General features: G+C 39.6%; 1 protein-coding gene, 1 long non-coding RNA gene and 1 pseudogene across 4 annotated transcripts; 1 reads left to right on the top strand and 2 right to left on the bottom strand.

The window, feature by feature from the left end:
• Positions 1 to 26,443: 26,443 nt before the first annotated feature.
• Positions 26,444 to 27,205, bottom strand: LOC113614521 (tRNA 2'-phosphotransferase 1 pseudogene; annotated as a pseudogene).
• A 13,327-nt stretch (positions 27,206 to 40,532) lies between these two features.
• Positions 40,533 to 141,887, top strand: TAB3 (TGF-beta activated kinase 1 (MAP3K7) binding protein 3). Of its 3 annotated transcripts, XM_027096081.1 has the most exons (9): positions 40,540 to 40,857; positions 80,153 to 80,276; positions 110,389 to 110,580; positions 114,844 to 116,305; positions 117,188 to 117,348; positions 123,333 to 123,426; positions 126,830 to 126,913; positions 135,775 to 135,876; positions 138,193 to 141,887. In XM_027096081.1, the coding sequence occupies exons 3-9, from the start codon at positions 110,479 to 110,481 to the stop codon at positions 138,339 to 138,341; spliced, it is 2,154 nt and encodes a 717-aa protein (XP_026951882.1). In that variant the 5' UTR covers positions 40,540 to 40,857; positions 80,153 to 80,276; positions 110,389 to 110,478; the 3' UTR covers positions 138,342 to 141,887. The 3 variants fall into 3 exon arrangements, 2 of the variants coding, with proteins under 2 accessions (XP_026951882.1, XP_026951883.1); XM_027096082.1 differs by lacking the exon at positions 80,153 to 80,276; XR_003430666.1 differs by lacking the exons at positions 123,333 to 123,426; positions 138,193 to 141,887 and having other exon boundaries at positions 40,533 to 40,857.
• Positions 122,500 to 135,078, bottom strand: LOC113614512 (uncharacterized). Its single transcript, XR_003430667.1, has 2 exons — positions 134,730 to 135,078; positions 122,500 to 122,695 (listed from the first exon to the last, which is right to left on the bottom strand). It is a non-coding gene; the product is annotated as an uncharacterized LOC113614512 (long non-coding RNA).
• Positions 141,888 to 144,179: the final 2,292 nt, after the last annotated feature.

The following is a 144,179-nucleotide window of genomic DNA, read 5'->3' as shown; positions in this document are numbered from 1 at the left end:
AATACCTTAATGGCTTATAATATTTCATTATACATTTGTATCATAATTTTAAACCAGTCTTGTCTTGTCATACATTTGTTTCCAATATTTCATTGTCATAATCAAAACCACAATATTATTTAATGTCTTTGTCCAATTATGTGATTATGCTCATAAAAATTCCTTAAAGTGAAGATGCTTAAATAAAGGAAATGCACCTTTTAACGCTTCAACACATATTGCCTAAGTTGTCCTTCAGAAAAATCTATTCCAATTTATACTTCAAGTGTGCCTGAAATTGTGTTTTTCCTCTATTTTAGTCTTTACCAGTTTTAATAATCTTTATTATTTAAAGATCCATTTTGGAAACCTTAACTTCCCAACTGACAGAGGGCAGCCAGAGCTGTTTCTCCATAACTGGTTGTCCTAAGACAGCTGTGTTTGCTTAAACATAAAATTTCTCAACAAACTAATTATAAATTGCATTTTGCTGAGTGATAAGAAATGTGACAAATCTTGGGAAAATATTGTCTATACCCTTGAGGCCAGTGCTATATATTTTATTATAGGAATTTTGAGCTCTGTAGGAAGTGTACAGTTCTCTTTCATTTCAGCTGGTGACTTGTCCTGAAGTCTAATTAGTCTAATTGGATAGGGAGATTCAAAGGTTAAGAAAAGTACTCCAGAGCAAGAAGGTTTTTTTTACTCCACTGGCAATTTCCTGCTGTTTCTTGAAGTTGCCCTCAGTTCCCAAGTGACACTTCCCCTTTCGTTTCTAACAACAGACCAATGAAAATTAAAATCATGTTCCAGGTTTTGGTAAATGTGGGCCTCACCCTCCCAGTTTCTGCTTTGACAAGTACTGTTGGGATGCAACAAAACAAAAAACTTTAATCAATGTGATGCCATGTGAAATGAGATCCAGAAGAGGTCACCTTGGAGGATCTTATTAAAGTTAACCCTTGTTACAAACTTCTTATTGCCTAAGAAATTGCTTAAGTAAAATAATAATGTTTTACATGGTTTTAAGTAAAAAAAATTACATAAGTAAAACAGGTCCTTTGACTCCTACTATAGAATAGAAAGATCAGTATGGTTTTTTATTGACAGAAACTTACAGTGAAATCGATCATTGGTTCTGTCATCTAATTATCATCAGAAATACATCTTAAGATCAATTACTCTAAAAACCATTGTTTTGGGCAGATGATCCTGTATCACAATTAGGCTTAACTGGGAGTGACAGCAGCCCAAAAAACATCGCTTAACCCAATTGAAGTTTACTTCTCTCTCATATACTGAAGTATAGGGTTTATCTCTCATGCTCTGGAGTGCAAGAGACTTGGCCTCCAGCTTACTAGTCACTTTCTTCCTCATCCTTCCCAATCAGCATAATGTCACCAATGTGATGGATCAATGTGCTATCCTGTGGGACTGCCCATATCCATTTGGACTATGTGATTACAGAGGACAGGCAAGTTAATACAGCCTTGTGGCAAAACTGTAAATGCATATGTTTGTCCATTTCAGTTAAATGAGAAATGTTTCTGATCCTCTTTACTGATTGGGATAGAAAGAAACACATTTGCCAAATCAATGGCTGCCTATCATGTACCTGACACCATGTTAATCTGCTCTAACATAGATACCAGGTCTGGCATGGCAGTTGTGGATGGGCCTATCAAGCAGTGATCCATGATCATTCCCCAGGATCCACCCAGTTTCTGCAGGGTCCAGACTAGGAAATTTAAGGAATCATGAGATCCTTTTAGATCCTTAAGGTGGCGATAATCTACACCATCCCCTAGGATACAACACTGTCTTTGACTTACTACTTTGGCTGCTGGGGATGAGGGTGAGGGAGTAAAGGGTAGAAGAATGGTTGTGTTTCATCCACTTGGTCTTCCCGATTGTAATAGCTCTTATCCCACACACAGGCCAAGCACCAGTGTGGGGGTTAAATCAATTGCCAAGTATGTCTATCACAACTATACATTCAAAGATTAGGAAAATGGCAACCAGGTGGGTCCATTAAAAAAGTGGAGACATTTTATGGGACTTCCCTGGTGGCGCAGTGGTTAAGAGTCTGCCCGCCAATGCAGGGGACACAGGTTCGAGCCCTGGTCCGGGAAGATCCCACATCCCACGGGGCGAGTAAGCCGGCGAGCCACAACTACTGAGCCTGCATGCCACAACTACTGAAGCTCATGTGCCTAGAGCCTGTGCTCCCCATCAAGAGAAGTCACCGCAATGAGAAGCCCGCGCACCACAACAAAGGGCAGCCCCTGCTCGCCGCAACTAGAGAAAGCCCGCGCGCAGCAATGAAGACCCAACGCAGCCAAAAACAAATAAAATTTTTTTAAAAAGTGGAGACATTTTAAGCTGGACTTTGGCCCCCATATACCTCCACTCTGGCCATAATAATGCTCTGAGTCCCTGCATATCAATATCAACTCAGAACCTTTGTCCAGTTGTCCTCAAAATGTCTGCACATTTCCCTTTTCCAACTGTAGGGGAGCAAAACGAATTTTTCTTCTACTCTTCTAGGTGCTTGGCTGAAACCACACTGTAATATAAGATAAAAAGGAAAAACACAAACAGAAGTTTAATAACATGTATAAATCCTGTGTACATGGGAGATGTTCTTCTGGGAGATACCCAGGAAAACTGTGGAAAAACTCCCCAAGATGGCCCAAACCACCACTTTAAATATCATCTTCAGCTAAAGACAAAAGATGTTGCGGGCGGGGGTGGGGGGGAAGCCAGTTATGGGAGGTTATCAGAAAAAGCACAGAAAATACAGGTAAGGTTGTTATGCAGGTATAAGTCATTGCCTTCTCCATTGATAAGAGTTCCTAGAGATTTACCCATCCTTCTCCTCCTGGAGCAAAGAGGGAGATACCCTTACAAATGGAGATTTCCCTTATAAATGTAAATGTCTCTTACAAAAGGATAACTTCTACTGTTTCCAGAGATTCTCCTGTGCCTGACACTTCTTTAAAATCATCAGCTCAGGGGCTTCCCTGGTGGTGCAGTGGTTGAGAGTCCGCCTGCCGATGCAGGGGACACGGGTTCGTGCCCCGGTCCGGGAGGATACCACATGCTGTGGAGCGGCTGGGCGTGTGAGCCATGGCCGGCTGAGCCTTCGCGTCCGGATCATCAGCTCAGATAATCCTTATGCTAAAGAGGCATATTTTGGGATGGCAGATTCTGCTCCCCTTCAAGACCAAAGTGAGCAAGGAAAAGGAAGTTATACTGGGCATTTGCTGTGTGGGTAAAGCATGGTTACTTCCCTTATATGGAGCAAAGGGAAGTCTTGGAGCTGAGTCAGGTAACTTGTGCTGAGCAGGCAAGTGCCAACTGATTGACCCAGACCTTCCTCTTCTGGGAAAGGTAGCATGGAAACTTAGTAAAGTGTTGGTTTTCTGATACGGGGCTTAGCATGAGAGACTCCACCTTGGGCCTAATCTGTTTTTTTTTTTTTTAACACTGGGAAGCCAAAATATTTAGAGGCATGCCCCACACATCCTCAACCCATATATCAGATTCCCAGGTTGCCCAAAACGAGGCTCTGACTTTGGCATAATAGACTGCCTCAGTTGAGCATTCAATCATCTTTGAAGGTCAGTGAATATAACTATTGAATCTTGAGTTTTGTCTTCAGCTTTTTTGGCTTTTCCACTGCAGGAGATAAGGGTCTCTTTGTAAACTACCAAAGAGGCCTTCTTGGCCTTCACACCTGTTTTTCAATTGTTTACTGACTGCCCTGAGTTTTTCATTATCTCTCTGTAGGGTGTAGATGAACCATAACAGCAACCAGAGAATTCCACAATTCCATCGTTCTTATATGCGTTGCCACCTTCCCCCTCACCTCACTCCCACTCAACATCTCTGGACTTTTCAAATCCTGGCGCCAGCCTGAGCATTCCCCTTCCAACAGAACCTTCTCCCAAATCACCACTAGTGTGAGTGTTAGCAATAAGACCACATTAGGCCAGGAACTGTCTATGTCCTACATACGACCCAGGATGGGGGTCCTCATTGCCAGACAGGTAGTAAGTGACCAGTCACCAATTCCCATCTTTTTTTTTTTTTTGGCCACGTGGCAGGTGGGATCTTAGTTCTCCACCCAGGGATGGAACCTGTACCCCCTGCAGTGGAAGTGAAGAGTCTTAACCACTGGACCACCAGGGAAGTCCTGACCAATTCCCATCTTTTCTCCTCCTTTCTCAGACCACTTTCAGTACCAACTGTGTCAGGTCCCCTGAGAAGCAAATGGTGAGACAGAGTGAAGAGTGCTAAGACTTTATTGGGGCCATTTGATACTTGGGGAAAATGAAGAGAGAGGAAGCAGAAGTAACAGAGAAAGCCTTTAAACTGTGATGCAGATTAGACACCTATGGGAAGAAAATGGAGTAGAAAGTAGAATCAGAGAGAGAGAACCTCAGGCTGCAATGCAGATCTGACAAAGTCCCAGCCACCCCAGCGGGGAGCTCTGAACAAAGATTGCCCATTAGTGAAGACCTATGTTTGGCAGAAATGGCCAGCTTTGTAGCCACATGATGCTACAAAGCTAGGGCTTGCCCTGGAAGAGCAGGGCTTCACAATGATGCGCTAAAGGCACATGCTAAAGACACTGAATTTGGAGGCTGTCAGCTAACTGCACTCTTTGCAGCTGATGAACAAGTTCTTTCTTCAATGAAGATACAAGTGGCACATCGTGTTTGCCATCGCAGGGGAAAACAACAGATGTCTACCTCATTTTCATCAGTAATATGAATACTTTCTATGCTAAACAAGTAAGTTATAGAGAATTTCATTCTCATGGTTCCTTTTTAAGAAAATTGGCTCACCTACAACCTCCACAGGGAGAAAAGTAGACAAAAAGTATATAATCAATACTATAGTATTAATACTATTTATTAAGCACCTGCTATTTTTAGATACTAAACAAGGTGCCACGTAGAAATTCTCTTTAACCTTTACACTATTCATTGCCCATGGGTAACCCTCATCTCCAAGGATGGACCATTTCACACTATTGGCAAAAGTGAACAGAACAGGAACTTCCCTGGCGGTCAAGTGGTTAAGAATCTGTGCTTCCAATGCAGGGAGCGCAGGTTTGATCCCTGGTCGGGGAACTAGGACCCCACATGCCGTAGGGCATGGCCAAAAAAAAAAAAAAAGAAAAGTGAACAGAACAAAAGCTGCCACCTTCCCTGACTCAGGTTCAGGTTCACTCTGGTCCCCTTTCTCCCACCACTTTATTTTTTGAACTCTAAATTTGTGTGTGACTTTGGCTGACACACGTTCCTGGCTTCATCTCTGGGTTTCTTCTCCTTTTGGCTACACCTGGTTTTCCTTCTCGGCTCCTCAGATACAGTGATACAGACCTTGGTCCATTTCCTGACCCACACACTGGTACCCTCAGGTCTCTGCTCCCAGTCGTGAGGGTAAAAGGCACCCAACTCCATCTTCCTCCCACACAGGGGTTATCCCTGCTTGGTCTCCTTTAGTTGGGGAACAAGAAAAAATAACTAATCAGGCAAGATAGATATTGTTACCCCAATTTACAGATGAAGAAACTGAGTCCCAGGGAATTTAGGTAATTGCTCAAAAGCTGTTACATTATGTAGCTAGGTATACCAGGTATTGTTAAGAGACATTATTTAAAACTTGGGAAATAAGGGGAGAATTGGGTTGCCTGTCTTTCAATGCCATCTTAGGATGTTGACAGGATCACCTGAGGATTAATTATCTAGGGGATGTATCTGTATGCATTTGCCATTTACTATTAATAAAGGGCTCAGACTCTGAAGTTATATGGTAATTATTCTGTCCAATAGAAATTATAACCCCAAAGTTACAGTTTCATTGCGCTTTGGACATTACCCAGTTTTTTCTCTAACTTAGTAAATTTATTTCAAACTGCCTTTCCTGGTGGACAACAAATATGCCAGTCCTCAAAATGTTCTTTGAACCAGTGTTACCATCTTACTGATCCCCTCACTAATGAATTGAATAAAATCATTGATCTATGTCCATTCTGTATTTATATGAGAGCCATGTTATTAACTTTGGAAAATCAATCTTTGACACCATGAGGTTTGGCTTCAAAGTCCTTGGTCTTTCCTTCTATTAGATGACCTTTCAAGATGGGCATGCCGATATATACTAGAACAGGAAAAGAGCTGTGACCCTCTGAGGTTAATTTTCTCTAGAATTGAGAGAGGTATCTTATGCTGCTTACCTCTGCTCATGTCAAGGATAGGCCCCCATCTTGGGTCATGTGTTTGAGAAGAGCTTTCCTCTTACAGTGATTTCTGCAGGAAAGAATAGCTCAGGTACATTGACCATGAGATGGGCCCCCAAAAATTGTTCCTGAGATTTTTGAAACCTTGAAACAAAGCCTAAATATTTGAAGCAGAGGCTTGAATTCCTCTTTGAGGGCTCTCTTGCTTTGGGAAGTCGTTGGGAGACATAAAAGTAAAGCCAAGATCTTATTCCGGAATGGACTAGGAAGTATTAATCTACTCTGTATACTGCGAAAAACTGTGTTCCTTGTGGGGAGGGTGACACGCTGAGAGTTTATGCTGCTTTGTGTCATGGTAACTATTGATGCCTGGCTAGACGCTGGAGCCCCTTCCTCTACTCCTAATATATAGAAATGCTAGGTAAGATGGGAGAAAAAAATGTTTTAAACATAGTTGAGCTCAAAAGCAAATCTCTGGATGCCAGAAGAACAAGGAATGTTAGAATCAAAGCAGTGAGGAGGAATTGGAGCCAGGCAGCTTTTGGAGTACTGAACCTGAAGACGCAACTCAGGGGCTGCACTATCGACATGAAAACCGGACTGGAACCCAGGCTGAAGCAGCAAGTCAAATCAGGAAACCAGACCTAGGCTCTCTGAATAAAGGTGGGCACTAGAAAGGGGTTTCCTTGTCCTTAGTCAGAGAGTAGAAGTAGAATGTATACAAGAAGGGTGCCCACCGTGGGTCACTGGAGGAAACAGAGCTACTGCAAGAAACTGGAACACTGAGTGTGATCTCTGCCTGGGGGTGGGTACAAGTTTGTACTACCTTAGAGTATGAGTTTCCTCTGCTGAGAAACTTACTTGAAACTGATCTGAATCTATGCATTTTGCAAGGCCAGAGCAGAGGCAAATGTTAAACTATCCAACTGAGATACCTCTTCAACCAGGGCACACAGAGGACTCTCATGGAAGAGAATTCCCACTGAAAATGAGCTCACAGCAAAAAAAATTACAAAGTACATGAGGACATTTTCTGCCCAGAGGGTCTGCTCTGGGAGATGCTGATAATCAAAGAATCCATTGCAAGAAACCACAGAGAAATGTAACAGATGTAGGGGAACCATCCTCTCCTTTTTCCTTTTTCTTAATAAGCGTATTAAAAAGGAACATTTGCTTCTTTAAGCAATGGAAAGGGTTTTACCTTGGTTTGGGCACCACTGGAAGCTGATTCTGAGACAAGCAATTTAGTGTGAGCAGGTCATTGGGGCTGTACAGAAATCACCTGGGGGTGGGGAGAGGTACAGAGAAGGCAAGGCAGATAAGGTGCATTTTTAAGCCAACTACTACGGTGGGCACCTGAAGCTTAACTTTATGGGGCAACTCTGGAGAAATGGTATAAAATGCACAGCTCTGAATTATCGTACCCAAGAGAAGCCAGAGCTGGGGTATTAATAATGAGATATAATTTAGAAGGGGGGATAATAATTACAGTGAGAGTTTTGGCTGGGGGCTGTTCGCAGAGAGTTCATTCTCTGACACTTCTGCCCTGCTGCCCCAAGCAGAGTAGTGCCAGGAAACAAAACAAAACAAAAAACACTTTACACACAGAGATGCCGCTGCTAGCCAGTGGAAGTCAGAAAAAACACAATGAAATGATTAAGATGGGAGGGCAATGGATGGGGCACTGAGAGTGTCAGCTACAAGCAACTTCAGACTGTGTCTCTGCCTTTTCATTCCCTTTACCTACCTGGGGTGGAGAGAGCACAAGTAGAATATAGAGCCCCTTCTCTGGAGGGCATTTGTAAGTTTCTTTTTCCCCTCTGACTCTCTCCTAGTCCTGGGAAGCCTTTATATAGCTTTAGGTGGGTTCTTCCAAATCTTTCTGTGTCTAGCCTGAAGTCTTCAGGGGCTTGGCTTTTGATACCCAAACCACCCAGGCTCTTGTGATCCAAAATCTTTTCTCTCATAAATATCAGTTCTGCAAACAGCTTCAAAAGCATATTTTGTAACACAACAGTAAATGATTCTTTTCCCTCTTTCTGCTCCTTTTAATAAGGGAAATGATGTGGGGTTATAAAGGAATTACTAATAATGAAAATCACATTGCTTTAAATTTCAAAATCCTCTTCTGCTACAGGAAATATGGTGCTGCTTTGTTTTCTATAAATCACCTTAAATTCTATTTTGTCTCCATTCTCACTGGGCAGGTGATCTCAATCATTATTGGGCCAACTCTCCTCCTGCTGCTACATCAGAATCCAAGAGCCTTGTAGAGAAAAGGAGGAAAAGCCCTGTGCAGTAAGGAATTTGATCTCGCCAAAAGAGTGGTCTGGCCTTTGTCCTCGCTCTTGGAGGTAACTTCTAAACACTTGGAAATTCCCTTGTGATAGGAGTGTCTTTGTTATGCATAGTGAGCTCCTTGGACCACACCTGACATTTTATGTTAGTGACTCTGTGTAGCTGGCCATACTAGGAAGACTAACCATAGAGAGGTTAGTCACTGATAGTGCCCTGATAGGGCACTCCCTATCAGGGAGGTGGGGGATGGAGGTTCCATTCAACCACATTTCAATCAATCATACCTACATAATGAAGCCCCAATAAAAACTCTGAACAAATAAAGCTTGGATGAACTTCCCAGATTGAGAATACACATGGAATACTGTTACATACCCATGTCAGAAGGGTAATGCATCCTGAGGACAACGGAATCTCTGAGTTTGGAACCCTCTGGAACACTCCCAGACTATGCCCTATGTATACATTTTTGGCTGATTTTAATGTGTCTTTTTCCTATAATAAATGTAACTGTGAATATGATAGGTTTCGTTGAGTTATGTTAGTCTTTCTAGGGAAATATCTAACCTGAAGGTGGTTTGAGATACCTCTGCTTAGCACTGTTGGTGGGAATGTAAATTGGTGCAGCCACGATAGAAAAACTATGGAGGTTCCGCAAAAAATTAAGAATAGAACTACTATAAAATCCAGCAATTCCACTTCTGGGTATATATCTAAAGGAAATGAAATCATTATATTGAAGAGATATCTGCACCCCCATGTTCACTACAGCACTATTTACAATAGCCCAAACATGGAAACAACCTAAGTGTCCATCAATGGATGAATCAATAAAGAAAAAGTTATATATATATAGTGTGTATGTGATTATTTATATATATATATATATATATATAATGAAATATTATGCAGCCATGAAAAAGAAAGAAATCCCGCCATTTGCAACAAGATGGATGGACTGTGACAAGATTATGCTAAGTGAAATAAGTCAGACAGAGAAGATTAATATTGTATGATCTCATATGTGGAATCTAAAACAAAACAAAAAACCAAGATCATAGAAAAGAGATCAGATTCCTTGTTACTAAAGGTGGGGGTGGGGGATGGGTGAATTGGATGAAGGCGGCCAAAAGTCACAAACTTCCAGTTACAAGATAAATAAGTACAGGTAGTCCCTGACTTATGATGGTTCAACTTACCATTTTTGACTTTACAATGGTGCGAAAGTGATACACATTCCACAGAAACTATACTTTGAACTTTGATCTTTTCCCAGGCTAGGGATATGTGCGACAATATTCTCTCATGACATTGGGCAGCAGAAGTGAACCATGGCTCCCAGTCAGGCACATGATCATGAGAGTGAACAACCAATACACTTACAACCATTCTGTACCCATACAGCCATTCTGTTTTTCACTTTCAGTAGAGAATTCAATAAATTACATGAGATATTTAACACTTCATTATAAAATACGTTTTGTGTTACATGATTTTGCCCAAGTGTAAGGTAATGTAAATGTTCTGAGCACATTTAAGGTAGGTTAGACCAAGCTATGATGTTCAGTAGGTTAGGTGTATTAAGTTCATTTTTGACTTACAATGTTTTCAACTTACAATTGGTTTATCTGGACGTAACCTCATTGTAAGTTGAGGAGGATATATATTGGGGATGTAATGTACAACATGATAGCTAACACTATTGTATGGTACATTTGAAAGTTGCTGAGAGAATACTAGATCCTAAAAGTTCTCATCTCAAAAAAAATTTTTTTTTGTTTTGGTAACTATATGAGGCAATGGCTATTAACTAAACCTTGTGGTAATCATTTTGCAGTATATGTATGTCAAGTCAGTATGCTGTACACCTTAAAATTATACAGTATTGTGTGCCAATTATATCTCAATAAAACTGAAAAAAAAAGAAAGAAAGCCTTGCACTTGTAGTTAGTGTCAGAATTCTTGGGCAGAATCGGCTATCTGTTAGACTATGTCTTTAACCTGCAGTTTAGCTAGCTCCAAGCAGGCCCCTCATCTTCATTTCATCATAGCTGATTATTCTGTTGTCAAAGACTGAGTTTCCCTTGAGATACAGCAGTCCTTTGCTTTGTGCCCTACGTGGGTCACGGAATTTGCAGAGGTGAGGATCCACATAGCTATGTCCACCAAGCCTTTGAGCATTGCTGCCTTCCTGAGATTCTGCCAAATCACTGCCCCTTTTCTCTCCCTATCAATAAACGTATTCATAGTAACACTGCTCATAACAGCCCCAAACTGGAAACAGTCCAAATGTCCATCAAAGGTAGAGAGGATAAATTGTGGTACAGTCATACAATGGGATATTATACAGCACCAAGAATGAACAAACAACATGACACACAACAACATGGATGAATCTCACAATCTTAATGTTAAATGAAAGAAAACGAGAAACAAGAACATTTAGAAGAGTAGAATTTGCCACCCTAAAATATGTCTCTTTGCCATATTAATTGTTTTAAGCGATTATTTTCCGAGAGAAACAGCAGACATCAAAGGGCTCTGAAAACCAAGTAGGTGTTGCCCTTTTGTAAGAAACGTTTACATTTGTAAGGGAAATCTCCATTTGTAAGAGGGCCTCACTCTCTGTACCTGGAAGAGGAGGATAACCAAATATCTAGAAACCTATCAATGGAGAAGGCACTGACTTAAATCTGCATCACAATCACCCTTGTTTACTGTGCTTTTCCTGGGAACCTCCCATAACTGACTCTCTCCACCCTCAGCCATCCTCCTTTTTGTTTAGCTGTGGATGGTATATAAGGGGAAGGCTTTGGCCATTTTGGTGAGTTACTCAGTTTTTCTGGGTCTCTCCCCCGTAAACATGTTAATAAATGTTTGTTTGATTGTCTCCTGTTAATCTGTCTCCTGTCAATTTAACTTTTAGACTGGCCAGAAGGACTTGGAAGGATAAAGGAAACTTTCTTCCTCCCCAACAAGTACAAACTGTATGGTTTCATTTATATAAATTTTAAAACCAGGTAAAACTGATCTAAAGTACTTAAGGAAGGATACTAGTTGAAGGATAGCAGAATATACCACCTCCAATTATGCCTCTTTGGCATAAGGATTATTTTGAGGTGGCGTATTTCTGAGAAAAAGTAGACACAGGAGAAGCTCTAAAATCAGAGTAGAATTTATTCTCTTTATTTTTGTTTTTTGTTTTGCGGTATGCGGGCCTCTCACTGCTGTGGCCTCTCCCCTTGTGGAGCACAGGCTCCGGACGCGCGGGCTCAGCGGCCATGGCTCACGGGCCCAGCCCCTCCACGGCATGTGGGATCTTCCCAGACCAGGGCACGAACCCGTGTCCCCTGCATCGGCAGGCGGACTCTCAACCACTGCGCCACCAGGGAAGCCCAGAATTTACTCTTTTGTGAGGGAAATTTACATTTCTAAAGTTAATCTCCATTTTTAAGGGTGTCTTTCTCTCTGTACCAGGAAAAAGAGGATGACTCTAAATCACAAGGAACTCTCATCGTGGAGAAAGGCATGGACTTAAACTTGCTAACAATCTGTGTTTTTCTGGTAACCTTCCATAACTGGTCTCCTTACCCCTCTTGAAGATGGTATTTAAGGTGGTGTCTTGGGCCATTTTACAGAGCTTTACTCAGTTTCCCTGGGTATCTCCCATGTACACGGAAGGAATATATATTAAACTGGTTTTTTTCTCCTGTTAATCTGTCTTTTATTATGGGAGTCTTAGCCAAGAGCTCAGAAGGATAGAGGGAAATTTATTTTTGGTGGTTATTCAAAGGGTAGTGACTGAAAGAATGCACAAGAGGGCTTCTGGGACCCTAGAAATATTCTCTTCCTTGATCTGGACACTAGTTACATATGTGTGTTCACTTGGTGAAATTTTGTACAGCTACACACTTATGATTTGTGCATTATATATGTTATATTTCAATTAAAAGTTTACATTAATATGGTATCCTGCTCTCCCTTTGCCCTTAGGGCCACTTCTCTTCAGTGAACTCAGGGTTTAGAAAAAATTCCAGGATGGGAGGTATCTTGTACTGACTTCTGCCTAGGGTGACCAACTTGTCCCAGCTTGCCTGGGACTTTCCCAGTTTTTGTACTGAAAGTTCCACATGCCAGGAACTCCCCCTCCCCAAGTCCTGGACCAACTGGGAGAGTTGGTCACCCTGTTTCAGTCTACAAATATAAATTTGAGAAGGGGCATAAAAAGAATTGATTAACTTTCTGGAATGGGGGAAGGAAGAACATACATTATGCTCTCAAGAAATTATCCCAGCACAATACTTAGAGCTTATTCATCCCCATAATTAACAAAAGTTCTCTCTGTTTGGGCAATTAAAGGCACACAATATCACTTTAAAAGTCAGAATCTAGGACTTCCCTTGTGGCGCAGTGGTTAAGAATCCACCTGCCAATGCAGGGGACACAGGTTCGAGCCCTGGTCTGGGAAGATCCCACGTGCCACGGAGCAACTAAGCCCATACACCACAACTACCGAGCCTGCGCTCTAGAGCCCACGAACCACAACTGTTGAAGCCCATGTACCTAGAGCTTGTGCTCCTCAACAAGAGAAGCCACCGCAGTGAGAAGCCCACGCACCACAACAAAGAGTAGCCCCCGCTCGCTGCACCTAGAGAAAGCCCACACGCAGCAATAAAGACCCAACACAGCCAAAAATAATAAATAAATAAATAAAAGCCAGACTCTACGTTAACCTAAAAGCTCAGGTCACACACGCGCACACACACACAAAGAACCATCTGAACCTAGATCCAGAGGGATTTATTCAGTTGGAAAGTTTACTTTTAGAAAGGTCAAGTTATTCTCTCTGAAGTTCCTGTAGACAAGTGATTTTACAGATAGAGGTCCCTTGAGATCTACAGGAAATGCTATTATAATACAAATAAACCTTCATGCAATGCAGCTGTGACATTTGATACCAGAGAGAATATGACTGAAAATACATAGCACCACTCTGGCTTTTCTCAAATGCAAAGGGAATTGTCAGAGACAACTATAATTTTCAAAGACAAAAACCAAAACATGTGAATTTGCATTTATAGTTCAAAGGATAAAGATGCTGGGTGATGGGTGGTCAGGGTAGGCTGCAGAATCGCTACCAGAAATATTGACTTCTGTCTTGGCCAAATATTTCCAAAATGAGAAGCCAGAAAAGAGAGGACCCAGTTTAAATGAACTTCTCAGTCAATAAGTCCCTTAAACAAAGTGTTGTTCCTTTAACGTCTTCCATTGCCCAGTGATTAAATAGGCTCCCACACAGCCCTGATTAAAAACATTTTCTGGGGCACGTTTCTCCAGTTCTATAGCACTTAATGTTCCCTCCAAAATTGCTTTGGGGAGAGCAATCTCATGTCAGGGAAATGAATTCAAAAGTGCTTCCTTACAAGGGCTGAAAGAAATTCATACCTTTAATCCACAACTTGCAAAATACCAGGCTTTAGATTGCTTTTGGAAGTTCAGAAAATAAATTCAAGAAGGCTGATACTGAGTGAGGTAATCTTTAGCGAGTCTATATACACATTTCGTCTTTAAAAGTACCATTTTAAAATAGGTGATTACCAATATTCTTCAGCAGAATGTACCTTTTTAACCAAGTAAACGATTTGGAGAGCATGTTTTGTAAGCTTTAGCCTTTCTAGACTATCTCCTTTTCAGAGGTTATACTTTAAACTTTTGCCATACTATGTATTTAAATCCCGCTTGTACACAACTTAGCATTCAGCCACAGACCTCGAAGGGACCCCATGTGGGTTTATGGATCTTTTCTGTCTAGTCCCTTCTAGTATATTGCCCGGCATAAACATCTCCCTCCACTGGACAATCTTTCTGGGTTTTCTTTGGCCACAGGGCATGTGAGATCCCCAACCAGGGATTGAACCCGTGCCCTCTGCAGTGGAAGCTCAAAGTCCTAACCACTGGAGTACCAGGGAATTTCCTGGACAATCTTTCTGGATTCATGGGTGAAGGGGAACAGAATTTGCCACCCCAAAATATGACTCTTTGGCATATTGATTATTTTGGGGGCTGATTATTATTTTTTTCTCATTTCATAAACTTCCTTTATTCAGGGGTGAAAACACGACTATCAGCAGAGGTAAGAGTTGGTATGTGCCTAATTTCTTCTAAGGAATCGTGTAAAGATTAACTTTCTAGATTAATGGTCTCAGTTCTCATTCTCACCTGGCTATTCTGACTTAGATTTCAAACTGAAGACATCCACAACTACATTACTGCCCCCACCTGCCCACCTCCCTGTCCTGTGCCCTTTATCTCAAAGGGAAAAACAGGCTTGTAGCTGCTCAGGCAAATCCTAGGTTCGAGTCCTTTATCTCTCACCGTCTGACTTACACAGTGGCTGGTGAGTAAGACTCCCTGGTGAGAACATACCTGGATCCAACCAGTTCTCACCACCACAGCTCCACCAACCAGTCCGAACTGGCCCATGGCTGGGTGGTCGCAGTCACCTCCTGAGGTATCTCCTTCCTGCCTGTCTCTTCTCCACCAGGTGGTTTGTTTTTTTTGTAGTACGCGGGCCTCTCACTGTTGTGGCCTCTCCCATTGCAGAGCACAGGCTCCGGATGCGCAGGCTCAGCGGCCATGGCTCACGGGCCCAGCCGCTCCGCGGCATGTGGGATCTTCCCGGACCGGGGCACGAACCCGCGTCCCCTGCATCGGCAGGCGGACTCTCGACCACTGCGCCACCAGGGAAGCCCTCCACCAGGTGGTTTTAAAGGCAAGTCCGAATGCGTCTTTCCCAGCTCAGAACCTTGGGAAGTCCCCATCCCCTCACAAGAAAACTGATCCTTAGCGAGGTGCCAGGCCCCACCTCTTCTTTATTACCTGCAGCTGCAGACCAGGACTCGCCTGGGAGCCCTTAAGGATAGAGATGCCATTTGTGCGCTTAGGAGCGCAGGTGAATGGAATCCTCATCCTTAGTGAAGGGGTCTGCAAATTGCTGAGCTGATTATTTTTGAGAGACTTCAGCCAGAGGAGAATCTCTGAAAATAGACTAGAAGCTGCCCTTTTGTAAGAAACATCTACATTTATAAGGGAAATCTCCATTTGTAAGGGTGTCTTTCTCTCTGGGTCAGGAAGAGGAGTCTCTAGAACCTGTCATCCATGGAGAAGGCAGAGGTTTAAATTTGCATAACAACCTTACCCTTGTTTACTGTGCTTCTCTTGATAGTCTCTCAGAACTGGCTGCCCTCCCATCCCTCCAACATCCTCGTCTTTAGCTGGAGATGGTATTTAAGGTGGGGACTTGGGCCATTTCAGGGAGTCATTTAGTTTTCCTGGGTCTCTCCAATGCATACAGGAGGTATCCACGTTATTAAACTTCTGTTTGTGTTTCTCCTGTTAATCTGTATTTTATTACAGCGGCGTTCTCAGCCAATAACCTGGAAGGGAAGAGGGAAAATTAGTTTTCCTCCTCTACGTGGACAATAATGTGAATTGGGACAGTTTGCTTGGCCTGTGTCCACTTGGGAACAGAACCCTCACAGCCTTTTTCATGTGTGACTCTAATTCTTCCCTCCAAATGGATCCTCTAGCAAAAGCCATAGCTCAACACAATTCCAGGGAGCGTCATTCACAGACACGATCCGAAGGGTGCCATTCAATTAGAGTTGTGTGGTGTCTAGACCCCGTCTCACCCTCCAGTTCTATTTCTGTTCACCTGAAATGAGGATTGGTCAATTGTTCACATGCCCTTAAAGCCTTGGTCTCCATGAATTTTTGATTGTTTAGCCCATCAGTAAAAAGATTTTTGATCACACTCTCCAATATATATATACACACCTTTATTTATAAAATATAGACTTGTGCACACGATCACAATAAAGAATTTTTAAAAGCTTGAAATAAAAAATAAATATGTAGAGAACTTCTAACAATTTTTGAGATCATCAGGTTGGATGAAAAAGCAAGATCCAAATACGCTGCCACCAAAAACCCACTTTGAATTTAAGGATGCAAACAGGTTGAAAGTATAAGCATGGGGAAATACATACCATACTAACGCTAATCAAAATAAAGCTGCAGTGGTTATATTAATATCAGAGTAAATTTGAGAGCGAAAATAATAACAGAGGTGAAGAGGGAGACAAACCTGCAGTCTCTAATAGAGGGTTCCTACTAACCAGCTTTCCTAGAAATCTGTAGCATGGCAGGTTGCTTGTGGAGAATTCTGGGACTTCGGCTCCAGTCATCATTATTTCCTTCTTGAAGACTCAGTAAATAATGTATCACTTTGGACACTAAAAGAGAAAAGAAGCCATTTATTAACTCAGAGCACATAATGACATTACAACGTTAGGACAATATCCTTAACAAGAAGAAAGGGAGATATGCTGCCGAAGGGTATGAGGGGCAGAGAGAGAACCACAGAGTAGCCGAATGCCAGTGGAACGAAAGCGTGACTTTTTATCCAATGTGAACTTGATTGTCAAAGACCTTCTGACCTTGGCTCTACCAATCATCACCTGTGGGACTTTGGACAAGTTATTCACCTCTGTGAAGCTCATTTTCCACATTTGTAATAGAACAGTAATAGAAACCACTTCTCAAATTTGTTGTGAGACCAGGAGACTATATGAAGAACGGGTGAATATGTATATTTCCATATTAATGTTGCCAATCATTTGGACCGGTGTCTTCTCAGCCATTATCTCCCACCAGAGATACATATCTGAGACACTGTATCACATAACTGTGTTCCCACAGTTTGTGCCCTTACTCCTCTCTCTTGGTTGAATATTCAGAGACATTAAACTGAGGTTAAATGTCTTTTTACCCAGTGTGATTGCTTTCATGAATTTTAATAATCTGAATTATATAATCCCACCATGCCTTCTCCTTGTTAGACTAGAAAAGATTCAACTCTCTTGCAACTACTTTGGTTAAATATTTTCCAGTATATCTTATGATTATTAAAAAGAAAAATACATTAATTCATTAACCAAATAAATATTTATTGAGTGTCCACCAAATACTGTGCTAGGTACCAGGTATAGAGCAGTGAACAAAATAGACCAAATACACCCTTATATTACATACCAGTATAAATAACTATAATACAAATTTCTTAAAATCTGTTGACTTTGTTCCAAAACTTCCATTGAGAATGGTCATTGTCTCCATTCTCAAATAAAATTGGTATTCAATTTGTATTTAGACAGTGCAAATTAATGAAGGTATCTTTAGTGCTAGAGATAAAGGAATATGGGGTAGATTTATCACACGAAATGAACATCAGGAAAATAACATATAATAAAATGAACATGCTGAGAAAAGAAAGAAAAATCTCTTGGTGACAATCATTAATTTTTCATTCTCTTTAAAGGTTTATTTTATAATATAAGAAGGGAGGAAACATGATCAGGTATTTGGAATATATTACAAGCTCCAAATTCGCATTAACTATATCTGAAAGAGAATAAAAGAATTTGGGAAGTAATGTCAGCAGTCTGACAAGCATATTAAAAAGGTTGTAATAGTGCATGAGTTTTCTCATGTTTACAGTTATTAAAGTCACTGTGTAGCTGTTTTACTCGACTTTCAAAATCAAGTTTTGACAGGGCCCAGAAAGTCAGCTTCACCGCTAGTTATGAGACATTCTTTGAGCATTTATACCAATCATATCAAAACTAGCAAAAGTTTATACCAATCATATCAAAACTAGCAAAAGCTGCATTTTTTTTTCTTGTGGGAGGAGCTGGCTATCTCCTTTTTGAAAGTGAGTCCTTTGCTACTGTATGATATGGCAGTCTGAGGGTGCCAGTTTTCTATTCACTGCCCCCGTGCCTTCTACAAGTTGCTGACTCACTTTCTGGAGTGAAATTAAGAATCTGTCTGAATCAATAGGCATTTGTGGCAGAAAGTGCAAGTTCTCCCCCCAGCATCCATTTTCTCTTTCTTCTGAGGAAATAGAATCTTAGCTAGGCACAGCATTCACACAGGTCGACAAGATCCTGGAAAGCAGCTCACAGGCAGCAGAAGCAATAGCAGTGGGGTAAACAAGAAAGATTTACAAGTTTAGCAGTGTCTGCTGCTTCTTCCTACTTTTAGCAACATCCTACAGAGGGATGGACCCCAGTCAGAGCTAGCCAGACAGCAACCAAAAATGGAAGAGAACATAGCTATGTCAAGAGCCATTCTTGGCCTGCGGCCTCTGATTCCAGAGCTCCGCACAATTGAAAAAGCCAACTGCTTTCTGCAACTCCACAGTGAAGCAGTTTAAAGGGCCAAAAAGGAAGACTTGGCAAGAGATAATACTACGGCTCCCCAAGGACCTTCCTTCTTGACGGGTAAATGAGAGCTGGAGCAGAGGTAAGAGCATACCTCTACTCTCCGTACCTGCAGGCTCTGCATCCGTGGATTCAACCAACCTAGGATAGAAAATATTCAGGAAAATAAAAAATCCAGAAAGTTCCAAAAACCAAAATTTGAATTTACCCTGCTGGCAAATATTTATGTAGCATTTACATAGTATTTATAACTATTTACATAGCATTTACATTGTATTAGGTATCATAAGTAATATAGAGATGATTTAAAGTATACGGGAGAGGAGAGGGGGAAGATGGCGGAAGAGTAAGACGGGGAGATGACCTTCCTCCCCACAGATACATCAGAAATACATCTACACGTGGAACAACTCCTACAGAACAACTACTGAACGCTGGCAGAAGACCTCAGACCTCCCAAAAGGTAAGAAACTCCCCACGTACCTGGGTAGGGCAAAAGAAAAAAGGATAAACAGAGACAAAAGAATAGGGACCGGGACCTGCACCAGTGGGAGGGAGCTGTGAAGGAGGAAAGCTTTCCACACACTAGAAGCCCCTTCGCGGGCAGAGACTGCGGGTGGCAGAGGGGGGCGGGGAGCTTTGGAGCCGCGGAGGAGAGCGCAGCCACAGGGGTGCAGAAGGCAAAGCGGAGAGATTCCCGCACAGAGGATCGGTGCCAAGCAGCACTCACCAGCCCGAGAGGCTTGTCTGCTTACCTGCCGGGGCGGGCGGGGCTGCGAGCTGAGGCTCGGGCTTCGGTCGCAGGGCAGGGAGAGGACTGGGGTTGGCTGCGTGAACACAGCCTGAAGGGGTTAGTGCGCCACAGCTAGCCGGGAGGGAGTCCGTGAAAGGTCTGGAGCTGCCGAAGAGGCAAGAGACTTTTTCTTCCCTCTTGGTTTCCTGGTGCGCGAGGAGAGGGGATTAAGAGCGCTTCTTAAAGGAGCTCCAGACACAGGCGCGAGCCGCGGCTAACAGGGTGGGCCCCAGAGACAGGCATGAGACGCTAAGGCTGCTGCTACCGCCACCAATGAGCCTGTGTGCGAGCACAGGTCACTCTCCACACCCCCCTTCTGGGGAGCCTGTGCAGCCCGCCACTGCCAGGGTCCCGGGATCCAGGGACAACTTCCTCGGGAGAACTCACAGAGCACCTCAGGCTGGTGCAACGTCACGCTGACCTCTGCCGCCGCAGGCTCGCCCCGCCCTCAGAGCCCCTCGCTCCGCCCCCGGCCTGAGTGAGCCAGAGCCCCCGAATCAGCTGCTCCTTTAACCCCGTCCTGTCTGAGCGAAGAACAGACGCCCTCTGGCGACCTAAACGCAGAGGCGGGGCCAAATCCAAAGCTGAACCCCAGGAGCTGTGAGAACAGAGAAAGGGAAATCTCTCCCAACAGCCTCAGGAGCTGCGGTTTAAATCTCCACAATCAACTTGATGTACCCTGCATCTGTGGAATACCTGAAGAGACAACAAATCATCCCAAATTGAGGAGGTGGACTTTGAGAGCAAGATTTATTATTTTTTCCCCTTTTCCTCTTTTTGTGAGTGTGTATCTGTATGCTTCTGTGTGAGATTTTGTCTGTATAGCTTTGCTTTCACCATTTGTCCTAGGGTTCTATCCTTGCATTTTTTTTGTTTTGTTTTTTACTATTTAAAAAAATTTTTTCTTAATAATTATTTTTTTATTTTAATAACTTTATTTTATTTTACCTTACTTTATTTTATTTTCTTTTATCCTCTTTCTTTCTTTCTTTCTACTTTTTCTTCCTTTTATTCTGACCCGTGTGGATGAAAGGCTCTTGGTGCTGCAGCCAGGCGTCAGTGCTGTGCCTGTGAGATGGGAGAGCAAACTTCAGGACACTGGTCCACAAGAGACCTCCCAGCTCCATGTAATATCAAACGGTGAAAACCTCCCAGAGATCTCCATCTCAACGCCAACACCCAGCTTCACTCAACGACCAGCAAGCTACAGTGCTGGACACCCTATGCCAAACAACTAGCAAGACAGGAACACAACCCCACCCATTAGCAGAGAGGCTGCCTAAAATCATAATAAGTCCACAGACACCCCAAAACACACCACCAGATGTGGACCTGCCCAACAGAAAGACAAGATCCAGCCTCATCCACCAGAACACAGGCACTACTCCCCTCCACCAGGAAGCCTACACAACCCACTGAACCAACTTCAGCCACTGGGGACAGACACCAAAAACAACGGGAACTACGAACCTGCAGCCTGCGAAAAGGAGACCCCAAACACAGTAAGATAAGCAAAATGAGAAGACAGAAAAACACACAGCAGATGAAGGAGCAAGATAAAAACCCACCAGACCTAACAAATGAAGAGGAAATAGGCAGTCTACCTGAAAAAGAATTCAGAATAATGATAGTAAAGATGATCCAAAATCGTGGAAATAGAATAGACAAAATGCAAGAAACATTTAACAAGGACCTAGAAGAACTAAAGATGAAACAAGCAACGATGAACAACACAATAAATGAAATTAAAAATACTCTAGAAGGGATCAATAGCAGAATAACTGAGGCAGAAGAACGGATAAGTGACCTGGAAGATAGAATAGTGGAAATAACTACTGCAGAGCAGAAGAAAGAAAAAAGAATGAAAAGAACTGAGGACAGTCTCAGAGACCCTGGGACAACATTAAATGCACCAACATTCGAATTATAGGGGTTCTAGAAGAAGAAGAGAAAAAGAAAGGGACTGAGAAAATATTTGAAGAGATTATAGTTGAAAACTTCCCTAATATGGGAAGGGAAATAGTTAATCAAGTCCAGGAAACACAGAGAGTCCCATACAGGATAAATACAAGGAGAAACACGCCAAGACACATATTAATCAAACTGTCAAAAATTAAATACAAAGAAAACATACTAAAAGCAGCAAGGGAAAAACAGCAAATAACACACAAGGGAATCCCCATAAGGTTAACAGCTGATCTTTTAGCAGAAACTCTGCAAGCCAGAAGGGACTGGCAGGACATATTTAAAGTGATGAAGGAGAAAAACCCTCAACCAAGATTACTCTACCCAGCAAGGATCTCATTCAGATTTGATGGAGAAATTAAAACCTTTACAGACAAGCAAAAGCTGAGAGAGTTCAGCACCACCAAACCAGCTTTACAACAAATGCTAAAGGATCGTCTCTAGGCAAGAAACACAAGAGAAGGAAAAGACCTACAATAACAAACCCAAAACAATTAAGAAAATGAGAATAGGAACATACATATCGATAATTACCTTAAATGGAAATGGATTAAATGTTCCTACCAAGAGACACAGACTGGCTAAATGGATACAAAAAACAAGACCCATGTATATGCTGTCTACAAGAGACCCACTTCACACCTAGAGACACATACAGACCGAAAGTGAGGGGATGGAAAAAGATATTCCATGCAAATGGAAACCAAAAAAAGCTGGGGTAGCAATTCTCATATCAGAAAAAATAGACTTCAAAATAAAGACTATTACAAGAGACAAAGAAGGACACTACATAATGATCAAGGGATTGATCCAAGAAGAAGAAATAACAATTGTAACTATTTATGCACCCAACATAGGAGCACCTCAATACATAAGGCAAATACTAACAGCCATAAAAGGGGAAATCGACAGTAACACATTCATGGTAGGGGACTTTAACACCCCACGTTCACCAATGGACAATCATCCAAAATGAAAATAAATAAGGAAACACAAGCTTTAAATGATACATTAAACGAGATGGACTTCATTGATATTTATAGGACATTCCATCCAAAAACTACAGAATACACATTTTTCTCAAGTGCTCATGGAACATTCTCCAGGATAGATCATATCTTGGGTCACAAATCAAGCCTTGGTAAATTTAAGAAAATTGAAATTGTATCAAGTATCTTTTCCGACCGCAACGCCATGAGACTAGATATCAATTACAGGAAAAGATCTGTAAAAAATACAAACACATGGAGGCTAAACAATACACTACTTAATAACGAAGTGATCACTGAAGAAATCAAAGAGGAAATCAAAAAATACCTAGAAAAGAAACAAATGACAATGGAGACACGACGATCCAAAACCTATGGGATGCAGCAAAAGCAGTTCTAAGAGGGAAGTTTATAGCAGTACAATCCTACCTTAAGAAACAGGAAACATATCGAATAAACAACCTAACCTTGCACCTAAAGCAATTAGAGAAAGAAGAACAAAAAACCCCCAAAGTTAGCAAAAGGAAAGAAATCATAAAGATCAGATCAAAAATAAATGAAAAAGAAATGAAGGAAACAATAGCAAAGATCAATAAAACTAAAAGCTGGTTCTTTATGAAGATAAACAAAATTGATAAACCTTTAGCCAGACTCATCAAGAAAAATAGGGAGAAGACTCAAATCAATAGAATTAGAAATGAAAAAGGAGAAGTAACAACTGATACTGCAGAAATACAAAAGATCATGAGAGATTACTACAAGCAACTCTATGCCAATAAAATGGACAAGCTGGAAGAAATGGACAAATTCTTAGAAATGCACAACCTGCCAAGACTAAATCAGGAAGAAATAGAAAATATGAACAGACCAATCACAAGCACTGAAATTGAAACTGTGATTAAAAATCTTCCAACAAACAAAAGCCCAGGACCAGATGGCTTCACAGGCGAATTCTATCAAACATTTAGAGAAGAGCTAACACCTATCCTTCTCAAACTCTTGCAAAAGATAGCAGAGGGAGGAACACTCGCCAACTCATTCTACGAGGCCACCATCACCCTGATACCAAAACCAGACAAGGATGTCACAAAGAAAGAAAACTACAGGCCAATATCACTGATGAACATAGATGCAAAAATCCTCAACAAAATACTAGCAAACAGAATCCAATAGCACATTAAAAGGATCATACACCATGATCAAGTGGGGTTTATTCCAGGAATGCAAGGATTCTTCAATATGCGCAAATCAATCAACATGATACACCATATTAACAAATTGAAGGAGAAAAACCATATGATCATCTCAATAGATGCAGAGAAAGCTTTCGACAAAATTCAACACCCATTTATGATAAAAACCCTGCAGAAAGTAGGCATGGAGGGAACTTTCCTCAACATAATAAAGGCCATATATGAGAAACCCACAGCCAACATCGTCCTCAATGGTGAAAAACTGAAAGCATTTCCACTAAGATCAGGAACAAGACAAGGTTGCCCACTCTCACCACTCTTATTCAACATAGTTTTGGAAGTTTTAGCCACAGCAATCAGAGAAGAAAAGGAAATAAAAGGAATCCACATCAGAAAAGAAGAAGTAAAGATGTCGCTGTTTGCAGATGACATGATACTATACATAGAGAATCCTAAAGATGCTACCAGATAACTACTAGAGGTAATCAATGAATTTGGTAAAGTAGCAGGATACAAAATTAATGCACAGAAATCTCTGGCAATCCTATACATTAATGATGAAAAATCTGAAAGTGAAATCAAGAAAACACTCCCATTTACCATTGTAACAAAAAGAATAAAATATTTAGGAATAAACCTACCTAAGGAGACAAAAGACCTGTATGCAGAAAATTATAAGACACTGATGAAAGAAATTAAAGATGATACAAATAGATGGAGAGATATACCATGTTCTTGGATTGGAAGAATCAACATTGTGAAAATGACTCTACTACCTAAAGCAATCTACCAATTCAATGCAATCCTTATCAAACTACCACTGGCATTTTTCACAGAACTAGAACAAAAAATTTCACAATTTGTATGGAAACACAAAAGACTCCAAATAGCCAAAGCAATCTTGAGAACGAAAAATGGAACTGGAGGAATCAGGCTCCCTGACTTCAGGCTATACTACAAAGCTACAGTAATGAAGACAGTATGGTACTGGCACAAAAACAGAAATATAGATCAATGAAACGGGATAGAAAGCCCAGAGATAAACCCACGCACATATGGTCACCTTATCTTTGATAAAGGAGGCAGGAATGTACAGTGGAGAAAGGACAGCCTCTTCACTAAGTGGTGCTGGGAAAACTGGACAGGTACACGTAAAAGTATGAGATTAGATCACTCCCTAACACCATACACAAAAATAAGCTCAAAATGGATTAAAGACCTAATTGTAAGGCCATAAACTATCAAACTCTTAGAGGAAAACATAGGCAGAACACTCTGTGACATAAATCACAGCAAGATCCTTTATGACCCACCTCCTAGAGAAAAGGAAATAAAAACAAAAATAAACAAATGGGACCTAATGAAACTTCAAAGCTTTTGCACAGCAAAGGAAACCATAAACAAGACCAAAAGACAACCCTCAGAATGGGAGAAAGTATTTGTAAATGAAGCAACTGACAAAGGAGCAATCTCCAAAATTTACAAGCAGCTCATGCAGCTCAATAACAAAAAAACAAACAACCCAATCCAAAAATGGGCAGAAGACCTAAATAGACATTTCTCCAAAGAAGATATACAGACTGCCAACAAACACATGAAAGAATGCTCAACATCATTAATCATTAGGGAAATGCAAATCAAAACTACAATGAGATATCATCTCCCACCAGTCAGAATGGCCATCATCAAAAAATCTACAAACAATAAATGCTGGAGAGGGTGTGGAGAAAAGGGAACCCTCTTGCACTGCTGGTGGGAATGTGAATTGGTACAGCCACTATGGAGAACAGTATGGAGGTTCCTTAAAAAACTGCAAATAGAACTACCACGTGACCCAGCAATCCCACTACTGGGCATATACCCTGAGAAAACCATAATTCAAAAAGAGTCATGTACCAAAATGTTCATTGCAGCTCTATTTACAATACCCAGGAGATGGGAACAACCTAAGTGTCCATCATCGGATAAAGAAGATGTGGCACATATATACAATGGAATATTACTCAGGCATAAAAAGAAACGAAATTGAGCTATTTGTAATGAGGTGGATGAACCTAGAGTCTGTCATAAAGAGTGAAGTATGTCAGAAAGAGAAAGACAAATACCATATGCTAACACACATATATGGAATTTTAGGGAAAAAAATGTCTCGGAGAACCTAGGGGTAAGATGGGAATAAAGACACAGGCCTACTAGAGAATGGACCTGAGGATATGGGGAGGGGGAAGGGTAAGGTGTGACAAAGTGAGAGAGTGGCATGGACATATATACACTACCAAATGTAAAATAGATAGCTAGTGGGAAGCAGCCGCTTAGCACAGGAAGATCAGCTTGGTGCTTTGTGTCCACCTAGAGGGGTGGGATAGGAAGGATTGGAGGGAGATGCAAGAAGGAAGAGATATGGGGATATATGTATATTTATAACTGATTCACTTTGTTATAAAGCAGAAACTAGCACACCATTGTAAAGCTATTATACTCCAAAAAAGATGTAAAAAAAAAAAAAGAAGAAGAAGAGCTTAAGGAAGCAGTCATCAAGTTGAATGAGAGGAAGATGAGTCAGCACAGAGAACAGTGAAACAGTAAGAGAATTTGCCTGGAAGAGATCTTGGGCTGTGGTTACTTCTTTTTTTTCAATCCTGAGTTTCTTTTTTTGATTGTCTATTTACATTTCTTATTTAATGAATATTTTATTGTTGGATCATCCTTTACCCTCTGGAGCGGTGCTTGGGGCCACTCTGACATTCTGTCTACTCATTACCGGCCAAGGAGAGGGACTTTTGGGTGGGGCGTAGTTGCACGGCCTTCTCGAAATACTTGGGAAGCAGGAAGCCATCAGCATTCCCTGGAATCAGGATCACCCCACTGACGGAGAGGAAGAAGGGTATTTCATCTGCCAGGGCCAGGGGCCCATTGATGAACAAGGCCACTTCACAATTTGGCCACATGCCACTGATGACACTGTGCACAGTCCCCAGGCAGTCCTGAGGCCAGGTGGATGTGCCTCCTTCCCCAGCAGGACGTGCCTTTGAACGGGATGGATGGCCAGTGCTGCCAGAATGTGCCATAAATAAGCATCAGGGGCAGGGCCTGTCGGGTTGCCAAGGGCATCAGATCCATCTCAGGTACTTGCAGGAAGTGACCAAGATTGGCTTGGATGAGAGCCAATGCCGGGGTCCCCTGGCTGCAGTGTGAACCACTGCTTCCCCATGGTGTTCACCACTTGCTGCACATCTTCAGCTGAGAAGCTGTGGGACTGGGGCAGCTGTAGGAGGGTGCCCAGGGGCAGGAAGGCTTTGACCCCCACGGGAAGCCCCAGCTCCAGGGCTCCATGACAGGTCATAGGACCAAGTTTTGGGTACTTGCACATCTTGGTCTGGTTCCTGGGGTCTGTGAGCCTGTCTATCCCTGGGCCCTGCTGCTTCTTGCCTCTTTCCTCCAGAGAAGTTCATAGTCAAGATAGACTCCTGCTGTCCGGCAGCGTGTTACTTCTATATGTAACTGACGAACAGCAAATACAAAGAAGCCTATTATTAAGTGTTACAGGAATCTGAAAGCCAAAGAGACCAAAAGCCTGGCGAATTCCCATGATTATTAGAGTCAGTGTAGGGGCGGAAAAATCATTTTCCCTCTAACCTTCTGGATTCTTGGCTGAGACACACCTGTAATAAAAGACAGGTTAACAGGAGAAAAACAGAAGTTTAATAACATGTGTACTTCTCTTTATGCATGGGAGATACCTAGGAAAACTGAGTAACTCTCCCAAAATGACCTGAACCATCACTTAAATACCACCTTCAGCTAAAGACGAAGGAAGATGGGGCTGGGGAAAGTGGGGTGGGCGGGAAGCAGGGGCAGTCAGTTTGGGGAGGTTACCAGGCAAAGCACAGTAAACAAGGGTATGGTTGGTATACAGATTTACGTCATCGCCTTCTCCCTTGATGAAGATTTCCAGATATTTAGAGTCATTCTCCTCTCCCTGGTACAGAGAGGGAGACACCCCTACAAACGGAGTTTCCCCTTATAAATGTATATGTCCCTTACAAAAGGGTGACTTCTACTTGGTTTTCAGAGCTTCTCTTGTCTTTTGCTTCTTGAACTTAACCAGCTCAAGATAATCTTATTTTGGGGTGGCAAATTTTGCTCCCCTTCCGTAGTCATGGAACTGTACTTGGAACTTTCCCTTGGTGATGGGTATGTTCTATGTATGGGAAGAAGAGCACACATAGATGTTTGCGTGGCCAGAATAGCAGAATGGCAGAGGCCAGTCGTTTTCCCCCAATATCTGTTTGCCTCTTCTATTACCATAATAGAATTTTGAGCTGAGTACATGACCACCTAAAATAAAAACTTCACTTCCTAGTCTCCCTTGTACTTAGATGTGGTCATGGAACTAAGTTCTGGCCAGAGGGAGGGCGATTACCAGTTATAGGGGAATTGACGTCAGGTGAGTTCATCATTAGTTAACAGGGAAACCAGTAGAGGGGCACGCCAAAGAAGATAAGATAGGATAAGAATAATCACTACCTGGGATCTGGGGCAAGTATCAATAGTAGGAAGGTCAGTCGTGTGTGTATGGTAGAGATGAAGCAAGCACTGGTCAGGCAGGGGTTGTACAGAGAGCAAGAGAACAGCCATCTTGTGTGGCCTGACCATACAACCTATTTCATGCTACACACTATGCTAAGTGTTTTGTATTTATATTCATGTATTTGGTCTTCACAACATTTTTTTTTCGGCCGCGCTGCGAGGCATGTGGGATCTTAGTTCCCCAACCAGGGATCGAACCCATGCCCCTTGCAGTGGAAGCACAGAGTCTTAACCACTGGACCACCAGGGAAGTCTCTTCACAACATTTTATATAAGGGAAGCTGAGACTTGAGGAAGTTAAGCAAGTCACCCAAAGTCACATAACCAGGAAGAGCTTTGAGCAGGTTCAATTCCAAGGGTGTCTGACTTCAGAGTCAGTACTCTCAACTACTAAACTATATTGCCTCTCATGCCAAAATAGCAACATTTATAATGATGATAATGTACAATGCTGGAAAGACTGGTAAAGTGGTTTACTCATCCATTACTATCCAGTTTGCTTTCAGATGCCTCGCTGCCCTTCTCTTGCCCTCTGTGTCATAGAAAACTATATTTTCCAAGTTCCTTTGTTCTCTGGCCTCTGGGTAGGTTTTCCCAACGGACAATACTTGCAGAAGATTGGAAAGCAAGAAGATGGAAGAGTCCGAAATATTTTTCTCTGTCTCTTTTTCTGTTTCTTACAGCACCTCTTTCATGGATCCAACTTTTCCCAAAGCAAACCTTCCTTGATGATCCCAGTTACTACTGGAGAGTTCTGACCCGGCAGACCCAGTCATGGCTCTAGTTCCCTTCAGATGGCCCTAGTTTCTGCCCTCTGGTAATACCACCTCATCCAAGTGTCCCTCCATCCCCAAGGGTGGCAGAATTTTTCTGCTGTTGTCAATCTCTGGGTTATTTCACTACTGATTTCTTAGCTTCTCCATTACTTGTGAAGTCAATTTCCTGTTTTATTTTCCCTCTGTTAAAATTACTAGAGTGGTTTTCATGGTTTTTGCTGGAACCTGACTCAATACACAGACAATATACCCCTTTGGGGAATAAGAGCGGTAATGATGATCATACATGTTGTCCCAGTTTTCTATGCTGAAAAATGTATCCTAAGGGAATAACTTAACAGAAACAACAACAACAAAAACTGCACGTGTCCATTTCAGCATTATATTTAATATCGGAAAATTGGAAACCACTTAAATGGCCAATATTGGAAGAATGGACTAAAAAAATCAGGGTACATAACATGATGGAGTAATATGCAGCTGTTATAATTATTGTACCAGTCAGCTTTTGCTAGATTTTGCTGCAGTAGCAGATAATCCCCAAATCTCAGTGATTTATCACAGGTTTATTTCTCACTCAGTTACCTACCCTTTGCAGTTCAGCTGTAGCTCTGCTTCAACCCAGGACCCAGTTGGAAGGACTAGCTCCATATTGATCTCAAAGTAGTGAATAAAGAGCAAGGATTGACTAGTACAATAACTCCTACAGCTTATGCTCAAATGTGGGATATATCATTTCTGCTTAAATTCCACATGACCAAGCCTGATTTCAATGGGGCAGACGCCGCTCCTATGGGGAGGCCCACCAGGAATTGGCTCCACAGAGGTGGCACCAGAGGAAAGGGATAGCAAATATTTTCAACAATAATAAAATCTTCCACAGTAATGAAGACTATGAAAATAACATGGAAAATGTTTGATATAATGTTAGGTAAAATAAGAATGTACAAAAAGATTTTACATATACTAAAATCCATTCTAACCTGCTTCCTGGGCATATGAAGTTAGATGTAGTCATATGACTAAGTTCTAGTCAATGACACTATCTACCTGGAGACAGCATTAGATCCCACAAGATCCCACAGGACTGTCCCATCCCTCTCCATTTCAGATGCCAATCACAAGTCCAGGTTGTCACCTGTGCTTCTGAACAACTGGCTATAAATTGGATGTTCCCATGGCCTCAGGTTTGATTAATTTTGCTACAATAGCTCACAGAATTTAGGAAAACAGTTTATTTTCTAGACTACCTGTGTACTATAGAATGATATAACTCAGGAACAGCCAGATGGGAGAGACACCTAGCGCAAGGGATGGGGAAAGAGCACAGAGCTCCTTTACACTTTCAGGACATGCCATCCTTCCAGAACCTCCATGTGTTTACCAACCTCGAAGCTCTCCCAACCCTGTCCTTTTGGGGTTTTATGGAGACTTCATTAAGTTGGCATGGTTGATTAAATCATTGGCCATTGGTGAGTAATTCAACCTCCAGTCCTTCTCCCCTCCCCACAGGTTGGGGGATGGGACTGAAAGTTCCAACCCTCTAATAGTTGTTGTTGGTTCCCTTGGCAACCAGCCCCCATTCTTAGGGGCTTTCCAAAAGTCACCTTATTAGCATAAACTCAGGTGTAGTTGAAAGGGGCTTATTATGAATAACTAAAGTCACTTTTAGAGCTCTTATCACTTAAGAAATTCCAAGGGTTTTAGAGCTCTGTGCCAAGAATGGGGACAAAGACCAAATATATCCCTTATTATAAATCATGTTAAAAAACAAAATTCAACTGAGTAAAATTTAAAGATCTTATTGGCTTTATTCAACAATTCATGGATTGGGCAGATCCCATATAACAGATAGAAAGGAGCTCCGAAGAGCTATACGAAATGGAAGACTTTTATAGGCAGAAGGAGGCGGGACTAGGCAGTTATTCTAGCAAGGAGCTGATTGTTTCAGGCCAGGTCACCTTTCTTTGGGGGACGGCAGGGGTCTATCAGGCAGATTACCTCACTAGTACTGACCAGGTAATTCCAGATTGACTGGTTTAAAGTTCCACTTCTGAAAGAGGTTGAAACTGCAATTTAGATATTATAAGTCTTAGTTTGGTATTGTGAGCTTAGCACAAGTGACTCCATTTGGGGTCTGTTGTCCCCTTTTTAACAATGACAATATCAAAAGGACTCACTCTCATATACCCTGATTTACCATCTCCCAGCTATTCCCTCTCAACTTTGTATGTGGATGACCACAGGTCAGAAAATTATAGAGTGAGAAGTTAAGGAAGAGCACCCTCTGATCAGGAGCACAGGATTCGAGAGTCAAACAATGATCTTTTTAGGTGTGAAAAAGAGAAATTCTAAAAAATTCTCCACGTAATTTCTCCTTGGTAAAATCGAAATAATAATAAACTTTAACTTTGAATATTTATTGTTTCATTGATAAGAACTGAACATGGGACTTCCCTGGTGGCACAGTGGGTAAGAATCCACCTGCCAGTGCAAGGGACGTGGGTTTGAGCCCTGGTCCGGGAACATCCCACATGCCGCGGAGCAACTAAGCTCATGTGCCACAACTACTGAGCCTGTGCTCTAAAGCCCGTGAGCCACAACTACTGAGCCCACATGCCACAACTACTGAAGGCCACACACCTAGAGCCCATGCTCTGCAACAAGAGAAGCCACCACAAGGAGAAGCCTACACACTGCAACGAAGACCCAACGCGGCCAAAAATAAATAAAATTAAATTTAAAGAAAAATAAAACTGAACATGTATTTACTCGTTTTTATTATGAGTTTACACATGACCTCCTTCGGGACAATCTCCCCAGACGACTGACTACTTCCTATAACTTTTGCAAACTTTCACTCTCCCAAACACTTTCTCCAGACCCATAGTTTCTAGAACACCAAAGGCATGAACCATGGCTTCATTTGCTACACTCCATTACGCTTATTTATGTGACACTTCTTCCAAAAACTGGGAAATACCTTGAAGCCAGGGACTTTGTTTTACTCATCTCTGTTTTCTCAGAACCTGGCTCAGTAAATGTATGTGGAACAATGAATGAATTCCTATAGCCATGAATAAAGGACACTGGCTGTTTCTGATGTTCCTGGCAGAGAGCTTATTGCATTTGCGAAGGGAAGACCCAAGCGCCCATCTTAACTGGACAGGTTACCTATTACTTTAGGCAATTCACTTAATCTCAGTTTTCATCTGTCAAAGATCTTTTTTTTACTAACCCATGTTTACTATGAAAAGGAAACTGTGTGGTTCAGAAAGACCTCAAGACCACCTGGTAGAGGAAATGGCTGAAACAAAAGCATTTTTTATGTGTATTGACGAGTTGGCTATGATCTTCCCAAGAGCAAAGAAGATTTTCAGTTACAATATTTTGTAAGCAGTATCAATCAATAAATCACTTTTGGTGAGAAGGCATTTAAAATTTCCCTTTTTCCAAACTCACTGTGTCACTTAGGTTCTCCAGGTTCCTTTTGCAGAATCACAGTTAATGTAACAGATGCTTATTGAACACTTAAGTCTTGAGAGCTTATTATGTGTTGGGCAGTAAGCACTAGACAAGGATATTTTAGTAATACAGAATATAAATATTTTTGGTCACTTTGCCTTCCCTATACTCAATCATTGTCTTGAATATTCAAACCATTAATTTCTTATTCATTCATAGTTTATCAGTTTAGATTCTTTTGTTTGCAAGCAACAGAAAATTTATCCCAAATAGGCTTATGCAAAAGGAAAATGTATTAGTTCGTGCAACTGAATAGTATAGAGCATAGGGCTGGTTTTAGGTACTGTGTGATGCAGGAGTTCAAATGATGTTCCCCAAACCTAGTTCCTCTCTGTCTCTTTCTCTTTCTTCATGTCTCAGTTCACTTCCTTTTGGTTGGTATGATTCTTTTTTTTTTTTTTTTTTTTTTTTTTTGCGGTACGCGGGCCTCTCACCAATGTGGTCTCTCCCGCCGCGGAGCACAGGCTCTGGACGCGCAGGCTCAGCGGTCATGGCTCACGGGCCCAGCCGCTCCGCGGCATGTGGCATCTTCCCGGACCGGGGCACGAACCCATGTCCCCTGCATCGGCAGGCGGACTCTCAACCACTGCGCCACCAGGGAAGCCCTAGTTGGTACGATTCTTTAGGCAGGAGTTCCCACAGCAGTCATGAAACGGCTATAGAAACTCCAGATCTTCTAAACACTCAGAAAAAAGTGAGTGTCTTCCCTGGATGTCCCAGCAAGAGCCTCATTGCATCTGATTGGCTCTGCCTAAATCATGTACCCACCTCTGAACGAATTACTGTGATCTGAGGAATCTGAGGCTCTGAATGGCCAGAGTACTATGATCATCCTCGGAGCTGGAGGTGGAGGCAACTTCACTAAAGGCAAGTACATTTAAAGAGGAGAGTAGTTTCCTCCATCCCCCAGCAAGGGAAATCTGAGAGAATTACTAGAAGAAGGGTTGGTAGATACTAGACAAATAAAACAACTCAGTGCAATTATACATAGGTTTACTATACAGAGGTCTGAGATTAAGTTCTCTGGAAACAGATTTTGAGATGAGTAACTGAGTGCAGAAGGTGATTGAGAAATCCTCTTGGAAAATACACCTGTAAGGATGTGAGGAAAACAAGATTGGAGAGAGGGAGACCCTGATCCATGATGAAGTTGCAACCAAGGCTTCAGCCTGTCTCACATGGAGCTCTGGAGCTGGAATGGTCCTTCAGAGTTGTCTCAAATGAATGCAAAGATGCTAAGCCTTTATAGCTCCACATCAGCCAGTCATTGGTTGTGGGCCATCCACTGGGAGAGTGCATAACCTTTGTGAGGCGTACGCCTGAAGGCAAAGGCAATTCCCAGCGAGGGACATAGATGTAAGCTGTGGAGAACCAGTAGCCGCAGCAATTCAGGAATAGATACATTACCCTGAAGAGGGGATCTTGGTGGAGCATCACAGTATTCACTACAAATGTTCTGTACCGTTGCTGTAATCTTAGTGAGATCACTCCATGTGAATTCTTCCTAATTCACCTACCCGCTCATTCTCTTCTACCTGCCTAGCCAAAAACGGTGTTTTCCTTTCCCGTCTCGGAGGGGTCCCATCCACCAGTATCCACCCACTGGATCTGTAGCAAACCTACTTTGATGGCTTCCTAGAGAAGAGATTTTTTTTAAAAAGGAATCTATTTGTGATTCTTTCAACTTAACAGTTGAGGAAGGTGGGCTCTGTCAGCCTGTGTATGAGGATTCTCTTACAGCATCATTGAGCTGATCTAGCATTAAGGAAAGTCACAATACATTTATTTAGCAGTAAATATGGAACATATTGTCTATTTGTAATGTACTTTTGTACTTTTTGTACTGGTTTAGAGAACTGGCTCCCTAAATGTTTCTATCCCTATTATTAATTGACTTTTGACTCCAAACAAGAAAAAGATGTTAGGGCAATTTTAATGAAACTCTTTCTTCTGAGAGAAAGGTTAGCTCTCCCGAGATGACTGCCTTGGTAGCGTTGATCCAGTGGGGGAGTTGACCCACTGGATGGAGGCACTGGTGTTTAGTAGTGGGGTCTAGCAGAGAAAGGGAGGAATATGAAAGGATTGATCCTGGCCACCAGCTGGTGTCGCTGAGATTGGTGTACTATATGCATCCAGGGTGACAGCCTGAGACGCAACGCTATTCCTCTGGCTTGTTCCAAAAAGAGTCCTGGTGAGTATAGGTGAATCACGTTCCAGGAGGAGAACTAACCCATTATGCATCACCAGATATACAACTCGTAAGTCGGAGAATTTTGAAACAATGGGCATGTCCTGTCCTGGGACCAAGGGTAAAACGGTGGGGGTGATGGGCAACTGGTGTCTCTTCCTTCTTTGTCCTTTGCACTTAATTAATAATTTTTCCCCTCTTTAGGTGTCTTTGTATAAAGAGGCTCAGTTCTGTTGTTCGTTATGATAGGGAAAGTGAGGGGAGGCTACCTTTAGGTCTTCCAGCAAGCTCAGAAGGCATTCTGACACACTCATTATTTAGAGTACTGGCCAGTACAGGGGCAAGTACTAAATGAAGCTTAGGTGGGAAGCAAAGTAGATTATAGGGGAAATTTTAGATTATAAGGAACCCCTTTCCCATTGAGAATCACCAAATCACAAGGTAAAAATAAATCAAGGGGTCTACACAGAAGTGAAAATTAACATAACTTAAATGTAGTATTTTTAGTACAAATTTGTCTGAAGTTGACCCTGAAAATTCATGCTGGGTTGCAGGCAAAAAGCTAACTGGAACCTAACTGGAAGCTAACATCTGCCCTTCTCCCAGAAGGGTGGGTGGCACCCAAACTCAGCTTCCCATGGGACTTCCTTCCCTCACAGAAGGACTGTAACATCTTATCAGCCTCAGAGTCCCAGATAATGCTTATAAACAGCTGGCACCCCAAATCCAGATTTCCCCAATAAGTTTCCTCGTAGGCTTATTCTACAAGAAGGCACAGCAAATGATCCTGCCAACAGAACCCAGGCTGGCCCTTCAGGTCCAACAAGGGTTCCCTCTAATTAAGGCACAATTAGCTACTACTGGCCCAATCCACCACCTGCAGAAACCAACACTGAGCCATATTATGGCACTGTTTCTAAAGGAGACCAGCCAGCCACTTGGGCAAATTGATTACTTTGGATCCCTTCCACAAGGGGTGTGTGTGTGATAGTGGGGCAGAAGTTCATTCTTTCCAGAACTGATTCAGACTCTCATTATGAGTTTGTCTTTCCTATTCACAGTTCCCCCAGCAGCACCATCATTCAAGAGTTTACAAAACGGTCACCTATTGATGTGGTATCCCACACAGTATTGCCTGAAACCAATGGACCCGTGTTACTGCAAAGGAGTTGTACATGACCATGAGAATCACTGGTCTCATCATATACCTCATCATTCAGAAGCAGACAGTCTAATGAATGGCCCATTAAAGGCCCAGCTAACATTTTAGATCTTAGACCATACTCTGTAGAGCTGAGGTGACTTGGTGAGAGGGAGTCCTTGTTGGTGCCAAGAATTGCCTCTATTCTTTTTTTTTAACATTTAAAAACTAGATATTTATTTTATTTATTTATTTGGCTGCGCCGGGTCTTAGTTGAGGCACGTGGGGTCTTCGTTGCTGTGTGCAGGATCTTTAGTTGTGGCATGTGAACTCTTAGTTGCAGCTTGTGGAACCTAGTTCCCTGACCAGGGATCAAGCCCAGGACCCCTGCATTGGGAGCGTGGCGTCTTAGCCACTGGACCACCAGGAAAGTCCTCAAATCGCCTCTATTCTTATCACCATAAGTAACCTTGGGTGAGACCAGAAGAAGTGCTGCCCAGCTGAGCCCAACACAAATTGAGAATCTATTGCACAATGAGCAAATAAAATGGTTATTATATTAGACTATTATGGTTTTTGTTGTTGTTGTTTGTTTGTTTGTTTTTTTTGTGGTACGTGGGCCTCTCACTGCTGTGGTCTCTCCCGCTGCGGAGGACAGGCTCCGGACGCGCAGGCCGAGTGGCCATGGCCCATGGGCCCAGCGGCTCCGCGGCAGGCGGGATCCTCCCGGACCAGGGCACGAACCCGCGTCCCCTGCATCGGCAGGCGGACCCTCAACCACTGCACCACCAGGGAAGCCCAACTATTATGTTTTAAAGTGGTTTGGTTACATGGCGATAGTTTATTAATTCAACAAGTGAAACCAAAAATATCTGAAATGGTACATGTGTCTGATACAGCTGAAGACGATACATTCCAAATTCTACCACAGTATTTTTTTAAATTAATTTTTATTGGACTATAGTTGCTTTACAATGTTGTGTTAGTTTCTGCTGTACAGCAAAGTGAATCAGTTATACGTATACATATATCCACCTTTTTTAGATTTCTTTCCCATCTAGGTCACCACAGAGCACTGAATAGAGTTCCCTGCGCTACACAGTAGGTTCTCATTAGTTATCTATTTTATACATAGTGGTGTATATATGTCAATTCCAATCTCCCAATTCATCCCATCCCCCGCTCCCCCTCTTGGTAACCATAAGTTTGTTCTCTACATCTATGACTCTATTTCTGCTTTGCAGATAAGTTCATCTGTACCATTTTTCTAGATTCCACATATATATAAGAGATATTATACAATATTTGTTTTTCTCTTTCTGACTTACTTCACTGTGTATGACAATCTCTAGGTCCATCCACGTCTCTGCAAATGGCACTATTTTGTTCCTTTTCATGGCTGAGTAATACTCCATTGTATATATGTGTCACATCTTCTTTATCCATTCATCTGTCAGTGGACATTGAGGTTGCTTCCACGTCCTGACTATTGTAAATAGTGCTGCAACGAACTTCTGGGAGAGCGCTTCTAGGGTCTTCCCTAAAGGCTCAACAGGAGGTGGCAAAACTGGCTCTGTGACTTCCTCCAGCTTAAAAAAGAGAAGACTAGAAGGGAGATTTGTATTAGTTATCATCCTTGAGAGAGTGTTGTAGATTTTCTCTCCCATTGGGGAAGGCGAAGCCAAGTGAGGGGACTTCTGAGCTGAGGGAGGAGTGTCTTCAAGATGTATCACTCTCCAGCTGCTTGGTTACTGAACTGCAGCTACCTATAGGTCCAATCTAGAGAGAGAATATTAAGGAGAGCCAACCACGTATCTTTGGAGTTTGGAGAGCTGTGTTGATATAGACACTGCTGCCTGCTTCTTGCCAGAAGAATTCTGAAGGCAGGAAGCTTGCCGAGCAGCAGGGACAGGGTAGCATGTCTGTTGTTCAACATGGCCACGATTTGTGAGTTTTCCACAGATCAAGTGACTTTTGCAGAAAGCAAAAAAGCTTGAGCCTCTTGCTTGTGCTCTGCCGATGGATGAGGAGATACCAGAAGTAAGAAGTTCTGGGTATTCTACAAACGGCAGGAAGTGAGAAGAAGTTAGAAAAGCTTGATTCATATCAAACAACTGTGCCATGAGGAACGTGCTGAAGAATCATACTCACCCCATGAGAGAGCCAGCATTTGAATGCCTATCACATAGAAAGAACTGACAGCCTAGAGAGGACTTACAGCAGCATCAAAAAGTAAAAGAGACGAGGGGCTGAGGAGAGAGAGGCCCGATAGAAGAAAGAGCATCATTTGTGTCCTAGGATGTGCTATCAGATCTTCCCAGTGGGAGCCTAAGAAGAACGCCCAAATGAAACCAGGAGAGAGAGAGAGAGAGAGCTGACTTGAGACACCTGTCATATCCAGAGAGGACAAAGCTATCTCATGATTGTACCTGTAAAGCCATAATTTGCCCACCTCCATTCCCACCCTCTTATTCCCTAGAGGAGAAGAAACTGTGGTTAGCAAAACAGGGGAGGAGAAATAGAAGCCTAAGGAACAGAAAGATAAGGGTTATACCTGCTTCTTTGACTTCAAGCTCCTCACTGGGGGCAGGACCCAATTGGGAGAGGGAAGAAATAATTTTAAGTCAAGATCTGAGTTTTGATTATTTTCTGGGGCTGCTGGTTGTCCTCCCAACCTTTTTTCTAAAGTCAGAGAATTTTTAGCTAGGGACAAGACCGCTTAGAATGAGACCCCATTTCCCAGTCTACCCTGCGGGTAGATACAGTAATATGATTAAGTGATGTTAACAACCCACGGATAGTGCCCTTAAAGAAAATGGGTAGGCCTTCCTTTTCCTAATGACTGGAATGTCATGTGGTGCTGAGCCATTCTGGACCAAATATACTAGGATGGCAATCTAGGGATGGTGGGGCAAGAAGACAGAAGGAGACTAACTGCTCACTTTGTGGATAGAGCTGCTGTTCCACTTTTGCCATGTAATAAGCAGAAGTCTCAGTGCCATACTACAATACACATTTATTGCTTACTCATGGTTTTGTGAGTTGGCTGGGGCAGCTCTGTTTGGTGTGAAACCCTGAACTTGAAGCAGGTTTTCTACAAATGTTTTAACACACTAGTTCCCACTATGCGTGGGTGTGTGACAGGAGCGAATGGCTCCCTTTCTGACCACATCCAGCTTCTAAAATGAGTGGTTCTCAACACTGGAGCTGCTCTGCTTCAGAATGTGGGCCCGGTTCAGCTCTGCTTTATGTGTCTCATTCTCATTCCCAGGCTGCAGGGAGACTGGAAGCTCTCAGGACAGTGGCAGTTCCTTCCCATAGCAGCAGTTGGATGCAGTTTGCAGTTTTCCCCACACTTGCAGACACAGCATCTGGAGCCTCCCTCAGAGACACCAGCATCGGCAGATGCTGCTTCCTCCTCAGAGGTCTGAGTTTCAGCTCCACAAGGCCCCTGGTCTAAATATCTAAATTGTAATGACTGTAATAATCCCAACTGCTTTCCTTGGTTCCACTAGTTCTAGGCATAGTAGCTGCTTCCTTCAGTTGCTACCTCAACAATATATTAAGGGTTCTCTTCTTGCCTTTTTGGTTATATAATTATCAGTTCTTTATATTAACTTCTCTCCGTGAAAATACTGGAGGTGGTTTGTTTCCTGACATCACCCCGACTGATTCATTGGACTAAATCCCATGACTGTGAGACTCCCCTCAAGAATTTTCTCTTTGATAATTTCGTGACACCCCGCCTCCAATATCTGTCACTACTCTCTGTACTCATTTCTATCACAGAATTCACTGTACGGAACTGTCAGCATTGTTTTTTTCTCACCCATCTCCATCCTAGGCCAACAGATCCCTGAGGTCAGAGCACATCTGTTTCCTCAGTACCTGGCACATAGGAAACTCTGAAAAACAGAGGGTTTGAATGAATGAATAAATGAATGAGCGAGGAAAAATAAATCAGGAGCAGAAGCAGCTATTTTAGTATGAGATTTGGAGGCTCATGTAGTGCCAAAATGAAAGAGAAAGTTAGGTGGTGATGTGAGAAACAGGAGGGCTATGGTTGCATACAGCAAGCGAACCGACAACAGGATGAAGGGGCAGCTGAGACTTTGCAAAGAATACTCGGTGACAGGAAGAGTAGGGACAGGAAAGGGTTGGAGGACTCCCGGAGACGCCAAAGTGTGTAAGCTGTTCGTGCTCTGGAGGGATGACCAAGCCTTAAGGGACTTCTCTCACTTCGCCTCCGGGTCCCGCCCAATCCTTTCCCTGGTTTCGGTCCTGGTTGCTCCGCCCCCTCCTTCTCCGCCCCGCGCTTCCAGAGGAAACAGGTAAAACACGGAGAACTGGGTCCTATTTCAGGGGCTGCTCTGGGCATGCGTTCTCGTCCTTCCGCGCGCAGGCGCAATAACGTTCGCCTGGTGCTGCACGTTTCCGATATGGGGTAGCGTTTGCTGTGAAGTCAGCTTAGGTTACCCTCATTGACCGCCTTTCCTGTGGGTCCCCGCCCTCCCGTGGTTGTGGGGGAAACCTCGCGAGATCGCCATCGGCAGTCCCCCGGCGGCGCCATCTTTGTGCCTGGCGAGCGACGGCGCTCGATGCGAACCCTGAAGCCGGAGGTTCGCTTGCCAAGCTCTCGCCGAGACCGGATCCAGGAAACACGAGGCGGGTCTCGGTGGGCGGCGCGCCTTGAAGGAGGAGGGAGGAAAGGGGGCGGCGGCGGCGGCGGCTGCTCCTCCTCTCACCGGACCCGGGCCCCGCGCAGCGCGCACCCAAGGGGGGGGTCGGGCGGAGAAGTGACGCTGGGGCCGGACCCCCGTGGGAGCTGGCGACTGGCGCGAGGGCAAGGCGGCGGCAGCGGCGGACGGGGAGCAGCGGCTGCGGGTGAGTGTCCGTGAGGAGGCCCGGCACCTGCCCGAGCCGGGGCGTCGGGGCTGGCCCTGGGGTCGTCCCGGTGACCCCTCTCCCGGGCGCTGGGCGTGTGCCGGTCTGCGGGTGTCCCGAGGGCTCGTCTCGGCCTGGGGCTGCGGCGGACTCCGGGAAATGCGGGGTTTGCCGGAGGTTTGCGCAGGGCCTGACGCGCCCGCGCCCTCCCGGGACGCCCCTGGAGGCCGAGGAGAGAGGGAGTGGCCGGGGGCCTGGGTTGGCTTTCGCCCCCCGAGCCGAGAGGGATGATGTCGTTCCTCGCCGGACCCTGGGCATTACAAGTAGTGAACCTCTGTGGACTGGTTTCAAGCCCCAGCAAAGCGCTTGGGAATGAAGACTAGCAGCACCAAGGTTGGGGTTGTCGAGGGTGTTGAGACCTGGGAATGGTTAGTAGTGATAGTAGTAATTGTTCTGAAAGAGGTTTGCAATGATTGTTGGCAGGTGTGGAGTAAGGCGAAGATACTGTTGACGTTCATTTAAAGATCACACAAGCAGTCCTCTGAGGTCCAACAACAGATTAGAGTTATTCCCAGGTGGAATTCTATAGTTTAGTGCTGTGTGCCGGCTTATTAAGGTGCCTAAAAGCAGAATTTGGGGGGATGGGATGGGGGACAAGGTGGGTTATAAAGTAAGCTGCATATAAAGTCAGAAGTTCATACCGTTGATGCAAAGCATTTATGTCCTTACTGAAACGTAATTTATTTAAATTGCTTAAGAAAACTTGTCACCTTTGGTCCAGACGGGGCTTATCAATTCCATGTTCATCAGCAACGTTTGTCAACCAGACAACAATTTTGGCGTGTGATGTATTTAGTTCTGGTGTGTAAAAGAACAAGAATGAATGGGAAAGAAGAAGAATTTGACAAACTTAGCTTCTTTTCCACACTTTAGTGAAGGTAAATATTACATATGTGATTTTTATCTTAATATTTGACCGAACGTAATAATCTGTGTTCTGTCGCTCTGAATTTTCTCCCACATGTTTCTTTGACACACTGTCAACACACTGTACAGTTTGTGTTGGAGCAAAGGGAGCTAACATTGAGTATTCAGGCACTGGGCTTGGTGGGTTACGTATGTTTGCATTTAATCCTCATAGCTACCCTGTGCTAAAGATGTTATCTTTGTTGTACAGATAAACACTAACCTCCAGTATTCTTCAGTAACTTTTCTGAGTAGGTCATATAGCTGGTAAATTGTGGAGCTAGAACCCAAACTCATGTGTGTCTGATTCTAGAATATGTGATTTTTCTACTATACTCTGCATAAGTGTATGTGCTGATTAATACATATTTTATGAAAATGGAAATTTTTGTTACAAAGAAACCTTTCAATTCTGTTGGTAATCTTGAAAGCGTTCAGTGTCCTTGGCTGAAGATAATCTCATTTTTTTTTCTTTGCAGATTTTTCCATTTTCTAGCCAGAGGTTAACATTTTAGCAGAAGTCTGCTGATTAGTGAGGATTCCTAGTAGTCGGTAGTGACCTATCTGAAATTCAGATGTTTTCAGTATCTTTGCCTTCAGTTTCAGCATGCCCAGGATACTTCAAAGATCAGATATCTTGTTTATTCTGGTCCTGAGTAGCTTTTCAAATTATATTACTAAAATAAAATATGAACTGTTTATAAGGATTTGAATTTGCTTTATCATAACTTGGAGGTTTACGCACACCTACCCACCCACCCACCTTCTCCAGCAAGTGAAGTACTTGATAGCAGATGTTTTTCTTCTCTTTAATTTAGTACAGAGGTTTTGGACCCAGTTTGTGGTTTGCAGAAAATACAGCAGCTGTTCTGGGATCCAGCATAATCTTTTATGGGGCTAGGGAGTGAAAGACCTGAGACGTTGGTGAAACAGTAGAAACATCTTCCCAGTGCATGGTCATTGGTCACTTTTGTCCCCCACTGGTCTCTGCTCTTGCATCTTTGACTTGATGCTGAACTTGCCTACCTGGCCATTATCTCTGCTCAAGAGAGAGTTCAACTGGAAGAGTAGCTGCTGAAAGCTGAAATTAAAAAAAAAAAAGAATGCTAAGTGCTGGCACTCATCCTCTACCAGGTCATTTGGTTAGGTTTACCTGTCGAATTAATTATCCCTGGCTGGAAGTTCTAGAAACATGGGCATAAGAGGCTGGAAGAAAAAACAGTCCTGTGCTCCTCAGGACGCATCTGCTTATGTTTTATGGAGTTTAGAGCTTTGCTTGAAATGTAATATCTTGAAATCCTCACGGGCGATGTTTGGTAATGAAAGAGCAAGTTTTTCATAATAGTTATACTCCCAAGAAAGGGTTAAATATATTCCTTACTTGTGAAGGTGATTACCGTATTTGGGCTACTGAGGTGAAAAAGTCAACAAATGATAATGTAACTGAGTGCTCACCAAGTAAATAAAAAAGCCTTTCTGAAATGATTTATATTGCCACTATATAAAGAAAAGACACCAGGAGATTGTCTCATATGTATTTAGAAGTTTATTTTCATACCTTCCTTATAATAAGCCTCAGTTTATTATCATGACCACAAATGTTCATTTATCTAAAAGTGAAATGGTCCTATGAAATTTCTGAAACTGTCAAAATGAATTAATCCTAAATATTTAAGAACATTTATTATAGTTTAATTTATTGGCAGTTCTATTAATTTATTTGTCTGACCCTCTAACATCCCACTTCTCTCCTGCTTCAAATTTCTCTCCTTCCTCTGCTTCCTCTCTTTCTGGTGCTGTTCCTGCTGGTATCTGGAGCTTTCCATTAGTTCTCAATTGACACTGAAGTCTTCGGCAGAATCAATGATGACGAGGAGGGCAAGGAAACTTCTCTGAGTCCACTCCCCTTCTCCAAACCCTTGTGCTCTAGGAGGTCAAGAGGGACCCGGACAGGAGCCCTTTACCCACTCCATTCTCTCTTGCAAAGGAGAATGAGAGTAGCCAGAGAGAGGGAGGCAGTGTCAAGACCCTTGCCACGGCTTCTTTTCCTTCTCTCTCTGAAGCATTAAGGAGGAAAGTTTGTAAAAGCCCATCTGCTGCAGGAGTAGCCACTGTTCCCTCATTGTCTTCTGCAGCCCACCCCGACCCTCACACACTTTTTCCTTGCTCCTTTAGCTGCCATCCCACCATTCATCCTTTATTCCCAAGTAGGTCGTGCCTTCCTCATCCCAGGATCTCCTTCCACTACAGCTCTACCTTTTTGTCCTTCTAACTCTGAAGGCTGATGCACTGTCGACTGCCCTCTTTCATGCCTTTCCTCCTCCTTGGCCTTGATCATGGAAGCCTAGGCCTGTGGTCCTAGGGGAGCTGACTCCCAGTTAGAGGAGGGAAGGATTCTTTTTTACTTCCAAGGCTTATTGGGGCAGGGATATTCTTTTATTCTAAGTTGACTGTTAAATGGGTTTTCCCATAGAAACATTGCCCATGCAGGTTTGGTATTTTATTATACCTGTAACCTTATGGATGTTTAAGCTTTAGTGGACTAGCTTGGAAATCTGGCACCTTAGATCTTTGTTTCCTGGGAAGGCAAGTTCTGAGGTTCAAGTAGGTGATTTAAAAAACAGCTTGTGCTTCAGAAGTTGTTAGGGGTTGCATGCTTTTTGTTAATTACTCATGGGCTGGTAGGGAGCACAGGTTAAGCTATCCAAAATTATCTGTTATGTGGATCAGGTGGCTCTTCTGGGAGATAAACGGTTAGTCTTTTTAGATGGTCAGTGGAGAATTTCTGAATTTAGGCACATGTTTTGAAATACAATTGAAGTTCAGTCTATCCCAGGTTAATGTTTGTGGTGAATGTTTGTCCTTAGAGCAGATGTTACAGTGTTGTGGAAAAAACAGAATTTTTCTTTGTCATAAAAGGAATATCTTGTTCCCGCTATTTCTTGCTGCTGTTCTCAAACTTTTCAAGGGTATTGGAACTCCTACAGTTATTTTACCCAAGTTTACTTAGTGGTAAACATGGACAGTGTTTTATTTTAATCAAAAGATTTTAAAGTAAAGTTTTATTAGTTTGTTGTTGAAGTTGCATGCTGTTACCACCGTTTGTATGGTTCAAACAATTGAGGGATTTCAAAGTGATAAAAGCAAAGCAAAATACATTTAGAATTTGTTATCCATAAATGTGTTCAGTCTTAGCTTGGTTGAAGGACATATTTCTAATAAAAGGCGAGATGGGACCATTTTTTTTGGTCTCCAAACCAATCTTGTTTAAAAATGAATTTGAGTTAAGTACTGTTTATTTTAAGAGTTTACTAGATTATTTAATTACACACAGATTGCAGTGGTTAAAAATAAAATCTCTAGGGGTAAAATGCTCAAATGTTCAGATCTTACTTTTGACACTAACTAGCTCTGTGATCTTGGGCAAGTTGCTTAATCTCTGACCTGTTTCCTCATTTTTGAAGTTGGGATAGTGTAATGTCTACCTCACAGGATTTTCATGACGATTAAATGAGATGTACAGTATGTAGAACATGCCTAGCAATGGTAAATGCTCAAAAAGAGTTAGTTTTTCTTGCTATTATTACTACTTTGTCATCATCATTATTACTGCTGCTATTACTACTTTAGCTACCTTCTGACATAACACCCCTTCTGTTGTGGGGGTGTGTGTGTGTGTGTAAGATATATTTATTTGTTAATAATTTTTAAATGCAAAGCTTAGGGGGGGCCAGGGAGAGCAGTATATTCATTGCTGGATACATCCAAAATTGGCCGTAGTGCAGGAAATTCATAAAATATTAAACTAATTTTTTTCAGTAACACCATTCCTATTATGTTAGGTATAAGGAACTGTGCCACTTTGACGTTATGAGCAAAACTGGATTATTTTAGTAATCACAGTCTTTATTAAAATTTGTTTAACTATAAGGCCAGAGCCTGTGTAGACAGAGCCTTAATTTCTAAATGGTTAAGACTTTCTTTTAGGAAGTCAGCACCATTTTCCCACAGAAATAATGTCACATATGGCCTTTAGATTCTCAGGCCAGCCCAGCATATCTGAATTTGAAGACTGATAGTACTATAAAAGCTAACTTCTATGTATAACAGTGTCTCAACAAGAATCTGCACTGAGTGCATCAGGTACTTAAAGATTATGAACACAATCTTGAAGATGGCGTGGTGGGGTCACATTCCTTCACGATTCCAGCAAGCACTCCCAAGCCTTGGGCAGAGGGCTTTCTTCTGGTGGAGGCTAAGGACAGGGTAAGTAGTGGGACCTGGTCTCTAGAAGGCAGGAGCTTTTTCCTGGCTTGGCTCCTCAAGAAGCTGTGTAGTGTAGTGGTTGCCAGTGTAGTGGTTGCCCTCGGTCTCTGTTCCATCACTTACAGAACTTCTCATGTGTAAAGTGTAGATATAAGTACTGCCTATTTTACAAGGTTCTTGGGAGGATTAAATGTGTTAATATATATAAAGCAGTTAAAACAGTAGCTGGCCCATTGGTGAGTGCATGAGAAATGTTATATATATATTATTAACCTTTACTGTTTTAGGACTGCCAGAATACCCCTCTCTACTTGGCTGTCCACTGGCCATATCTGTTGTACTTAATATTTATTTATTTATTTGTTTGTTTATTTGGCTGCGCCGGGTCTTAGTTGCAGCATGTGGGAACTTTAGTTGCGGCATGTGGGATCTAGTTCCACGACCAGGGATCGAACCCGGATCCCCTGAATTGGGAGTGCAGACTCTTAGCCACTGGACCAATAGAGGGAAGTCCCTCTTTTTTTTTTTTTTGTAGTACGCGGGCCTCTCACTGCTGTGGCCTCTCCCGCTGTGGAGCACAGGCTCCGGACGCGCAGCCTCAGCGGCCATGGCTCACGGGCCCAGCCGCTCCACCGCACGTGGGATCCTCCCCGACCGGGGCACGAACCCACGTCCCCTGCACCGGCAGGCAGACTCTCAACCACTGCGCCACCAGAGAAGCCCGGAAGTCCCTTTTTTGTACTTAAATAGGATTATTCTCCTCCCTTTCCACTGAGAAATAGTTTCATACCTTTTCATTTTCATCCCTGCCTAAAGTAAGCATCTTTTTTTGTGTGTGTGTTTTTGGCTTTTCTGGGGTTTATTTTATGTAGTAATATTGGAGAAATAGGTGGCATTTAAAGAGTCCCTTCTGGGAACCTCTCCTCATCCCCTTTTTAGGCTTTGTAGGGATGTGGAGACAACATTGCTTGAAGATACTGACTGTGGACATGTGATTGGGTCAGAATTGAGGTGCAAACTTTTGACTTTTGGTAGTTCTCACTGAGTTATTTTTTAAAAAAATAGGCAAAAATAGTACAGAATTCCATATGCCTTTCATCCAGGTATACACAGTGATGGTATGTTTGTCAAAACTAAGACACTAACATTGGTATATTATTATTAGCTAAACTGATTTTATTTGATTTCACTAGTTTTCCCACTAATGTCCTTTTCTGTTTTAGGATCCATTTGATGGTACCATGTTGCATTTAGTTGTTAGGTCATTTTTAATCTTTAGTGAATAAGTTTCTGTGGCCATAAAACCATTTTGTGATGTAAGCTTTCTGCAGATCCTCAAAAGGCCAGGTGTTTCCCCTGGGGTTGGCAACTTCAGGGAGTCATCTTGGCACTGAACTTTATAGTTTGAAATAAGAGGAGTCCTGTGATAGAGGAAAGAATGCTATGGTGTTAGGGTGAGATTGAAGCATTTTTATAATTGAAAAATATGTTGGACTAAATGGGTTTTATGTACTGTTCACTTTTGGTGGATTTAGCTTCAAAGTGACAAGACATTCTTTTTAAAATGTTAAAGATATATAAAAAGCATGCTTTATATTGGATGTAGAAGCTAACTGGAATGAATTGCAGAAAGTACTTATAATTTTGATTGAGAAATTAATATTAAGTTAGGACAATAATTTGTTACTAATTTAGCACATTTGTTTATATGTGTTGGCTTCAGTTTGTGGTCGTGATTGATTTTATTTTGTCTTTTTCAGGGTACCGTATGCTATAGGTGCCATTGTCATTCTAAATTGTGACATATGCCTTAAGATTGATGTCACAGTCATCACTTAGTGTAAACAGAAAGTTATCTGTTAGGTTGCACATCATGAGCTTTACTTTAGAAAGTCTTATCTTTTCTGCCCCAGAAATAGGTTTTGGCTATTAGTCATGGATGGCAAAGAAATTAATTTTGAGTTGGTAAAATTTGGATGAAAATGTTTCAGTTGAATATGGTATGTGTTGAGGGACACTGTCAGTAAACAAGTACTCTTGGTGGGTGGAAATCCCCTAGTACTTAGAGAAAATTGGCAGAGGGGAGAACTTAATTAAATAGTTTCAGTTGTTTCTACTTATCAAGAGCTGCTTATGACGTTGAACAAATCACCCAACTTCAAAGGACAAGGGTTTCTTCGTTTGTATATAAAATTAGGAGATTTGACTAGATGTGTGAATCTATTCATTTCTAAGATTTGAAACCCTTTTATTTAATAGAAACCTACTGTATAGCACAGGGAACTATATTCAATATCCTGTGATAAACCATAATGGAAAAGAATGTGGGAAAAAAAGAAAAAAAAAGAATGTGAAAAAGAATGTGTGTGTATATATATATATATATATATATATCACTGAATCACTTTGCTGTACTGCAGAAATTAACACAACATTGTAAATCAACTGTACTTGAATAAAATAAATTAAAAAAAACCCTATAAGGTCAATTTGCTTATCTTGGATCTTTATGAATCAGCATTAGTCACTAATCTAGGTATAAATCAGTTTATCTTTCAGCGTTCAAATAGTTTCAAACCATTGTTACTGTAAGTTTGAGAGTCTCTAGTTGGTTTGACAGCTCTATCAATATTTTTTGGTAATTAGCATGTTGTCTAATACCTGCTTTTTTAGTTTTTGTTAAGTTATTTAATTTCTGTGCTTTGACCTGAAGTAGTGGACTTCAAACTTTTTTGCTCTCATATCCCCTAACCAATTTTGAAAAATAGGTACTCTTTCACACTTAAAAAATTATTAAAATTTAATATATTTACAGAAAGTACACATCAAAAAATTATTAAAATTTAATATATGTACAGAAAGTACACATCAGTAGTGAACAGTTTAGTGAATTTTCACAAACTGAGCACACTTGTGTACCAGCAGCCAGATCAAAAAAGTGAACATGACCAGCCACTTTCAGAAGCCCCTTTTGTTTGCCCTTTTGGTCACTTGCCGCCCTATCATCCCCCCACCGTTTCCATGACTTTTTTTTCTTAATTTAATTTTATTTATTATTTTATTTTTGGCTGCATTGGGTCTGCGTTGCTGCACGAGGGCTTTCTCTAGTTGCGGCGAGTGGGGGCTACTCTGTTGTGGTGCGCGGGCTTCTCATTGCAGTAGCTTCTCTTGTTGCAGAGCACGGGCTCTAGGCGCGCGGGCTTCAGTAGTTGTGGCATGCGGGCTCTAGAGTGCAGGCTCAGTAGTTGTGGCACACGGACTTAGTTGCTCTGCGGCATGTGGGATCTTCCCGGACCAGGGATTGAACCCGTGTCCCCTGCATTGGCAGGTGGATTCTTAACCACTGCGCCACCAGGGGAGCCCTTCCCTGACTTTTAACATCAAAGATTAGGTTTGCCTACTTTTGTATTTTATATAAATGGAATCCTACTGTACTCTCTTTTGCAGCATTATGAATGTGAGATTTATCTGTATTGTATATAGTTGTTAACTATTCCTTCTCATTACTGTATATTTCATTATGTGAATATATCATTCTGTTGTTGATGGGTATGTAGGTAGGTCTCAGTTTTTGGAGAATGTCTTTGTTGACCTTGGAGTGGGCAAAGATTTCTTAAACAGGACTTTTTCAATGATACATATTTGTTTTAGAGTTGTGACTAGAGAAAGAATGAGAAAACTGGCTTACTTTAATACAGGCATCTAAACAATTTTGAAAATATTAATATATAGTAAAAATCTTTTAGTCTGTAAATCTTAGGGAAAGTGTCAGATTTAAAACTAGATCTAGGTGACTGAGGTTTGTGCTTTTATAACTGTTTTGGGTGGTATTCCTTCAGAAATGTGTCATGTACTCCCTTGCCTATTTTGACTTGCTGATTTGTAGAAGTTCTTTACTGTATGCTAGAAATGAGCCCTCACTCACTGCAGGGGCATGCTTTTTCATTTTTAATGTGTCTTCTGATAAACCAAAGTTTTAAATTTTAATGTAGTCTGATTTATCAGTGTTTTATGTTTAAACTAGACATCAGGTTCGGTTTAAAATATCCTTTCCTATCCCAAGGTCTTGAAGATATTCTCTGTCATCTTCCAGAAACTTTATTGTTTTAGCCTTCTTATATAGGTCTAACATCTACCTGAAAGTAATTTTTGTGCATCGTGTGAGGAAGAGGACAATATTCCTTTTTTCCACATGGATAGCTAATTGGCCCAGCACACTGTCTTTTCCCTACTGTTGTCAAGAATCAGATATTCCTGTGTCTCTGGTTGTGTTACTTGGCTGTCCTGTTCCATTGGTCCTTGCACTGATACCACACTGTCTTCTTTACTGTAGGTTTGTCGTAAGTCTTGATGTTCAGTAGAACAAGCTCTTCCACCCAATTGTCCTTTGAGAGCATCTTGGCTATTCTTGGCCCTTTGCACATTTATGTGAATTTTAGTATCATATTGGAACTTCCCACACATCACACATACACACACTGACACAACATACCGAGGGATTTTGACTGAATTTGCATGGAATCTATAGAGCAATTTAGGAAGAATTGACATCTTTATCATGTTGCTTTCTAATTCATGAACATGATATACCACTCCATTTATTTAGGTCCTCTTTAATTTTTCTCAGTAATGTTTATAATTTTCTCCAAAAGTCATTCACAACTTTTGAAAGTTTTATTCCTAGATCTTGATACTTTTTGATATTGTAAGTTTTTATAGATTTCATTTGTTTATAAAAATACAATTGACTTTTGTATATCAAGCTTGTATCTATCAGTTGTGCTAAACGTTTATTACTTTCAGGAATTTATCTTTTAGAATCTTGTTTTTTCCTTTCAAACTGTGACAATTTTGTTTCTTAGTGTTCTGACTAGTACTTATATTATAAGATAAACTAAGTGAATAGAAGTGGTAGTAGAGGGCAGTATTTTCTAGTTCCCTTTCTCAAGGGGAAAACTTTCAACATTTCTACTCTAAATATGATACTTGGTGTAATTTTTTACCTGTAACTCTATTGAAGTTTCATTCTGTTTGTGGTTTGGTAAGAGCTCATATCATGAGTGATACTCGATTTTATCAAATGCTTTTCCTATTGTTAATATATTATTTTACTTCTCGAATCAAATTATATCGATAGATTTCCTAATGCCAAATCAACTTTGCATTCCAGGAATAAACCCAATTTGGTCATTATCACATTTTCCTCTTACTTAACATAGGAACTTTGTACCTTTGTTCTTGAGTCAGATTGGCCTCTAATTTTGTTTTATTGTCCAGTTTTGGCGGACTTGTAAAAAGAGTTAAGGAAGGTACCTGTTATTTCTTTTAAAAAATTTATTTTTTCTATTTATTTAAACTAAAACAAAACAAGTTCACCCATTTCTTCCACTCCCACCTCTTGCAATCACAAATCTGTTTTCTGTATCTATGAGCTTTTTTTTTCTTTTTAAGATTCTGCAAATAATAGAGACTATATGATGTTGCATATAATAGAGACCATATGATATTTTCTTCCTCTGACTTTTTTCACTTAGCATAACGCCCTTGAAGAGCCCTTGAGGTCCATCCATGTTGTCACAAATGGCAAGGTTTCATTCTTTTCTAAGGCTGAATAATACACCACAGTTTCCTTTATCCATTTATTCCTTGATGGACCCTTAGGTTGTTTCCATATTTTGGCTATTTTATAATTTATATAATGCTGCAGTGAACATGGGGGTGCATATAGCTTTCCAAATTAGTGTTCTTGTTTTCTTTAGATAAATACCCAAACATGGAATTGCCGGATTGTATGGTAGTTCTATTTTTGATGTTTTTGAGGAACCTCCATACTGTTTTCCATAGTGGCTGCACCAATTTACATTACCACCAACAGTACACAAGGGTTCCCTTTTCTCACATCCTTGCTAGCACTTGTTATTTCTTGTCTTTTTGATAATAGTCATTCTGAGAGGTGTGAGGTGGTATCTCATTGCGGTTTTGATATGCATTTCCCTGATAATTAGTGATGTTAAGCACCTTTTCATGTACCTTTTGGCCATCTATATGTCTTCTTTGAAAAAATGTCCATTCACATCTACCCATTTTTTTTTTTTTTTTTTGCGGTACGCGGGTCCCTCACTGTCGCGGCCTCTCCCGCTGCGGAGCACAGGCTCCGGACGCGCAGGCTCAGCGGGCCCACGGGCCCAGCCGCTCCGCGGCACGCGGGATCCTCCCAGACCAGGGCACGAACCCGTATCCCCCGCATCGGCAGGCGGACTCTCAACCACTGCGCCACCAGGGAAGCCCTACCCATTTTTTAATCAGATTGTTTCTTTTCCTGTGGAGTTGTGTGAGTTTTTTGTATATTTTGAATATTAGTCCGTTATCAGATGATTTGAAAATATTTTCTCCCATTCTGTAGGTTGCCTTTTCATTTCTTGATGTTTCCTTCACTGTGCAGAAGCGTTTTTGGTTTGATGTAATCTCACTTGTTTAGTTTTGCTTTTGTTGCCTTGGCTTTTGGTGTCAGATCCAAACAATGATCACCAAGACCTATGTCAGGGAGCTTACTGCCTGTGTTTTCTTCTAGGAGTTTTATGGTTTTGGGTCTTACAGTCATGTCTTTATTCTATTTTGAGTTAATTTTTGGGTATAGTGTAACATAGTGGTCCGTTTTTTTGTTTTGCATGTGGCTGTCCAATTTTCCCAACACCATTTATTGAAGAGACTCATTTTCCCATTGTATATTCTTGGCTCCTTTGTCATAAATTAGTTGATCCTATATGTGTGGGTTTATTTCTGGACTCTCTGTTCTGTACCATTGATCTATGTGTCTGTTTTTATGCCAATTCCATACAGTTTTTTTTTAAAATTAAATTATGACTTTGATATTCATCCTATCCTCAACTCTGAGGTCCTTTTCAACGGTACCACCACTATGTATATCAGGACAGCTAAACTCAAAGCAGTCCCTGAAAAACAGCACAAAGACCCAAGTCCGAAACAGAGGTCACAGGGTGGGAGTGGAGGAGTGCCTAAGCCATTTTTCAGGACGTGTATTACTTTTTTTTTTTTTTAACATCTTTATTGGAGTATAACTGTTTTACAATGATGTGTTAGTTTCTGCTTTATAATAAAGTGAATCAACTATACATATATCCCCATATCTCCTCCCTCTTGCGTCTCCCTCCCTCCCACGCTCCCTATCCCACCCCTCTAGGTGGGCACAAAGCACCGAGCTGATCTCCCTATGCTACGTGGCTGCTTCCCACTAGCTATCGTTTTACATTTGGTGGTATATGTAAGTCCATGCCACTCTCTCACTTCGTGCCAGATTACCCTACCCTCTCCCCATGTCCTCAAGTCCATTCTCTATGTCTGCATCTTTATTCCTGTCCTGCCCCTAGGTTCTTCAGAACCTTTTTTTTTTTTTAACATTCCATATATATGTGTTAGCATACGGAATTTGTTTTTCTCTTTCTGACTTACTTCACTCTGTATGACAGACTCTAGGTCCATCCACCTCACCACAAATAACTCACTTTCGTTTCTTTTTATGGCTGAGTAATATTCTATTGTATATATGTGCCACATCTTCTTTATCCATTCGTCTGTGGATGGACACTTAGGTTGCTTCCATGCCCTGGCTATCGTAAATAGAGCCGCATTGAACATTTTGGTACATGACTCTTTTTGAATTATGGTTTTCTCAAGGTACATGCCCAGTAGTGGGATTGCTGGGTCGTACGGTAGTTCTATTTTTAGTTTTTTAAGGAACCTCCATACTATTCTCCATAGTGGCTGTATCAATTTACATTCCCACCAGCAGTGCAGGAGGGTTCCCTTTTCTCCACACCCTCTCCAGCATTTTTGTTTGTAGATTTTTTGATGATGGCCATTATGAATGGTGTGAGGTGACACCTCATTGTAGTTTTGACTTGCACTTCTCTAATGATTAGTGATGTTGAGCATTCTTTCATGTGTTTGTTGGCAGTCTGTATATCTTCTTTGGAGAAATGTCTATTTAGTTCTTCTGCTTATTTTTGGATTGGGTTGTTTGTTTTTCTGATATTGAGCTGCATGAGGTGCTTGTAAACTTTGGAGATTACTCCTTTGTCAGTTGCTTCATTTGCAAATATTTTCTCCCATTTTGAGAGTTGTCTTTTGGTCTTGTTTATGGTTTCCTTTGCTGTGCAAAAGCTTTGAAGTTTCATTAGGTCCCATTTGTTTATTTTTGTTTTTATTTCCATTTCTCTAGGAGGTGGGTCAAAAAGGATCTTGCTGTGATTTATGTCATAGAGTGTTTTGCCTATGTTTTCCTCTAAGAGTTTTATAGTGTTTGGCCTTGCATTTAGGTCTTTGATCCATTTTGAGTTTACTTTTGTGTATAGTGTTAGGGAGTGTTCTAACTTCATTCTTTTACATGTCGCTGTCCAGTTTTCCCAGCACCACTTACTGAAGAGGCTGTCTTTTATCCTTTGTATATTTGTGCCTCCTTTATCAAAAATAAGGTGATCATATGTGTGTGGGTTTATCTCTGGGCTTTCTGTCCTGTTCCATTGATCTGTATTTCTGCTTTTGTGCCAGTACCATATTGTCTTCATTACTGTAGCTTTGTAGTATAGCCTGAAGTCAGGGAGCATGATTCCTCCAGCTCCATTTTTCTTTCTGAATATTGCTTTGGCTGTTCGGGGTCTTTTGTGTTTCCGTACAAATTGTGAAATTTTTTGTTCTAGTTCTGTGAAAAATGCCATTGGCAGTTTGATAGGGATTGCATTGCATCTGTAGATTGCTTTGGGTAGTACAGTCATTTTCACAGTGTTGATTCTTCCAATCCAAGAACATGGTATATCTTTCCATCTGTTTGTATCATCTTTAATTTCTTTCATCAGTTTCTTATCTTTTTCTGCCTACAGTTCTTTTGTCTCCTTAGATGGGTTTATTCCTCGGTATTTTCTTCTTTTTGTTGCAGTCGTAAAGGGGAGTGTTTCCTTAATTTCTCTTTCAGATTTTTCATCAGTGTATAGGAATGCCAGAGATTTCTGTGCATTAATTTTGTATCCTGCTACTTTACCACATTCATTGATTAGCTCTAGTAGTTTTCTGGTGGCATATTTAGGATTCTCTATGTATAGTATCATGTTATCTGCAAACAGTGACAGCTTTACTTCTTCTTTTCTGATTTGGATTCCTTTTATTACTTCTCTGATTCCTGTGGCTAAAACTTGCAAAACTATGTTGAATACTAGTGGTGAGAGTGGACAACCTTGTCTTGTTTTGATCTTAAAGGGAATGGTTTCAGTTTTTCACCATTGAAAACGAAGTTGGCTGTGGGTTTGTCATATATGGCCTTTATTATGTTGAGGAAAGTTCTCTCTATGCCTACTTTCTGCAGGGTTTTTATCATAAAGGGGTGTTGAATTTTGTCAAAAGCTTTCTCTGCATCTATTGAGATGATCATATGGTTTTTCTCCTTCAATTTGTTAATATGGTTTATCACATTGATTGATTTGCGTATATTGCAGAATCCTTGCATTCCTGGAATAAACCCCACTTGATCATGGTATATGATCCTTTTAATGTGCTGTTGGATTCTGTCTGCTAGTATTTTGTTGAGGATTTTTGCATCTATGTTCATCAGTGATATTGGCCTGTAGTTTTCTTTCCTTGTGACATCTTTGTCTGGTTTTGGTATCAGGGTGATGGTGGCCTTGTAGGATTAGTTTGGGAGTGTTCCTCCCTCTGCTATATTTTGGAAGTGTTTGAGAAGGATGGGTGTTAGCTTTTCTCTAAATGTTTGATAGAATTCGCCTGTGAAGCCATCTGGTCCTGGGCTTTTGTTTGTTGGAAGATCTTTAATCACAGTTTCCATTTCCGTGTTTGTGATTGGTCTGGTTATATTTTTTATTTCTTCCTGGTTCAGTCTCGGAAGATTGTGCATTTCTAAGAATTTGTCCATTTCTTCCAACTTGTCTATTTTATTGGCATATAGTTGCCTGTAGTAATCTTTCATGATTCTTTGTATTTCTGCAATGTCAGTTGTAACTTCTTTTTCATTTCTAATTCTATTGATTTGAGTCTTTTCCCTTTTTTTCTTGATGAGTCTGGCTAATGGTTTATTCATTTTGTTTATCTTCTCAAAGAATCAGCTTTTAGTTTTATTGATCTTTGCTCTCCTTTCCTTCATTTCTTCATTTCTGATCAGATCTTTATGCTTTCTTTCCTTCTGCTAAGTTGGGGGGTTTTTGTTCTTCTTTCTCTAATTGCTTTAGATGTAAGGTTAGGTTGTTTATTTGAGATATTTCTTGTTTCTTGAGGTAGGATTGTATTGCTATAAACTTCCCTCTTAGAACTGCTTTTGCTGCATCCCATAGGTTTTGGGTCGCCATGTTTTCATTGTCATCTGTTTCTAGGTATTTATTGATTTCCTCTTTGATTTCTTCAGTGATCTCTTGATTATTAAGTAGTGTATTGTTTAGCCTCCATGTGTTTGTATTTTTTACAGATTTTTTTCCTGTAATTGATAGCTAGTCTCATAGTGTTGTGGTTGGAAAAGATACTTGATACGATTTCAGTTTTCTTAAATTTACCAAGGCTTGATTTGTGACCCAAGATATGATCTATCCTGGAGAATGTTCCATGAGTACTTGAGAAGAAACTGTATTCTGTTGATTTTGGGCAGAATGTCCTATAAATATCAACTAAGTTATTTCTTTTTAATGTATGATTTAAAGCTTGTGTGTCCTTATTTATTTTCATTTTGGACGATCTGTCCATTGGTGAAAGTGGGGCGTTAAAGTCCCCTACTATGATTGTGTTACTCTCGATTTCCCCTTTTATGGCTGTTAGCATTTGCATTATGTATTGAGGTGCTCCTGTGTTGGGTGTATAAATATATACAACTTTTATATCTTCTTCCTGGATTGATCCCTTGATCATTATGTAGTGTCCTTCTTTGTCTCTTGTGATAGTCTTTATTTTAAAGTCTATTTTGTTTGATATGAGAATTGCTGCTCTAGCTTTCTTTTGATTTCCATTTGCATGGAATATCTTTTTCCATCTTCTCACTTTCAGTCTGTATGTGTCCCTAGATCTAAAGTGGGTCTCTTATAGACAGCATATATATGGGTCTTGTTTTTGTATCCATTCAGCCAGTCTTATGTCTTTTGGTGGGACCATTTAATCCATTTACATTTAAGGTAATTATCGGTATGTATGTTCTTATTACCATTTTCTTAGTTGTTTTAAGTTTGTTATTGTAGGTCTTTTACTTCTCTTATGTTTCTTGCCTAGAGAAGTTCCTTTAGCATTTGTTGTAAAGCTGATTTGGTGGTGCTGAATTCTCCTAGATTTTGCTTGTCTGGAAAGGTTTTAATTCCTCTGTCGAATCTGAATGAGATCCTTGCTGGGAAGAGTGATCTTGGTTGTAGGCTTTTCCCTTTCATCCCTTTAAATATGTCCTGCCACCCCCTTCTGGCTTGCAGAGTTTCTGCTAAAAGATCAGCTGTTAACCTTATGGGGATTCCCTTGTGTGTTATTTATTGTTTTTCCCTTGTTGCTTTTAATATGTTTTCTTTGTATTTAATTTTTGATAGTTTGCTTAATATGTGTCTTGGCGTATTTCTCCTTGGATTTATCCTGTATGGGACTCTCTGTGCTTCCTGGACTTGATTAACTATTTCCTTTCCCATATTAGGGAAATTTTCAACAGTAATCTTTTCAAATATTTTCTCAGTCCGTTTTTTTTCTCTTCTTCTGGGACCCCTATAATTCGAATGTTGGTGCGTTTAATGTTCTCCCAGAGGTCTGTAAGAATTCCTCAATTCTTTTCATTCTTTTTTCTTCTGCTCTGTGGTAGTTATTTCCACTATTTTATCTTCCAGGTCACTTATCCGTTCTTCTGCCTCAGTTATTCTCCTATTGATCCCTTCTAGAGAACTTTAAATTTCATTTATTGTCTTGTTCATCATTGTTTGTTTGCTCTTTAGTTCTTCTAGGTCCTTGTTAAACGTTTCTTGTATTTTCTCCATTCGATTTCCAAGATTTTGGATCTTTACTGTCATTACTCTGAATTCTTTTTCAGGTAGACTGCCTGTTTCCTCGTCATTTGTTTGGTCTGGTGGGTTTTTACCTTGCTCCTTCATCTGCTGTGTGTTTCTCTGTCTTCTCATTTTGCTTAACTTATTGTGTTGGGGTCTCCTTTTTGCAGGCTGCAGGTTTGTAGTTTCCGTTGTTTTTGGTGTCTGCCCCCAGAAGGTAAGGTTGGTTCAGTGGGTTGTGTAGGCTTCCTGGTTGGGGGGACTGGTGCCTGTGTTTTGGTGGATGATGCTGGATCTTGTCTTTCTGGTGGGCAGGACTGTGTCCGGTGGTGTGTTTTGGGGTGTCTCTGTCTTTATTATGATTTTAGGAACCTCTCTGCTAATGGATGGGATTGTTTTCCTGTCTTGCTAGTTGTTTGGCATAGGGTGTCCCGCACTGTAACTTGCTGGTCATTGAGTGGAGCTGGGTCTTAGTGTTGAGATGGAGATCTGTGGCTGAGCTTTTGCCATTTGATGTTACGTGGAGCCGGGAGGTCTCTGGTGGACCAGTGTCCTGAACTCGGCCTTCCCACCTCAGAGGCACAGGCCTGACACCCGCTCGGAACACCAAGACCCTGTCATCCACATGGCTCAGAAGAAAAGGGAGGAAAAAAAAAAGGAAAGAATAAAATAAAATTGTTGTTAAAGTAAAAATTGAAAAATAATTATTAAAAATAACAGAAACTTGAAAAGTAATTAAAAAAAAAGAGAAAAAAGAGAGAGAAACCAAACCAAGAAACAAATCCACCAATGATAAGTGCTAAAAAGTATACTAAGAAAAGAAAACAAAACACACACACACCAAACCGGACAGACAGAACTCTAGGACAAATGGTAAAAGCAAAGCTATACAGACAAAATCACACAAAGAAGCGTACACATACACACTCACAAAAAGAGAAAAAGGAAAAACATAATTCTATATATAAAAAAAAGGAAGAGAGCGACCAAATCAATAAACAAATCTACCAGTGATAATAACTTGTACATACTGACTTAAGATAAGCGTAAATCTAGAAACAAATCAGATGCAGAAAGCAAACCCCAGGTCTACGGTTGCTCCCAAAGTCCACCACCTCAATTTTGGAATGACTCGTCTATTCAGGTATTCCACAGATGCAAGATATATCAAGTTGATTATGGAGATTTAATCCGCTGCTCCTGAGGCTGCTGGGAGAAGTTGCCGTTTCTCTTCTTTGTTCTCACAGCTCCTGGGATTCAGCTTTGGATTTGGCCCCGGCTGTGTGGGTAGGTCTCCTGAGGGCGTCTGTTCTCGCCCAGACAGGCCCGGGTTAAAGGAGCAGCCGATTAGGGGGCTCTGGGTCACTCAGGCCAGTGGTAGGGAGGAGTACGGAGTGCGGGGCAAGCCTGCGGCGGCAGAGGCCAGCATGACGTAGCAACATCCTGAGGCGTGCCATGTGTTCTCCCAGGGAAGTTGTCCCTGGATCTCGGGACCCTGGCAGTGGTGGGCTGCACAGGCTCCTGGGAGGGGAGGTGTGGATAGTGACCTGTGCTTGCACACAGGTTTCTTGGTGGCTGCAGCAGCAGCCTTAGCATTTCATGCCCATCTCTGGTGTCCGCTCTGATAGTTGCGGCTCGTGCCCATCTCTGGAGCTTGTTTAGGTGGTGCTCTGAATCCCCTCTCCCCGCACACCCCAAAACAGTGGTTTCTTGCCTTTTAGGCAGTTGCAGACTTTTACCCGGCTCACTGTGGCTCACTAGCCCCCTTCACGGTATATTCACACAGCCAACCCCAGTCTTCTCCCTGGGATCTGACCTCCGAAGCCCGACCGTCAGCTCCCAGCCCCCACCCTCCCCGGTGGGTGAACAGACAAGCCTCTCGGGCTGGAGAGTGCTGGTTGGCACCAATCCTCTGTGTGGGAATCGCTCCGCTTTGCCCTCTCCACCCCTGTTGCTGCACTCTCCTCCGTGGCTCTGAAGCTCCCCCACCCCCGCCACCCCCACCCCTGTCTCCGCCAGTGTAGGGGCTTCCTAATGTGTGGAAACTTTTCCTCCTTCACAGCTCCCTCCCAGGGGTGCAAGTCCTGTCCCTATTCTTTTTTTGTCTCTTTTTTCTTTTGCCCTACTGACTTACATGGGGAGTTTCTTGCCTTTGGGGAAGTCTGAGGTTTTCTGCCAGCATTCAGTAGGTGTTCTGTAGGAGTTGTTCCACATGTAGATGTATTTCTGATATATTTGTGGGGAAGAAGGTGATTTCCATGTCTTACTCCTCCGCCATCTTGAAGGTCTCCCTCCATACTGTTTTGATTAGTATAACTTTTTAATATAGTTTGAAACCAGAAAACATGATGCCTCCAGCTTTGTTCTTATTTCTCAAGATTGACTATTGGAGGTTTTTTGTGATTCCATACAAATTTCAGGATTGTTTATCTTTTTGTGAAAAATACCATTGGAATGTTGACAGGGATTTCATTGAATCTGTGGATTGCTTTAGGTAGTATAGACATTTTAACAGTATTAATTCTCCCAATCCATGAGCATAGACTATCTTTCTGTTTATTTCTGTCATCAGTTTCTTTTGTCAGTGTCTTGTAGTTTTCAGTATATAGGTCTTTAACCTCCTTGGTTAGATTTATCCTAGATAGTTTATTCTTTTTGATGCAGTTGTAAATGGGATTATTTTCTTAACATCTCTTTCTGATAGTTAATTATTAGTGTAAAGAAACAGGGTTTTTGTGTATTGATTTTGTATCCTGCAAGTTTACTGAATTTGTTTATTAGTTGTAACAGTTTTTTGATGGAATCCTATGGGTTTGCTATATATAATCTCATGTCGTCTGCAAAAATTGATAGTTTTACTTTTTTCTTTCCAGCTTGGTTGCTTTTTATTTCTTTTTCTTGCCTAATTTCTGTGGCTAGTTCTTCCAATGCTATGTTGAATTAAAGTGATGAGAGTGGACATTGTCTTGTTCCTGATCTTAGAGGAAAACTTTTAGCTTTTTACTGTTGAATATAGTGTTAGCTGTGTGCTTGTTACATACATCCTTTTATTATGTTTAGGTTCATTCCCTCTGTACCCGCTTCGCTGAGAATTTTTATCATGAATTAATGTTCAATTTTGTCAAATGTTTTTTCTGCATCTGTTAAGATGATCATATGATTTTTATCTTTCATTTTGTTAATGTAGTGTATCACACTGACCGATTTGCAGGTGTTGCACCATCCTTGCCTCCCTGGGATAAACCCCTTTGATTATGGTGTATGATCCTTTTAATGTATTGTTGACTTTGGTTTGCTAATATTTTGTTGATGATTTTTGCATCTGTGTTCATTAAGGATATTGGCCTGTAATTTTCTTGTGCTATCCTTGTCTAGTTTTGGTATCAGCCTAATGCTGGCCTTGTAAAATGAGTTTGGAAGTGTCCTCTCCTCTTCTATTTTTAGAGGAGTTTGGGAAGGATTTGTATTAATTCTTCTTTGAATATAGAATTAACCAGTGAAGTTCTCAGGTCCTGGACTCTTTGTTTGTTGGGAGATTTTTGGTTACTGATTCAGTCTCTGTAATAGTAATTGGTCTATTCACATTTTCTATTTCTTCATGATTCATTCTTGGAAGGTTGTGTGTTTGTAGGAATTTATCTATTTTTTCTAGGTTGTCCAATTTGTTGGTGTATAATTGTTCATTGTAGTCTTTTATGATCCTTCATAGTTCTGTGGTATCTGTTGTAAATGTTTGTTAATTTTGTCTCCTTTTTAAAGAACCAGCTGTTTGTTTCCTTGATCTCTTCTTTTGTCTTTCGGCCTCTATTTTATTTGTTTCTACTCTGATCTTTGTTATTTCCTTCATTCTACTAACTTTGAACTTTGTTCTTTTTCTAGTTCCTTGAAGTGTAATATTTTGTTATTTATTTGGGATATTTATTGTTTCTTGAGGTAGGCCTCAGTTATTATGAACTTCCCTCTTAGAACTGATTTGCTGCATCTCATAATTTTTGGTGTGTTGTATTTTCATTTGTCTCAAGGTATTTTTCCATTTCTCTGTTGATCTTTTAGTCTTTCAGTAGCATGTTGTTTAATCTCCACTATTTGTGCATTTTCCAGTTTTCTTTTTGTAATTGATTTCTACTTTTATACCATTGTGGGAAAAGATGCTTGGTATGAATTTATTTCTTCTTACAACTTGGTAAGTTATATATTTAAAATATTTGTCCATTTTATCCGAATTTTCAAATTATGGGCATTACAGTTATGCCCTTTTATCATTTATTGTCTACAGATTCCTTACTGAATGTTCCTCCTTTCTTTTCTTAATAGCTTTGAGGTATAACCGCACATTTCACCCACTCGAAGTGTACAATTTTGCGGTTTTTATAACATTCACAGAGTTGTACAACCATCAGCATAATCAATTTCAGAACAAAAAGGAATGCTGCACCCATTAGCAATCACTCCCCATTTTCCCCGAGCTCCTTCTTGCCCCATCAGCCCTAGGCAATCACAAATCTTTTTGCCTCTGTAGATTTTCTTCCTGAAATTTTCACATAAATGGAATCATGTAATTTGTGGTCTTTTGTCACTGGCTTCTTTCACTTAGCATAATGTTTTCAAAGTTCACTTATGTTGTAGCATATTATCAGTACAGTTGACTTTTGAACAACAGGGGTTTGAGTTGTGTGGATCCACTTATATGGGGACTTTTTTCAGTAGTAAACACTATAGTACGACACAGTCTGCATTTGGTTTAATCTGCAGATGTGGAACCGTGAATACAGAGGAACTGTGTACATAGAGGAATTATGTATGTGGAGGGCCAACTATAAGTTATACTCAGATTTTCAACTGTGTGGAGGGTTAGCAACCTTAATCCCCGTGTTGTTCAAGGGTCAACTGTACTTCGTTTCTTTTTACTGCCAGATAACATGCTACTGTATGGATATACCATATTTAATTTATTCATTCATCAGTTGATGGATGTTTGAGTTGTTTTCAGTTTTTGGCTATTATGAGTAATGCTACCATGAACATTCATGTACAAGTTTTTGTGCAGACATATGTTTTTATTTCTCTCGGGCCTTTTTCATTCTTGATACTGGGTATATGTATCTTTTTTTCCTCCTTCTCTTTTTAAAAAGAATTTTACTAGAGGATTAGCACTTACAGTAATTCTTCCAAAAGAACCAGCTGTGTTGGTGTTTCTTTATTTTGTTAATATCTGCTTTTATATTTATTATTTTTTTAGGATTCCTTTTGCTTTTATTTTTCTAACTTCTTAACAAGGGTGGTTAGGTATTAATTTGCACCGTTACTTCCTTCCTAACATATGCAGTTAAAACTACACATTTCAAGTATGTCTTTACTTGCATCCCATTATTTTTGATATGTAGTATTTCCATTATAGTTTCACAACATATTTTAATTTCCATTGTAATTTCTTCTTTGATCAATGGGTTATTTTAAAGTGTATTTTTTAATTTCCACTAATATAAGAATTCTCTAACTGCATATTTTATAATTGTTTTCTGGTTTAGAGTACTTTCTCTGAGTGATTTCAGTCTTTTTAAATTTCTCGAGATTTACTTTATGGCTCAACATGTGATCAGTTTTTGTAAATATGTAAGACCTTGAAAAGAATATATTCTGCAGCTGTTGTATGCAGAGTTCTATATATGCCCATCAATCAGATTTGTTAATTGTGTTGTGTTATCCTTACTGATTTGTTTTTGTTTTTGTTTTTTTGGCGGTACGTGGGCCTCTCACTGTTGTGGCCTCTCCCATTGCGGAGCACAGGCTCCGGACGCACAGGCTCATCGGCCATGGCTCACGGGCCCAGCCGCTCCGCAGCATGTGGGATCTTCCCAGACCAGGGCACGAACCCGTGTCCCCTGCATCGGCAGGTGGACTCTCAACCACTGTGCCACCAGGGAAGCCCTTTACTGATTTTTTTTGTCTGCTTATTTCAACTACTGAGAGATACCTTAAAATCCACCACTATGATACTAATGTATGTGTATTTCTCCTATTAGTTCTGTGAGCTTTTCCTGTATATATAATTTGAGGTCATTATATCAAGTGCATGTAAATTTTTAGAAACTATTTATTTATTTGGCTGTGTTGGTTCTTAGTTGGGGTACGTGGGATCTTTCGTTGTGGCGTGCAGGCTCTTCTTTGCGGCACATGGGCTTCTATCTAGTTGTGGTGCGTGGACTCTCTAGTTCTGGCGTGCGGGCTCCAGAGCGCACAGGCTCAGTAGTTACAGTGCGTGGGCTTAGTTGCCCCGTGGCATGTGGGATCTTCGTTCCCTGACCAGGGATGGAACCCACGTCCCCTGCATTGGAAGGCAGATTCTTAACCACTGGTCCACCAGGGAAGTCCCAAGTGCATATAAATTTAGTTAATTATGTTCTGGTGAGTTAAACATTTTATCATCGTTGAAGTGACTCTTTTAACTGTAGTGATACTTTTTCTTTGATGTCTGTTTTTTCTGAAACTAATTTAGCTATACCATCTTTATTTTGGCTAGTGTTTGCATGATATATTTTTTTTTCTTTCAGCCTTTCTGTATGCTTATGTTTAAATGTGTCTCTTGAAAGAGACCATATGTTTGTAGATTGTTTTTTTAAGTCTGATAATCTTTCTCTTTTTTCGGAACATTCAGTCCATTTGTATTTATGTAAGTACTGACATTTTGAGATTAAATACAGCAGCACATTTTTGTCCCACCTGTTCTTTATTTTTCTCTTCCTTTTATTTGATTGTTTTTATATCAATTTTCCTTTATTGGTTCAGATATCACATGTTCATTTTAATTATTTTCATGGTTGCACTCGCACTTCCAGCATGCATAGGTCACTTATCAAAGTCTAGTGTTAACTGATAGTTTTATCTTCCTCCTGGTTGAAGCAAGAACGTTAAAATACCTCTGTTCCGCTTACTGATCTCCTGACATACATGCTCTTGTCCTGTAACTTAATATTCTGTATGTATATTTTTCTACAAAAAGCTGTACATATTCCATGTATATAATTTAGTGGGTTGGAAGATAAGTTGCTGTACGTATTTTAACCCCCACAGGACATTATTATTTTATACAATCAATGCCCCATTAGATTTTTCACATTCTTACTTAAACTTTCATGGTTCTTCATTCATTTCTGCATCTGTGACCTTCCATTTTGGGTCAGTTTTTTTGCTTTATGACTTTTCAGTGAATTGTGAATTCTGTTTTTATTTGTCAGAAAATATATTTCATTTTCACTCTTTTTTTAAAAATGTATGTATTGTTTTTCAAGTTCTTTTCCCATTTAGGTTATTACAGAATATTGAGCAGAGTTCCGTGTGCTATACAATGTGTCCTTGTTGGTTATCTATTTTAAATACAGTAGTGTGTATTTATCAGTCTCAAACTCTGAATTTTTTTTAACTTTTTATTTTATATTGGAGTACAGTTGACTAACTGTGTTGTGATAGTTTCACTTGTACAGCACAGTGGTTCAGTTATACATATACACATGTCTATTCTTTTTCAAGTTCTTTTCCCATTTGGGTTGTTACATAATATTGAGCAGAGTTTGCTGTGCTATATGGTAGGTCCTTTTTGGTTACCCTTTTTTTTGGCTGCACTGGGCGGCATGTGGGATCTTAGTTCCCTGACCAGGGATTGAACCTTCACCCCTTGCAGTGGAAGCACAGAGTCGTAACCACTGGACCACCAGGGAAGTACTGTTTATCCATTTTAAATATAGCAGTGTGTACATGTCAATCCCAAACTCTCTAACTATTCCTTCCCCTCACCCTTACCCTTACCCTTACCCTCCTGGTAACCGTAAGTTTGTTCTCTAAGTCTGTGAGTCTGTTTGTTTTGTAAATAATTTCATTTGTATCATTTGTTTTAGAGTCTGCATGTAAACAATATCATATGATATTTGTCTTTCTCTGTCTTACTTCACTCAGTATCATAATCTCCAGGTCCATCCGTTTTGCTGCAAATGGTATTATTTCATTCTTTTTAATAGCTGATTAATATTCCATTGTATATATGTACCACATCTTCTTTATCCATTCATATGTCGATGTACATTTAGGTTGCTTCCATGACTTGGCTGTTGTAAACAGCACTGCAGTGAACATTGGGGTGCCTGTATCCTTTCAAACCATAATTTTCTCCGGATGTATGTCTAGGAGTGGGAATGCTGGATCATATGGTAGCTCTGTTTTTAGTTTTTTAGGGAACCTCCATACTGTTCTCCATAGTGGCTGTACCAATTGACATTCCCACCAATAGTGTAGAAGAGCTCCCTTTTCTCCACACCCTTTCCACCATTTATTGTTTGTAGACTTTTTGATGATGGCTGTTCTGAATGGTATGAGGTGATATATCATTGTAGTTTTGATTCACATTCTTCTAATAATTAGCAGTGTTGAGCATCTTTTCATGTGTCTCTGGGCTGTATGTATGTCTTCTTTGGAGAAATGTCTATTTAGATCTTCTGCCCATTTTTTGATTGGGTTGTTTGGGTTTGTTTTGATATTGAGCTGCATGAGCTGTTTGTAGATTTTGGAGATCAGTCCCTTGTCGGTTGCATCGTTTGCAAATATTGTCTGCCGTTCTGTTCGTTGCCTTTATGTTTTGTTTATGGTTTCCTTTGCTTTGCCAAAGCTTTTGAGTTTCATTAGGTCCCATTTGTATATTTTTGTTTTTATTTCCATTACTCTAGTAGGTGGATCGAAGAAGATATTGCTGCGATTTATATCAAAGAATGTTCTTCCTATGTTTTCCTCTAAGAGTTTTATAGTATCAGGTCTTAACATTTAGGTCTTTAATTCATTTTGAGTTTATTTTTGTGTATGGTATCAAAGAATGTTCTAATTTCATTCTTTTACATGTAGCTGTCCAGTTTTCCCAGCACCACTTATTGAAGAGACCGTCTTTTCTCCATTGTATAGTCTTGCCTCCTTTGTTTTAGGTTAATTGACCATAGGTGCTTGGGTTTATTTCTGGGTTTTCTACCTTGTTCCATTGATCTATATCTCTGTTCTTGTGCCGGTACCATACTGTCTTGATTACTGTAGCTTTGTAGTATAGTCTGAAGTTGGGGAGCCTGATTCCTCCAGCTCCGTTTTTCTTTCTCAAGATTGCTTTGGCTATTCGGAGTCTTTTGTGTTTCCATACAAATTGTGAAATTTTTTGTTCTAGTTCTGTGAAAAATGCTATTGGTAGTTTGATAAGGATTGCATTGAATCTGTAGATTGCTTTGGGTAGCATAGTCATTTTCACAATATTGATTCTTCCAATCCAAGGACATGGTATATCTCTCTGTATCATCTTTAATTTCTTTCATCAGTGTCTTACAGTTTTCTGCATACAGGTCTTTTGTCTCCTTAGGTAGGTTTATTCCTAGGTATTTTCTTTTTTTTGTTTTACTCGTAAATGGGAGTGTTTCCTTAATTTCTTTTTCAGATTTTTCATCATTAGTGTATAGGAATGCAAGAGATTTCTGTGCGTTAATTTTGTATCCTGCTACTTTACCGAATTCACTGGTGAGCTCTACTAGTTTTCTGGTAGGATCTTTAGGATTTCTATGTATAGTGTCATGTCATCTGCAAACAGTGACAGTTTTACTTCTTTTCCGATTTGTATTCTTTTTATTTTTTCTCTTCTCTGATTGACGTGGCTAGGACTTCCAAAACTACGTTGAATAAAAGTGGTGAGAGTGGACATCTTTGTCTTGTTCATGATCTTGGAGGAAATGCTTTCAGCTTTTCACTGTTGAGTATGTTGTTAGCTGTATATATGTTTGTTGTATATGGCCTCTATTAGGTTGATGTAAGTTCCCTCTGTGCCCACTTTCTGGAGTTTTTATCATAAATGAGTGTTGAATTGTTTCAAAAGCTTTTCCAGCATCTATTGAGATGATCATGTGATTTTTGTTCTTCAGTTTGTTGATGTGGTGTATCACACTGATTGACTTACGGATATTTAAAAATCATTGCATCCCTGTGATAAATCCCACTTGATTGCGGTGTAGGATCCTTTAATTGTGTTGTTGTATTCGCCTTGCTGGTAATTTGTTAAGGTTTTTTTTTTTTTTTTTTTTTTTTGCGGTACGCGGGCATCTCCCATTGCAGAGCACAGACTCCTGAACGCGGGCATCTCCCATTGCAGAGCACAGACTCCTGACATGCAGGCTCAGCGGCCATGGCTCACGGGCCCAGCTGCTCCGCGGCATGTGGGATCTTCTCGGACCGGGGCACGAACCCGTGTCCTCTGCATTGGCAGGCGAACTCTCAACCACTGCACCACCAGGGAAGCCCTGTTAAGGATTTTTATGTCTGTGTTCGTTAGTGATATTGGCCTGTAATTTTCTTTTTTTGTATTATTTATGTCTAGTTTTGGTATCAGGGTGATGATGGCCTCATAGAATGAGTTTGGGAGTGGTCTTCCCTCTGCAATTTTTGTAGAAGTTTCAGAAGGATAGGCGTTAACTCTTCTCTAAATGTTTGATAGATTTTGCCTGTGAAGCCATGTGGTCCTGGGCTTTTGTTTGTTGGGAGTTTTTAAATCACAGTTTCAATTTCAGTACTTGTGATTGGACTGTCCATATTTACTACTTCTTTCTGGTTCAGTCTTGGGTGATTGTACTTTTCTAAAAATTTGTCTATTTCTTCTAGGTTGTCTATTTTATTAGCATATAGTTGTTTGTAGTAGTCTCTTATGATCCTTTGTATTTCTGTGGTGTCTGTTGTACCTTCTCCTTTTTCATTTCTAATTTTATTGATTTGAGCCCTTTCCCTGTTTTTCTTGATGAGTCTGGCTAAAGGTCTATCAATTTTGTTTATCTTTTCCAAGAACCAACTTTTAGTTTCATTGATCTTTTCTGTTTTTTTCTTCATCTCTGTTTAATTTATTTCTGCTCTGATTGTTGTTTAGTGTTGTGTTTGGATAGCTCTCTGTCTCTGTCTCCTTTTTTTTGGTCACGCCACACAGTATGTGGGATTGAACCTGTGCTCCCTGCAGTGGGAATACAGAACCTTAACCACTGGACCGCCAGGGAATTCCTTGCTTTTTCTCTTTTGTGTGTATATTTCTTATAGATTTTTGGTTTGCGGTTCCCATGAAGTTTTGCTATAGCAGTCTGTATATATAAACAAGATTGTTTTAAGCTGCTGGTCTCTTAATTTGAAACGTTATTTCCCGTTTCCTGCATTTGTGCTCTCCTCACCATTGCCGGTTTTGATAACATATTTGTGTGTAGATGCTTTCCTACCTTTACTGTATGTTTGCCTTTACCGGTGAGCTTTCTCATTTGTATATACTTGTTTGTAGTTGTGGCCTTTTCTTTTCTGCCTAGAGAAGTTACTTTAGTATTTGTTGCAAAGTTGGTCTGGTGGTGTTGAATTCTCTTAGCTTTTCCTTGTCTGTAAAGCTTTTGATTTTTTTGTTGAATCTCAATGAGAGCATTGTTGGCTATTCTTGGTTGTAGGTTTTTCCTTTTCATCACTTTAAATATACTGTGTCACTCCCTTCTGGCCTGCAGAGTTTCTGCTGAGAAATCAGCTGAAAATCTTACGGGAGTTCCCTTGTATATTATTTGTTGCTTTTCCCTTTTGCTTTTAATATTTTTTCTTTGTTTTTAATTTTTCTCAATTTGATTATTATGTGTCTCTGCATGTTCCTCCTTGGGTTTATCCTGCCTGGGACTTTCTGTGCTTCCTGGACTTGGGTGACTGTTTTCTTTCCCAAGATAGGGAAGTTTTCAGCTATCATCTCTTCAGATATTTTCTCAGGTCCTTTATCTCTTTTTTCTCCTTCTGGGACTCCTCTAATGTGATTGTTGTTGCATTTAATGTTTCCACAGAGGTCTCTTAGACTGTCTTCATTTCTTTTCATTCTTTTTTCTTTATCGTATTCTGTAGTAGTGATTTCCACCATTCTGTCTTCCAGCTCACTTATCCTTTTTTCTGCCTAACTTATTGTGATATTGGATTCCTCTAGTGTATTTTTTATTTCAGTTGTTGTATTATTAATCTGTTTGTTTGTTCTTTAGTTCTTCTAGGTCTTTGTCAAACATTTCTTGTATCTTCTCGGTCTGTTCCTCCATTCTTTTCCTGAGATCTTGGATCATCTTTACTATCATTACTCTGAATTCTTTTTTGGGTCGATTGCCTGTCTCCACTTCACTTAGTTGTTCTTCTGGAGTTTTATCTTGTTCTAACACCTGGGACAGATTCATCTACTGTCTCATTTTGTCTTACTTTCTGTGATTACCGTTTGCATTCCGCAGGCTGCAGAGTTGTAGTTCTTGCTTCTGCTGTTTGCCCCCTGGTGGATGAGCCTGTCTCAGAGGCTTGTGCAGGCTTCCTGGTGGGAGCAACTGGTTCCTGCCCATTGGTGGGTGTAGCCGGGTCTTGTCCGTCTAGTGGGCAGGGCCATGTCAGGGGTTGTGCTTATGGGGCAGCTGTGGGCTCAGGAAGACTTTAAGCAGCCTGTCTGCTGATGGGTGGGACTGTGTTCCTGCCCTCTTGGTTGCTTGGTCTGAGGCATCCAAGCACTGGAGCCTATAGGCTGTTGCGTGGGGCCAGGTCTTGGTGAGAAGATGGCAGCCTCCAGGAGGGTACATGCCAATGAGTACTCCCCAGAACTACTGCCGCCAGTGTCTTTGTCCCTGCATTGAGCCACAGCAGCCCCACACCTCTGCAGGAGGCCCTGTAATACCAGCAGGAAGGTCTGGCCCAGGCTCTTATGAGGTCACTGTTTTTTTTCCCTGGTTCCTTGTGCACACGAGACCTTGTGTTCCCCCTCTGAGAGTGGAGTTTCTGTTTCCCCCAGTCCTGTGGAATTCCTGCAATCAAACCCCATTGGCCTTCACTGCTAGATTCTCTCGGGCCTCCTCCTCCCGTTGCCAGACTCTCAGCCTGGGGAGCCTGATGTGGGGCTCAAAACTTTCACTCCTGCAGGAGAGGTTCTGTGGTATAATTATTCTCCAATTTGTGGGTCACCCACCCAGCGGGTATGGGATTTGATTTTATTGTGATTGTGCCCCTCCTACCATCTCACTGTGACTTCTTCTTTGTCTTTGGATGTAGTATATCTTTTTTTGGGAGGTTCCAGCATTTTTTTGTCAATGGTCATTCAGCAGTTAATTGTGATTTTGGTGTTTTCGTAAGAAAAGGTCAGCTCACTTTCTTCTACTGCACCATTGTGTCTCCGCCTTCTTAATTTTCATTCTTGATGGGTGTTTTCTCTGCAGTGGAATACTTGGTTGGCAGTTGTTTTTCTTTCTGCTACTTAGGGATTCCATTACATATGTCTTTTAGCTTCCATTTTTGTTGTTGAGAATTAAGCTATCCATGTAACTGTTGCTTCTTTGAAAGTAATCTTTTTCCCCCTCGGGATGCTTTTAACTTTTTCTTTGTCTGCTGATTTTCAGCTAGGAATTCATTGACATCCTTAAATTTGTGGTTTGACATTTTAAAATCATTTTTGGAAATTTTCAGCCATTCAAGTTTTGCTTCTACTCTATACTGTCTTTCCTTTCCTTCTGGAATTCCAATTAATTGTGTCGGATGTTATACCTTCACACCATATCCCCATATTGCTTATCATGTATTTATTCTGAGCTTTTTTTCCACTGACTTGTCTCTGATTCAGTGTCTCAACTGTGTCCATTGGCTGTTAAACCTGTTCATTGGATGATTAACTTCAGTTTTTGTATTTTTCAGTAACAAAATTTGTTTGCTTCTTATAAAAATCTGGTATATCACTTTTTATAGTTTCTAGTTCATTGGTGAGACTTTTCAGTTTGGCTTCCATTTCCTTGAACCAAAGTGTGTGTTTCGTAATTCCAATATTTGGAGTCTCTGTGAGTGTTTATTGTTTTATATTTCTGTGGCTTTTGATCTTATGTCTGTTGTTTTCCCATGTGCCCAGTTGTCTTTAATTGTTTGCTGGGCATTGGATTTGAAAAATTACTTGAGAAATCATTTGAGACCAGGATGATATCTTACAGGAAGGATTTTTTGGGGGGGCGGGGGGTGGCATCTGCTTGAGGGAATCTAGGATTACTTAGTCAAATCTCAGCTTTTGAGATTTCTCTGGGCCAACTGGATGACTCAAGGCTAAATTGCTTTCAATTTATGGACTGTTCAATTTCCGGTTCACCCATATTTCTAAGGTGCAGCCCTTTAGGTTCCTAACATGAGGGTAGCGAAGAGGATTTTCCTTTTGTCTCTCTGGGCCTACCCATCTGTCAGATACAGTTTAACTTCTGGTTTCTTCTGGATTGTTGTGCTCACCTCTCTGAATTCCAGTCCTTTAATGTATCTGAAAGCACTATCCTGTTGGTTCTTTGATCCTTTAAGAAAGTCATTTCTTACATTTTGTCCAACTTTATTATTTGTCTTCAGTGGAAAGATTGGTTTGGGCTTCCCTGGTGGCGCAGTGGTTGAGAGTCCGCCTGCCGATGCAGGGGACACTGGTTTGTGCCCTGGTCCGGGAAGATCCCACATGCTGTGGAGCAGCTGGGCCCGCGAGCTATGGACACTGGGCCTGCACGCCTGGAGCCTGTGCTCCGCAACGGGAGAGGCCACAACAGTGAGAGGCTCACGTACTGCAAAAAAAAAAAAGGAAAGATTGGTTCAAATTACCTAATATGCCATAACCAAGAGAAGGAGTCTTCCCATTAGCTCTTTATGGCAGAACATGATTTTGTCTTGTTTTCTAGGTCAGACTCAGCCCCTAGTTCTCTTTAAATTTTGTTTGATGTAGCTGTACTCACTTGGATAACTTTGCACATTTTCATTAAAAGGTTACATTGTGTGTGTGTGTGAAAGTATAAATAAGTTGTTACCTGATTATTCAGGATTCAGGATTTTAGTCTCTTCCACCTAGGGCAGTTTCTAGTCCTTGACAGTGGACAGGTTTATTGTATTTAAGTTTCAGTTAAAAATAAGTCTCTGGAATGACTTTAAGAACATGAAATCCCTCTGAATTACTATTGAAATTGGGATGTACAATATCAACTAAGTTTTTTTCCTTTCATAGAAAAGAATGTTTTCCTAGTTATACTATAAGTGTCATGACTTCTGTTTTAGTGTACATATTTGTAGACATAATATATGTCTTTGTGAAATAGAAAAAAAGGAGGCAGTTCTGCTGAGCTTCTTGTTTGCTGTATTATGAAAGCTCTCGAGCATCCTCTTGAATGAATATGGTGCTTTACAAGTTACAAACATTTTCCTTCTGCATAAATTAATTCCTACATCTTGTGAGGTGTGGTATTAAGCAAAGGATTTGGAAACAGGGCCTAAGAGAGGTTAAGTAACTTGTCTGTGGCTCCACATCTGGTGAGTGGCTTATGTCGTCTATGATTATTATAGTGTTTTATTTCAGCTGTTGTGGCCTGTTAATGCTTGCCTGTAGATGCTCACTGACTTCCCAGTTTTGTCATGTTATGCTTTCTTCTTTCTGTACACCATGTAATATAATGACCTCATGACTCATGTCCTGAAGATTGAGACAATTGGGATATTACTCCTTCATATCCCATCCTCACTGCCTCTCAGCCCACCCCATTTCTAGAATATGGTCACACCAGCCCTGGAATTTGCCAACTCCTCTGCCCTGTTGGAAAGCTTGGCTTTGTCACTAGTCTTTTCTCACCCCACATGTATAGTCAGTCCCTTTCCTTCTCTTTACACATGCCTCAATTTTTCTGATTCTAAGAAAGATGCCTCTTTTTTTTCCAGTGCACTTGCCATCTTTCTTGTCACTCTTATGGTTAGACTCAAACTGTCTAACTTCCTTACTGGGTATCTTCTGTAAGCCTTCCTTTCTTTCCTAATCGCTCTTTATAAGATCCTAGCCAAAATCTCGTTTGCTCTGATCCTTTGAATCTTAAGGAGAGCAAAAAGCTTTTCTGCCTCAGACCCTTTTCCGAGCAGTAGAGTCAGTGCTTCTATATGTCTGGTGGTGCTTCTGCTTCTGAATGGTACTCACATCTCATTTTCAAAATCCTTGTAATGAAAACATTGAACAGTTTTCTTACGTTAGGAATGTGGATGTCAAATGCCCTTGTTTGCTTGGAGCATGTTCAATTACATAGTGTTCAGTTACTACTTATTTAAGGGTATGAGGATGCCACCTCCTCAAATTTAGTAATATTCCATTTTCTCTTGAGAACTATTGTGTCTGTGTGTGGTTTGTTTTTTTTATTTTGTCCCTGTCCAAGGATTCTTTTCTTGGAAGTTGATTCATCAGTTTTCTCTCAATCTCACTCACAAAACTGTCATGCTTTAAAATGTTGGTAGAAGGGCTTCCCTGGTGGCGCAGTGGTTGAGAGTCCACCTGCCGATGCAGGGGACATGGGTTCGTGCCCCGGTCCGGGAGGATCCCACATGCCGCGGAGCGGCTGGCCCCGTGAGCCATGGCTGCTGAGCATACACATCCGGAGCCTGTGCTCCGCAACGGGAGAGGCCACAGTAGTGAGAGGCCCGGGTACCGCAAAAATAAATAAATAATAATGTTGGTAGAATTGTGAGTGGTACCAGTACCTTTTGAATGTCCTGTTTCAAACCTTTGCACTTTTCCCTTTTCCTTCTCTTTTAATCCTGCATCATTTCTGTTGTCCACTTCGATTATTTTTCTTCAGTAAACTTGATTTACATGAACTCATCTTTCCCTTCTCTGAACTCTTTTTGTTATCAGGGTACAGAGTACATATGTTCTTTTTCACCAGCTCAAGAGTAAGCTTTAAGACAGGGCATGGGCAATTAAAAAAAAAAAAAAAAAGACAGGGCATGGGCTTCACCCTTTTGCTTTATCACTTATTTTTTAAAATAAATTTTTAAATTATTATTTATTTTTGGCTGAGTTGGGTCTTTGTTGCTGTGTGCGGGCTTTCTCTAGTTGTGGCGAGCAGGGGCTACTCTTCATTGCAGCGTGCAGGCTTCTCATTGCAGTGGCTTCTCGTTGCGGAGCACGGCCTCTAGGTGTGTGGGCCTCAGTAGTTGAAGCTCATGGGCTCTAGAGCACAGGCTCAGTAGTTGCGGCGCACGGACTTAGTTGCTCTGTAGCATGTGGGATCTTCCCTGACCTGGGTTCGAACCCATATCCCCTGCATTGGCAGGTGGATTCTTAACTGCTGCACCACCAGGGAATCCCTGCTTTATCACTTATTGCAGGGCCTTGCATATAATAAGATTCAGTAAATATTTAAGTTTATATTTAATATTATAGTTAATTATAAGTTATGCTGATAATTATAATTACTAATTAATATTATTAATCATAATATTAGTTAATGTTAATTGACGTTTAAATATAATGGTTTTGGCTCTTTAAGGATTTTACCTCTGGACTGCCTTAAGAACCTTCTCAGTAGTTTTATATCTTTAGCTTCTTTTTCTGTGATCTCTGTACAAAAGAATGAAAATCATCAGCTTTTAAGTATTATTTTGAATACATTGGGTTTTTTCTCCTTAAAGGACTCTGTCGTGACTCCTCGTTGATTGTTTTTATTTTTAAATTTTTATTTGTGAACATTTCCAAATGTACACAAATAAAAAGTTCAGTGATCCTCTATGCTGCAGACATCAACATTTCTCCATACTTCTTTCATCTTCCCCCTATAGCTTTTTTTTTTGCTGAGAATTTATGGCATATCCAAGACATTATTTCATCCCTAAATAACATGTATCTAAAACAACACATTTTCTTACATAACCACAGTGCATTGTCATGTACAGCACACCTGGTAATGATTCCTTAATTGTGTATACAATACTTACTAGTCCATGGTCAAGTTCTCCCAGTTGTCTAAAAAAATTTCTTTTGTAGTTGGTTTGTTTGATTTGTGCGAGAGGTCAGGTGTTGACAGCCTGATCCCTTCATAAAGCCCCACTTTTCACCCTAATGCTTTTATTATTCATTGATTACAATTGCATGGATTAGTTATTAAATTAAAAATTGCCAAATTAGCTGAAACTTTTCTCTCTGGAAGAACTTTTTCCTCATTCACTAAGGCTAGTTGGTTAACCTAAAATATCTAGTTAGTTCTTGAGTAGTTAATACCCTCTACTGGGGAAAGAAGACTCTGCTTTCTTTTTTAGCTAGTAAGACTCTTTAGATTATTTCACTAAGGCCTATAGTAAAGTATTTTTTTTTCCTTCTTGAGGAAGTTAAAGTTATTCTTGAGTGGTAGATTAGTGATTTTGTGGATTGGGTTATGGGGAGGGCCTCCCAGTCCTGAGTGAGCAGTTCAAGTTCTCCTGAGAAGGTACAGCGGTGGGGGGCGAGGGGGCGGTGGATGGTGGGGAAAGGAAAGGAATACAAAGGAAAAAAAATATACCCCCTTCACTGTTGGGATTTGTACTGAAGGTGTGGTGCTCACTTGGGGTGTGGAAATTTCAAACGTTCTTTTACTTTCCCAGAGAATAAATTAGACTCAATAAAGATTCTGTATAGACGCAGTATAGAGTCATTTAAATTTAAGGACGTATGGCCCTTAAAGGGTCTTAGCACAGTTTTGTAATCAAAACCATTCGATTTGTTTTTTACATCTTTATTGGAGTATAATTCCTTTACAATGGTGTGTTAGTTTCTGCTTTATAACAAAGTGAATCAGTTATACATATACATATGTTCCCATATCTCTTCCCTCTTGCGTCTCCATCCATCCCACCCTCCCTATCCCACCCCTCTAGGCGGTCACAAAGCACAGAGCTGATCTCCCTGTGCTATGCGGCTGCTTCCCACTAGCTAGCTATTTTATGTTTGGTAGTGTATATATATCCATGCCACTCTCACTTTGTCACACCTTACCCTTCCCCCTTCCCATATCCTCAAGTCCATTCTCTAGTAGGTCTGTGTCTATTCCCATCCTACCCCTAGGTTCTACATGACATTTTTTTTCTAAAATTCCATATATATGTGTTAGCATATGGTATTTGTCTTTCTCTTTCTGACTTACTTCACTCTGTATGACAGACTCTAGGTCCATCCACTTCATTACAAATAGCTCAATTTCGTTTCTTTTTATGGCTGAGTAATATTCCATTGTATATATGTGCCACATCTTCTTTATCCATTCATCCGATGATGGAAACTTAGGTTGTTTCCACCTCCTGGCTATTGTAAATAGAGCTGCAATGAACATTTTGGTACATGACTCTTTTTGAATTATGGTTTTCTCAGGGTATATGCCCAGTAGTGGGATTGCTGGGTCGTATGGTAGTTCTATTTTTAGTTTTTAAGGAACCTCCATACTGTTCTCCATAGTGGCTGTACCAATTCACATTCCCACCAGCAGTGCAAGAGGGTTCCCTTTTCTCCACACCCTCTCCAGCATTTATTGTTTGCAGATTTTTTTGATGATGGCCATTCTGACTGGTGTGAGATGATATCTCATTGTAGTTTTGATTTGCATTTCCCTAATGATTAGTGATGTTGAGCATTCTTTCATGTGTCTGTTGGCAGCCTGTATATCTTCTTTGGAAAAATGTCTATTTAGGTCTTCTGCCCATTTTTGGATTGGGTTCTTTGTTTTTTTGTTATTGAGCTGCATGAGCTGCTTGTAAATTTTGGAGATTGCTCCTTTGTCAGTTGCTTCATTTGCAAATATTTTCTCCCATTCTGAGGGTTGTCTTTTGGTCTTGTTTATGGTTTCCTTTGCTGTGCAAAAGCTTTGAAGTTTCATTAGGTCCCATTTGTTTATTTTTGTTTTTATTTCCATTTCTCTAGGAGGTGGGTCAAAAAGGATATTGCTGTGATGTATGTCATAGAGTGTTCTGCCTATGTCTTCCTCTAAGAGTTTGATAGTTTCTGTCCTTACATTTAGGTCTTATGAGGTGTCACCTCACACTAGTCAAAATGGCCATCATCAAAAAATCTACAAACAATAAATGCTGGAGAGGGTGTGGAGAAAAGGGAACACTCTTGCACTGCTGGTGGGAATGTGAATTGGTACAGCCACTATGGAGAACAGTTTGGAGGTTCCTTAAAAAACTACAAATAGAACTACCATATGACCCAGCAATCCCACTACTGGGCATATACCCTGATAAAACCATAATTCAAAAAGAGTCATGTACCAAAATGTTCATTGCAGCTCTACTTACAATAGCCCGGAGATGGAATCAACCTAAGTTTCCATCATTGGATGAATGGATAAAGAAGATGTGGCACATATATACAATGGAATATTACTCAGCCATAAAAAGAAACGAAATTGAGCTATTTGTAATGAAGTGGATGGACCTAGAGTCTGTCATACAGAGTGAAGTAAGTCAGAAAGAGACAGACAAATACCGTATGCTAACACATATATGTGGAATTTAAGAAAAAAAATGTCATGAAGAACCTAGGGGTAAGACAGGAATAAAGACACAGACCTACTAGAGAATGGACTTGAGGATATGGGAAGGGGGAAGGGTAAGCTGTGACAAAGCGAGAGAGTGGCATGGACATATATACACTACCAAATGTAAAATAGCTAGCTAGTGGGAAGCAGCCGCATAGCACGGGGAGATCAGCTCTGTGCTTTGTGACCGCCTAGAGGGGTGGGATAGGGAGGGTGGAAGGGAGGGAGACGCAAGAGGGAAGAGATATGGGAACATATGTATATGTATAAATGATTCACTTTGTTGTAAAGCAGAAACTAACACACCATTGTACTCCAATATAGATGTTAAAAATAATAATAATAAATAAAAAAAGAACATGTTTGGTTTTCATTCTCAAGGTTTACAGTTATAAAACCTAGAGGAAAATAAAAAGTTGGTAAACATTATTTCAAGTGCTGGTGGTAACAAACAGACAATAACTTTTGTAGGCATTTAGGAAGGAGAGAAAACTGATTCAAGTTGATGGGGAGAATGTGGGGTGAATGTGGGGTGGATTTTGCGTTGTCACATCAGAGATCAGAAAAGGCTGTTTCACGTGGTAGAAAACAGCCTTCGTATAGGTGCAAGTACTTCTTGCTCATACTTGAAGTTCATTTTTCAGGTACTGTTTAAGATAAAGTAACTAAGAAGTTAAAAAGTAAGAAAAAGTATAGTAAAGTGCTAAAAAAATACATTATAAACAGGCTATGTTATTTTAGCTCTACTGTGGTTATAAAATGAGGTTGAGTCAGTAGATTAATTAGAAACTTATATGCATCATGGCTCTGATACAAGCCAGTATTTGCCCTAAAATGATAAGGTTAACATTGAATTATTAGGTTTACCGAGAACGAAGATAGTTTCTAAATGATGGAGAGAGAGAATGCTCATCTGTCAAAATAAGCCAGTAAGGGCTTTTTTTTTTCCTTAAAGTAGCAGTTTTTTAAAAGTTGTATACTATTTTGGCTATGCAATTGAAAATTTTATAGATGCTTGATAGTTCTGGGCTTCATCCTTTCTTCTCTAGATAGAATGGGGGGCTCATGATGGTAAGTCACAGCCAGGTGTGCTACAAAAGCCTTAAGAAAACAGGCAGTGGACTATCTTTTTGTCTTTCTGAAGTGCTCTCAGAAAGACAAATGTAGAATTTAATTACTGTAGAAGATATTTGTGACCTAAAGGAAAAGAAGGTTCCGTTTGTGATGATACTTGGGAAGGAACTGCTTGCCCTAAAAGTGTGGCCTAGCATCCTGTCTGTTGTTACTTTAAGTCACCAGAAGTCTATGAGTTTTTGTCATTTTTCTGTATTGAGTTAAGAAGTTAATAAAAGGATAACTTAGCTCCTCATTTTGTCAGATTTCAAGTCTACTGAAAAGAAGGTGCTTTGAGAGCTGGAGATGTGAGTAAGAGTCCAGTGCCAGGGTAATTTTTTAATTTTTAAAAAAATAGACTTTATTTTTTTGGAACAGTTTTAGTTTTTCAGAAAAATTGAGAAGATAATACAGACAGTTCCTTTATACCCTGCACCCAGTTTCCTTTATTATTAACAGCTTACATTAGCATGGTATATTTGTTACAACTAGCCAATATTAAAAGTGTTATTAACTAAAGTCTATACTTTATGCAGATTTCCTTAGTTTTTACCTAATGTATTTTTTCTCTTTCAGGATCCCACGAGGGCCCTGTATTACAGTTAATCGTCACGTCTCCTTAGGCTCCTCTTGACTGTGACAGTTTCTCAGACTTCCCTTGTTTTGATGACCTTGGCAGTTTTGAGGAGAATTTGATCAGGTATTTTGTAGAATGTCCCTCAATTGGATTTATCTGATGTTTTTCCCATGGTTAGACCGGGGTTATGGGTTTTTAGGAGGAAGACCACAGAGGTAAAGTGCCATTCTCATTCCATTATATCAAGGGTACAATGATTTATCACTATTAATGTTGACTCTGGTCACCTGGCTGAAAATGTTTGTCAAGTTTCTCCACTGTGAAGTTACTTTTTTATTTTTTGTAAAAACTTTGTTCCATGCTGTGTTGTTTGGAAATAAGTCACTAAGTGTAGTCCACACTTAAGGAGTGGGAAGTTTTGCTCCATCTCCTTGAGGCTCTTCTACGTAAGTTACTGGGAATTCTCCATGGGAGATTGTCTCTTCTCCCCCATTTATTTATTTATTTATTCAGTCATTTCTTTATGTCAGTATGGGCTTACAGATATTTGTTTTATATTTTGGGTCATAATCCAATACTACCTTATTTACTTTGTTGCTCAAATTTTTGCTGTTTTGGCCATTGGGAGCTCTTTTGGTTGGCTTCTGTGTCACTCTGACATGCCCCCATCGTCATGGGGTGTTTTTTGTTTTTTTTTCCGGACACTTCCTTATTTTCTGGTACTACAAGATTCTCCAGGCTCATCCTGTATATCCCCTATCCCAGTTCTAGAATCAGCAGTTTCTCCACAAAGTCCAGATTTCTTTTATTAGAGAATGCTATTGGAAATCAAGATCTGGGTGCTAGGTGTGCTTGTTGCTACTAGAGTTTTGCTGTTTCTAGGCCTTCTTAGCTGAAATCCTGTGTATATATTACCTGTATATTTATGCATATTTATAAGTATTTCTATGCATTCATTTCTGTATATATATCAGTATTAAGGTAAACATGAGTTCATATTGATGTCTCCAGCTCTAATCCATTACTACATAGGTCATTCTAGCCTCCTCCCCTTGCTTTTCTGTAACCTCCCACTCCAACAGTGAGAAATCTGGCTCCCACCATTCACCATCCATTTACTTAATTGTTCAGTCCCAGTGTACATGTATAGTTGTATATCAGTTTTGTTAACCTGATACCCTGATGGGTAACAATATCAGAATTGTTAACCTGTACCCCCATGGGAAACAGCTTTATCAGCTAGAATACAATGCTTATGTACAGTTCCTTTTACCTTTAGTCTTACAGACTCCACTCATTTCCAAAGTTCTTTCAGTCAGCACCTTTCCCCCCATCCCCTGCAGTGATACTGTTTCATACATTTGTAATACAGTTAGATTCTGTTATATGGTCTCCATTCCTTCCTGGGACCCCCTGACTTTCTAAAGGATTTTTTAAAATTTGCATACTTTAAGGTTCATTCTTTGTATTATAAAGTTCTGTGGGTTTTGACAAGTGCATAATGTCATGTATCTACCATTACAGTATCATACAGAATAATTTCACTGCCCTAAAAATCTCCTGTGCTTCACCTATGAACCCTCCCTTCCTCCCCACAAACCTCTGGCAACCGTTGATCTTTTTACTGTCTCTATAATTTTGCCTTTCCTAGAATGTTCTTGAGATATTTTTAAAGTCACTTTCTAAAGGAAACCTTTGATTTCTCTAACCTAGATACCATTTTTTCTCCCACCACCAATTCATTCTTAATTGAACAAAATATTTCTAATAAGTAAGAATCAAGGCGTTCCCATTTCTTTTCTCAGTTACCGCTATATAAGGTCGTTCAGCTTTGTTTATCTTTTAATATCCTACCTCTTTGTTACCAACCTCGGAATTGGGAGGAGATCCCAAGTACCTTCTTCTTTTTTTTTTTTTTTTTTTGTGGTACGTGGGCCTCTCACTGTTGTGGCCTCTCCCGATGCGGAGCACAGGCTCCGGACGCGCAGGCTCAGCGGCCATGGCTCACGGGCTTAGTTGCTCCGCAGCATGTGGGATCCTCCCGGACTGGGACACGAACCCGCGTCCCCTGCATCGGCAGGCGGACTCTCAACCACTGCGCCACCAGGGAAGCCCCCAAGTACCTTTATTTTTGTTGGGGAGGTTGGTGGGGGAAGGCAGGGAGTGGCCCTGTATGGTGTGGTGCGTCCTGTATAGGTAGCAGCTGGCAAATAGATGCTCACTTGTGGGGAGGGGCATTACGCTTAAATTTTATCTGAATATGCTTCTGTTTGTTTCCGGTGGGAGGTTATACTTAACTTGAAAATTCCTTTGATGAGTGTTTTAATATGAATATTATTTTGGTCCATAGTCTCTTTTGAGAATATAACAGAATATGAGATAGATGAAGTGAATATGTGACTATTTCAAAATGGTTTCTACTGTAATGAAAATCCTGTAGGATGATAGTTTTAGAAATTATTTGGAAGGCTCTAACTTAAGGGAAATAATAACTATCATATTCCTATTTCTCACTTGTTGTTTGGTACAATCTTTACATATATGTGTGAAAAATTCTGAAATTGGAATTTTTACCCCTCCAGTAAAAGATCATTTGTTATGCTCCAATATCAGTCACTCCTTGTTGCTATTTACCTTGAAGAATTCACAGTCTGGTGCAGAAACTCTTCTTTTTCATTTTTATTTTTTTTTGTGGTACGCGGGCCTCTCACTGTTGTGGCCTCTCCCGTCGTGGAGCACAGACTCCGGACGCGCAGGCCCAGCGGCCATGGCTCACGGGCCTAGCCGCTCCACAGCATGTGGGATCTTCCCAGACCAGGGCACGAACCCGTGTCCCCTGCATCGGCAGGCGGACTCTCAAGCACTGCGCCACCAGGGAAGCCCGAAACTCTTCTTTTTTAAAAGCAAGTTTTGGTTTAAACTTTACAGTGTCTTTAAGAGTTATGACATCATCAAAATCTTACCATGTAGCCTATAGTACAGGAGAATAATGGCTAAAGCATAGACTTCAAGTTTATGTTTTAGCTTTCTGCTTGTTAACTTTGTCACCACAGGCAAATTATTTACCCTTTCTGAGCCTTGCATTTCCTCATTTGTAAAATGTGAATGATGATATTACCTCTCCCATGGGATGATAATGGGGATTATATGAGATAAAGCACTTAGCACAGTGCCTGGTACATAGATATGGCTCAATAAGTATGCTCTAGGGGTTTCCCTGGTGGCGCAGTGGTTGAGGGTCCGCCTGCCGATGCAGGGGATGCGGGTTCGTGCCCCGGTCCGGGAGGATCCCACGTGCTGCGGAGCGGCTGGGCCCGTGAGCCATGGCCGCTGAGCCTGCACGTCCGGAGCCTGTGCTCCGCAATGGGAGAGGCCACAGCAGTGAGAGGCCCTCATACCGCAAAAAAATAAAAAAATTAAAAAGTAAGTGTGCTCTAAAATCAAAACCTCCCCTCAACAAGAAAATGGATGAAGGTTCAAAGTTTTATACTAGTGTATATGTTTCTGTTCAACAGTTACTACTTGGACCAGACCAGTCAGAAAAATGAATGATTCCTTTAGTTTTTTTATCTTAAAACTTCTCTCAAGATAAGGCTAACTTTTCTTCAAATCTGGGAAATGCTCACATCACTAAATTTGACATGCTAGCAGTGGTTGTCAGCCTAAGATACTGTTGCCTCTCCTGGGGCCGTTTGGGGGTGCTCTTGGGATTTTACAGGAGGGACCGGGGTGCTGAACACCTTGTGACACATGGAGCAGGCTTGCATGTTGAATTATTGTGCCTCAAATTACCACAGCAATAGCATACTGTTGAGACACACTAGACTAGACTAATATGTATGGTACTATCTTTAAACCTCTCTGTTGAACACATTTCAGGTGTCACAGACTCAGCAAATATGTCAGTGAATAGAGCAAGGCCAGGCCTCCATGTCTGGGACACGCAAGGAAGTGTAGGGACTAGGCAAGCTGGAGAGAATGTGTCCTTTCTAAACAAGTGAGCCGCGCTTCAGCTTCAGCTAGTTGTTGACTACTATTGCTAGATCTGATTTTTCAGAGAAAGGCTAGATATCCAAATTTTTATGTCATATTTTCCTATTTTAAAGTGTGGCTCAACCTTTTTTTTTTTTTTTAATATGCCAAGGCCAAACCAAACAGATTGGTGGGCTGATTTTGGCCCAGAGACCACACTGGTTTATAACCTGTGATTATTATTGTAGAAAGTGAGCTAAAGTTTTGGCAGGGGTAAACAGTCAGGGCCATAACAGCCCTGAATATTTGCTGAGCTCAGAGAAGGCTGTAGAAACAAAGCACTAGGTGTTGAGGTCATTTTCTAGAGCGTAGAGAATCATGGCATCAGAGCAGAGCTCTAGGGGAGCTTCCTCTGGTTGGAAGGAGGAATTCTGTTGAGAGAAATCCCAGCACCTGCATTTTGAGGAAGAGATCCCACTGTGCCTTATGCTGACACTCCTGAATTAGGAGGGTAGCTGCACCACTGGAGGAAGCCTTAGAGTGATTCCACTGCTAAGCATTACCATCCCAGCCCCCAGTCTCAGTACTGCCTTGAGAAATTAGGAGTCCCCGCAAAGCTAACAGGCAACGAAGGCTCAACGCTACAAAATCTCCTGGTTTATGTGGCTTTCGAACAGTGTGACATTCGTAGGGTTTATACCTTCAATATTTCTTCTTGATCTAGGGTTACTGCCTACTCAGCTCCACAGTCCACAGCTGTGGCCATCTGTGGTTTAGTGGGGGTGTTTCATGGGTGTCCCAGGAGTTTGGTCACATCCTAGCCTAGCCAGTTCAGTTCAGGTGCTACTTGCTCTGGCTGGTTTTAAGGTGTCAAGTCATCACTCATCACTTTAATATTATATAAAAAGTAGCAGCCCATTATAATATTGTTAAATAACAATGTCTGTATGTATTTTGCATAGTTGTTGAATACATTAATATATATGGGCAAGAATAGATTGTATGTTTTAATATGCATCACTTTCAAATCTAATATGAGATCATATATGGCAATGTGTCATTTTAGTTGTATTCTATGGGATTAAATACAAAAATACAGTGTAGTATTTTACTGTAAAACTTTGCTTTTTTAAGAAACAGGCTGATCTTATTGGTTGGAATATTTTCTGTTTGTAAACTACCTGCTGGCTTAACCTCCCAGTGAGCAGAAAGGAAATAACTTTTTAAAAAGTATTTTAGTATTTTATAATCCTCAGAAAGTTAAATTTATTTGAGAATGTTATATATTGTGAAATACTTACAATACTTAATGATTATCCACATCATTTAGTGCTTACGTGAGTGAATGTTTGTACAGAGCAGAGTGCTAATCACTTTTAAGATCGCTGTCGTAATCCCTTGAGGAGAGTAAGTTTTTATCAGTTTAGATTCCTACTTGTTGTGAAAAGTAGGTCTACTATTAATCATCTTTTCAGATGGTAGCCGTCTTTGTGGGTGTGTAAGTTGTTGGCTTCAATTTTAAAGATGTTTTTTAATGTTTTTCCAAAGGCAAGTATTTGTAACCACTAAAAAAGAAAATGGCAACTTTTCCCCTTCAGCTCTGTTTCTTGTATGTCCGAAAACAGCTTATTTGTAAAAGGATTCTTTCCTCCCCTCTCAGCCCTCCAAATCCCACACACCTGTAACCCTCTGTTTGGATGATAAACTGATGAGGGTTTCCTGTCTTTTTTCCCCCCAGCTAGTGAAAGAAGGGTGCTCATCATCACTCTGCTGGGAATGTCCTTGATACCTACCAATGACATAGTGGAAAGAAAAGACTTTGGAGAAGGCAGGCTTGGATTTGAGTCACGATTCTGCCATATGCCCATTCTCTGAGTTTAATTTCTTCTTTGTAAAATGGAGGTAATTGTAGCCACCTTTCAGGGCATAGTTGTTCATAAATGGTAGCTGATAACAATAGTGATAAAATTAATAGTAACTTTGGTCTTAGTAGTGCCTGAGGTTCTGAAGGCTAATAAAGCTAGCCGAGAGCTAGGAACTCCCGAAAGCTCTGCAGTAACCTATGGATCCTAGGCTCTTGACATCTGAAACATCTTTGTTCTTACTGACCCTTGTCGCTTTTTCTTCTTTCTCATAAGAAGGCAAACTGTATTGCCCTTATATTTTAAAGACTTGAAATTAGGGTTGAGAAATGAATAAAAACGGTTCTTTGAAGCCACTAGGAAAGCTTGAGTTAAGACTTTGAATGCTTCAGAAACTCTTTATTGACAATGGTTAAATAGCCATCAAGTGTTCTGAATATGGTTAGTCCGTCAAATATTGAGGAATCCTTTCCTGGTAGGAAAGGTGTTATTGTTTCTGTAAATAAATACAAGCAAATTTGATCACCTAAGTTCATTCCTATCACTAAATTCAATGAATTGCATTTTGTTCATGTCACCTAGCAAATACTCATTGAACACCTAGTCTGTGCTAGGCCCTATGCCCAGTCAATTGTATACCCTCAAAGGAGGTACTGAATTAGGGAATCTAAGAGTTGTAGCTCTTAGCCTCTTTTAAATGAAAATCCTAAGCCTTAGAGCTGCCCTGACCAGTAAGGTAGTCATGACTAACTACAGGTGGCTGCTGAGCAGTTGAAACGTGACCAGTCTGAATGGAGATGTGCTGTAAATATAAAACACACACTGCACTCCAAGGACTTAGTTTGAAAAAAAATATGTAAAATATCAATGATGTTTATATTGAATTCATGTTAAAAACAAAAGTATTTTTGCTATCTTGGATTCAATAAAATATATTAGAATTAATTTCACCTGTTTCATTTTACTTTCTTAGGGTAGCTACTGGAACATTTAAAATGAATCACATTATGTTTTTATTGGACTGCACTGTAAGGCAGTGCTTCAGTGACTTGGCAAGGTTACTAGTCCAGTTAGGACTCCTGTGGCTAGTGCAAACTATAGATCAGCTTACTGTGAAAATGGCAGGTAGTGTTTGTTTTGATCAAAAAGGTGGAAAATTCAAACCTTGTTTCAGAAAAAAGTTAAACGCTAAGGACTTTAAATAGTTTACATTTTAAATTAAAGCCTAGATTGTTAAACTGTTAGAATTGCTTCGCGTTTCAGATTTGGGGTGCTTTAAAAGGGGCAAACTAGGGGCTTCCCTAGTGGTGCAGTGGTTAAGAATCCGCCTGCCAATACAGGGGACACAGGTTCGAGCCCTGGTCCAGGAAGACCCCACATGCTGCGGAGCAACTAAGCCCGTGTGCTACAACTACTGAGCCTGCGCTCCAGAGTCCGTGAGCCACAACTCCTAAAGCCTGGGTGCCTGGAGCCCGTGCTCTGCAACAAGAGAAGCCACCGCAATGAGAAGCCCGCACAGCGTAACAAAGAGTAGCTCCCGCTCACTGCAGTTAGAGAAAGCCCGCGCACAGCAACACAGACCCAATGGAGCCAAAAATAAATAAATAAAATAAATAATAATAAAAAATAAAAGGGGCAAACTAGAAAAATATACCCACTGATTCAGTAACGTAAACCTATTTTTCATTTCTCTAAGCATTCACAAGTCATTATGTAGTTGATCTCTGATTCCCCAATATTTTATTGGGAGGTGGGGTGTGCAGAAGGTAGGGGGCAAGCTTCATCTGTATATTTTTCTTTCTTGCTAGCTAGACTGGTTCAGTATAATGAAATCGATTCTTCATTATTTAACAAACATTTGAGCAGGTACTAGGTCAGGTTCTGGAAATGCAGTGGTGAACAAGGGATAATCCCTGAATAGAACTACAGGCTTTCTGTTTGGTTTTTGTCTTGTTTTGGCTTTGTATTTGGAAAATAATTCTAAACTTAAAGAAGTTATAATAATAAATATAGTACAAAGAACACTATATACCCTTTATCCAGATCCATGTACTGTTAACATTTTTTCCTGTGTTCTTTTTTAAAAAATTGAGTTATAGTTGATTTACAATATTATATTAGTTTCAGGTGTATGACATAGTGATTCAAATTTTTATAGATTATACTCCGTTTATAGTTATTATAAAATATTGGCTATATTCCCTGTGCTGTACAATATATTCTTGTAGCTTATTTATTTTATACATAGTAGTTTGTTGTACTTCTTATCCCCTGCCCCTATTTTGCCCCTCTCCCCTTTCCTCTCCCCACTGGTAACTACTGCTTCATTCTCTATATATGTGAGTCTGTTTCTGTTTTGTTATATTCACTAGTTTTTTAGATTCCACATATAAGTGATAACATACATATTTCTCTTTCTCTATCTGACTCATTTCACTAAGCATAATACCCTCTAGGTCCATCTATGTTGTTGCAAATTGCAAATTTTCTTTCTTTTTTATGGTTGAGTAGTATTCCATTATATCTATATCTATATCTATCTATCTATCTATATATCTCACATCATTTTTATCCATTCATCTTTTGATGGACACTTAGGCTATTGTACGTAATGCTGTTGTGAACGTTGGGGTGCACGTATCTTTTCAAATTAGTGTTTTTGTTTTCTTTGGATATATATCCAGGAGTGCAATTACTGGATCACATGGTAACTCTATTTTCAGCTTTCTGAGGAACCTCCATACTGTTTTCTCCAGTGGCTGTGCCAATATACATTCCCACTAACAGTGTACAAGGGTTCCCTTTTCTCTACATCCTTGCCGGCACTGGTTATTTGTTGTCTTTTTGATGATGGACATTCTGACAGGTGTGAGGTGATATCTCATTGTGGTTTTGATTTGCATTTCTTTGACGATTAGCAGTGTTGAGCATCTTTTCATGTGCCTGTTGACCATCTGCATGTCTTCTTTGGAAAATTGTCTGTTCAGGTCTTCTGTCCATTTTTTAATTGGGTTATTTGTTTCTTTGGTTGTTGGGTTGTATGAGCTCTTTGTATATGTTGGATATTAACTCCTTATCAGGCGTATCATTTGCAAATATTTTCTCCCATTCAGTAGGTTGTCTTTTTCTTTTGTCGATGGTATTCTTTGCTGTGTAAAAGCTTTTAAGTTTAATTATGTCCCATTTATGTATTTTTGTTTTTGTTTTTTGTTGCTTTAGGACACAGATCCAGAAAATGGATCTGTCTATGATTTATGTCAAGGAGTGTTCCGCTTATGTTTTCCTCCAGGAGTTTTATGGTTTCCGGTCTTATATTTAGGTCTTTAATCCATTTTGAGTTTGTTTTTATATACGGTGTGAGAAAATGTTCTAATTTCATTCCTTTATATGTAGCTGTCCAGTTTTCCCAGTGCCATTTATTGAAGAAACTGTATTTTGTCATAGATTAATTGACCATATGTGCATGGGTTTATTTCTGGGCTCTCTGTTCAGTTGATCTATGTGTCTGTTGCTTCCCTGGCTTTCTTTTGATTTCCATTTGCATGGAATACTTTTTTCCATTCTCTCTCTTTCAGTCTGTGTGTCTTGAAATCTGAAGTGAGTCTCTTATAGGCAGCATATATATGGTTCTTGTTTTTGTATCTGTTCGGCCATTCTGTATCTTTTGATTGGAGAATTTAGTCCATTTACATTTAAAGTAATTATTGAGGGGCTTCCCTGGTGGCGCAGTGGTTAAGAATCCGCCTGCCAATGCAGGGGACACGGGTTCGAGCCCTGATCTGGGAAGATCCCTCATGCCGTGGGGCAACTAAGCCTGTACGCCACAACTACTGAACCTGTGCTCTGGAGCCCATGCACCACAATTACTGAATCCCGCATGCCTAGAGCCTGTGATCCACACGCAACAAGAGAAGCCACCATAATGAGAAACCTATGTACCACAACTAAGAGTAGACCCCGCTTGCCACAACTAGAGAAAGCCGGCACGCAGCAAGGAAGACACAATGCAGCCAAAAATATAAATAAATAAATAAAATGAAATAAATAAAGTAATTATTGATAGGTATATACTTACTGCCATTTTGTAAGTTGTTTTGTGGTTATTTTTCTGGTTATTTTTTGTTCCTTTTTTTTTTCCTACCCTTTGATTTGATGTCTATCTTTAGTGTTATGTTTGGATTCCTTTCTCCTTTTTGTGTTCTATCTGTTATAGATTTTTTGGTTTATGGTTACCATGAAGTTTATATATAGCTATCTATATATATACATGATTGTTTCAAGTTGCTGATCTCTTAATTTCAAATGCATTTTAACAACCCTTTATTTTTACTCGTCTCCCCCCATAATTACTGTTTTTGGCATATTATCTTACACCTTTTTGTTTTTGTATCCCTTACTGAGGATATAGATGATTTTACTACTTTTGCCTTTTGAACTTCTACTAGCTTTGTACTTGGTTGATTTACTACCTTTACTGTATATTTGCCTTTACCAATGAGCTTTTTATTTTCATAATTTTCCTTTTTTTATTGAAGTATACTTAATTTACAATGTGCTAATATCTGCTGTACAGCAAAGTGACTCAGTTATAAACATATATATTCTTTTTTATATTCTTTTCCATTATGCTTTATCCCTGGAGATTGGATATAGTTCCCTGTGCTATACAGTAGGACCTTGTTGTTTATCCATTCTAAATTTAATAGTTTGCATCTCCTAACCCCAAACTCCCTGTCCATCCCTGTCCCTCTCCCATTCCCCCTTGGCAACCACAGGTCTATTTCCTATGTCTGAGTCTGTTTTTTGTTTTTTTTGTTTTTTTCCCCAGTACTCGGGCCTCTCACTGTTGTGGCCTCTCCCGTTGCGGAGCACAGGCTCCAGACGCGCAGGCTCAGCAGCCATGGCTCATGGACCCAGCCGCTCCACGGCATGTGGGATCCTTCCAGACCGGGGCACGAACCCGTATCCCCTGCATCGGCAGGTGGACTCTCAACCACTGCACCACCAGGGAAGCCCTGAGTCTGTTTTGTAGATAGTTTCATCTGTGTCATATTTTAGATTCCTCATATAAGTGATATCATATGGTATTTGTCTTTCTCTTTCTGACATATTTCACTTAGTATGATAATATCTAGTTGCATCCATGTCACTGCACGTGGCATTGTTTCATTCTTTTTTATGGCTGAGTAGTATTCCATTGTATATATGTACCACATCTTCTTTATCCATTTATCTGTCAGTGGACATTAAGGTTGTTGCCATGTCTTGGCTATTGTGAACAGTGCTGCTATGAACACAGGGGTGCATGTATCTTTTTGAATTATAGTTTTGTCTGGGTATATGCCTAGGAGTGGGATTGCTGGATCATATGGTAATTCTATTTTTAGTTTTCTGAGGAACCTCCATACTGTTTTCCATAGTGGCTACACCAACTTACATTCCTACCAACATTGTAGGAGGGTTCCTTTTTCTTCACACCCTTTCCAGCATTTGTTATTTGTAGAATTTTTAATGATGGCCATTCTGACCAGTGTGAGCTGGTACCACATTGTAATTTTGATTTTCATTTCTCTGATAGTTAATGACATTGAGCATTTTTTCATGTGCCTACTGGCCATCTCTATGTCTTCTTTTTTATTTTATTTTATTTAATTAACTAATTTGGCTGTATCAGGTCTTAGTTGCGGCATGTGAGATCTTTGTTGCCTGCGGGACCTTCATTGTAGCATTTGGGATCTTTTTAGTGGCGGCATGCGAACTCTGAGTTGCAGCATGTGCGTCTAGTTCCCTGACCAGGGATCGAACGTGGGCCCCCTGCATTGGGAGTGCGGAGTCTTAGCCACTGGACCACAAGGGAAGTCCTTGTATGTCTTCTTTGGAGAAATGTCTATTAAGGTCTTCTGCCCATTTTTCAATTGGGTTGTTTGTTTTTGTTGTTGTTGAGTTGTATGAGCTGTTTGTATATTTTGGAAGTTAAGCCCTTGTCAGTTGCATCATTTGCAAATATTTTCTCCTGTTCCGTAGGTTGTCTCTTCATTTTTTTATGGTTTCCTTTGCTGTGCAAAAGCTTGTAAATTTGATTCGGTCCCATTTGTTTATTTTTGGTTTTATTTCTATTGCCTTGGGAGACTGACCTAAGAGAACACTGATTCGATTTATATCAGAGAATGTTTTGCCTGTGCTCTCTTCTAGGAGTTTTATGGTGTCATGTCTTATGTCTTAAGTCTTCAAGTGATTTTGAGTTTATTTTTGTGCATGGTGTGTGTGTGTGTTCTAACGTGATTGATTTACATGCAGCTGTCCAACTCTCTCAACACCACTTGCTGAACAGACTCTCTTTTCTCCACTGTATATTCTTGCCTCCTTTGTCAAAGATTAATTGACCTTAGGTGTGTGGCTTTATTTCTGGGCTCTCTGTTCAGTTCCATTGATCCGTATGTGGGGTTTTTTTGTACCAATACCATACTGTTTGGATTACTGTATGTTTGTAGTATTGTCTGAAGTCTGGGAGGGTTATGCCTCCTACTTTGTATTTTCCCTCAGGCTTGCTTTTTCAATTCTGGGTCTTTATGTTTCCATATGAATTTTTGGATTATTTGTTCTAGTTGTGTGAAAAATGTCATGGGTAATTTGATAGGGATTGTGTTTAGTCTGTAGATTGCTTTGGGTAGTATTGCCATTTTAACAATATTAATTTTTCCAGTCCAAGAGCATGGGATATCTTTCCATTTCTTTGAATCCTCTTTAACTTCCTTTATTAATGTTTTATAGTTCTCAGTGTATAAGTCTTTCACCTCCTTGGTCAGGTTTATTCCTAGGTTTCTTTTTGGTTTTGTTTTTAGTGTGATTTTTGAAAGATACTGTTTTTTACATTCCTTTTCTGATATTTCATTGTTAGTGTAAAGAAATGCAGCTGATTTCTGGATGTTAATCTTGTATCCTGCTACTTTGCTGAGTTCACTTATCAGATCTAGTAGTTTTTCTGTGGTGTCCTTAGGGTTTTCTATATATAGTATCATATCATCTGCATATAGTGACAGTTTTACCTCTTCCTTTCCAATCTGGATACCTTTTATTTCTTTTTCTTGTCTGATTGCTGTGGCTAGGACTTCCAGTACTATGTTGAATAGAAGAGATGAGAGTGGGCATCCTTATCTTGTTCCAGATTTTAGCGGGAAGGCTTTCAACTTTTCACTGTTGAGTATTATATTGGCTGTGGGGTTTTCATAAATGGTTTTTATTATGTTGAGGTATGTTCCCTCTATACCCACTTTGTTAAGAGTTTTTATCATGAATGGATGTTGAATTTTGTCAAATACTTTTTCTGCATCTATTGAGATGATCATGTGGTTGTTGACTTTTCTTTTGTTAATGTGATGTAGTACGTTGATTGATTTGCATATGTTGAACCATCCTTGTGAACTTGGGGTGAATCCCACTTGGTGGTGGTGTATGACCTTTTTAATATATTTTTGGATTCGGTTTGCTAATATATTGAGATTTTTTGCATCTATATTCATCAAAGTTATTGGCCTGTAATTTCTTTTTTGGTGATATCTTTGGTTTTGTTATCAGGGTGATGGTGGCTTCATAGAATGTCTTTGGGAGTGTTCCCCCCTCTTCAGTCTTTTGCAAGAGTTTGAGGATTGGTGTAAGTTCTTCCTGGTATGTTTGGAAGAATTCCCCAGTCCCGTCAACTGGTCCAGGACTTTAGTTTGTAGGGAGTTTTTTAAAATTACAGATTCTATTTCACTTCTAGTGATTGGTGTGTTCAAATTATCTGTTTCTCCTTGATTCAATTTTGGTGTGCTATATGTTTCAAGAAAGTTGTCCGTTTCTTCTAGGTTGTCACATTTGTTGACATATAATTGTTCTTGGTATTCTCTTATGGTTTTTTGTATTTCTGTGGTATCGGTTGAGATTCCTCCTTTTTCATTTCTTATTTTGTTTATTTGCGTTCTCTCTCTTTTCTTTTTGGTGAGCCTGGCCAGAGGTTTGTCAATTTTGTTTACCCTTTCAAAGAACCAGCTCTTGGTTTTCTTCATTTTTTCTATTTTTTTTAATCTCTATTTTATTTATTTCCTCTCTGATCTTTATTATTTCCTTCCTTCTGCTGACTTCAGGTTCTGTTTTGTTTTTTGGTTTTTCTTGAATTCCTGAATTTTATTTATTTTTCTACATAGCAGGTTCTTTTTAGTTATCCATTTTATACATATTAGTGTACATATGTCAATCCCAATCTCCCAATTCATCACACCACCACCACCCCCGGCCACTTTCCCCCCTTGGTGTCCGTACGTTTCTTCTCTACATCTGTGTCTCAATTTCTGCCCTGTAAACCGGTTCATCTGTACTATTTTTCTAGGTTTCACATATATGTGTTAATATACGATATTTCTTTTCCTCTTTCTGACTTACTTCACTCTGTATGACAGTCTCTAGATCCATCCACGTCTGTACAAATGACCCAGTTTCGTTACTTTTTGAGGCTAAGTAATATTCCATTGTATATATGTACCACATCTTGCTTATCCATACGTCTGTCGATGGGCATTTACGTTGCTTCCATGACCTGGCTATTGTAAATAGTGCTGCAGTGAACATTGGGGTGTATATGTCTTTTTGAATTATGGTTTTCTCTGAGTATATGTCCAGTAGTGAGATTGCTGGGTCGTATGGTAATTCTATTTTTAGTTTTTTAAGGAATCTCCATACTGTTCTCCACAGTGGCTATATCAATTTATATTCCCACCAACAGTGCAAGAGGGTTCCCTTTTCTCCACACCCTCTCTAGCATTTCTTGTTTGTAGATTTTCTGATGATGCCCATTCTAACTGGTGTGAGGTGATACCTCATTGTAGTTTTGATTTGCATTTCTCTAATAATTAGTGATACTGAGCAGCTTTTCATGTGCTTCTTGGCCATCTGTACGTCTTCTTTGGAGAAATGTCCATTTAGGTCTTCTTCCCATTTTTGGATTGGGTTGTATGTTTTTTTAATATTGAGCTGCATGAGCTGGTTATATATTTTGGAGATTAATCTTTTGTCCGTTGATTCATTTGCAAATATTTTCTCCCATTCTGAAGGTTGTCTTTTTGTCTTGTTTGTGGTTTCCTTTGCTTTGCAAAAGCTTTGAAGTTTCATTAGGTCCCATTTGTTTACTTTTGTTTTTATTTCCATTGCTCTATGAGGTGGATCAAAAAAGATCTTGCTGTGATTTATGTCAAAGAGTGTTCTTCCTATGTTTTCCTCTAAGAGTTTTATAGTGTCCGGTCCTACATTTAGGTCTCTAATCCTTTTTGAGTTTATTTTTGTGTGTGGTGTTAGGGAGTGTTCTAATTTCATTCTTTTACATGTAGCTGTCCAGTTTTCCCAGCACCACTTATTGAAGAGACAGTCATTTCTCCATGGTATATCCTTGCCTCCTTTGTCATAGATTAGTTGACCATAGGTGTGTGGGTTTATCTCTGGGCTTTCTATCCTGTTCCATTGATCTATATTTCTTTTTTTGTGCCAGTACCATATTTTCTTAATTACTGTAGCTTTGTAGTATAGTCTGAAGTCAGGGAGTCTGATTCCTCCAGCTCTGTTTTTTTCCCTCAAGACTGCTTTGGCTATTTGGGGTCTTTTGTGTCTCCATACAAATTTTAAGATTTTTTGTTCAAGTTCTGTAAGAAATGCCACTGGTAATTTCACAGGGATTGCATCGAATTTGTAGATTGCTTTGGGTAGTGTAGTCATTTTCACAATATGGATTCTTCCAATCCAGGAACATGGCATATCTCTCCATCTGTTTGTATCATCTTTAATTTCTTTCATCAGTGTCTTACAGTTTTCTGCATACAGGTCTTTTGTCTCCCTAGGTAGGTTTATTCCTAGGTATTTTATTCTTTTTGTTGCAGTGGTAAATGCGAGTGTTTCCTTGATTTCTCTTTCAGATTTTTCATCATTAGTGTATAGGAATACAAGAGATTTCTGTGCATTAATTTTGTATCCTGCAACTTTACCAAATTCATTGATTAGCTCTAGGAGTTTTCTGGTAGCATCTTTAGGATTCTCTATGTATAATATCACGTCATCTGCAGACAGTGACAGTTCTACTTCTTTTCCAATTTGTATTTCTTCTTCTTCTCTGATTGCTGTGGCTAGGACTTCTAAACTGTGTTGAATAATAGTGGTGAGAGTGGACATCCTTGTCTTGTTCCTGATCTTAGAGGAAATGCTTTCAGTTTTTCACCATTGAGAATGATGTTTGCTGTGGGTTTGTCGTATGTGGCCTTTATTATGTTGAGGTAGGTTCCCTCTGTGCCCACTTTCTGGAGAGTTTTTATCATAGATGGGTGTTGAATTTTGTCAAAAGCTTTTTCTGCATCTATTGAGATGATCATATGGTTTTATTCTTCAATTTGTTAATATGGTATATCACATTGATTGATTTGTGTATATTGAAGAATCCTTGCATCCCTGGGATAGATCCCACTTAATCATGGTGTGTGATCCTTTTAATATGTTGTTGGATTCTGTTTGCTAGTATTTTGTTGAGGATTTTTTTTGTTTTGTTTTGTTGAGGATTTTTACATCTATATTCATCAGTGATATTGGTCTGTAATTTTCTTTTTTTGTAGTATCTTTGGCTGGTTTTGGTATCAGGGTGATGTTGGCCTCACAGAATGAGTTTGGGAGTGTTCCTTCCTCTGCAGTTTTTTGCAAGAGTTTGAGAAGAATGGGTGTTAGCTCTTCTCTAAATGTTTGATAGAATTCACCTGTGAAGCCATCTGGTCCTGGACTTTTGTTTGATGGAAGATTTTTAATCACACTTTTAATTTCATTACTTTGTGATTGGTCTTTTCATATTTTCTATTTCTTCCTGGGTCAGTCTTTGAAGGTTATACCTTTCTAAGAATTTGTGCATTTCTTCCAGGTTGTCCATTTTATTGGCATACAGTTGCTTGTAGTAGTCTCTTAGGATGCTTTGTATTTCTGGGGTGTCTGTTGTAACTTTTCCTTTTTCATTTCTCATTTTATTGATTTGAGTCCTCTCCCTCTTTTTCATGATGAGTCTGGCTAATGGTTTATCAATTTTGTTTATCTTCTCAAAGAACCAGCTTCTGGTTTTATTGATCTTTGATATTTTCTTTGTTTCTCTTTCATTTATTTCTGCTCTGATCTTTATGATTTCTTTCCTTCTACTAACTTTGGGTTTTGTTCTTCTTTCTCTAGCTCCTTTAGGTTTAAGGTTAGATTGTTTATTTGAGATGTTCGTTGTTTCTTGAGGTAGGATTGTATTGCTATAAACTTCCCTCTTAGAACTGCTTTTGCTGCCTCCCATAGGTTTTGGATCGTCATGTTTTCATTGTCATTTGTCTCCAGGTATTTTTTGATTTCCTCTTTGATTTGTTCAGTGATCTCTTGGTGTTTTAGTAACATATTGTTTAGCCTCCATGTGTTTGTGTTTTTTACATTTTATTGCCTGTAATTCATTTCTAATCTCATATCGTTGTGGTCAGAAAAGATTTTTGATATGATTTCAGTTTTCTTAAATTTACTGAGGCTTGATTTGTGACCCAAGATGTGATCCATACTTGAGAATTTTCGTGCACACTTGAGAAGAAAGCATAATCTGCTGTTTTGGAGTGGAATGTCCTATAAATATCAGTTAAATCTGTCTAGTCTGTTGTGTCATTTAAAGCTTGTGTTTCCTTATTAATATTCTGTTTGGATGATCTGTCCATTGGTGTAAGTGAGGTGTTAAAGTCCCCCACTATTATTGTGTTACTGTTGATTTCCTCTTTTATAGCTGTTAGCAGTTGCCTTATGTATTGACGTGCTCCTTTGTTGAGTGCATATCTATTATATTTGCAAATATAAATATATATTTGTAATTGTTATATCTTCTTGGATTGATCCCTTGATCATTATGTAGTGTCCGTCCTTGTCTCTTGTAACATTCTTTATTTTAAAGTCTATTTTATCTGATATGAGTATTGCTACTCCAGCGCTCTTTTGATTTCCATTCGCATGGTGTATCTTTTTCCATACCCTCACTTTCAGTCTGTATGTGTCCCTAGGTCTGAAGTGGGTCTCTTGTAGACAGCATATGTATGGGTCTTGTTTTTGTATCCATTCAGCGAGCCTGTGTCTTTTGGTTGGAGCAGTTAATGCATTCACATTTAAGGTAATTATCGATATGTATGTTCCTATTACCATTTTCTTAATTGTTATGGGTTTGTGCTTTAGGTCCTTTTCTTCTCTTGTGTCTCCCACTTAGAGAAGTTCCTTTAGCATTTGCTGTGGTGCTGAATTCTCTTAGCTTTTGCTTGTCTGTAAACTTTTGATTTCTCCATCGAATGTGTATGAGATCCTTGCCAGGTATAGTAATCTTGGTTGTAGGTTCTTCCCTTTCATCACTTTAAATATGTCATGCCACTCTCTTCTGGCTTATAGAGTTTCTGCTGAGAAATCAGCTGTTAGCCTTATGGGAATTCCCTTGTATCTTATTTGTCGTCTTTCCCTGTTGCTTTCAGTAATTTTTCTTTGTCTTTAATTTTTGCCCATTTGATTACTGTGTCTCGGCGTGTTTCTCCTTGGGTTTATCCTGTATGGGACTCTCTGCCCTTCCTGGACTTGGATGTGTATTCCTTTCCAATGTTTAGGGAAGTATTCGACTATAATCTCTTCAGATATTTTCTCAGGTCCTTTTTCTCTCACTTCTCCTTCTGGGACCCCTATAATGTGAGTGTTGTTGCGTTAAATGTCGTCCCAGGAGGTCTCTTAGGCTGTCTTCATTTCTTTTCATTCTTTTTTCTTTATTCTGTTCCTCGGCAGTGAATTCCACCATTCTGTCTTCCAGGTCACTTATCCGTTTTTCTGCCTCAATTATTCTGCTATTGATTCCTTCTAGTGTATTTTTTATTTCAGGTATTGTATTGTTCATCTCTCTTTGTCTTTAATTCTTCTAGGTGTTTGTTCTTTAATTCTTCTAGGTCTTTGTTAAACATTTCTTGCATCTTCTCGATCTTTGCCTTCATTCTTTTTCCGAGGTCCTGGAACATCTTCACTATCATTATTCTGAATTCCTTTTCTGGAAGGTTGCCTATCTCCACTCCATTTAGTTGTTTTTCTGGGGTTTTATCTTGTTCCTTCATCTGGTACAAAGCCCTCTGCCTTTTCATCTTGTCTATCTTTCTGTGAATGTGGTTTTTGTTCCACAGGCTATAGGATTGTAGTTCTTCTTGCTTCTGCTGTCTGCCCTCTGGTGGATGAGGCTATCTGAGAGGCTTGTGCAAGTTTCCTGATGGGAGGGACTGGTGGTAGGTAGAGCTCAGCAAAACTTTAATTCACTTGTCTGCTGATGGGTGGGGCTGGGTTCCCTCCCTGTTGGTTGTTTGGCCTGAGGCAACCCGACACTGGAGCCTACCCAGCTCTTTGGTGGGGCTAATGGTGGACTCTGGGAGGGTTCATGCCAAGGAGTACTTCCCAGAACTTCTGCTGCCAGTGTCCTTGTCCTCGCGGTGGGACACAGCCACCCCCCACCTCTGTGGGAGACCCTCTGACACTAGCAGGTAGGTCTGGTTCAGTCTCCCCCAGGGTCACTGCTCCTTCCCCTGGGTCCCGATGCACACACTGCTTTATGTGTGCCATCCAAGAGTGGAGTCTCTGTTTCCCCCATTCCTGTCTAAGTCCTGCAGTCAAATCCCACTAGCCTTCAAAGGCTGATTCTTTAGGAATTCCTCCTCTCGTTGCCGGACCCCCAGGTTGGGAAGCCTGACGTAGGGCTCAGAACCTTCACTCCAGTGGGTAGTGTTCTGTGGTATAAGTGTTCTCTAGTTTGTGAGTCACCCACTCAGCAGTTACGGGATTTGATTGTATTGTGATTGCACTCCTCCTACCGTCTCATTGTTGCTTCTCCTTTGTCTTGGGATGTGGGGTATCTTTTTTGGTAAGTTCCAGTGTCTTCCTGTCGATGATTGTGCAGCAGTTAGTTGTGATTCCGGTGCTCTCGCAAGAGGGAGTGAGAGCACGTCCTTCTACTCTGCCATCTTGAACCAGTCCCGCCAGGTTTTGTTTGTTCTTTTTCTAAATCTTTTAGGTGGTAGGTTAGGTTGTTTATTTGAGATATTTCTTGTTTTTTGAGGAAGGCCTGTATCCCTATGAACTTCCCTTAGGAACTGCTTTTGCTGTATCCCAAAGATTTTGTATGATTGTGTTTTTATTGTCATTTGTCTCAAGGTATTTTTTAATTTTGTTTTTTATTTTGTCATTGACTCATTGGTTTTTGTTTTTGGTATTTTTAAATTAATTAATTAATTTATTTTTGGCTGTTTTGGGTCTTCGTTGCTGTGCACAGGCTTTCTCTAGTTGCAGCAAGTGGGGGCTACTCTTTGTTGCGTTGTGCAGGCTTCTCATTGCGGTGGCTTCTCTTTGTTGCACAGCACGGGCTCTAGGCGCGTGGGCTTCAGTAGTTGTGGTGTGTGGGCTCAGTAGTTGTGGCTCGCAGGCTTTAGAGTGCAGGCTCAGTAGTTGTGGTGCACGGGCTTAGTTGCTCCACGGCATGTGAGATCTTCCCAGACCAGGGATCAAATCCGTGTCCCCTGCATTGGCAGGCAGATTCTTAACCACTGCACCATCAAGGAAGTCCCGACTCATTGGTTTTTTTAGTAGCATGTTGTTTAGTTTCCATGTAGTCTTTTTTTGGTCATTTCTTCTCTTGTGGTTTTTTTCTAGTTTCATGCCATTGTGGTCAGAGAAGATGCTAGAAACAATTTCTGTACTCTTCACTTTGTTGAGGTTAGTTTTGTGCCCTGGTATGTGCCCAGTCCTAGAAAATGTTCCATGTGTACTTGAAAAGATGTGTATTCTGTTTTTTTGGACTTAATGTCCTGAAAATATCAATTAAGTCTAACTGTTGTATCATTTAGGATCTCTGTCGCCTTATTGATTTTTCTCTCTAGAAGATGTGTCCATTGATACGTGTGGGGTGTTAAAGTCTCCTACTGTTATTGTATTCCCTTCAATTTCTCCATTTATGTTGGTTAGTATTTGTTTTATGTGTTTGGGTGCTCCTATATTAGGTGCATATGTGTTCACGAGTGGAAGATCCTCTTCTTGTGTTGATCCTTTTATCATTATGTAGTATCCTTCTTTATCTTTCTTTATGGCCTTTGTTTTAAAGTTTATTTTGTCTGATATGAGTATTGCGACTCCTGCTTTCTTGTCATTTCCGTTTGCATGAAATATTTTTCTCCATCCTCTCACTTTCAATCTCTGTGTCCTTTGCCCTAAGGTGGGTCTCTTACAGGCAGCATATTGTAGGCTGCTGTTTTTTTATCCAGTCTGCCACCCTATGTCTTTTGATTGGAGCATTCAGTCCTTTGACATTTAAGGTAATTATTGATACATATGTGTTTATTGCCATTTTAACCCTTGTTTTCCAGTGGATTCTATGTTTCTTCTTTGTTCCTATCTTTTTCTTTCTGTTTTTCTTTTTGTGGTTTGATTTTTTGCTTGTGTTCTCTTCTTTTTGGTTTTTGTGAACCTATTGTATGTTTTTGATTTGTGGTTGCCCTGTTTTTCAGGTATGTTAATCCCTTCCTATATCTGCTTCTTTTCAACTGATAGTCATATAAGCTCAAACACATTCTAAGAAAAAAAAAGAATCTACATTTTTTAACTCTCTTTCCCCACATTTTATGATTCTGATGTCCTTTTTTACATCTTCATGTTTACCCTTTTGCCGTTCCTTCTGTTTATCAACACTTTCACAAGTAGGTTTTCTTCCCCCTTTTTGATCTGTATACTGGCTTATTTAAGTAATTTAGTTTCCAATTGTGATTTACTCCTTCCTAATATCTTCTTACTTCTTTTCTATTTAGAGAAGACCTTTCATTATTTCTTTTAGGTAGGTTTAGTATTGCTGTATTCTTTTAGTTTTTGCTTGTCTGAGAAATTCTTTATCTCACCTCTTATTCTCAGTGATAATCGTGGTGGGTAGAGTATTCTAGGCTGCAGGTTTTTCTCTTTCAAAACTTTGAATATGTTTTGCCACTCCCTTCTGGCCTGCAGTGTTTCTGTTGAGAAATCAGCTGATAGCCTTATGGGGGTTCCCTTGTAATTGACTCTTTGTTTTTCTCTTGCTGCCTTTAGAATCCTCTCTTGAACTTTGGCCATCTTTATTACAATATGTCTTGGTGTAGGTTTGTTTGGGTTCATCTTGTTTGAGACCCTCTGTGCTTCCTATAGCTGGATATTTGGTTCCTTCTTTAGGTTTGGGAAGTTTTCAGCCATAATTTCTTCAAATACATTTTCAATCCCCGTTTCTCTTTCTTCTCCTTTTGGAATCCCTATTATGCGTAGATTGGCATGTTTATGTTATCCCATAGGTCTCTTATATTGTTTTCTTTTTGTGTGCCGTTTTGATTAATTTCCATTTTTCTATCTTCTAGATTGCTTATTCTTTCTCCTGCAATATTCATTCTGCTATTCATTGCTTTTAGTTCAGCTTTTGTCTTGGCAGATGAATTTTCTAATTTTTCTTGGCTCCTTCTTATAGTTTCTCGGTCCTTTTTACAGTAATCTCCATTTCTGTTGATAGCCTTTCTTCATTCCTTTGGTATTTTTCTTACCTCTTTTTTTGAACTCAGTGTCTGTTAGACTGAAGAGGACTGTTTCATTGTTTGTTCTTTCAGGGGAATTCTCTTGGACTTTTAAGTGGGAGTAGTTCCTCTGCTTCTTCATTTTGCTTATATTTCTCTTACTCTGTGCGTTTAGGAGAACAATTATCTCCTGTAATCTTGGAGGTCTGTTTCTATGTGGGAGTGTCCCCGTGAAGCTTGTGTGGGTTTAATATTGTTTTGGCGTGAGGGCTGCTTTTGCTTTGGATGCTTGCTGTCTCTTTCCTCAGTATGTGCTAGCTGTTATTCCCTTGATGGGGGTGTGAAGGTGAGTGGCCTGCGCATGCTCCCAGGAATGCGGGGACAGTGGTTGGTGTCTGTTCACAGAATTCTCGGTAGTGGCAGCAATCAGCACCCACCTCTCGAGTCTGATGTGGCAGCTGTGGCTCGTGCCCACCCCAGAGCTTGTGCAGGCAGTGCCCTATTGCCTGATAGTACACACGGAGAAAGAAGCTCCTATGGTGGTCCTGCCCCTTTCCTTGCGTGCCCCCCAACAATAGCACCTTGCCTCTGTGGCAGGCCCAGTCTTCTTCCCATACTCCCTTGGTTGTGGCACATCACACCCTAGCCCTCTCAGGCTGTCTCCACACAGCCAACCTGAGTCCTCTCCCCAAGTCTGACCTCCGAATTGCGAGCCTCAGCACCCAGCCCCTGCCTGCCCCAGTGTACGAGCGTCTCAGGCTGGGGAGTGCTGGGTGTTGGCACTGACCGTCTTTGCAGGTCTCACTCCGCTTTGCCTTCTGCAAACTGGTTTCTCCACTCTCTTCTGAGGCTCCGAAGCTCTGCTTCTGTCCCAGATGATCTTCCCGCCAGTGAGGGGACTTCCCAATGTTTGGAAACATTTCCTCTTTCACAGCTCCCTCCCAGGGGCTCAGGATCCCTCCTGATTCCTTTCTCTCTCTCTTTTTTTTTTTTTTCTTTTTTAGTTTTGTCCTACTCAGTTACATGGAGATTTTCTTGTCCTTTTGGAAGTCTGAGGTCTTCTGCCAGAGTTCAGTAGATGTTCTGTGATAATCGTTCAGCATGTAGATGTATTTTTGATGTATTTTTGGGAGAAGGTGAGATCCACGTCCTACTCCTCTGCCCATCTTGATCCGATCCCATCTTTTCATAATTTTCACATTTCTAGATGTGGCCTTTTCTTTTTCTCTTAGAGAAGGCCCTTTAATGTTTCTTGTAAAGCTGGTTTGGTAGTACTGAACTCTTTTTTAGCTTTCGCTTGTCTGTAAAACTTTTGATCTCTCCATTAAACGTGAATGAGAGGCTTGCTGAGTAGAGTATTCTTGGTTGTAGGTTTTTTCCTCTCGTCACTTTAAATATATCATGCCACTTGCTTTTGGCCTGCAGAGTTTCTGCTGAAAAAACAGCTCATAGCTTTATTGGAGTTCCCTTGTATGTAACTTCTTGCTTTTTCCATGCTGCTTTTAATATTCTATCCTTGTCTGTGATTTTTGCCAGTTTAATTTCATTGTGTCATGGTGTGACCTCTGTGGGTTCATCCAGTTTGGGACTCTTTGCTTCCTGGATCTGGATATCTATTTCCTTTCCCAGGTTAGGGAAGTTTCCAGCTGTTACGTCTTCAAATATGTTCTCTGCCCCTTTCCCTCTGTCTTATCCTTCTGGGACCTTTATAATACGAATGTTAGTATGCTTCATGATATCTTAGGAGTCCGTTAAACTGTCGTCATTTCTTTGTATTCTTTTTTTTTTCTTTAAATCTGTTCAGCTCAGTGATTTCCACTGCTCTGTCTTCTGGTTCGCTGATCCATTCCTCTGTATCATTTAGTCTACTACTGATTTCTTCTAGTGTATTTTTTTTTTTTTTTTTTTTTTTGCAGTACACAGGCCTCTCACTGTTGTGGCCTCTCCCATGGCGGAGCACAGGCTCCGGACGCACAGGCTCAGCGGCCATGGCTCACGGGCCCAGCCGCTCCGCGGCATGTGGGATCTTCCTGGACCGGGGAACAAACCCGTGTTCCCTGCATTGGCAGGCGGACTCTCAACCACTGCGCCACTAGGGAAGCCCTTCTAGTGTATTTTTCATTTCAGTTACTGTAGTCTTCGTTTCTGTTTGTGGTTCTTTATGTATTCTAACTCTTTGTTAAACTTCTCACTGTGTTCATCCATTCTTCCCCCAATTCTTTGATTAACTTTATGGTCAGTACCTTGAACTCTTTATCAGGTAGATGGTTTATTTCCACTTCATTTAGTTTTTCTTCTGGGGTTTTATCTTTTTCCTTTGATTGGAACATGTTGCTCTGTTGACTGCCATTTTTATTTCTGTGTATCTGGTAGATTGGTTATATTTCCCAACCTTGGAGAAGTAGCCTTTTGTAGGAGACATCCTAAGTGTTCCAGCAGTGCACTCCCCTCTGGTTACCAGAGCTGTTATTCTCTAGGGGTGTGGGCTGTGTGGGTCCTTCTGTTGTGGCAGGCTGACTATGTCACTTTGCTAGGTGTGGCTGGCTCCTGGTCTGGTTGGGCACCAGGTCCTGCTTTGTGCAGTGGTTGCCAGCTGCTGGTTGGGTGGGCCAGGTCACGAGGCAACTGGCTACAGAAACCCAGGTGTTCTAGAGCTAGTGCTGGCTTACTGGTGGGCAGACCCGTGTTCAGGGGTGGGTAGTTGTGGGCCCGGGGTTCCCAGATCTAGTGTCAACCTGCTGGTAAGTAGGGCCGGTTCTTGACTCGACTGGCTGCAGGTTCCGTGGTGTCCAAAGCTGGTGCTGGCACACTGGCGAGTGGGGCTGGATCCCAGCGTGGCTGGCTGAGGGGCTCAAGTTGTCTAAGAGCTGTTGTTGACCTGATGGTGGGTGGGGAAGGGGCCTAGTGGGTCCTGTGGCTACTGCTGCTCTGTTGGTAGGTGGGGCTGCATCCCCACCTGGTTAGTTGCTTGGCCTGAGGCATCCCAGTACTGGTGCCTACAGGCATGTGGGCAGGGACTCTGTGGGATCCTGAGGCTCATAAGCTAGATGGAGGATTCCAAAGTGATGCTTGCCAACAGCAGTGTCTATATGGTAGAACAAGCTCCCCCAAATGACTGCCACCAGTGTCTGTGTCCCCAGGGTGAGTGCCAATTGCCTCCTGCCTCTCTGGGAGACTCTTCAAGGTCAGCAGGTGGGTCTGACCCAGGCTCCTTTCAAATTACTGTTTCTGCCCTGGTTTCTGGAGCATGTGAGATTTTGTGTGTGCCCTTAAGAGTGGAGTCTCTGTTTCCCACTGCCCTTGGTTCTCTGGAAGGAAAGCCCTGCTGGCCTTCAAAGCCAAATGTTCTGGTGGCTCGTCTTCCCAGTGCAGGATGACAGGGCTGGGGAGCCCCATGTGGAGTTCAGACCCCTTCCTTGGGGAGGACTTCTGCAGTTGTAATTCTCCTGTATGTGGGTTGCCCACCTGGGGGTTTGGGTCTTGAGTATACTGCAACTCTACCTCTTCTACTCATCTTGTTGTGGTTTTTTCTTTATATCTTTAGTTGTAGATCTTTTCTGGTAGATTCCTGACTTTCTTATCAATAGTTGCTCTGTAAATAGTTGTAATTTTGGTGTGCCCATGAGAGGAGGTGAGCTCAGGGCCTTCCTACTCTGCCATCTTGTTGTAAGTCCTTTTCCTTTGCGCTTTTGTAACTTGCTCCCTCTTTCTGTGCACATGTGTGTGTGTGCATGTTTGTATATATGCACACATATACATATATTTGATTGTTTCTCCTGAACCATTTGAAAGTAAAGTTGCCCTTTACTCCTAAATGCTTCATTGCCTAATTCCTAAAAATAGGGATATTCTCGTATATAACCACAGCACAATTACCAAGTCAGTAAATTGATTAAATTCAATAAGTTTAACATTGGTAGAATACTTTTCCTAATGTACCATCCACATTGAATTTTGTCAGTTGATCCATTCATTTATTTTATAACATTTCCTCCATTTAGTATAGGATCCAGTCTGAGATCAGTCATTAGATTTAGTTGTCATGGTTCTAGTATCTCCTTTAATCTTTGATTTTTCTAGCATTTGTCTTTTATGACGTTGGCATTTTTTTAAGATGACATTTTCACCTTCCCACTCCCTGCTTTTTGTTTTTAACAGAACATTTCTCATTTTGGTTTTGTCTATTTTTTAATGAATAGTTTCAGATTACATATTCCTAACTGGAATATTATAAAGTGATATATTCTTCTCACAGTATCACATCTGGAGGCGTGTGCTGTCCATCTGTCCCTCATTGGTGATGTTAATTTTGATTATCCAAGATGTTGTTTGATTTATCTACTATATAGTTAAATTTTCCTTTGCAGCTAATAAGCAGTTCTCTGGGGAGACACTTTTAAGACCATTAATATAGCCTAACTTCATCCAAATTTCCCCCTAGATTTAGCATCCATTGATGATTCTTTATTGAAGTAGTCTGTACTGTGATGGCTGCAAAATGATGATTTTTCCAGCTCCAGCACTTCCTGCACACATTTACCAGTTGGATTCCACTAAGCAAAAGCCCTCCCTTTGCCTTTATTTGTGTGTGTGCCTATTTAACTATTTATTATCGGGCTAAGGACTCACGGGTTCCGCTTTTCTACAGGCCTGTAATTCATTACTGTCCTTAATTGTTTTGGTGCTCAAATTGTCACAGATTTGGTCAGTGGGAGCCTCTTCAAGCTGACTTTCAGGTTCTTGTAACAAGCTCCCATCATTCTTTGAGTACGTCCCCACTTTCTGGCATAACACATTCTAGGTGGAGCTACAGTTCCACATGTGAGACCTTCAGATACACAGGTGGCTCCAGTATAGTGTGTTTGGTGCTCCTGTGAGGATAAGCACAGCCTGCTGTGGAAGCATAGTGGAGGGTCCTTTAGCCCAGAGTAGGTGGAGGAGAGTTACGGCAGCAGGACTAAGTTGCGGGGGGGTGGTGGTGACTGTCAGTGGAAGCCTTCTTAGAGGAGGTGCCACCAATACTGACATGTACGGTATCAGTATGGCTCGGAGAAGCAGTGGGAGGGAGGAAGATAGAAAAGTATCTCAGGCAGATGGATGATCATGGGCTAATGCCCTGAGAGGAGGCAGTGTGGGACATCCATGCACAGGATCACACATAGCGCTGTTTGGTTGAGATTAGAAAACAGATACTCTGGCTGTGATGTGGGGGAAGGCAAGACCTGAGGTGGGAAGAGCAGCAGGAAGTTGCTAGTATAATGTTGATGAGAACAATATTCAGACATGCCCTGAATAATAGTAACTAATGCTTCCTGACTTCCTACTGTTTGCCTTTTAAATTCTACTACAATCCTACAATTATTTCCATTTTTAAATATGAAGCTTCAAAGGCTTAAAAGCTGAGTATCTTTCCTAGATGCTACTAAATGGCAGAACCAGGGTGCACACCATCACCCATTTGATTTAATATTCTTGTTTAGTTGGTTGTGCAAGAATGGGAAGTCAAGGAGCACGCTCTGGTTTCTAGTTTTGTTAACTGAGTGAATAGTAGTAACATTCATAGAGAGAACACAGTGTTTGGGGAAGGATTGTGGTAAGGAGTTCCTTTTTGTACATATTGACTAATGTCTTTGGGTTTATCCAGATGGTGCTGTGTGTAGGCAGTAGACTCTATGTGTCTGGAGTCTTAAGAGAGAGCATGCATGGTGCTTAATAGCAATTTGGGAATCATCAGCCTTTAAATGTTTTTGAAACCTTAGTAGTGGAGGTCATCACTAGGCACAAGGATGTAGAATGAGAAGACGAGGTGGCTTAGGGCCCAAACCAGGCAAGCATTAATGTGACAAGAGAGGTGGGAAGAAACCAGGCTAGTGTGATGTCATAGAGGCTGAAAAAAGGAAGGAATGATCAGTAGTGTCAGATGCTGCAAAGGTCAAGGGGCATAGGAACCAGAAGATAAATCCTCTGAATTTAGCAGCAGAGAGATGATGAAGAGAGTATTTCAGTGGAACAGTGATTTGAGCCAAATTAGAGCAGACTAAGGAATGCATTGCAGAGAGCAGAATTGTATATGGAGGCCAGAAAGCCTATATATATGTGCATATTGGAAGTTATCTTTATTCTTTTCCCATATTTTGATTTTTCTTTAGATTCACTAGATATCCTCCATGTTGATGTTGGAAGTCATTAAAGCAGTCCCTAATAGCTATTTATACCTGAGGTTAGGCAGAGTCTTATCCATAGGGGCTTTGTTGCCACCTTGTAGACACAAAGAGTATAATTACTCTTGACAGTCTTGGCTTAGAAGGAAGAAAAGAGAGCTCGATGCCCAGTAAAAGTCAAGAGATTGCATGCAAAATGAAATTCCCTGCTTATAATGAAAGTCAAATTTGAGATTACATGGTATTTATTTTTTAATTATATACTTAATTATAAAGCAGCAAAAGTAATTCAGTATTTTCCTGCAGCATTTTAAGGTTTTAAAATATTCTTGGGTCTTCCCTGGTGGCGCAGTGGTTGAGAGTTCGCCTGCCGATGCAGGGGACGCGGGTTCGTGCCCCGGTCCGGAAAGATCCCACATGCCGCAGAGCGGCTAGGCCCGTGAGCCATGGCCGCTGAGCCTGTGTGTCCGGAGCCTGTGCTCCGCAATGGGAGAGGCCACAACAGTGAGAGGCCCGCGTACCGAAAAAAAAAAAAAGAATTCTCTGTAGTTCTGTACATTGCCCCAGGTAATGGTATTATTTAAAGTTTCAGGGCCTGTTTGCAAGAAATGGATTTGGTGTGGGATGACCCTCCCTTATTGTGTAGTTTAGACTTGCATCTTAAAATCATGATTTCCGTGCATCTTACGAAGATGCAGGTGTTTAATTCTCAGTCTTAAAAATATTTTACCATCTCATGAGTGATCACAGCAGAAATATTATGAGATTGTATGGTATACACTGTACATTTTTCCCGTCATAAAAATGGGAGAGATAGATGAAAAATGGGTCAGTTAATTGACCTTGATGGTGCCACTTGATTTATGATTTCATTATTACTTCACTAGCTGCCTTTATTTACATGGGTGCTTAACTTGACTAATACCAGTGAGATTGGGGGTGACTTGCCTCTACTCAAACTGTGCCCCCAAATCCTGGCATCTTTGCACCTGTGCCAGTTGCACCAGAACTAGGTGAAACCTTAGCTAGGCAAGTCTGCCTACTGATGGACCACCAGCATCATCTTTGAAAGCGAAGGATTCTGCATTTCCATTTTTGTTTGCCCAGTAGTTTCATTTAGACATTGGGTTTGCTTTACTCAGAGTTCAAATTCAAGCCTTTTGGCTTCAAAGTACAGGGAGAATGTAAGGCAAACAGGACATGTGTGGTTTGTGGTGTTATTATCAATTCCTGTTGCCTGATTTTATTACTTCAGACATCAAAATGATTATCCCGCTTTAGAGGACTGATATGATAGCCCGTAGGAAAACATGAGTGATTATACATAAGTAGGATTTCTCAAGACTTAGAAAAATATGGTTGCCAAATAATAATACTCTGTATTTTTAATCTAGCTGCTGCTTTTTTCATTTTTGAAGCATTAAAATGGAACTGAAGGTTTGGGAATTCTGTCGTTCTTGATTTTAAACCAGTGATTAGCTATATATTCCATCAGAAAAGTCTTTGGCTAAGTAGAATTTGTCCATTTTCCAACTTTAGAATTGGGTATACTTATTTTAGATTGCTCATTTTAATGTATTGATGGTTTCTATTTGAATAAAGTGAAATATGTAATTAAATTTAACCATACTTTAATTTCTTTTAATAGAAAATGACTGCAGTATTGGAAGATCATTACTATTGGAAGACCGATTAGCATCCATTTCATAAGAGAAGCTTGACCACCATTTGCTCTGGCATGGCGCAAAACAGTCCACAGCTTGATATGCAGGTTCTCCATGACCTCCGACAACGTTTCCCTGAGATTCCGGAGGGTGTGGTGTCTCAGTGCATGTTACAGGTAGATTACCCACCAATGATAGTGATATTAAAGTTACAGTTTACCTTATTAGAGGTGACTTTGTGTTGTAGTGACTAGAACTCAGTTAAGTTTTCTTGTTTATGTTGGGGGAACATTTAGAGCAGGATTTCTCAACCTTGGCCCTGTCGACATTTTGGGCTGGATATATTGTTTGTTGTGGGGGTCTGCCTTGTGCATTGTAGGATGTTTAGTAGCATCCCTGGCTTCCACCCACTAAATGCCATTAGTATCCCTGCAGTTGTGACAACCAAAAATGTCTCCATGGGACACAAAATCTCCATGTTCCATGGGAGGCACAATCTCCCCCATTGAGAACCAGTGATTTAGAGAAAAGAATAAAGGCGTGTAGCAAAAAGATTCTTCATGCATTTCACTTCTTAAATTTTGGGGGTTGTGTCATCAGTCCCCAAATCCTTAAGAGTTGAATTTGGATTTCAAATTTATCATTATAACTTCTTAAACTATATACTTTTTTAGCCTACTTTTTAAAGTTTTTAGAAAGTTCCCTCCCTCTCTTACTGTTTTTCTAGTTAGTAAATGCTTAACTAATATCTAATTTTAAGTGGAAGGCTACTTTCTTTAATCACATTACTTTTGTCTTGTTGTCTTCTATTGAAATAAATCTTTCATCTCTGATAGAACGTCTCTTCCCACTCAAGGGGCCACAGAAATAGGCCTAACACTCCCCCTGTTGAGTTTTGCATCATCCTTCACAGAATCGCAGTGTGTTTTGGGTTACAGCATTTCCCTAGTTGGTTGACTTTTGGGAGCGGTATTTCTGTCCTGCTCACTGGACTTCCGTAATTACACAATCAGTCCAAACTCTATGTTACTGCATAATATGCAAGCTTCTCCCTTACAGTGTGAGCTGCTCAGGATATAATGTAAACCTATATATAGTTGAGGTTAATTGCAAATAGAGACTCACAGATCAGTGGTGGTAACAGAGGTGCTTCCTTTGTTTGCAAGCCCTTCTACTAGGTCTCGTTTTTGTGTTATAGCTTGTCTTTATTTTTTCTACCATAACATTTCCAGTCTGAATTTCCACTCTTTACTTTAGCCCCATTTTGGTCTCTGGTAGAGCAAAGGTACTTCCCACTGGAGTGAAACCCTTCTAGTTTAAATCACCTTCCTAGCAGTTACCTTCCTAACTTATTCTAGGGCCCCCACCTTGTTTTCTTAATTTAATTTTATTTAGCCCTTTATTTTTTCAAGGCTTATTGTTTTCGTTTTACTAAATTGAAAGAATGGAACTTTAAATTCAACTCAGTGAACATTTGTTGATAACTTACATTGTTCTAAGTCTTTTACTTTTTTGTTCCTTTGGGATTAATATTGTTTATCAGTATGGACACTTAACACCTGCTGGCTCTGGAAAGTTTCTCTGTTTGCATTAAAGTATATAAGACTCAGTAGTTTACCTTTTTTTCCTTTTAATTGAAGTATAGTTGATTTACAATGTTGTGTTAGTTTCAGGTGTACAGCAAAGTGATTCAGTTATACATAGGCATATATCCATTCTTTTTCAGATTCTTTTCCATTATAGGTTATTACAGGATTTTGAATACAGTATAGTTCCCTGTGCTATACAGTAGGTCCTTGTTTATCTATTTTATCCCAAACTCTTAATTTATCCCTCCCTCCCTGTCCAGTAGTTTGCATTTAATACACAAGCATTAAAGCCTCTCTTAGGTTATCATCCCCCAGTTTAGGACCACTTTTTAGGGGTATGATGCTTTATTGGCTCAGTCCTTTCATGAGTGTTCACATATATCTTCTTAAAACTTCTGACCTCTTTATCCAGCTAAACAATTTTTATTTCTTTATTCTTCATATTTATCGTTTGATAAATTTTTTATCCTTTGTTTTTTCTTTTTAAGACATTTAGCAGGTCACATGTGACATTTGAATCTATTGTGGTGGTATTTTTATACTTAAATATCTTGCATTTGTGGTTTTAAATTTTTCTTCCTAAGAAAATGTACTCAGCTTGTCACTGTAGACATACATTTGAATAGGCTGACAACTCCAACTTTGCATCATTTAAATTTGTATCTTTTTTGTGGCAGTACTAATTAGGCAACCTAATTCAATGTAGAAAACATGAAATTTTAGGATAATGAATAAAAATGTTAAATAGTGAAGTGTCTGTTACTGCTTAGGTTTCAAATAAAACTCTAGTTTTTGTTCTCCTTTTAATCCATAGGTTTATTAAAAAACTTGAAGGAGCTAATAATCTTTTTTTTTCCCCTTCAGATATCTGTCAGTGACATTGTCTTGTTGGCAATCAGTTTGAATCCTTTGGCTCCAAATTTGCATAGTGTCTAGCAATATCTGTCTTCTCTCTTAATATCTGTCTTCCTTCCCTTGATCAGCATGGTTTCAAGCAGGATAAGAAAAAGCCCAAATTTAATTGTTTTCTTACATTTCAACAATTACTTTTTTCCTTGGCTCAGAAAGTATTTTAAAAAGTACTTGAATTTTAGTATCAAAAGTTTTATATAAGGAGAAGGATAAAAGTTATTATGGAGTTTTTGATAAAGCAATTCTTTGAATTTCTGAGAATTCATTTTACAAAGGTTTGCTTGACTGAATTTTCTTTTACTTCCTAAAGTTTCAGTAGTAATGTACTTTTGGCCTAACATCCTGTCCCTTGAAATTACTGTGTGATAGTAGAGAGAGCACTGGGAGTCAGAAGACCAAGAATCTAGAACTGGCTCTCCAGTTAACTAGTTAAGCGCTTGTTATCAAGTCATGTAACTTCCCAGGCATCTCTTTGCTCATCTGTAAATGAGTTGAGTTGGAGTAGATGGGAACCCTAAGAGTCCTCTCAGCTCTAAAATTAAAACATTTTATGTCCTGTTTTACATTTAGCTTTATTTGGTTCTCAGCAGAAGTGAAGTGTTTGCTTTCATTTTTATATAAAATGTACTTTTCCCTAGAATATAGTAATATGTGTATATGTGCATATCTGTATATATATTTATGAAATACGGAGAAGGTCATGATAATTGGGGAACTTCAATAGATTATCTCAAAGGTAATGAATAATTGTGTTTTAGGCCAATAAAATAGTTCTGAATTTTAATGGAAAACTATCTTATAGTACCTTAAAATTTTCAAAAGAGGAAACCTTTTATTAGTTTGATTACTGTCACTTGGAACATCTAAAATGACAGTTTGCTGTTTACCATCTTTGTGTGTGTATATAATTCAAAAAATTGAAATCTTTAAAAGATTTTGGAAGTTTACCAAGCTACGTTTGAGCGGGTAAAAACTTTTGAGACTGTGGGAGTGTGAATGAATTTCATTAAGGCAGTGAAGACCTGGTTTTGTGTTAAATTACCATAATTTGGCAAAGTCACGGAACCGTAATTCAAAAAGTGGATTTGGGGCTTCCCTGGTGGCACAGTGGTTGAGAGTCCGCCTGCCGATGCAGGGGACACGGGTTCATGCCCTGGTCCGGGAAGATCCCACATGCCGCAGAGCGGCTGGGCCCGTGAGCCATGGCCGCTGAGCCTGCGCGTCCGGAGCCTGTGCTCCGCAACGGGAGAGGCCACAGCAGTGAGAGACCCACGTACCGCAAAAAAAAAAAAAAAAAAAGTGGATTTGTTTTTATACTGATATCTTTTTTTAACTTAATCTTCCATAATGAAACAGACAGTTGAAGTTAGATAGGGTTAACTTTGGTTAAACGAAAAGTAAAGGCTGCTTTAGAATTTTTGTTGTTTTGAGTCTTTAGGAATTTTTATTATAACTTTTTTCTGTTTGGGGTTTCATTACCTTTTGAAAACTAATGCATGGTTATTTTCATGTTTATCAGTTTAAATATTAATGATGGATATTACTTATACTTATATATTACAGCAAGTGTGGTGAATCCAAGATTAGCCCAGCATTTTAATTTGTTGAGATGCAACAAGTGTAAGATGAGTCCTGGATTTGGAGTCAGAAAAGTTGGGGTTGAGTCACAGTGTTCATTAGTAGGTACTTTACATTTCTGTAGCAGTAGCAGTAGCGGCGTAGTACTAGTTATGTGAGCTAAATGTCTGTAAAATAATATGGATTGTTTGGGATCTCCTTTTCAGGGTCAATGACCATAAAGCTTTTTTGTGTTTAAAATACTGTTCTCTACTTATTCTGTGACAGTTATATTTACATAATTCTGTGGCAAAGCTTGACTTCCCACTATTAGGATTTGTCCATTTTGCCAATGTTATTTTTACCATTTCTTCCCCCTAGAACAACAACAATCTTGAAGCCTGTTGCCGCGCGCTTTCCCAGGAGAGTAGCAAATACTTATATATGGAATACCACAGTCCAGATGACAACAGGATGAATAGAAATCGCCTTTTGCATATTAACCTGGGTATTCATTCTCCTAGTAGCTACCACCCAGGAGATGGAGTGCAACTTAACGGTGGTCGAACACTGGTACATAGCTCAAGCGATGGACATATTGATCCACAGCATGCAGCAGGCAAACAGCTGATATGTTTAGTTCAGGAACCACACTCAGCTCCAGCTGTTGTTGCTGCTACTCCCAACTACAATCCATTTTTTATGAATGAACAGAACAGAAGTGCAGCTACTCCTCCTTCACAGCCACCTCAACAGCCATCTTCCATTCAAACAGGAATGAATCCATCTGCTATGCAAGGGCCTTCACCACCACCACCGCCACCTCCTTCATACATGCACATACCTCGGTATAGTACAAATCCAATTACTGTTACAGTATCCCAGAACCTCCCTTCTGGACAGACTGTACCAAGAGCTTTACAAATTCTTCCACAAATTCCAAGCAATCTTTATGGGTCTCCTGGTTCTATCTATATTAGACAGACATCTCAGAGTTCATCAGGAAGACAAACTCCTCAGAGTACGCCATGGCAGTCCTCACCACAGGGCCCAGTGCCTCATTATAGCCAGCGTCCTTTACCTGTTTATCCGCATCAACAGAACTATCAACCTTCTCAGTATTCTCCCAAACAACAGCAGATCCCTCAACCTGCTTACCATTCACCACCACCTTCTCAATGTCCTTCACCCTTCAGCTCTCCACAGCATCAAGTACAGCCATCCCAGTTGGGCCACCCTAGTTCCCATGTCTTTATGCCACCTAGTCCTTCAACTACTCCACCCCATCCATATCAACAAGGACCTCCTAGCTATCAGAAACAGGGAAGTCATTCAGTAGCCTATCTCCCATATACACCATCTAGCTTACCCAAAGGATCCATGAAGAAGATAGAAATTACAGTCGAACCCTCTCAGAGATCTGGGACAGCAATTAATAGGAGTCCTTCACCTATCAGTAATCAGCCATCTCCACGGAATCAGCACTCATTGTACACAGCCACCACGCCACCTTCAAGTTCTCCTTCAAGAGGGATATCCAGTCAACCAAAACCTCCATTTAGTGTCAATCCTGTGTATATTACATACACACAGCCAACTGGACCTTCTTGCGCTCCATCACCATCTCCTCGGATGATACCAAACCCAACTACAGTTTTTAAAATTACTGTAGGCCGAGCAACAACTGAAAATCTTTTAAATTTAGTGGACCAAGAAGAACGTTCTGCAGCCCCAGAACCTATTCAGCCCATTTCAGTGATACCAGGCTCTGGGGGAGAAAAGGGAAGCCATAAATATCAGAGAAGTTCTAGTTCTGGATCAGATGACTACGCCTATACACAAGGTAATTTTACCCTTTTTTTGAAATTTAATCTTTGTGGTGAGGTGGCAGTCTCCTATTCAAAATAAAATAATTTATATTAGCTGTTTAATTTTAATTAAATGTTTAGTATTTATTAAATATTGGGCACTAGCATTGCTATTAAGAATAGGGTTAGTGCTTCAGAATCATCTACAGACTTTGCTTTAAAATATAAAAATATAGGCATGATAATAGTGACCTCTAAAAGACTTCTTTTTTAGGAAGAACATTCACTGGGAGAAAAATATAGAGAAGTGAAACCAATATTGTCAAAAATACAAACTACAGAGTGGGAAAAAAAGATTCATAGAGGGTGGACTAAAGTTTATCAAGGTGAAAAATTTGAATATTTTCTAAGAGGATGGCCTGAAGGGTGTAATATTTATAAGTAATATATTTATAAGAAGTGGGATTGGTAATGAAGAACATTATTGGATTAGTTCACAGTGGACCTAACTAAATATAAGGAGAATAGAGTATTTTAAAAGTTTGTTTCAAGATATGTGATAATTTAGTATTCTTTCAGTATATAAGAAGGGAAGTAATTATGATTGTAATTCAATATGCCTGGTTTTGAGCCTGTTTAAAACGCACACAGGTATAGTTAAAGAGAATCTTGGGGAAATGAAGTACAGTAGAACAAGAGGAATGTACAGATGGTGTCATTTTGGCAGAAGTTACAAGAGCTAAATTAAAGCAGATTTGAAGGCAGAATAGCATTAGAAAGACATGAGAGTAAATGTCACCTGAAGTTGAATGACAGGGTTCTTTACAGGTATTTCGTACATTAGCAATGCATATAGAAATTTCCCAGTCACTTGTTCAATGTTACTTTCTGCAATGACTTTATCTGTAATGCTATAGCCTTGCTGTTACATCAGCGAGCAAGGATGGAGAGGTTAGCAAAGCAATTGAAACTTGAGAAAGAGGAGCTAGAGCAATTGAAGGCTGAAGTTAACAGTATGGAGCATGACCTGATGCAGAGACGGCTCAGAAGGGTCAGCTGCACCACTGCGATCCCAACGGTGAGTACGATCTATTAGGATGCATGGATAGGAAGGTGGACATGTTGGCTGTCCAGGCTGTTTGTTTTTCTTTTAGGTTCTGTTCCTGGCACAGTTTTGGTTTTGTTTCTGTTTTTTAAACAATGGATGAAGGACTTCTGCCTTCTTTTCTCATCAAAATAATTTGATGCTTTATTTTTCTTTGTCGTGTGAATTCCATAGACTCATCACTATTTTCAAATACTGACAGTTATAATCAAGGTAAAGCATCTCATTCACTATAAATTGCTTTCTGTCCGAATAGAAATGAAAAGTACACCTTGACCAAATATTTTATACATTGTTCTCATGTATTCATTTATCCTTTTAAGCATACTGTATATATATTTTTCAAACATTTAGAAGTTATTTTTCTAAGTACATTAATGCACATGAGTTAGATCAAGATGAATATGCATGTTGGGAAAGTGTTGACTATAGAATATTTTAAAGCAGAGCAATTTGGTTAGTGTAAATAATTGTAGAAACTAAGATAATAGTATTAACAGCGGTCCTAACAGGAACTGCTCTCATGAAAAGATTCGGTAATATATTTTTAACATGTTGGTGAATATTTGTGAGTTCTAAAGTTCTTTAAAAATTCCGAAAAATTGGAAACAGGTGTCCTAAAATCCTGTGACATCACAAGCTTTTTGTGATCCAACCTATCATTTCGTCTTTCAACATTGATTCGTTCAACAAGCATTTTTTTTTACAGTTTATGAATGTGGTCCTATACTAGGAGCTTAGTGTATACCTGCTAGTGGGAGAAATAGACCCATCAGTAGATAACTGTAATACAGTATGGTAAGTGCTGTGTCTGCTCACAGGTAATGAGAGAACTCATACATCAGCTAGTTTATCCGTGTATACTCAGTACACTTTTTGCTCGCTCACATTACGCTCCTGCTGCAGTGGTCTTCTGAAGCTCTGTGTATACGTATAAATGCTGTCTGTTCTTCAGGGCTGAACTTAATCTCTACTTTTTCATGGAGCCATTCCTCATGTTCTTACTGTCTCTTAACTAAGGGTAATCTCTTTCTCAGAGTGCACAAGTTTAGAGAAGTTAGTGTATATGTCAGGCCTCTTGCAGACAGGATGTCTGCAGCTGTGCCCTCATAGCGAAGTTTTTAACTGAAGTTCGTGGCTTCAAAGGAGATCCGTGAGTCCCTGAAATTATATGCAGAGTTTCATATGTGTGTTTATATGGGAAGCAGGTCTCTAGCTTTCATCTGATTTTCATAAGGTTATTAGAACTCACCTTTTTCCTTTAATTTAATAACTGTATGAAAATCAGTATTATAGCATAACCTAAAAATACTAAACAGTACAGTATTGCTATGTAGGCATAGAGGAAAGGGGAAGGCATTTTAGAAGGGAAAAAGAGCATGAGGTAATGAAGGCTTGAAGTCAAGACAGACTTTAAGGAGTCTTTACAGTTCCCTCATTTAAGCTGAGATTTCTGATGTCTTAACAGGTTAATATGCATGGGTAGAATAGTGGAGGTGTTTGAACTGTATTCTGCTGGTAATGGGGAACCAGTGGAAGTTTCTGAGAAGTTAACTATTGAGAAAAAGGCATATTTAATAATGTAATGGAATTTTTTCTAATATTGACTAAATACCTAAGTATAGTCAATATCAGAAGTGAGAAGGAAGGGTTTTAATTACTTAAGACACATGGAAAATTACAAAGCTATCTTTTCTCCCCCCCCCCCCCCCCCGCGGTACGCGGGCCTCTCACTGTTGTGGTATCTCCCGTTGCGGAAGCACAGGCTCCAGATGCGCAGGCCCAGCGGCCATGGCTCACGGGCCCAGCCGCTCCGCGGCATGTGGGATCTTCCCGGACCGGGGCACGAACCCGTGTCCCCTGCATCGGCAGGCGGACTCCCAACCACTGCGCCACCAGGGAAGCCCTACGAAGCTTTCTTTAACTGAAAGATGATACTGTAAATCACATCTATGCCTCATTTTTTTTTCCCAATCAAAATCTTAATTATATCCTCTGATTGGGGGAGATATTGAAGAACATAACCCAAATGGGAATCCACCAGTGGTGGGTGGGCACTTTGGAGTCCTTTAGGTACTTGTAGAGTATAAACAGATTTTCTTAGCATAGAAGTCATTTCTCTAAAATAACCATGTAAACTTTCTTTAGCAACTTCTTGCTGTATAATAATCCCTGCTAAAGCCCTATTGATTTCTTTGTTGTTGGAAGTAGAGAATTGTCTAAGGTAGCATAGATCAGTGCTTTAAAAAAAAACCAGATTTTACACGAGAGCTTTTATTGATGAGACTTCTTTAGAAAAAGAGGGAAGTTAGTCAAACTGCTGCCCTATGCTATAATTTAATTTTAACTTTTTGTTACAGAGTTTCAAACATACATAAAATAAGCAGAATAGTATAGTGAACTCCTGTGTAGCCATCACCCAGCTTCAGAGATTAGTGGCTCATGTGGGTGATAATATCTGAGAGGTGAGAAATTTGAGTGTGTGATTCCCATGTGTTTCCACTGCCAGGCCTAGAGTAAAATAGAAGACTAATAGGAATGCGTGGCTGAAGAACAATTATACATGGTGGTTAAGATCTGGGCTCTCAATGCAGGTGTGAATTTGAATCCTACTTCTTTCTGCTCCTTCTGTGTCACTCATATATCCTTGGATAAGCAACTTCCTTTATGCTTGTTTTCTGGGGAGTACCCATCTCATGGGATTTTTGTTAGAATTAAGTAAGATAATATACATTAAACAATTTATACAATGCCCAACAGATAGTATTCTTACAAAATAAATGTTGTTTACAAGATACTGGAGAAATCTGCTTTAGGTATATATATATATATATATATATATATATACATAACACAAATCTGAAATACTTTGAAAAAACTTGATTTCCTTTTAACTTCAGGAACATGTATAACATTAAGGGTATATATTATGTAGGAAATTAATTAAGAAATAAAGCATTTAGTCATAATTCCCTTTTTGTTCATAGAGGCTCATTCGTGGCACCATGATGTAGTTGAAAGGGTGCCTACATAGGCTCTGGAGCCAGAATAACTCTTTACTCACTTGTTCTAACTTCTCTGTATCTGATTTTCCCTATCTATAAATGGGAATTATAAGAGGTATATTTTAATATTATTGTCAAGATAAAGAGGCAGTATATGTAAACTGCCTGGTGTGAAGTGGGTGCTCAATAAATGGGTATCACTATCATTGTCCCACTCGTGTAGGATTATACAAGAGAATTAACTTTTTTGCTGCTAAGCACATATTGCCTCCTTTACGTTTCAAACTAATTTCTTACCAAGTAGTGTATAAAAAAATTGGTTAGAAACCTGTGTGCCTCATGAAACTGAAATGCAGGTTTGTGACCAGCTATATGTGCAGTTGCAGATGATTATAGAGGGGCAGTGAAATAACCTTTCCAAGGAGGGCAGAAGTGAAGGATGCATAACGGCCATCAGTTTTCTCAGTCTCCTGTTTGCAAAGCATTTTATTAAATGCTGTGGGAGATGTCATCTCTTAACAACATCTGTATGTGAAAAGACATACATATATCTGTCTGTGAACCTGTACGTGTGTGTTTGTGTGTGTGTGTGTGTGTGTGTGTGTGTGTGAGAGAGAGAGAGAGAGAGAGAGAGAGAGAGAGAGAGAGAGCGGGAAAAGATAACGTAAGACAGTAAATCAGAAGTGCTGGCCAACTAAATAGTAGTGATATTAAGTACTTTCAGAGTTCTGAGATAGAAATGTTAGTTTTTGCTAGTAGGGTTCAAAGATGGGACACTTTCATGGAGAAGGGGGAAATTTAAGTTATACCTTGAAGGAAAAATAAGATTTTAATAATCAGAGAGCTTCCAGTTATTCCCTCCCACAAGTTTTTCCCCTTCATTCATCTTGTCCTGATTAATTGGGTTTTGGGACCAACCCACAATCCCAGACACGTAACTGGGGCCAAACCATGAAAGAACATTAGTGGTCTTCGACCTTGGTCTCTGAGACAACTTCTTAAACTGATGGAACAGGTGACTCAGGGTATTTCTGCCACCTTTTGGAAAAAAGCTTAGAATTTTTTACTTGGAAAGGTCAGATATAAAACATCCTGGTACTTTACAAACAAGTCTGAATTACACACAACCAATCTTGAAACCCCCTCCCCCATGAAAATACCGTATACTTTTGGACAAATGGTAGTAATGTTTCAGAAACAACTTTTTTTCCCTCAATCAGAAGCTGTGAAGATAGACATAGGAATCTTACAGATAAACTCTTAGTTTTAGCAAGTTCCAGTGGTTCTACTGTCTTTGGAAATGAGCGTGGTGACGAGAGCTTTTTTGTTATTATAAGCCCATGTATAGTAGCCTCTTGAGTATAAAGTATATTATAATATTTCCATACTTAGTTACAGAGCTTCACTATTCAGGACTGCTGTGGCTGAAACATTCCCTTCCCCCTGCAAATACATAGGAAGGATTTGCTCCTTTAGGTACTTTCCCAGTGATTCTACAAAGAAAAGAATAGGTTCTTTCACATATTCCTAGGAAGACAGCATCACTCTTTGAAACCCTTGACCAAGTGCTTTATCTTTAATATAAATGCTCAGATATGTTTTAAACTTTTAATATTTAATTACAAGGTGTAAGCATTTTGCATGTTAACATCACATGGTTTGCCCCTAGGAAGGAGAAAAGGAAAGCAGTCCCTAATAAATATTTCTCAATGACTTTTTTGTTCCCCTAGCATTCTAAGGGATTGTAGCTCTTATTATATTCTGCCTGTTAAATCATTTAAAACTTTTGACACCTGCTAATGTAATGGGCATTCCCAGTTATTCTGATAATATGTCCTAACAGCATAATATTTTGCATTATTGGTAAATTAAGATAACCCATTTTGCTTATTTTTCTTTTGTATTTAGTTTTTAGCAAAACTACATGTTTTTAACAGTATTGTCTTCCTATCATAGCAGATATTTATCTTTTACTTCATGTAGTTGAAATCACCTGAGTAACTGGGTTAATAGCTGTGCTGTGCTGAAGGATTCAGTACCCATGCCTCTGGAGTCTAAACTCTTATTTTTTACTGTACATATATGTAAATAGTAAGGAAATTCAGAATCTCGAGGGAAGTAGCAGCTTCCAAAAAGCTTTATTTAACTGAAAAATAGGGCTCTCTTCACATTTCAGAGTCTCATGTATGCCCCTGAAAGACCTAGGGAGTAGGCTGGGCTGGAAAGGTCAAGGCAGAAGGAAACAGAGTTGGAGGAAGAATGGAATCCATTTGTTTCTGAAATTTTCATGTACTAGATTAATAGCTTCCTTTGATCTAGAAAAAAAGACAAAGATTTCTATATAAGTTTATACGGAAGACCTCTATATAAATCCTGGCTTTATCAATTATGTTTCTTATAACCTTGGGAAAATTATATAACTTCTTTGTGCCTCAGCTTTCTCATGTATAAATTGGGGGTGATATCAGTACTTACCTGGGAAGATTGTTCTGAGGAAAGAATGAGAGAATTCTGGTGAACATAGTGCCTGACAATTAATAAGCATTAATTAAAATTAGTACTGTGGTAATTTTTACCAGCCTTGACGAGACTAAAATCGTGGACGTTGCTTGTTTAAAAGGTTGATTCTTAGTTTCCCTTACCATGAAAACGTAGACGTAAAATACTCTCAATGCTTTGTGATTAAAATATGGTAGTATTTGTATGAGAGAACATAGTGTAGTATTACAGCCCCGCCACATTATATGCAGATTTTGTTTATATGTGGCCATATTGATGTCACCACTTTATTCCTTGAAAAACATACAGGACTTCTTAAACATGTCCTCTAACGGATTAGGGCCATTTTCTTGGTAATAACCAATCAGAACGATTAACGTGAATAGCAGTTCTTAAATGTTGGGCTTGATAATGACTTTCCCACAATTGCTATTTTGGGTCCTTTCTTACTAGCCTGAGGAAATGACAAGATTGAGAAGCATGAACAGACAACTCCAGATAAATGTTGACTGTACACTGAAAGAAGTTGACCTCCTTCAATCTAGAGGTATAGACTTGATTATTTGGTAAACCATAAGTAATAGTGTGGTGTTTTAAGCTGCTTAAATAGCAATCATTTTGGTTTGATAAAAACTCTCTTAAAAGATCACAGTCCTGGTAGAGATCCCTCACTCCATGGTCATAGATCAGATTTGGGTGATCAAAAAATAGTATTACTTTGGCAACTTCATCATTAAGTTCTTACCATTTAGACTGTTTTATGTTGTTACTCTGTATTTATCCTCTTTTAGTCATTTACTGTGAATATTTTATAAATTGCTGGGGTTTAATTCTAAAACGTAGATTTATATTATGTGATAAGTCATCTAAGTTATCTGTAAAAATAGGGATCCCAAATCAGAACATCAGATTTCTCACTTTAAAAATAAGTTCCATATGCGGTTTTTTATGTTATCTGTTACATGAAAACATTCAACTCTATCTTAGATATTTTGTTTTGGGGTTTTTTTTTTGGCTGTCTTATAGAAGTATACTACAGTAGAAGCTCGCTTAATTGACTTTGATTTACCCTACTTGCCAGGTTAGAGATATTCTTCATTTTCCTCTGTAAAATACACAGCCAGGAGAGGCTGCATTCTGGCACGTCTCTGTACTATTGCTCGCATCAGCTGAATTGTCTGCTTACCAAGAGTCAGTTGTGCCTGTTTTTAAACCCGTTTAAATTACAGAAGTATTGTAACTGGCATAATGTTTTCAAAACTGACATGAATGCAGGAGAAGCTGCTCTTTCTATAAAAGCCATAGGCAACTGCTTTTTAAAGACTCAAAGGCAAACACTTAAAAAAGAAATATATAGGGACTGTGAATTAGATATGGGTGTAAACAACTGAAAATGATTACAGAGGAAAATCAGAGGATTCTATTCTCAAATGTTCTTAAAGTATCTTTTTTGCTCCATTCTAAAATCAAAACAGGGAATTATAGATCAGGGTGCAGCAAACTAGCCTGCTCTCTGTTTCTGTAAATAGTTTTAGTGGAACATAGCCAGACCCATTTGTCTGCATATTGTCTGGGGCTTCTTTTGTGTTTCAACAGCAGTTGAGGGCTTACAACTGTATTACAGGTCCACAAAGCCTAAAACTTTTATTATCTGGCCCTTTACAGGAAAAGTTTGCCCACCCCCACTTTAGATCATCATGATGGGTGTAGTTAATTTAAGAAAGACAATATAAGAAGTCTGGTCAACAGATACATAAAGAAAAGGTCTTGGTCCAACATTAAAATATTGCTATGTTTATATGTTTTGTTACATTAAAGTGGGCCTGGGCTTCCCTGGTGGCACAGTGGATAAGAATCCGCCTGCCAATGCAGGGGACACGGGTTCGAGCCCTGGTCCGGGAAGATCCAACATGCCACGGAGCAACTAAGCCCGTGCACCACAACTACTGAGCCTGCGCTCTAGAGCCTGCGAGCCACAACTACTGAGGCCCGCGCCTAGAGCCCATGCTCTGCAACAAGAGAAGCCACCACAATGAGAAGCCCACACACTGCAAAGAAGAGTAGCCCCCACTCACCGCAACTAGAAAAAAGCCTGCACGCAGCAACCGACCCAGTGCAGCCAAAAATAAATAATAAAGTTGGCGTGTAATTTTTCTTAAGAATTCCGTTTTAGTCAGCCACCCCTCCCCCACCACCACTTAACTATTCTTAATTATGGCAGCTAAGAGAGCTTCTACTGTATTTTAAAGTACCCCGTTGCCATTTTAAGGCAAGATTATACAGTAGAAGCAGGGGAACCAAAAAGATACGGAACTCTCTGAACAATAGACAGAAGCACATTTCCATGTGAAAGTTGAGCAATCTGGTTGGGTACCCTTGAAGTTAATTTCAGAAGCCTAGGGGACTCTACAGCCTAGTAGCTTTAAGCAATGAAAGAACTACTGCGTGGGGGTTAGACAAACTATTGCTACTATATTAGAAGGTTGCATCAATTTTTTTGCTTAATGTGTTCTTTGAAGCTAAACAAGAAACACTGAAACATTTGGTTGGGATATTTTTAGTAAGCCTTATGGGACCTAGAAATTAGATCATCAGCTGTAACTTAAGTAATTGAAGAAAATACTTATGCAGCATCTTAAAGCATAAAAAGATCTAGTTAATAAATGAAATAGCATTGTGGCTTTCATGAGCCATCACAGGAATTATTTTCAGAAACTTATTTAAAAATAGCATATCTAAATGGATTAAAAGCATTTGTGTATAGTACCTGCAAGGAAAACTGTTACTGAGGTTTTATAAATGCAGAGCTGTGTTTTTGGTGTCTGTTGGGCAACAAAGAGCTCTTTTTTGGTGCTTAAGCAGTTCTAAATCTCCCTTCATAAGGGGTCCAAATATATCCATTTTATACTAAATTGTACTCCTCCATCCTGTGGAAAAATTTTATACTGAGTTTTCAGCCTGAATTTTTAAGCCAGAGAAGGAATCTAGACATTTTGGGGGGCAGGGCATTTAGATTAGATACAAATCAGTGCGCGAGTTGATGAAAAGCAGCTTCATTGTTGGTTTTGGTGAGGAAAACTTTTGTTGGGGGAGAAAATTAGGTCTAGAAATCAAGAGATCCAATATATTTGAACTATCAGTACCACATATCATCCTCTGTAAATAAACATGTATACAGTTTCAAAGCTTAACTGGAATTATGCAGAACTGGCAGATTGTGATGATGGGTTCACAGATGTGAAGGTAGGACCCAAAGTTGGCATTGGATCAAAACTGACCTTGCCGTTGTCATGTCAGGAGAAGGGGCTGAAACAGACACTGTATCAGGGAGTGAACATTTTGAGAGAGGTGAGATTGTTCTATCTGTTATTCTGAAATTGGCAGCATATCATCTTTTATTATTGATAAGTCTGTAGGGAACATTTAAGATTCTCCTTTTCTTGAAGATAGGAATCCCTGAGCTGCTGCTATCATAACAACTTGATTAATCTTGGTAAATTTATGTGTAGCTTCTTCCATACTTGAATTTATAATGGATAAAATTTTAAGGTTAATATGAAAGCCATAAACGTGAGCTTTCTCATGGTTTTGTTCATTAAAATCAAAACAAACAGAGAAAACAGTTGTCATCCTTTCATTTCTCTTCTTCATTTACCTCCCTATGTGCGCCACATACTTAATCCTGTGTAAAGAGATGAGCTTTATAGTTAGAAAAATGTTCCTTTAGGTGATACATTGTAGAAAGACACTGAAGGGGTAGTTTGCTTGAGTATTTTCTCAAAACGGTAAAACAGTTTCAGTGGGAGAAGGGTAGGATAGTATAATGATTTTTGAAACCCTGGAAAAACAGTTCCCCTTTTTACATGTTTATTTCCATATTTTCCTCAACAAAAATTTCAAATAACAGGAGAAAAAGTCCTAAATGCTTGCTGATTTTATTTTCTTTATAGGTAACTTTGATCCAAAAGCTATGAATAATTTTTATGACAACATAGAACCTGGTCCAGTTGTACCACCCAAGCCACCTAAAAAAGGTAAGTAGGGAAATGTCACAGACGTCATAGAAATGAATATGAAAATTCCTTGGCAGTTCACCTAAAAAGCTGAAGAAATTTCCATTAGAGATAGCATTTTAAAAGTTACCCTATTGATGTTACTGTGGCAATAATGAAATGTCCCCAAAACCTTAATTTCTAAAAAGTACTAAATAACTCCTAGAGGTCAAAGGTAACTAAAATATGATATACAATTTATTTTGTAAAAAATAACTTGAAAAAAATTGTTATTTTGTATAGTTGATTTACACTGTTACGTTAGTTTCAGGTGTACAGTGAATTTGGTTCTGTTATACATATACCCATTCTTTTTTCAGATTCTTTTCCCATGTAGGTTATTACAGAACTCTATTACAGAGTAGAGTTCCCTGTGCTATAAGTAGGTCCTTGTTGAGTATCTGTTTTATATATAGTTGTGTATATGTTAATCCCAAGCTCCTAATTTATTCCTCCCCCACCATCTTTCTCCTTTAGTAACTGTAAGTTTTGAAGTCTGTGAGTCTGTTTCTATTTTGTAAAGAAGTTCATTTATATCATTTTTTAAGACTTTTATGGCTGAGTAATATTCCTGTGTTTGTGTGTGTGTGTGTGTGCCACATCTTCCATACCTTCTTTATCCATTCCTCTGTCGATGGGCATTTATGTTGCTTCCATGTCTTGCCTATTGTAAACAGTGCTGCGATGAACATTGGGGTGCAGGTACGTTTTCAAAGTATGGTTTTCTCCAGATGTATGCCCAGGAGTGGGATTGCTGGAACATATGGTAGTTCTGTTTTTAGTTTTTAAAGGAACCTCATACTGTTCTCCACAGTGGTTGTACCACTTGACATTTCCACCAACAGTGTAGGAGGGTTCCCTTTTCTCCGCATCCTCTCCAGCATTTATTGTTTCTAGATTTTTTGATGGTAGCCATTCTGACTGGTGTGAGGTGATATCTCATTGTAGTTTTGACTTGCATTTCTCTAATAATTAGTGATGTCGAGCATCTTTTCCTGTGCCTCTTGGCCATCTGTATGTCTTCTTTGGAGAAATGTCTGTTTAGGTCTTCTGCCCATTTTATGATTGGGTTGTTTGTATTTTGATATCGAGCTGCATGAGCTGTTTGTATATTTTGAAGACTAATCCCTTGTTGATCGCATCATTTGCAAATATTTTCTCCCATTCTGGGGGTTGACTTTTGTTTTGTTGATGGTTTCCTTTGTTGTGCAAATGCTTTTAAGTTGAATTCGATTCCACTGGGGGTTTTTTTGTTTGTTTCTATTTTCATTACTCTGGGAGGTGGATCCAAAAACATATCGCTGTGATTTATGTCAAAGAGTGTTTTGCCTATGTTTTTCTTCTAAGAGTTTTATAGTATCTGGTCTTAGATTTAGGTCTTTGATCTGTTTTGAGTTTCTTTTTCTGTGTTGGTGTTAGAGAATGTTCTAATTTCATTCTTTTACATGTAGCTGTCCGGGTTTCCCAGCACCACTTACTGAAGAGACTGTCTTTCCTCCACTGTATATTCTTGTCTCCTTTGTCATAGATTAGGTAACCATAGGTGTGTGAGTTTCTCTGGGCTTTCTATTCTGATCTATATTTCGGTTTTTGTGCCAGTACCAGACTGTCTTGATTACTGTAGCTTTGATTCCTCCAGCTCTGTTTTTCTTTCTCAGGATTGCTTTGGTTGTTCAGGGTCTTTTGTGTCTGCATACAAATTTCAAAATTTGTTGTTCTAATTCTGTGGAAAGTGTCATTGGTAATTTGATAGGGACTGCATGGAATCTGTAGATTGCCTTGGGTAGTGTGGTCATTTATAACAGTATTGAATCTTCAAATCCGAACACAGTCTGTCTTTCCATCTTTCTGTGTCATCTCCGATTTCATTCATTAGTGCCCTATGGTTTTCAGAGTATAGGTCTTTGACCTCCTTCGGTAGGTTTATTCCTAGGTATTTTCTTCTTTTTGATGCAATGGTAAATGAGATTGTTTCCTTAATTTCTCTTTCTGATCTTTCATTGTTCATGTATAGTAATGCAACAGATTTCTGTGTATTAATTTTGTACCCTGCAACTTCACCAAATTCATTGATGAGCTCTTAATAGTTTTCTGGCATCTTTAGGATTTTCCATGTATAGTATGATGTAAACAGTGACAGTTTTACTTGTTCTTTTCCAATTTGGATTCCTTTTGTTTCTTTTTCTTCTCTGATTGCTGTGGCTAGGACTTCCAAAAAAGTGGCTAGAGTGGACATCCTTGTCTTGTGCCTGATCTTAGAGGAAATGCTTTCAGGTTTTCACCATTGAGAATGATGTTTGCTGTGGGTTTGTCATATATGGCCTTTGTTATGTTGAGGCAGGTTTCCTCTATGCCCACTTTCTGGAGAGTTTTTATCATACATGGGTGTTGAATTTTGTCAAAAGCTTTTTTCGCATCTATTGCGATGATCATGTGGTTTATTCTTCAGTATGTTAATGTATGTATCACACCGATTGATTTGTAGATCTTGAAGAATCCTTGCATCCCTAGGATAAATCCCAGTTGATCATGGTGTATGATCCTTTTAATGTGCTGTTGGATTCTGTTTGCTAGTATTTTGTTGAGGATTTTTGCATCGATGTTCATCAGTGATATTGGCCTGCAGTTTTCTTTCTTTGTGACATCTTTCTCTGGTTTTGGTACCAGGGTGATGGTGGCCTCGTAGATTGAGTTTGGGAGTGTTCCTCCCTCTGCTATCTTTTGCAAGAGTTTGAGAAGGATGGGTGTTAGCTCTGCTCTAAATGTTGGATAGAATTCGCCTGTGAAGCCCTCTGGTCCTGGGCTTTTGTTTGTTGGAAGATTTTTAATCACACTTTCAATTTCAGTGCTTGTGATCGGTCTCTTCATATTTTCTATTTCTTCAGTCTTAGGAGATTGTACGTTTCTAAGAATTTGTCCATTTCTTCTAGGATGTCCATTTTTTGGGCATAGAGTTGCTTGTAGTAGTCTCTTAGGATGCTTTGTATTTCTGCGGTGTCTGTTGTAACTTCTCCTTTTTCATTTCTAGTTTTATTTATCTTGATGAGTCTGGCTAAAGGTTTATCAATTTTGCTTACCTTTTCCAAGAACCGGCTTTCAGTTTCATTGATCTTCTCTATTTTTTCTTTGTCTCATTTCTTTCTCTACTAATTTTAGGTTTTGTTTGTTCTCTTCCAAGTTACTTTAGGTGTGAGGTTAGGTTGTTTATTTGAGATTTTTCTTGTTTCCTGAGGTAAGATGGTATTGCTATAAACTTCCCTCTTAGAACTGCTTTTGCTGTGTCCATATGTTTTAGATCTTTGTGCTTTTTTTTTATTTGTCCGTAAGCATTTTGTGATTTCTTCGGTGATCCATTGGTTGGTTAGTACCATGTTGTTTAGCCTCCATGTGTTTGTTTTTTGCACTTTTTTTCTTGTAGTTGATTTCTAATCTCATAGTGTTGTGGTTTGAAAAGATGCTGATATCATTTCAATTTTTCTTAAATTTACTGAGGCTCAGTTTGTGCTCAGCATGCCTGGAGAATGTTCCATGTGCACTTGAGAAGAATGTGTATTCTGCTGCTTTTGGATGGAATGCTCTATAAATACCAATTAAGTGCATCTGGTCTAATGTGTCATCTTAAGGCCTGTGTTTTCTCATTGATTTTCTGTGTGGATGATCTGTCCATTGATGTACGTGGGGTGTTGAAGTCTGCCACTATGAATGTGTTACTGTTAATTTCTCCTTTGAAGGCTGTGTTAGCATTTGCCTTATTAAGGTGCTCCTATGTTGGGTGCATAGATATTTACAATTGTGATATCTTCTTCTTGGATTGGTCCTTTGATCATTATGTAGTGTCCTTCTTTGTCTCTTGTGTCTGATATGAGAATTGCTACTCTGGGTCTCTTTTGACTTCCATTTGCATGGAATACCTTTTCCCATCCTGTCACTTTCAGTCTGTGTTCCTAGAACTGAATTGGGTCTCTTGGAGACAGCACATACAGGGGTCTTGTTTTTGTTTCCATTCAGCCAGTCTGTGTCTCCTTGTTGGAGCATTCAGTCCTTTTACGTTTAAGGTAATTATTGATATGTATGTGCTTGTTGCCATTTTCCTAATTGTTTTGGATTTGTTTTTGCACATCTTTTCCTCTTTTGTTCTCTTGTGATTTGATGACTATCTTTAGTGTTGTGTTTGGATTGCTTTTTCTCTTTTGTGTATCTGTTGTAGATTTTTGGTTTCTGATCCCCATGAGTTTTGTTTTTGTTAACTTTTATTGGAGTATGGTTGATTTACAATGTTGTGTTAGTTTCAGATGTATAGCAAAGTGAATCAGTTATACATACATATATCCACTCGTTTTTAGATTCTGTCCCATATAGGCCATTACAGAATATTGAGTAGAGTTCCCTCTGCTGTATATAGTAGGTCCTTATTAGTTATCTATTTTATGTACAGTAGTGTGTCTGTCTATGTCAATCTCCCAATTTATCCCTCCCCTCCTTACCCCCAAGTTTGTTTTCTACGTCTATCTATAACTCTCTATTTTGTAGATAAGTGAACTTGTACCCTTTTTTGAGAATCCACATATAAGTGATATCATATGGTATTTGTCTTTCTCAGACTTACTTTGCTTAGTATGATCATCTCTAGGTCCATCCATGTTGCTGCAAATGGCATTGTTTCATTCTTTTCAATGGCTGAGTAATATTATATTTATATTAATATAATATTAATTAATATTAATTAATATATATTAATATTAATATTCCATTGTATATAGGTGCCACATCTTCTTTATCCAGTTCCTCTGTCGATGGACATTTAGGTTGCTTCCATGTCCTGGCTATTGCAAATAGTGCTGCAGTGAACATTGGGGTACATGTATCTTTTTGAAGTATGGTTTTCTCCAGATATATTATGCCCAGGAGTGGGACTGCTGGATTGTATGGTAGCTCTATTTTTAGTTTTTTGAGAAATCTCCTTACTGTTTTCCACAGTGGCTATACCAATTTACATTCCCTCATCCTTTGGGAGAACCTCTGCCATATAATTAATTTTCAGTTTGTGGGTCTCCCACCTGGTGGGTATGGGATTTGATTATATGGGGAAAGTGCCCCTCCTACCATCTCTTTGTGGCTTCTTCTTTGCCTTTGGACGTAGAATATCTTTTTCGGTAGGTTCCAGTGTTTTTTGTTGATTGTTGTTCAGCATTTTGTTGTGATTTTGGTGGCTTGGTGAGAGCAGGTGAGCTCAAGTTCTTCTACTCTGCTCTGTTGTCTCCCTTCCCCCCCAAATAAATGGAAACTGTATATAATATAGTTTAAATTTACTCAGCATTATAAAAATTATAGTCCTAAAAGATAATTCTTACAGTGTAATGGGAATTTTAAAGGTTTTATTTTAGAATGGGAAGTTTGATCTGCAGTAGATCTACGATTATTTAATTGACAGGCCACAAAAGAATCCTTGTGTACTCTACTCAACAGGCGGGCATAACACTTAGATTGGGACTAGGACAAAGGAAATCCTACATGACCAAGATTTGAGGAATCACTTTTGCATAGTTATTAAATCATTTCTGTGTGGTATTAAATCTTTTCTTTTGAGTTTTATGTACCAAATGTATAACTAGCATTGCAGTATCTTAAAAAATCATTCTTATACTTCTCAAGCCTGCGGTCAAGTATGCATTTCATATCTTAATCCTCTTTGGTTTAAAGAACTCAAGGTAGGTTGATCATGAGGACATACAGTATTGGAGAAGGCCTTACTTACAAAAGTTACCTACAGGGGTAACGTTTTAAAATCACATCAAACTGATTAATCAGAGAATTTTAATCCTACACAAAATAATGTTACCTAACCTAAACAGCTTTGTGTTCAACACTCGGTACAGAGTGTTTTAAGGATTTCATTTATAGGTGGCAATGCAGTACATGTTCTTTTTATTGTTTAATACTATTGGGTTGGCCAGTTCGTTCAGGCTTTTCTGTAAGATGTTACAGAAAAACCTGAATGAATTGTTTGGCCAAGCCAATACTGTGGATGTTTTGACTGCTCTGCATTTAAAATAGCCTACTGCTGTCTAAAAATGGTACAAAGAATCTTAGTGGATGACTACCAAGTACCAGATTTGTATCTACTAAGGAAGCATTGCCTAGTGGTAATCCGGTTAATTGATTCAAGGGCTGTGGGAGGAATCACCCTGTTTAAGGGATATGTCCACTGTGAGCCACCTTATTAGCATAAACTCTATGGTCTGAAGGGCCCACCATAATTAACAAGGACACTCCTGTCTCTTGAGAAATTTCAGGATTTTAGAGGTTATCTGCCAGGAGCTGGGGCCAAAGCTAGAGCTTTCTTTGAGCAAGGCCAAATTCTTTACAACAGTTAAAGTAGTGCTTAGAAGGAAATTTGTAGCCTTCAGTGCTCACATAAGACAAGGAGATCTAATGTCAATGACATAAAATTCTACCCTAAGAATATAGAACAAAGGAAGTGAAAAGAAAGAAAATACAAGAAACATCAATGAGACAGAAAATACAAACAACAGAGAAAGGCATCAAAGCCAAAAAAAGCCAAAACTTTGAAGGATAAACAAAGTCAGTAAACTCTCAGGTTGACTGATCTCGAAGAACAGATTACCAAAATCAGCAATGAAAGATGAGGCTACCTGTTAAAATAAGGGAATGCAGTGAACATCTTTATGCCAGTAAACTCGACACTGTAGATGAAATGGACACATCTTGAAAAATACTGAGAACAAGATGAAAAGGGAAATATAACTAGTTATATATGTAATTAAAGAAATTGAATCCATTATCAAAAGTTTTCCCAGAAGGAAAACTTTAGACCCAGATGGTTGCACCAGTGGGTGAATTCTATCAAATATTTAAGGAAGAGATAATGCCAATCATACAAACTCTGAGAAAATAAGAGGAAGGAATGCTTCCGATTTTCTTTATGTAGCCAGCAGGACCGTGATTCTAAAACCTGATAGCCATTACCTACCTCCCCAAAAGAAAACAAAGTTACAGATCAATAACCCTCATAACATAAACTTAATAAAGTATTCCCAATAGAACAAAAGATAGATAATACATCATGACCAAATTGGGTTTAGCCTCGGGAATGCAATATTAAGAAAGTAAAGGAGAAAAAGCATATGATCATTTCATTAGATACTGAAAACCATCTGATAAAATTCAGCAGATGACATGATTATTTGCAAAGAAAATCTAAGGATACCAAAAATTAGAACTAATAAGTGAATTTAACAAGGTTTTGGGATATAAGGTCAGGATCCAAAAACCATATTTATATATATTAGCCAACAATTGGAAAGTGGATATAAAAGGATAATTACAATACCATCCAAAAAATGACACTTAAATGACACTAATAAGTTTCACCAGATATGTACATTGAATATTATAAAACACTGCCAAAGGAAATTAAAGAAGACCTAAATAAACCATGTCTGTTATTAAATCAGTTTTATTAAGGTAGCTATTCTTTTCAGATTGGTGCAATACCAGATTTACTGTTTTTTTCTTTTTTTGGTAGAAATTAAAATTCATATGGAAATGCAGAAGACCTAGAATATCCAAGTGGAATATAGATGTTTATCTGAATAATAAGTGTGATAATTAGAGAAAGAAGGAAAGACAGAAAGGGAGACTGAGAAATCTTTTTGGACTAGACTTTGTAGTTAAGCAACGCAAGTGTGTGTGTGATAAGCTGCCTCAGCTGATTCAGAAAGTTGTCCCCCCACCCCCAACCTTGACATTGGTAACTCATAGTGGCGAGAGCACTGACCTTGGTGTGGTACAACTTAACTTGAGCGCTGGTCCTGGTTGTCTTGGCCACCTGACCTTGTTCAGATCCAGAGCGGTGCTTCTGTACAGGGTTGTTGTAAGAGTCAGCGAGAAGGAGGTATGTGATGCTATAAAAGTGGTTAACAGTTCTAAGAAGTAGAACTTTACCTTAGTCTATTCTCTGGAGCCTAAGATGTTCACTCTGCTTTTGTTTTACTCTGCTAACAGTGTTTAAGATTGTGGAGCACTGATTTCCAAAGGTAGGTTGTACTAGAGGGCTGCTTATGGGCTCCAAACTGATTACAAAATGTAAGATCTTTCTTCGGTTCTTAAGGGTAAATCATATGAAGTCTGCCATTTTTTGTTTTTACTTAATACAAAACGCTACTTACTAACTGCCTATACATTAATAGAAACAGTATTCTCGCAAGAAATTGGTAATTGGTGTGCAAGAAATTGGTAATTGGTGTGCCTGCAGTCCATGTTGTGAAGTGTCTGCTAGGCTTTTGCACACACAGGTAACTGGAATTTATGAAAGATTGGGGAGTATGTATTATCAGTACTTTGAGTTGGTTCTGATTTTTCAAGTACTGCTATTATGGTTTACTGTTACCATTAATGCAATGTGTTCTTGGGTTAGCCTTATATGGGTGGTGTACTTTAAACCCATAATTTTCTAGTAACTACTGCTTAATCAGGGAATTGCTAAAGTATCATCTCCCGAATTTTGTGTTCATATTGACATTTAATTATACTGAGTTTGCACCCCTAACTCACTAGAAAGTGGGAAACTGGTGAAATAAGTCATTTATTCCAAGTAATTAGAGAGGATGGAAAAAGTGGATACCACCTTATCCACTGCTCTGGATAGGTTGTAAGAGCAGTATTAAATATGGGACTTACCTTCATGGGAGAACTAAAGGTAGCATGAGGTAAAAGAGTAAATACTCAACTGTGTGTGTTCTGCGAAAGGTCCTTGTGAGCCTGTCCGCTCTTCTAATGCACAGCTTGATCCCTTCTTCCTGGCTTTGCTTCTTCTCATGCAGACTCATCAGACACCTGCACAGTTGAGAGGAAAGCCCGAAGAATTAGCGTGACCTCCAGAGTACAGGAGGACATCCATGACACCCAGGCAGCAGCTGCAGATGGTTTGTACTTGTGTGTCTGGAGTTTGTGCAAAATGTCCAAACACACGTGTTAACCCATGTAGAGTTCTCATAAGTAAAGGCCAACCTTTTTTTTTCCCTTAAGAAATTACTCTCTACTGAGTTTCTAAGGCTGTGCTGTCCAATAGAAATAACAGTTGAAGCCACGTACATAATTTAAAATTTTCTATTAGCCAAAGTAAAAGAGAAAAGTGAAATAACATTTCACTATGAAATCAATATAAAATTAGTGAGGTATTTTATTTTACATTCTTTCATACTAAATCTTCCTTTTACACTTAGAGCACACCTCAGTTCAGAGTGGCTGCATTTCTAGTGGCCACCATATGGGACAGAGTCCTCTAAAAATAATAGTATCTAGGAAACAAGGCCAAGTAAATAAATAAAAAACAACTTCAACTTGAAACTTTTGGACTTTACAATATCTTATCAAAAGCAGATTAATATTATAAGAAAACTTTGTACTCTTAACAGAGAGATAACAAGTTCAGGTTTTGCACCACTTTCCCTTTAACATTAAAGTATTACATTTTTTCTGTTAAGATTTCCTCTTAGTGTACTTTTTATTTTATTTTGTTTAACATCTTTATTGGAGCATAACTGCTTTACAATGGTGTGTTAGTTTCTGCTTCATAACAAAGCGAATCAGCTACACGCTCAAATTTAATCTTAGTCCTGACCACCCATAGAAGTCCTTTCTCACAAACCTTCTACAACTTTCTATATTCGTATTAATTTCTCCCTTATTTTCTTTCCCGTTTAGAAATAACCAGCTTTATGACAAATTACTTTCTGTTCTCTTAACAAAACACATTTTCATTCCTTATGCCCCTTCTTTTTCCTTGCATACAAAGATGTTTTTCCTTATGAGTTTTTAGTACTTTTACTTACATATTTTAATTAGAATTCGTAACCTTAAAGCCTTGGTTTCTAGCAAAATCTAAGAAGTAATTATGAACTGTTTGCCAGTCAGGAAATGCTGGTATGACAAACTATGAACATATCCTATAACCTACTTTCTTTCTTTAATAACCTAATTAATTTCTTTCTTTAGTGGGTCCCAAGACATGTCCAGTGAACGCAAACAGACTTGTTTAGCAGTTAATGTTCTCGTATCTTATTTGGAAATGATCCGAATATTCAGTGAATTCCCATTGCTTAATTTAGCAGTTTCAAAAGTTACCAAAAATCTGGAGAAACTGTTCTGTGTAGGCAGTCCTAAAACATTATTCCTCAAGAGTTCACCTAAAAACTCTCATCTCATTTACCTTTAAAGTTTCATCATATCAACTTATTTTCTTGCTGACAAATTTTGTAACAGGAATAGTAACATCTTATTTTTGACTTCCAGTCAAATTGACTCTATGGTCTGTATGACAAGCCAAGTTCCATGTTGTTACCTAGCCCCCCTTTATTTTTTTCTTGTTGATGAGAGTTAGTTACCTTTGAAATTTGCATTTTGAAAATGGCCTAGATAAGCATTCCTGGAGTAGACCGGCTAGACCTTTGGCATCTCAAAGGCATAGGAGGAGAAATGCAAGCTTCTCCTAGGTGGACTTTGTTCCTTAAGGCCAGATCCACCCCACCCCCCACTACTACAAGCCTCTTAAGATAAATAGGGGAGGTTTTTGGGATTGGGGAATGGTGAAGGATTGTGGGCTTTGGATTGGATTGTTCCTGGAGCTACACCTCTGGTCCTGGAAAAACCTGAATTTGTAAAACAGGGACAGCTATTTTGAATTTATCAAAGGATCGACATACCCATCCACCCTATGATAGAATGTTTTTTATGAACTGTCACACCACTTATAAGTCATTATGATTAAAAACATGCATATTGTGGAGCTGAAAGTCTCATGGAAGAAGGCACACATTTAATCAATGTTTGATATAGTATGACTAGTACTACGGGGGGGTGGAGTCATGGGCGGGCCGAAGTTGTGAGGGAAAACTTCAGAACTAATTTAACATGCTATATAACATTTCTCATTGTTTTCACTTGGCTGGAATATAGCATAACTATCCACTATCGAGAGATGATTGATTAACTTGGAAGGTAGTCTGTACTGGACTTCTATCTACTTGTAGGAAAAAAGTAAATTGTTGAGAACAAAGTAGAAAATATATCATAAACTTACTATTTAGTTCTGCATTTCTAATAGCTATGTATACTACTGGCTTTGTCATTTCACAATACCACTTTCCTTGCTTTTGGGGGGTAATTTTGAATTTCCGTTTCGATGATACTTAGAAAAAAATTCACTCTGTTTTCTCTCTTTTATTCCTAACTTCTCTCAGAGCATCCAAGTAGCTCCAAACAGAGTCCTCGGACACAACCCCGAGATGAAGACTATGAAGGGGCTCCATGGAATTGTGATAGCTGCACCTTTCTGAACCACCCCGCACTAAATCGCTGTGAGCAGTGTGAGATGCCACGGTACACTTGAATTCCCAAGAGTCTGCACTAGGTTGAGAGTGAAGCTTTGAGCGCCCATTAGAAAAAAAGGAAACCTGGGGAATCTGTTCATCTGCCCAGCCTTTTCATTTCATATAACATGGTGGGGGGGGGGGGGTGACAATGCAGCCGCTTGTGCTCAATAAAGAAAAAATGGGGAGGGTTTTTTTTCCCCCTTTCTTAACTCATTGCAGAGTTACAGATAGAAAGGGATACTTGAAATGGGGAAAGGATTCACTCCTGAAAGAATGTACACAGAGAAGTCAAGAGCTCTTCTGTGCAACCCCAATTGTTAAAGTTACTGCTGTTAAAGTTACTTATAAAATAAGTTACCCTTATTTTATAAACTAGAACTTTGATTCATGATGTGACATGTTACAGTTTATGCAGACAAACTGTGAATTGCCAGAGCAGACTTACCTGGTCACAAGCTCTCTGGAAAACCCAGGCTCCCCAGACTTCTTCCTGTTGCTTCCTACTGAAGAGAAGGACAGGGAGAAGCAACCAGAGGATGTTTTCCTGGGGGGGCAAAATAACAAGGGTATTTGTAATTGCTGCTTTTTTCAGGGGTAATTTCAAACACACAAACAAAATGTTTTAAAATGTGATTTGTAGCAGTCAGGAATTAGGCATATCGTGCCCTTTGTTCGAAAGTACAATCAGAGGCAATAAGATCCCTTTTGCTTGTACAGTGATTCATCAAGCTATACCAACACTGGTAACTAAGACCTAATTATGCCGCATAATAGATAGATTTTTTAAGTTACTGCATGCTTTTATTAGGCCACTGGATTTTAAAATAACCAAGTCCTTACAAATTATGATTTTATGAATGACCTTCTCGTAAAACTGCGCTTCACCAATAGCACAGTGAACGTATGCTGAATGTAAATCCATTCCAAAATCCACTTGGAATCTTGAGCTCAGCTGTGGTTCTATAAGAAATGTTTGCAGTCCCTAGAGCCTTTTTCCCCCTCCTTCCAATTTGTGATGAGTCCATGATGTTTACAGCACAGATAATACTTTGTGCCATAATCCTAATTTAGCTGAAAAAAATTAATATTAGTTGTTCAATAAAGATATATTTGCACATATGTTAACAAAATAGTGTGAGGAACATTATAGTTGGCCAATATCATAAAGTTGCACGCTGCGTTATTTGGGGAGGAAGAGAAGGCTAGTCAAGAAATAACGACTGAGAGAAAGGTGAATACAACAGACTTTGAAACTAAGAACTTTTAAAATGTAACAATACTGTATTCAGAGATGATACTGAGTTTGTTCAGACAGTTCAGGTGATACTAAAGCACTCTTTATTTATGAAACTAGAACTTTAGGGTATAAATAACTGAAGACATAAAATCATTTGACTTACTAAAGTGCACCACTAGAAAATTATTAACAGGACACTGAATTAAGGTCTTTACCATTGTTGACTTTTCTTCCAAGCTCAGAATTGGATTTTGGAATCTTCCCCCTATTTGGGTAAATATAAACAGCAATGAAACTGGTAGGTTTCCTAATCCTAAAGGATTTTACCTCAGGTTATATATAACCTGAGGAGTATATATACTCTCCCATACCAGCCGTCCCCCTTCTCTCCTCTCTCTCCCTCTCTCTATCACACACACACACACACAAGCTTCACGCTGTCACTGTGCTAATTTAGCAGTAATCTCTGGCAGACCTGGAAAAACAAGCTGCACTTAATAGCATAATGAAACCAAAGGCATAATAACTTATCATAGCTTATCATCAAAATCACAATTTCACACTGTACCTGCAGCTTTGAAAACATTTTTTCATATGTGGAAAATGTCCTGAAGAATATCTACTTGTCTCACAAAGTCAGCGTGGCTATGTACTTACACTGATAAAACATCTCTCATATAACAACTGTGGTAAAACTGTGAAAATAAAGGTGAGAAAGCAGATGGGCTTAAAAGCATTGACCTGAAAACAGCATTCACTCTTTAAAGGCTTTTGTAGTAACACTGGTGTCTGTCAGTCTCCAATAAGTCTATCAGTCCTACTGTCCTGTAATATGCCCATGCTTTTGCCTTTGTATGGTTTCACATCTCTTTAGTGATGGTCAACCCCACTTGGTATTAAGTAACAATTTAGGGGAAAAATACATATATTGCTTGATGTTCTAGCTAAAGGTTTACCCAGTATTCTTAGTGATAATGCTGAAGTGGCAGCAATTAACTTGGCAGTTGTCAGTTGAGAATGAAAGTAGCATGTATGAAAACCGTTTGATGCTTTATTAAAACCATGTAGATGACTTTAAAACTATTGCATGAACATACATCCAGATTACTGAACTGTTATCATCATACAGTAGATGCATGGTTCCAGTCCTTTGGTGATAGATCTAGTAAATCATTGTTTTCACCTGCCAGGAAATATGAGCAATCAGTCTATTTGATAGGTGTAGAGGGTGGGGTTTGAGACATCAGCGATTGATTTTTAAGGAAGTTTTGTATATGTTCATTTCTGGTTGTGCACAAGTTTCGTACGCCAACATAGGCTGTATTCAGTTTTTAAAATAAGCAAAATTATTTGACACTGATAAATTTGATATATTTAACTGTGTCCCATATATCGACTACTTCTTGCCTATGACAAGTTTGAACAAGAATTCAGTCAACTTTCAAGATGCCTTTTCAAAAGGATCTGGCTGCTGAGGTGCCTATGCTTTTAGGATCAGTTGGTGCACTTCTTGTTTCTAGTAAAAAAAAAAAAAAAAAAAGGTTTTTTCTTAAAATACAACCAGTTTGATGTATCTGGGAACACAGAGAGCTGACTGTACATTTTACATTATTTCACTGTTTTGTAAACTGGGTTTGTAGAAAGCACCTTTGTCATTTTGTTAAAGTACATTGCCCCTTACATTTTGAGGTAGTTCTTAAAAGTTTAAAGTGGTAAAAGATGAGTCAGAAACTTTCTAAGCATTGTAAAATGTTTCCAATAATGACCTTGTTTGAGGGAGTACAGAGGCGCGCAATTTAAAATAAGAAGTGCGTGGTAGAAAAGGTAGTTTTAGAGCAGATTAATGATGGTGGGGAAATTGTTGCTAATTTGTTTATTTCCCTGAAAAAATGGGAGTGTGATGAGCAGTTTAATAATTTTTAAGGAGCTGGTCTCAATTTTAGTACTTATTATAAAAGAGATCAATGTTTCCTTCAGTTTTGACATTGCTTTGTCCCAGTTATCTAGGGGGTTCATATTCCAACTTTCTGTGGCAACTCGATTTTATATAGTATTTTAAAAGGTAATTGCAATGTTTTTGACAGTATAAACAAAAAGCAAGAATATAAGGCATAGAAAAACTGTCCTTTGAAAATATCAGTGATGTACCCTGGAATGTGAAGATGTCCCCTTATAGTTTAAATTGATTTATATTTTAATATTGTAATCACTGTTCAGACTTTGAACGAGTCGTTACAGTGTGTGTCTGTATATCCGTAGAGAAAAATGACAAATGTAATGTTACTTTAAAATCAAAATAAATTTGGCACTGTCTGTTGCACCACTACTGTATCTTTTTGAAAGAATTATTAACAGTATTTTCTTATTGTAAAAGGTAATTCTGATGATGATTTCATTCACCAGACGTGCATATTTTTTCCTGTTATTTGCATCCCCAAATATTTAATACAAGTAGATTCTGCATGGCTTGAGCATTCAGAGATTAATAGAATGACGACTCAATTTTAATTTCTAAAGCCATGAAACGTGGCTTTGACACTGAACAATTCAGATCTCTTGTTTATAATGACACCCAGTTGTCCATGTTTCCCCACTGTAAAAGATTTGCTCAATTTCTTCCCTAAAACAGCAAGAATTTATTAAATCTTGTAAATACCATGTCTTAGATTTCTGTGTATGTTGTGAATTTAATTATTTTGAGGCGAAATTGTACAAAGGCATTTTTAAAGGCTATGCATGCCTCGTATCTCCAAACAGAACATATTCGGAAAGTCAGATCCCTGAGAAATAAATTAATAAACCAAAAGCAAACACTACATTCTGCATCCTTTCTGTGTAATTAGAAATGATTTACAATATCAAACCAGTCCTAGTTCCAATACTCATATATTTCTGGACTGAAATATGCTGTCTTAGAAATCTAATCTTTTCTGTTCTTCTATTAGAACATGTAGTAATGTTAGATGTGGGTTATTAAGTAGTAGTACATTACTCTAACTTAAAAATTGGGTGAAAGTATAAATAAGCAAATTTTATATAAAAGTGGGATATATACACTACCAAATGTAAAATAGCTAGTGGGAAGCAGCCGCATAGCACAGGGAGATCAGCTCGGTGCTTTGTGACCACCTAGAGGGGTGGGATAGGGAGGGTGGGAGGGAGACGCAACAGGGAGGAGATATGGGGATATATGTATACATAGAGCTGATTCACTTTGTTATACAGCAGAAACTAACACAATATTGTAAAGCAATTATACTCCAATAAAGATGTTAAAAAAAGTGGGATATGTTAAAAATTTACATTTTTCATTCCACTTTAATATATATCACTTACCAAAGAATGAGTGATTTTCTTATATCTTTATGTCATCTGTAGTTAGGTTTTCAAAGGGATATAATCACCTTCCTCTTGCTAGGGTCTGTAGTCACCCTTCCCAACTTGTGCACAGAAAATACTGCAGATGAAGTATGGTAGATAGTATTTTCAGTGATTAGGCATATTTAAAGTCAAAATCACTCCCACTACATTATTTAAATATAAGAAAATTTGCAAACATACAGAAGTACAGAAGAATCCTGTAATCCCCCACTCATTACCCGGCTTCCAAAATTATCCAGATATAAGCAGACTTATTTCATCTATATTCTCATCCACCACCCCCACCATTATTTTGAAACAAATCCCCAGACATCCTAGCAACTCATCTGTAAATAAACTTTTAAGTTTATTAAAAAGCACCATCTATCACACCTTATAAGATAATATCAAATATCCAGTGTTAAGTTTCCCAACTGGTCTCACAGGGTTTTTTTTATAAGCATGTCTAAATTAGGGTCTAAATAGAATACTTGACATTGATTGTTATGTTTCTTACATCTTTAATCTGCATATATACTTTCCCTCCTTCCCTCTCAGAAGTTACAAGGAAACTTTACTTCATCAGGTACTTGGTTACCCTCCACCACATCTTAGTGTAAAGTAACACATAGAAAGAACATCAAAGATAACTAAAAATAGTATGTGAAGTATTTTTTTACTGTCTTCTTTCCTTTCTCATCACTTCTCACATCCTGTGTTGTCCCTTTTAAACAATCTGTTTTTGAAATAGAAGATTACTTCAAATCTGGTTACCACAATAGTGATTCCTTGTGCTGCTCATTTTGTTAATTAGGCATCTGAGAGAACTGCATCATCTGTCTGTAATCCCACTACCCATATAATGATTTCTCTTCAGGTACTGACCGCTCAGTTTCCCACACGGAAGTGTGCTGGGTGTGGTTTGTCTCCTACCCCAATTCCTCCAGAGACTTCCTGACTTGACTTTGGCCTACAGGCCTTTTTCTAGGACACTATCCAGGTGGTGTTTCGTGACGGAGGTTTCAGAGGTTTTAATAGGGTATATAATATGTGGGTGAGATTTTTGGTTCGCCAGTTCCATACTCTTAGAGCTGTGAAATCATCTCACTTGTCCTGCCCTTTGGAAAAGTGGTGGGTGTGCTTTTTTTTTTTTTTTTTTGCGGTACGCAGGCCTCTCACTGCCGTGGCCTCTCGCGTTGCGGAGCACAGGCTCCGGACGCACAGGCTCAGTGGCCATGGCTCACGGGCCCAGCCGCTC

The sequence above is a fragment of the Aethalodelphis obliquidens genome, unplaced genomic scaffold (assembly GCF_003676395.1).
Source record: "Aethalodelphis obliquidens isolate GAN/ISIS:26980383/991018 unplaced genomic scaffold, ASM367639v1 scaffold98, whole genome shotgun sequence".
Classification (NCBI taxonomy): Eukaryota; Metazoa; Chordata; class Mammalia; order Artiodactyla; family Delphinidae; genus Aethalodelphis; species Aethalodelphis obliquidens.
Note: the sequence above shows the minus strand (reverse complement) of the source record. Positions and strands in the feature narration are given on the sequence as shown.

Bases quoted from the DNA above. Each gene is read 5' to 3' on its own strand.
- TAB3 (XM_027096082.1), top strand. From the start codon at position 110,479: ATGGCGCAAAACAGTCCACAGCTTGATATGCAGGTTCTCCATGACCTC. The intron at 123,427-126,829 runs GTATAGACTTGA...TTTTCTTTATAG, and splicing joins TGACCTCCTTCAATCTAGAG to GTAACTTTGATCCAAAAGCT. The intron at 135,877-138,192 runs GTTTGTACTTGT...AACTTCTCTCAG, and splicing joins CCAGGCAGCAGCTGCAGATG to AGCATCCAAGTAGCTCCAAA.